The 102,513-nt window shown below is 44.4% G+C and overlaps 1 long non-coding RNA gene across 1 annotated transcript; it reads right to left on the minus strand.

Moving 5' to 3' along the window:
* Positions 1-783: 783 nt before the first annotated feature.
* On the minus strand, positions 784-91,339 carry LOC117360746. The gene is made up of 3 exons (XR_004539508.1): positions 91,279-91,339; positions 80,734-81,027; positions 784-1,471 (listed from the first exon to the last, which is right to left on the minus strand). It is a non-coding gene; the product is annotated as an uncharacterized LOC117360746 (long non-coding RNA).
* Between the last annotated feature and the right edge of the window lie 11,174 nt (positions 91,340-102,513).

Raw genomic sequence — 102,513 nt, forward strand, 5'->3', positions numbered from 1 at the left:
ACAATTGGGCACCCCCCCGACACGATCCGACATCCCCCCCGACACAATTGGGCACCCCCCCCGCCGCTTCTTACCCTCATCTGGGCACTCTTGAAAATCGGCTTCCTCCTCTGCTGGGCCTTGAGCATCTGAGCATGCTCAAGGCCCAGCAGAGGAGGCCGATTTTCAAGAGTGCCCAGATGAGGGTAAGAAGCGGCGGGGGGGGGGGGTGCCCAATTGTGTCGGGGGGGGGGTGCCCAATCGTGTCGGGGGGGTCGGATCGTGGCGGGGGGGTGCCCAATCGTGGTGGGGGGGGTTGGATCGTGGCGGAAGGGGTGCCGGTTCGAGGCAGGGGGGGTGCCGGATCGCAGGGGAGGGGTGCCGGATTGCGGGGGGGGGGGGGGTGCTCGTAAATCGAGCCATGCTCGGTTTCCGAGGCACCGATTTTGCAAATGTTTTGCTCCTCTTGCAAAACACTCGCAAACCGGTGCACTCGTAAACCGAGGTACCATTGTACAGTCAATTCTGCATAAGTGCAAGGACTCCGGACCAGACCGCCACTTGTGCTTAAATGGAGTGTGCGCTTAATCAAAGTACCACTTTTTAGTCATGAAAAATCACAGTACACTGTAGTCAAATGCAATAACACTTTTATTTAACATAAATCACATGCAAAAATAATTCTACATGGTTCAGTTTTAGAAACAGCACTGTAAACCTTTTTTTTAAACCTACATTCTACTGAAATAATCAGTCATTGTTTTCTGAACGCAGATTGCACAATTCAGGCTGTGTATCTGATTACTGATGCTGTAAAACTGGCCATAGTCGTGACATCCATTTATCTCCAGATAACAGCGCAGCGTGTGTAGTGACTTCAGCGCATCTGAGCAGGAAACAATCTCTGCAGGTGTTCATTAGTTGTGATGATCACAGCAGTATCTCCGTCCTCATCAGACTCTTGGTTGTCTGCAGTGTCCTTTATGACTGTACAGATATCGGAATTAGTGCTTTTAGATGATGTTGGCACTTCATTGTCAACGGCGACATACAGCTCAAACACTTGTGATGAAAGTCCAACAGGGAGTTCGATGGACGAGGTGTCAGCTTCAATTGTCTCATCAGATGCGTGAATGAAGCTCGCCCGTCAATAGCAATTTGAAATCGTGGATGATGAGACTCCCATACCATGTGAAGAGCATCGAGCACCATCATTTTTCTTACAAGCTCAGCAGCTCTAGGGCTAGATTCTGTGCTTGCTTCAATCACTGCCATCACATATCTTAGGACAAGCGACCTGTAATGACGTTTGAAGTTGGCGATTATCCCCTGGTCCATCGGTTGGATCAAAGATGTCTTGTTTGGTGGTAGGAACACGAGCCTAATGTTGGTTAGTCATACGTCATTGCTATGTGCTGCACAGTTATCACATAGCATTACAATGTGTCTCCTAGGCCTTCTTTTTTTAATATATCTTAATTGAATTTCCAAACTACAATTGTGCAAAGAAAGAATATAAACGAATAATATTATAATAAAAGCATATTGAACTTACAGACAATAATGTACAATTATTTTCTTTCCCCAAGCCCACCTAATCAAGTAAAATAAAAACCCTGCAAGAAACAATCCATAAATTCCCCTAATCAAATTCTAATGCAAATCTCTCCCCTCTCCCTTACTGAACTTCACCTGTATTTTGCCATTTGCAGGACACAGATCATAGAAGTCTGTCCAGTAACAGCCTTAGTTCCCCCACACTGGAAGTGGATTTCCAGTCATTATCAAGATCCAAGATTCCAATTCTCCAATCAGGATCAATGGGCAGTCTTAAAGGTATTTTCCCATAAAGAGGGTCATGATACAGGGCTGTCCTCTCTGTTTCTCTCCCTTACTTGTACATGTCAGAGCTAATAGTGTAGTAAGGTTCTGTTCAGAGATATCAGGGATAAAGAGTGACACTGCTATGGTATGTTGAATTTCCTTATTTGAGGGCAACATTTTGTTATCTTTTCCAAATCCCCAGTATTGCCTAACTGCTCTGATAACATATTATATGAATTGTCTGGTTACATGGTGAATATGAATATATCGGAGGTGTTAGACATTGCTAGTCAGAGATTGCAAATGGGATTTTCTTTTAGATATCTTAATCCCCAGAAAATGTATAAAATATTTCCCCATAGTCAGACATCATGTTCAGTGTTGACTTCAAATGTTGACATCAGCATCTAAATCTATACCTGCATTTTTTTTGTGTGCCTGTTCGTACCCAGATACCAGCACTGAATAGTCAGGTACATAGTGGTGCAGGCAGGTATCTGGGTACGGATGATATTCAGTGCTGGTACCAGATAACAATCTGAATAATGTTAAAAGACAGTACAATAAGCTGTCTAAACTTATCTGCATAGGTATCTGGGTATCAATGGCTCCCCTATAAGCTCTGGATCTGACTTGGTTCCACCTGTGGAGCATAAGGGCTGTTCAGGAGTATCCAAAGAAGCTCCTGCCCAGGAGTACCCAAAGAAGCTCCTGGAATCTCTACCTACTCCTTCTCATTGTACATTCCTAACCTGTTAACTTCAATGACTTCATTGTTTGTATCTTTGATTAACAGATGTGAACCGCCTAGAACTCCCTGGGTATGGCGGTATACAAAATAAAGTTATTACTATTATTGGAGAATAGTGCAAGAGGAACAAATGTGTGTAATAGAATCTATTTGTAGCATTCTGGATTATTATATTTGTTCATTTATGTATTTATATTCATTTACATTCCTCTGTAATTGGATCTAAGTTCTAAGCTCCTGAACAAAATGGACAAGCATGAAAATAGGCCAAATATTATAAAAATAAATGAAATTTATTTTAAGTAGGTGGCAGCAAGAAGTGCTATAACAATGTAATGAGAATATGAGACTTTTACACTGAGCAATTAGGATGCTCGGAAAACCCCCCATAATAAACCCGTTTAGACTATTGCATAAAGACTTTACTTTGGAGTAAACACACAATTATCTTATAGGTATAAAATGTGCCTCTTAGATTTCCCAGTAAGTATGAAGGAGCTGTCAATAAGGAAGAGTCTTTTACACAGATATCCCACTCTGACAAAAAATATACTAGACAGTGTGGTGTACAGGCCTATAGGGTCACTCACAGTTTTAAACAAAACGAGCCTCAGAGCTAAAGGCACGGCGACAAACGCCAGAGCCCCTGTAATACTCATCTACACAGCTGACCTATTTCAATCATCAGCTCCTCTTACAGCCGGCAACCACCCAGGAAAAAACTCCACCAGGAGAAAAAAAACTCGTAATACAGCTGGTTGTAGTCTTACAAAGCATAAAGCTCTATACACCTCATTGTCTAGAAATGTGCAATACAAAACACATAGACATTACAAAACACACACACAGACAAGCCAAGTACTTAGCTGCATAATAAAGGGACGTCCTTCCGAAGAAAAAATAATATATATTCCCAAGCACAGACCATTTCTAATCCTCTCATAGAACTGTGCTGTAAATCTTCAGTGCTCTCCAATCTCTCAGTTCACAGTTCACAAGAGAGCACCTTTTCACCCTTTAGGTGCACTTAAACACGTCTTGTTAACAATACAGTCTTAAGCATTCCATCCTGGTCCCAAAATTCTTATGCGGCTACCATCAGCACTCCCGGCCAGTGGCAGAAACTCCAAATCCATGTCCCTTCTTCAAGAGCCTTGTTTCACTATATCCCGCTGCCTCAGGAGAAAAATCTATCACAAACACACAGCATGCTTCGTTTCTTTTATCACCAGGGGCTCTGGTGTTGGTTGCCATGCCTTTAGCTCTGAGGCTCGTTTTGTTTAAAACTGTGAGTGACGCTATAGGCCTGTACACCACAGTGTCTAGTATATTTTTTGTCAGAGTGGGATATCTGTGTAAAAGACTTAATTGACAAAGCTACCTTTTTGAATTTTGCAAGTAAGGAAGAGTCTACAGAGGAACCAGGCAGACGAACCCCGAAGATGCAGCGCAAAGTAGAGTATAAGAGCTAGGTGCTATTCTATAAGGTACTGTGTGTGCCAAAAAAGTCACTTCTGCATGTAACTGCAAGGAAGCGTACACATGGGTAGAGAATGGGTGTGTCATCAAGCAACATGCACAACTTACAGAATACAATTAGTTGCACACTAACATTGACCTGTTTAAGTAGGTACACTAAATTTCAGTGTGCTAACACAGCTTTGTGTTAATACATGTCCTGAATCCATTATAGAATTGGTACTAAGCATGCCCCATTGTGGCACTTATATCTTGGAGCCAAGTTATAGTATTGCCCCCTATTTGGATTGCACCAGGATGCTCAGTGAAGATTTTCAGTGGCTAGCCCTGGTTAATGGCATTTATCTAAATAGAAGCTACTGAATATTGAGTCGTTTGCTTTCAGTTATAAGATACATTCTTATGAAGCTAAATTCATATTTGACCGTTCTTGGCTGGGAAGAATTTCCATAATAAAGATGAATTCCTTCAAAGAATTATGTTTCTGTTTGATTTGTTATATTATATGCAATCTTATATCCCACCAAATCCTCCCTTTCATGGCATGACTTGTCAGAATAAAATGGTGATCCGAGATACAAAACTCAACGGTAACTTTGAGGTACCAGAGGAGAGTCCACTTGACATCCAACAAATGCAATGCCCTGTCCTTCGACTCCGTTGAGTGAAATGCAGGCAAGTGGACTTCCTGGTTAATATGGAAGGCCGAGACTACTTTCAGTAAGAAAGACGGAACCATGCTTAAGGAGAGCCCTGCTTCCATAATTTTGAGGAACTGCAGGAAAGAGGTTGCAACTTGGAGACTTGCACTGCTAACATAATCATTACCAAGAACACTGTCTTGACTGTACAATCCAGAAGATCGGGCTGGGTTTAGGAAGTGACTGTCCCTAGTGCACACAAACCTCAGAGCAGAGGTTTTGCGAGGTTCTTTTGGTAGCTTGGTATTAGTATAAATAAAGAGTTCCAAAAACAATGGTGCAGTTTCTTTGTATCATTTATTGTTCATAAATCATAAACTTCCAGATGGGAATTTCAGGTTTGTATCCCCTTGTGTATCATTTCAGCATTTAGACAACAAAACAATTTTCAGTTCCAAGCCCTCAATATCAGAAAAGGAAAAAAATCTTGTCCAAACTGCAAACTTTTCTTTTGCCAGGCACAACTCCCCTTGGGATTTACTTAGTAGCCCAAGGAAGAGATCCTCTCCTGTAGTTACCTTAACAAAAATGGCTGCCTGGTGACTTGGAAGGGTTCCACAAAATATCAGCTGTACATTGATCTGGTGCACAATCCATTTCACCCAGCCCCCCTTTATTCTGAAGAGATTAACATATCTTCATCTTTTCCATGCTAGGCAAAACTGTTTCCTCTACCTCCATATCACAAGTAAGGTCATCACTCGCCATCTCACTATCTTGCTCAAATACAGAATCACCTTTTTCCATAGCCTCTTCCTCACCAACCTCTGCCTGGGCTTGTTGCCATGAGGTGGACTGTGGCTTTCTGGTTCTCTGTGCTTGCAATCTGCTGCTTGCAGCCTGCTAAATGGCTCTGGCCTACTGGGTATGGAGTGGGTGTACACTCTGAGGCTGGCCCCGGAATTGGATCTGGCTCTCCTGTTTTGTGAAAGCTATTCCCTTTCTTTCTCTGCAGGGAGCTTAGGGTAGCCTGCTCTCAGAGAACTTCTCACCTGGCCTAAATCAGTTTGAGCCTGTTTGTGTGTGGCCAGTATTTCATTCCTGTTCTTTCTTTTCTCTGTCCCTATGCCTGCTGGGAGATGTGGTATTTCCATCTGTTTTCCCACAACTGGCTTAGGTAAAGCTAAATATACTAAACCCAAGTGGTCAAAAAATCACTTACTCATATAGAGAAAAATACCACTTAACATGATATATCCACTGTGTAGGAAACTTAGAGGAGGGCCTCAGATTCGGAGCATACGCGTAGTCCTATCACAGACTCAACTGTCAGCGTATTTCTATAGCTCCATGCTCCAGTCATAGGCCCATACCCCAATTAAATTTTTGAAACTTTTTAATAAATAGACCTTAAGTGTAGTGACTAAAATTCAAGACTCTTAAAGGTGAAGTTAAGATATTAAAATTCAGTCCTATTCACAGTGTATCCTTATTTAATAGGCAGCTAAATCACTTATCTCAATCTGCTTTTTCTTTTTTTCTTTATTAAAGGCTTCCACGTCAAGTTCTTTTATTTAGCCTATTTAATGGCTAAGCCAACGCGGCCAGCGTTTCGTGGACACCGTTGCTAGTCCACTGCGTCAGGGCCAATAGCCAGTAAACATCTATAATAAAATATAGGCATTAATACCACATCAAAACTGTTATTTAAACAAGATATAAAACGGTACTTACTCAATACTTTATAACTGCCCGGTTTTACAAACAGTAGCAAAATGGCACGGCCTCCATTTTATACGTCTCCGACGTTATGCTTTGACACGTGTTACCATGGTACCACGTGCCCACGTATTAAAGTGACAGAATGTATATCAAATTAGAGGAAGAGGAGTAAACAGTTCCGTACCAGGAAAAAAGCCATCACTTTCAACTATTAACCCAAGCATTACTTCTATAATGTTAATAAAAATGTTGCCACTCTAAACTACCATTTAAACCCTCAGGATCCACAGTATTTAAACGGTTTATCCAGCGTTGTTCGTGCTGGGCTAAATAGCGTTTAAAATCACCCCCTCTATTGTTTTGAGTAACGATCTCTATTACAATTGCTTTAAGCGAGAAAAAATCATGGTTTTTCTCACAACAGTGACGAGCTAGAGGAGCTCCTATTCTTGAATTTTTTATGTTGCTCTTATGTTCTGTTAGACGGACATTAAATTTCCTGGAGGTTTGTCCTACATAAAGTAGGTTGCAAGGACATTGTAAAACATAGACTACCCCTTGCGTTTTACAGTTGGAGGTGTGTCTTAGATGGTAGATTTTTTCATCTTTAGGGTTAGTAAATACATCTGTACTCATCATAATAGCACACATTTGGCACCCTCCGCATCTACTATGTCCTTGAAAGACCCTTTCCGTATAGTTAGTTTTAACAGAAAGGACAGAGGGGCAGAGAATTTCCCTCAGGTTACGCTTCCTATGGTATGCTATACGCAAATGAAAATCTTGAAACACTCCTGAAATTTTTAGAATATTCCAATGTCTTCTAAGGGAACGTACAGTCCGGTAGCAATTATTAGAGTAGATCAGAACACAGGTCATCACTCGGTCTTCATTATGCAAGGATTCTTGATTTTTTGGAAGTAACAAAGGTAAAGCTAAACCAGATCTGCCTGCTTTAGGCAAGGCTTTAGGAGGTTTCATTTATGGAAGGCTTGGCTTTTGAATATTCCTAGTAGAGAGTTGCGCGGGGACAGAAATCCCACCCGTCCCCACCCGTCCCCGCCAAAATCCCACCCATCCCCACCCGTCCCCGTGAGGAATCCCTCCGTCCCCACCCGTCCCCGTGAGGAATCCCTCCGTCCCCACCCGTCCCCGCGAGGAATCCCCTCCGTCCCCACCCGTCCCCGCGAGGAATCCCCTCCGTCCCCACCCGTCCCCGCGAGGAATCCCCTCCGTCACCATCCTTCCCTATAAACTTCAGAAATAGTTATTTTATTTAATTATGCTACTGAATTAAAGGCTCTGGTAGAGACCCATTTACAAATAAGCAAAGAGACTATTAATTTGGAAATATTAATTGGGAAGAATACATACTTTGTAAATGGGTTTCTACCAGAACCTCTAATGTAAATATAAAATATAAATACTCAGCTGATGAGAACCCACAAACTGTCAGCTGAGGACTTCCTTTGCAGTTGGCCTGGGGTCCCTTTTGCCAAGCTTGGCAGGCAGCAATAGCGTCCCTGAGTCACAGATGCTGGCACCTCAGTGGCTCATGGATGCTGCCAGCGACTGCTGCACTTGGTGGAGGGGAGTTCTGACCATCTCTAGAGGAGGTCCTCTGCTGGCGGTGCTTGGGGATCCCCACCAGTCACAGCAAGGGCCAACAAGTACTTCAACACTGTAGAAATAAAACCAGAAATGCATTTCCTTTTCTTTTGAACACAAAACAAAGATATCTGCCATATACATTTCCCAAGGCAGATGACTCTATGCAATGTCACCTCGGTAACAAAATACAAAAATAGACAAATACACCCCCTCCCTTTTTACTAAACCACAATAGTAGGTTTTAGCACAGGGAGTTACGCTGAATGCCTCGCGCTGCTCTCAATGCTCATAGGCTCCCTGCGCTAAAAAACAATATTGCGGTTTAGTAAAAGGGAGCCATAGTGCAAAATATAGACAGCAGATATAAATTCTCAAAACAGACACATTTTGATCACTAAATTGAAAATAAAATCATTTTTCCTATCTTTGCTGTTTGGTGATTTCATGAGTCTCTGGTTGCACTTTCTTCTTCTGACTGTGCATCCAATCTTTCTTCCTTTCTTTCAGCCTCCTGTATGTTTCCTCTCCTCCAGACCTCATTCTCTCCCCCAACTTTTTCTTTCTGTCTCCCTGTTCCCCCTTCTTTCTGTCTCTCTGTCTGCCCCCTTTCTTTCTTTCTCCGTGCCCTCCCCCAAGCCACTCGGTTTGCTGCCACCGCCATCGGGGAATAGTCCCCAAGCCACCGCTGTCCCAAGCTTTCCCTGCAGAAGCGTCGCGCTGACCAGCATTCCGCTCCCTGACGTCAATTCTGACGTAGGAGACGAAGTTCCGGGCCAACAAGGCATTTCTCCTCATTCCATCCAGCCTGAGCCCCATCTCTCCTTGATCCAGCATTTCCCTTCTGTGTCTGTCAGAATTACCATTCCACCTATTTTCCAGCATCACCCTTCTTTGTGTCCATCTCACCTATATCCCTATCTCACCACTTTTTCAGAATCTTCATTTGTCTCTGTCCTTGTCTTTACCCCATATTCACCATTTGCCCTTTCAATGTCTTTATCTCCCCCCCCCCCACACACACTTTTTCAGCATTACTTCTATGTCTCTATTTCACCTCCTCTTCATGTCCCCTCTGTATCTCTATCCTTATTCAGAAGGTCCTGCTTACCCTTTCTCTTCTTTGTGTCACTATCTCCATTTTCAGCTTTACCCCCTTTTCCTTTGTTACTGCACCCTGTAGCCAGAATCTTTCCACCCTCTCTCCACTCCGGCCCAGCCCAGTATGAAATATTTCCTTTTGTTTCTCTCCCCTCTCTCTTCTCCTCCCTCACCCACGAGTCCTGCATCTGGCCCTCTCCCTTCTACCTGCACCTGGCAACACCCCCCTGCTCCGCGGCTCTCTTAAGCAACTCGTCAGCAGCGGTGATCAAGACAAGCTGCCGACATCGAGGCCTTCCCTCTACGAGTCCCACCTTTGTGGAAAAAGGAAGTTGAAACAAGCGGGACTCGCAGAGGGTAGGCCCCGACGCCAGAAGCTTGTGTCGATCGTTGCTGCTGAGTTGCCGAAGAGAGCCGCAGGTAGAAGGGAGAGGGAGATAGGAAGGCTGTAGAAGCTCCGGAGCATGACACCGAACCCGGCCAGGATGATTTCTTTTTCAGGCTGCTGCTGCCGCTGCCATCCCCCACCCGAAATGACAAAAAACAGCCTAATGCCCGCGTCGGGAAATAGCCATGCTGAGCAGTGAGCTCAGCACGTACACAGATGAAAGCCTTGCTTGCTGATTGGTCCGGCGGCACGGTGGGGCGGGGCCGCCGGACCAATCAGCAAGCAAGGCTTTCATCTGTGTACGTGCTGAGCTCACTGCTCAACATGGCTATTTCCCGACGCGACGCCAGACTTGTAAGCTGCATGCTTGCATCGCCAGAATTTAGGTAGGTTGTTTTCATCCCCGTGGGAGTCCCGTGGGCAAGGGGGCGTCCCCGTGGGAGTCCCGTGGGTCAGGGGGACATCCCCGTGGGAGTCCCGTGGGCCAGGGGGCGTCCCCGTGGGAGTCCCGTGGGCCAGGGGGGGAACCCGCGGGATCCCCGCGGGACCCGCGGGATCCCCGCGATCCCCGTTCCCGTGCAGACCTCTAATTCCTAGGGGTTGCTTTGGGAGTTAAATCAGCAGGTGTGGGAATACTTTTAATGTTTTTAACTTTACTTTCCTCTTTTGGCAAGGCTTCCTTACTAGGAACAGGAGCAGCCCTGTGACATACTGTAATACAGCGTTGAGATTCCAAGAAGGGAAAGGGAGACGCACCAGAAGAAACAAATGAAAATGAACTGGGTGACACCTGGGTGACAGGCCAGGAACCTCTGTCTCCTTGCATATGGAAAGAGGAAAGGCCTGCTATCTGTACTTTCAGTGACCCTTTTGAAGTCCCTCCTGCAAAAAGCTAAGACTACTGAAATTGGTGCTCAGAAGGGCTCTACATCCTCCAAAGCGCACCAGCACTGAAAGGACTTCCAGGCCCTAGCATAGGCTGCTACCATTGATGGCTTCTTAGCTCTGAGCAAAGTGGTGATGAATAACCTTTACTTGTCAGGGCTGCCCACTCAAGAGCCATACCATAAGCCCAAAGTGTTCCGGATTCTCAATAGAGACAGGACACTGAGAAGGTCCACTTGGACCAGCGGCCTGAGGCCTTTGCTCCTCTGGAGTTGGACTAGGTCTGCATACTACAGTCATCAGGGCCAATCAGACACTACTACTAACCCCGGATGACTTATAATCTTGTGAATAACTTGACCAAGCATGGGCCATGGGGGAAACATGTAAAGAGCTCCTTCTCCAGCCACGGTTGGACCAACATGTCCAAACCCTTTGTATTTTCGGCTGTATAAGCAAGCCATCTTTGTATTTGTTGCCAAGGCCATCAGATCCATCTGTGGAAGCCCCAATTGAACTATGGTTTTGAAGGCCCGGGGAGACAAAGACCATTCCCCAGGGTTGAACATCTGTCAACTGAGAAAGTTGGCCTATACGTTTTCCACTTTAGCTTATCTTGGCACTGAAAGACAATTTGAGCTTCTAGATACAACAGGATGCTTCTGATGCCTCCTTGTCTGTTAACATAGACCACTGCTATCACATTCTCTTAGAAGACTCTGACTGCCTTGCCTTCCAGAGACTTCTCCAGTGTCTGAAGCTCAAATCGAATGGCTCTGAGTTCCAGACAATTTATGGACCACTTTGGCTGAGCCAGTGTCCAATGACGTTGAATTTGGTGTCCATTGCAATGACCCCCCCAACTACAAAACTGGCATCAGTTGCTAGTATATTCCAGGATGAGATACAAAGAGGCATGGCCCTGGAGAGGGTAACCATCTGTAGCCACCACCTCAGGAAGCAGTTGTGGAAGTAAGTCTCTCTGAAGAGGCCAGCAAGAAAGGAGGGAGTCTCATGTGTGCTCTCACCTAAGGGACCACCTCCATGGCTGTCGCCATCGACCCCAGATCCTGCAGGTAATGCCATGCCATGGGGTTTGGCCTCTGGAGCAGGTCTGAAATCTGCTTCTGGAGCTTTGGTCTGTGCGACTCTGGAAGATAAACCATGCCTAAGGCCGTGTGTGGTGCAATGGTTAGAGCTATAGCCTCAGCACCCTGAGGTTGTGGGTTCAAATCCCATACTGCTCCTTGTGACCCTGAGCAAGTCACTTAATCCCCATTGCCCCAGGTACATTAGATAGAGTGGGAGCCCACCTGGACAGTTAGAGAAAAATGCTTGAGTACCTGAATAATTTGTAATCTGCATAGAATTGTAGGATATGTGGAATATAAATGATTAAAAAAGAAAACTCCCAGGTACTCCAGGTGCTTGGTCAGCTCCAGTTGACTCTTCTTTAATTGGTGGAGGCATATCTCAACATTCCCTTCCCACAGGAGATACTTGTGGTTTTGTGTGCTGGTGTAGCATTTTCAGTTATTGGCACTCCCCTTTGGCCTAGTCACAGCACTTCACACCTTTAGCAAGGTGATGATGGTGGTGGCAGCACAGCTACGCAAGGCTGGGATCCAAGTGTACCTATATTTGGACACCTGGCTCATCAGAGCTCCATCCAAGAAGAAAGGTGATCTGACGGTTTCAAGAGTGGTGCAACTCTTCCAGGACTTGGGATGGATTGTCAACTTCATTTCATATTGGAATTGCAAGTGTCACGAAAAGTGTGGAATAGTTTGTAATTTTCATAGCTTCACATCATTCTCTTCTTGGTTGGGCTGAGAACTTTTCAGCAGCTCCTTGTATAGGGGAAAATTCAATAAATGGCACTCAAAATTTAGTGCCTGAAAAATTCAGCATATCCTTTATAGAACAGCACGTAGAGTGGATTTCCATGACCAACTCTGGGCCGGCTGAAACCTGGTGAAAATCTTGGCATGCAAGTTGGGTGCGGATCCCCCATATTCTATAACACTGTTCCCAACTTTTCAGAATGCCCTTGACTGGCCATGCCCCTCCCATTGCCAATGCCCCTTTTGGGTTGTGCACTATGGGATTTGGGCGCTCTTTGTTCTAGAATTGCATGCAGCCAGTTGCACACACAAATCCTAATTGGTGAAATAGAATGTGCCTGATTCGTAAGGTATTTAGGCCTGGTTTTCTTTGGCTTAAATGTGTGCGCCTAAAAGTTATGACACACATTGGTACTAATTATGATTCCACTGTATAAAGTGTGCATACCTTTTATAGAATTCTGTTAAGCACCATTCTAATTGGTGCTGATTTTTTTGGTGCATATATAGAATATGGCCCTTAGTGTGTATAGCCATTATATTTGCACAGCAAATGGCATCTTGTTTAATAGTGCACGACTCTAATATATAAAAAAAATATATTAACAATATATACCTGATGATCCACAGCAAATGGAAAGGAAAGAAAGCACTTGGTTGACATTAAGCAGCTTTGAGTTTATTTGACTGTGTAAAACAAAGAGGCCTTTTGGGTTGACCAAGGGCATTTCTGGTCACATAATTTCAGATTCACTAACTTCCCTCTCAGTAATATAACAGATCTTTCAGTTAAGCAGCCAGAGCCGGATTAACCAATAGGCCAAGGGCCCAAAATGGTCAGGGGGCCCACTGAAGGAGACCACTCAAAAAAAAAAAAAAAAATTCAGACGGCGACAGCCCGCCCCCCCCCCCCCCCGCAGCGATCGGCAACACTGGGCCCACCCCTCAATCGGGCAATACCAGGTCCCCCTCGATTGGCAAAACAGGGCCCCCCTCAATCGGCGAAACAGGGCCCCACCTCGATTGGCAAAACAGCGCTGACGGATCCTAATACTTTTCCCTCGCTATGCTGAGACGGATCCATCAGCGCCAAATTGTCATAGAGGTCTGTCAGAGCCAGAAACTAACTACAAGTGGCATGGACCTCAGATTTTTAAGGACGTGCGGTTTTAGATCCGCGAGGTTCATCAGGTCCGTGTTTTACCCCTTCCCAATGGGAAGTTACATCATGAGGGGGGAGGAAGGAGGAAGGAAGCCGTCAGCAGCACGTGCACTGTTAGAGCCCTGCGGCGTGTGTTAAAGTTATTTATAGCCTTCGGCAGCGGCAGGAGAAAGCAGTCGACGGTCCTGTTTTGCCGATCAAGGGGGGGGCCCTGTTTTGCCAATCAAGGGGAGGAGCCCTGTTTTGCCAATCGAGGGGGGGCCCAGTGTTGCCGATCGCTGAGGGGGGGATGGGCTTCAGCAGAGGCAGGAGAAAGCAGTAAATGAGTGGAAGTCGGCAGGCCTGGGGAGGGGAAGATGGAAGGGCAGTCGAAATATGGTATGTTGGAGCAGGGGATGAGAGGGAGGGAGAGAAGGGGAAATGTTGGCAAGGGCAGGAGGGGTGCTATATCATATGGTGATGGGGCGAGAACAGCAGGAAAGAGAGCGGAAGCAATCTTTGAGGGAAGAGAGAGGGAAGGAAGAGAGAGGTGGTGAGATGATTGATCATGGGGAGAGGGACAGAAGGAAATAGAAATAGGATAGGAATATAGTGAAGGAAAAAGGACAGGGAGATGTCAAGAGAGGAGATGCTGATCTACAAGAATGGAGTGAGGGGATATGCTGGAAATTGTGGAATTGTGGGACCGACCAAGGGACGGGGGGTGGCAAGGACATGAATGAGAGGAAGATAACCTCTAGTCCCTCACCGCTGCTGCTTTCCCACATGCGCCTGACGCTTACGGCACAAGTTATTCCCACTTTCATCATCTGCCCTCTTCTCTCCCTCCCTCCACCCCAGGCAATTCACTGAGGGGGGCAGGATAACTGATGGAATTGGCTGGGGTGGTAAGATAGAGAGGGAAGGGGCAGATGATGGAAGTGGGGAGAACTTGTGCCATCAGCTTCAGGTGCATATGGGAAAGCAGCAGCAGCGGAGAGGAGGTGAGGGGCCCTCACCTCCTCACCACTGCTGCTGCTTTCCCACATGCTCAATGGGGGGAAGAAGATAGAGTTAGTGAGATAGAGGAGGGTTGAAGGAAAGGGGTGGCAAGCTGTGAGTAGACACAGTGAAAAGAGGGAAACTGAGGACTGAATAGTAAGAAAGAATTTAATTAAGACGGATACGGAAATAGAGAAGGAAGAACAGAGAAGAAAAGGGAAGAGAGAAGAGAATTCCCAGAAATGGGGGAGACAGATATCAGATCTGAGTGGAGGAAATAAGAAGAGAGAGACACCAAAAACCACAGGGGGGAGAGAAGGAGAGATGGAATGAGAGAGATGTCAGACCATGGGGGGAACAGAGGGAAGATACTAGATGCTAGACCAAAGAGGGGCGGGGGGAGCAGAAGGAGAAATGGCAGAGGGAGGTAGAGATTTTCTGGAAGGGGCAGATACTGGATAGAAGGAAGCAAATGACAAGAAGACGAGGAAAGCAGAAAAAGTCTATTTTTTATTTTATTGCTTTAGGATAAAGTAGTATTTTAGCTGTGTTGATAAATGTTTAGAAATAGAAATGGTGATCCTTTTATTGGACTAATTTTAATATATTTTTGGCTAACTTTCAGAGACCAGATTCTCCTTCCTCAGGTCAGAACAGGATACTGTAACAGCAGTATACTTTACTGACCTAAGGAAAGAGGGTTTGACCTCTGAAAGCTAATTAAAAAATGTATTAGTCCAATAAAATGGTATCTTATTTTCCATTTTTTTGTTTTATTTTTATTTGTTAATTTGTAAAGTGATTTGTTATTTCTCTTTTTTTTTCAAATTTACATTTGCTATCTTTATATTTTGTTCAGTATTGGGGGATATGCACCACTGTTTCTTCACCCCTAAACTGTACTGTTCCTTCGGTTTATAACACAAGGCAGCATGCTGAATGCTTTGCACTGCTCCGATGGTCACAGAATTCCTATGATTGTCAGAACAGCACAGAACATTCAGCCCGCCAGCCAGCGCTAAAAACCTTTTCCGTTCTTTTGTAAAAAGGAGGGAGGGAGTTTAGTTTGTGATTACTTATTCCATATTGGGTGAGGGTGATTCTGCGTCCTGTGTGTATGAAAGACATGGTTTTCTGTTAGCACTGACCAGCCTTGTTTCGTGAAATGCATCAGGCATGGTTCCTGGGAGCACCTTGAATATACCTGATTTGAATCTCCTTATTGGCTGCCGATCTTTTGTTCCACGTTGGATTCTTTGGTGGACCACTTGCCTTGTTGTTTTGTTACAAATTAACATACATGGAGTGGAACATACTAGAGTAGTTACCCATATGTATGTATTTTTATACATACATATGGGTTACAGTTGGACGACATAGAGTGAGGCAGTTGAGAGGAGTTGCAAACTTGGTTATTAATATAGACTTATGTTTCGGATAGTATTACTGCTTTACAATGCATTTGAACACTTTTATATATGTATGGAAAGGGTTTAGAGTTAAAGTCCTGAGCAAGTAGGTGGGAAGGGAAGGAAGGGGGGTTTTGTTCAGAGATGTTTGGGGCTTGCATAGAACTAAAACTGTACACTGGCACTGGTATGGTAATCTTTGTTATTTGTTTTTAATTTTATAATAAAAGAAAAAAAGAAATACAAGTAGAAATAAAGAAGTAAATAAGAAAACAGGTAAATAAATGTGGGCGGGGCAGGAGGTGGGGCTTGGGTGGGATATGGGCGGGGCATGGCTATGGGGCCCAGTATACTTGTGTGCCTAGGGGCCCTCAACAAATTAATCCTGCCCTTTAAGCAGCTGCATATATCAAACAGTTCAGCAGATACCAAGCATGACACATTTCAGCTGCTATTGCAATCCTAGGAACTTTGCACATGGAAAGCCTTTACTGATGCAAAATTCTCTGCAAAGCTATCAGAACAGTTTTCAAGAACCTTTGAGTCTGGCAATATGGTGCTCTGTCTAATGCAGCCATCCGACCCTCATATATCTGTAATAGGCAGATTCACTTAACTCTATGTCAGGTTTTATATACTTAATGGATGACGTTTGTTTAAAAATCAAATGGAACTCAATTAAAAAATCCATTAAAAGATTAGTGTAAATTGACTTTTAGAGCAAATAAATGCAGCAAAGTTCCTGACTAGAGATATTTAAAGATGTGAACTTAGAACCATACCAGTCCTAAAATCTTGCATCACTAAACATTCCTTCACTTTACAACGGTTATTGACTCTACTCAGCTACTTTGTTGGTTTCATTTGCTGTAAAAATTAACTTACATTACTAAAAATGCTATATCTATTCATTTAGATTAAACTGTTTAGGTACTGTGAGACCTTTGCCCTAGGAATCTTTATAGAAATCAACAAATCTATCATTCAAGTCTAACTAGTTTGATGATCCGTAATCTTCACATCCTTCCAAAACTGTAATTTCAGCATGACAATGGAAACAGTAAAATCACCACTGTAAGAACCACAAAGAAGACTTTTCCAGTCCAAAATACCTTTCACATCACCCTTGCATACCAGGAAGAAGTTTAGCTAAAGACTGCTATTCCTGTACAACAGTATTAAGGGCTACTGGATTTTTAATCTGAGTAATGTATTTTCTAAATTCTTCATGTATAGAATCAGTGGCGTACCTAGGGTACGTGGCACCCGGGGCCCATCATTTTTTGACACTCCCCCCATGAAAAAAAATATTTTTTGTAATAACCATGAAACGGAATAAATGGTCAGAATAGAAACAGGAAGTGAAAATTTTCTTTTATTGAACCTCATGCATGTAACCATTATTCCAAACATAACAAATTATGACATCAGAAGTACATATGGAGTAGTTGCAGGTGATGATTGGGACAGTTCTGATTGTGTTAGTTCGGTTTTATGTGTTTTTTGAATAGAAGGGTTTTTATTTCTTTTTTGAAGGTTTTGTAGTTTGTGGTCAAGGTCAATAGGTTGTAGAGTTGGGGGTCGAGTGTTAGGAGGTTGTCGAACAGTTTTTTTTCTTTTGACGTTTTTGGTTGGAGGGTGTGTGAACGGTGCGTGAGTTCTCCTATGTCTGGTTGAGGTGGATTGAATTATTTAGCTGAAGAAATTAGTTACCCCCCCCCCATTCCACACACATTAATTCTCTTCCATTTGGGTTCCCATTATAAAAAACACTGATAAGTTCCCAGAAAAAAAATACATTAAAATAAGAAGTGAAAACAAAGGCCCCTACAGATGAGAACATAACATAAGAATAGCCTAACTGGGTCAGACCAATGGTCCACCATGCCCAGTAGCTAACCAATCCAGGTCACTAGTACCTGGTCAAAACCCAAAGAGTAGCAACATTACATGCTACCGATCCAGGGCAAGCAGACACTTCCCCCATGTCTTAATAGCAGCCTATGGACTTTTCCTCCAGGAATTTGTCCAAACCTTTCTTAAAACCAGCAACGCCATCTGCTTTTACCATAACTTCTGGCCACTTAGATCTTTCCTTCCAAACAGAGACCTTGCTAGATGTCAAATACAGAAAGAACAAGGTAACTTCACAAGGACTTAGCTGTGCAGGAAATGTGACTCTCCTCATACATCCACCATATAGTGCAAAAATGTGCAAAGGTCTGTTTTTTTCTTTCGATCACTACATAGCCTAATGCCACACAAGCAGCGCTGTAACAAACATATTCTGAAGGTCAATGCTAAGGTTAACAAAGTTTCCTTCCTTGGACCACAAGGAGATACTGACAAACCACTGGAAGAGATCCCTAAACAACTACCCAGGCACAACACCCAAAGACCCACTCAGTGTGTGAACCAGTTGAGTGGAGTGGACTAACTGGGGGGTGGAAATGGGTCTGGACTTTGCTCAGCAGAATTTCCCAGACCACCTCTTCCTCTCAACACATTGACACGCTGCCACCACCACCACCATTAGGAACACCTCAACTGGTAGGCCTGCAATGCTTATAAACTTTATAAAACACATTATTATATTTTCTTATAAAGCACATATTTTAACTGAACTCTCTGACATCCTCAGCCTTGCCATTCACAAAAATAGAAGGAAGAAAAGTTCCTGTTTCCTGCTGTCTCATGTCCCCGGCCTATACAATATTTTTCTTCTGCAGACCCTTCAAAAGTCTGACCAAATCCTCATTTCACTTGCATTATAAAGTACTGAGATGCCATCTCGCCCCATTCCCAGGTCCTAAAGTCTAAGACAGTAGCGCAAACTAGTGCTGCCCAATTCAGGAAAAAAAATGCGATTCGATTCAGCCTATTGATTTTCCTGCCTAATTGGGTGTTTTTTTCAAACATCCTGGTGGGTTTATTTTATAGCTTTTTCACCCCCTTTGGCTTCTCCTAACCACACTGGCGCTGTGGTGTAAATAAAATAAAGAAACAAAAAGGACTTTCCCTCTCTATTAAATCCTAGCTCACGTTTGCGGTCTAACACCAGCTCTGGCAGGATACACGTTTCAAATGTGACATATTGTAATCACAAAACAAAAAATAAAATTAATTTTTCTACCTTTTGTTGTCTGGTTATTTTTCAAATCTTGTTGGTCCAAGGCTCTGGTTGTCTTCTGATAACTTGCTTGCCAGGGTCTTCTTCTTCCTTCTTTCTGCATGCTAACCATCCATCTGCCATCTCTGTCCTCCCCGTTTCCCTTCCCTCCCCCGGAGGTCTGGCATCTTTCCTTTTTTCATCTCCCTCCATAGATCCATCTTTTCTTAACTACCCTTTCATCCAGCATCTCTCCCTCCTTCCCCACCACCCCAGGATCTACCATCCCTCCCTTTCTTTTCCCAACTACCCTCCTATCCAGTATCTCTATCCCCCCCTCCACACCATCCCTTGTGTCCAACTTCTCCCCCTTTCTGTTCCTTCTCTCCCTAAAAAAACATGGTCCATCATCTCTCTCCCTCTCCTCTATTTTCAGGCCCATTATTTCTTCCCACCCAAAGTCCGGCATATGCCTGTCTCTTTGAACCCCCCTTCCCTCCATGTTCTTCTACACCAGGGCCCCCCCTCCCCTGAATGCCTGTCCCCCCTTAAAGGTCTGCATCCCACCCCTGAAGGCCTGTCCCCCCCCTTGAAGGCCTGCTTGCCTGTCTCCCTTGAAGGCCTGCCTGCCTGCCTATCCCCCTTGAAGCCCTGTCCCCCCCCTTGAAGGCCTCTCCCGCCCTTGAAGGTCTGCCTGTCTGTCCCCCTTGAAGGCCTGTCCCTCCCTTGAAGGCCTGCCTGCCTGTCCCCCCCCTTGAAGGCCTGTCCCCCCCTTGAAGGCCTGCCTGCTTGTCCCCCCTTGAAGGCCTATCCCCCCTTGAAGGCCTGTCCCTCCCCCCTTGAAGGCCTGCTTGCCTGTCCCCCCCTTGAAGGCCTGCCTGCCTGTCCTCCTCCTAGAAGGCCTATCCCCCCTTGAAGGCCTGTTCCCCCCCTTGAAGGCCTGCCTGCCTGTCCCCCTTGAAGGCCTGCCTGCCTGTCCTCCCTCTAGAAGGCCTATCCCCCCTTGAAGGCCTGTTCCCCCCCTTGAAGGCCTGCCTGCCTGTCCCCCTTGAAGGCCTGCCTGCCTGTCCCCCCCTTGAAGGCCTATTCCCCCCCTTGAAGGCCTGCCTGCCCATCCAACCCTGAAGGCCTGATGCCCCGCCCCACCCCGAAGGACCACTTGCCCCCAACCCTGAAGGACCGCTCATCCCTCTGGCCTCCCCGCACCACCTATGGTAGAAAAGAGCCCGCAGCAAGGTCGTGATGTCAGCGATCCCTGCGCTGCTTCCTCCGCCGCAGTCCCGCCCCTTCTCTGACATCAGAGGAGGGGCGGGACCGCGGTGGAGGAAGCAGCACCGAAGCAGCACAGGGATCGCTGGCATCATGATCCCACTGCAGGCTGCTTCTCCACCAGAAATGGTGCGGGGGGGGGGGCGGGGAGAATCCGGACATTGGGGAGTGGGGGGAACCGGACGCCAACGGCCTCAAAGCCTGGAGCATCCCCTCAGGGCTTGCACCCGGGACGGACCACCCCCCCGCCCCCCTTGGTACGCCACTGGATAGAACACCCCCTTTAGCCTTACTCTCTCAATAAAGGATTACATTTTGAGCTTTTGTTGAGGTTTCAGATCCTCCCTAAATTTGTAAATTATCCTTTTTCTGGTTTATCAGACACATCTTTCAAGGGTGTGCTGCTTGTAGCCTTTTATTAATCACAGTTCTTGTAAAGATCACATTTCAGTCCTTCACTTCTTAACCATTACAAAAATGCAGAGATAGAAAATGTCAGTCATAAAAACCACTGGGTCCTCCAGCCTGCGAGACTGCCCATTTATGCCTGCCCACTGTTTTATCATGTCTTCTTCCTCCCTTTTTTTTCTCTGTTCCTTTGTATCCATCCCAAGCATGTTTGAAACTGTCACTGTCTTGGTGATTAGAACTTCCATTGGAAGGTCATTTTCTCATATTCCTTTTGAGTCTCACTATCTTTAGATATTGAAACATACCAATAACATTTTTGTATGTTTCCTCTTTCTCCTTTCTACTAGATTTATTTATTTATTTAAAAATTTATATACTGTTTAAAACCTAAATGGTTTGTTACAGGGTTATGTGGAAGATATAAAGAGCTACAACAAGACAGGGCTCTGCCAGGAGGAAAAGCCTCAGACAAAGCCCTCCTACAAGGTTTTCAGGCGGAGAGCCATTTGGCCCTCTAGGAGGTTTATGCCGATGAGGTTCTCCGCCTGAACACCTTGTGGCACAGCTGTGGCGGTGGGAGGGCTTTGTCTGAGGCTTTTCTTCCCGGCAGAGCCCTGTCTGATTCTGGTTGTAGATCTTTATACCTTCCACATAACCCTGTGAATGTATTTAGTGTTAATATTGCTAGTGGTTAGTTCACTATCTCTGAGTTTTTGTTACATAATGTTACATACATAATTCTAGAAAACAAATAAAATCAGACAAACATAAACAATTAATCCTTAGAAAATCAGCAGTGAAAGGATGAAAGCCAGAAAAGGCTCATACAAAGAATCATGAATTTTTTTTCAAAAGTCAGCAGTCATAGTGGTCATCTGGACAGTTGGGGTCCCTTTTTGGCATTTAGATGCTTTTAAAACAGGTCTAGCCCAGAATGTGTAAGTTCTATCCAGGACGTCTTGGGAAGGTTAGATTATTGCCACAAGATGTTCAAGTCTGTGAGGCATCAAGGTACCAATACCGCCAATCCAATGGAGCATCAAAATACTGCTCAGGGATCTTCTGTGTGGCGTCATGGTTCTATGTCTTAGCACTGATCTTCCCCAGGCATGGTTCTTTGTATCAAAGCTCTACTTCTTTTCAGCAGTACTCCCCTTCGATACTTAGAGCTGCTACTTCAGGGCGTAAGTCCTCTTCTTCTGTGAGGTGTTCCAGACCAAGACATCGGAGGTTCCTCTTTTACTTGACCTCCTGTTTTGAGTAGGCATCAGGAACTTCATTGATCCACTTCCGCCTCTTCATCAGATGGTACCAAAATGTCTCAGGACTTCTAAACATTTTTTTCCCAGAAGGTTTCTCAGATTTGAAGTCTGACTCAGAGTGTGGGTTTTCCCTGTCTGAACCTGAGTCTGTTGGTGCAGCTATCCCCAAAAGAAGATCTTCTCCTGAAGAATTCTCCTTTGCCACTTATAATAACCAATTGTGCAAAGATTTATCTCTTTCAGTAACAACTAATGCCTCATTTAATGCTGAATTCCAAAACTTGAACTTTTGTGGACCTTCCAAAGATCTCTTCAAATTGCCATTGCATGAACTGTTTAAACAAATCCTTTTCAGAAATTGGGAGATGCCTTTAACTTTCAAGGCTGCTCCATGGAAGATGAATTTGCGTTACAGAATTTTCTCTGTAAAGTCCACAACTTCCACATTATTCATTATTAGTGGAATCAACCCATAAAAAATATTTTCCTTCCAGAGTTCATGCCTCATTGCCTCCCGGACACAAAGGCCGTACTATGGACAAGTTTGGCCATCACCTTTATCAAAACTCTATGCTGTTGAGCAGAATCCTTAATTACACTTTCTACATATCTTTGTATCTTCAACAACATGTTCAATACATTCCTTCAGAGCATCTTCTGGAATTTCAGCGGACTATTCACATTCTGTCCCAGACTGCGACATATCTTTCAAGATCACTCTCTGATGCTTTTCAACTGTCTTCCAGAGCGTCCACTAAATCAGTAGCTATGAGACACCTAGCTTGATTTAGACTCTCTGATGTAGATCTCAATCTCCAAAATAGATTGGCCAACATCCTATGAGCACACTTGGAATACTTTGAATAGAGCTCAGTCTAAGTCTTTTTCTTCGAGGAGATCTACTAAACAACCTCCTTCACATAGGAGGCATACTCCTTTGGTTTCTGGGTAGCCAGAGCAATAGCAGCAGATTTGCCAGTGCTTTTTAACTGATTCAGGGGCAATTCAACAGGAGCAATTGTTCAACTCTGCCCAATTCTTTCACCTCAAATTCAAGGACACAAATTTCAAAGAAATGGGAGACTTCATTCACCAGGCGCTACAAAGCCAAGCTGAAACTGATAACGTGGAAGAAATGTGGTTGACTTTGAAAGCCACCATACAAGAAGCAACAAACCGCTATGTTAAATCAGTAAGTAAACGGCGAAGGAACAATAAGCCACAGTGGTTTATTGCAGAGATCTCAGACCTCATCAAGGAGAAGAAAAAAGCATTCATCTCTTACAAACAATCGGGGAAGCAGGACTCTAGAGCAGACTACCTGACCAAATCAAAAGCCGTCAAAACAGCAGTCAGGGAGGCTAAATTCCACATGGAAGAGTCTCTGGCAAAGAACATCCAGAAGGGAGATAAATCCTTCTTCAGGTATATCAGTGACAGAAGAAAAAACTCAGGCGGGATTGTACATCTTAGGAATCCAGACGGAGACTATGTGGAAAAGGATTCGGAAAAAGCCCAACTATTAAATGAATACTTCTGCTCAGTCTTCACCCAAGAAGCGCCGGGGCTTGGCCCTCAGCTACAGACAAGGGTTGGCTCAGTTGACCCCTTTAGTAACTTTGAGTTTATGCCCAGCAGTGTCTACGGTGAGCTGTCAAAGCTCAAGGTTAACAAAGCAATGGGGCCGGACAATCTGCACCCCAGGGTGCTTAGGGAGCTGAGTGATGTCTTGGCTGAGCCACTGTCCGCGCTCTTCAACCTCTCCCTTAGTACAGGCAGCGTCCCGTTGGACTGGAGGATGGCTAACGTCATTCCACTCCACAAGAAAGGCTCAAAGATGGAGACAGCAAACTACAGACCAGTGAGTCTAACATCGATAGTGAGCAAACTAATGGAAACTCTAATCAAACACCAATTGGATAAGATCCTGGATGGAGAATCTACGGGATCCCCGACAACATGGATTTACTAAGGGGAGATCATGCCAATCCAACCTGATCAGCTTCTTTGATTGGGTGACGGAGAAACTGGATATTGGGGAGTCCCTAGACATTGTGTAACTGGACTTTAGCAAAGCATTCGATAGCGTACCACACCGCAGGTTGCTGAGCAAGATGAGTTCTATAGGATTAGGTGACACATTGACGCAATGGGTTGGGAACTGGCTTGGAGGTAGGCTTCAAAGGGTGGTGGTGAATGGCACCCCCTCCGAAATGACGGAGGTGATCAGTGGAGTGCCACAGGGCTCAGTCTTGGGCCCAATCCTATTCAACATCTTTATAAGGTACTTGGCAGAAGGGCTTCGAGGTAAAATAACATTATTCGCCGATGACGCCAAATTAAGTAATGTAGTGGGCAAATGCACAACAGATGAAGATTCAATGCCTGACAACATGATGCACGACCTACTCCTGCTGGAGCGCTGGTCTAGGACATGGCAACTCAACTTCAATGCCAAAAAATGCAAAATTATGCACCTGGGCAGCCAAAATCCATGCAAATCTTATACCCTTAATGGCGAGATCCTAGCAAAAACGGTAGCAGAACGAGACTTGGGGGTAATCGTCAGTGAGGACATGAAGTCTGCCAATCAAGTGGAGCAGGCTTCGTCCAAGGCAAGACAAATCATGGGTTGCATACGAAGGGGTTTCGTCAGCCGTAAGGAGGAAGTCATTATGCCATTGTATAGATCCATGGTGAGGCCCCACCTGGAATAGCTCCGCCCCCCCGCCTCGACACAGGTCGCATCGGCGCCCGGGCTCCCCTTTAAGTAGAAGGGAAGCCAGGGCACGAGGCAGACCTCAGCGGTTTCTACCTTGCTTTTCTTCTTCTTTTTTCTACAGGTTCGGCTGTCGCAGGGCAGGGGCCGGAAAAAGCAGGAGAGACAGGGAGGGCAGGAAGCCAGAAGCAGGCAGAAAGACCCGGGGTCGCAGCGAGAGGTAGCTCCGCCCCCCCACCGCGTCACAGGTTGCATCGGCGCCCGGGCTCTCCTTTAAGTAGAAGGGAGCCAACGGCGCCCAGCCGTTCGGCGTGCGGCAAAGGCGCTCACCTTAGCGAGAGCGCCTTTGCGAAGGAAGCCTTGTGAAGGAGCCCAGGCAGCCCAGCAGCAAATCTAATCCAACTTCTAACTTCTAACCTCAATAACTTCTAACTAAAAAAAAAAAAAAAAAATACTTTTCTCCTCTTCTCACTCTTTCTCTCTCTCTACTTTTTCAGCTAACTGAACGCCAGGCACCACTCCCAAATCACCGAGGCTACAGGAATGGAGGCTACAGGAACCCAGGGAGCTACCCAGTTTTCTGCATCGAGTGTCATATGTATGACTACCTCCCCTCCGGGAGGCAGGCATACATATGCAATCGATGTCAGGAACTGGATAGCCTGAAGAAGGAGGTCGGGAGACTGCAGGTTCGAGTACAAGAACTGGAGGGACTGTGCACCATGGAAGAACAGTGTTGGACAACCGAGGACACCGCCAGAGAGAGCCACATCGCGGAACAAGTTAGGGAGCTCGAGAAATTCATTGAGAAGGCCTGCAGGATGGTGGAGGCACAGGACCACCAACACACCAGGAGAGAACCGACAGTTGGACGACAGGAACCACCAGACACCATGGAACTAGGACCTTGTGAAGGACCCGGGCAGGCAGAGGAGGAGGAGATCCATCAGAGCCAGGAGAAAGGGCTAGCGGACTGCGCAGATGACACAGACCTGAGACCAGGGGCGGAGACACAGCAGAGCCCAGAGGACGGACAAATGGACTGAACATATGACATAGATCTGAGACCAGAGAGACAGTTGAAGAAGGGGAGATCGGCTATCGTGGTTGGGGCCTCAATCCTGAGAGGAGTAGACAGTCATATAGCCGGAGGGAGAGAGGACAGACTGGTAACATGTCTCCCGGGGGCAAGAACAAAGGACATCATCAACAATATCGAGAGGATCCTGGAGGGAGCCGAGACGGAGGAGACAGCAGTAGTGATCCACATCGGAACCAATGACATCAGCAGGAGAAACTTCAACAGGACTACACTAACTGACCAGTTCAGGACCCTGGGGAGGAAACTGAGACTAAGGACAAGGAAGATAGCCTTATAAGTACATATAAGTAGTCGCCTCCGCCGGGGCAGACCAGAGGTCCATCCAGCCCAGTGGTCCGCTCACGCGGCGGCCCATCAGGCATATTGCCTGGTCAGCGGTCCCTGACTAATTTTATTGCCTACCTCTACAGTTATCTCTAAACCTTCCACTGCTCTTATCTGTACCCCTCAATCCCTTTGTCTTCCAGGAACCTATCCAGGTCTTCCTTGAAACCCTGTACTGTGCTATTTCCTATCACGGCCTCCGGAAGGGTGTTCCATGTGTCCACCACCCTCTGTGTGAAAAAGTACTTCCTTGCGTTTGTTTTAAACCTGTCCCCCTTCAATTTCATCGAGTGACCCCTTGTTCTTGTGGTTTCTTTCAAATTGAAAAATCTGTCTTTGTCAACCTTTTCGATGCCCCTCAGGATCTTGAAGGTCTCTATCATATCTCCTCTGAGTCTCCGCTTTTCCAGGGAGAACAACCCCAGCTTCTTCAGTCTGTCAGTGTATGTAAGGTTTTCCATACCCTTAATCAGTTTAGTTGCTCTTCTCTGGACTCCCTCAAGCATTGCCATGTCCTTTTTGAGGTACGGTGACCAGTACTGTACACAGTATTCCAGATGCGGGCGCACCATAGCCCGGTACAGTGGCAGGATGACTTCCTTCGTTCTGGTCGAGATACCCTTCTTAATGATACCTAACATTTGGTTTGCTTTCCTCGAGGCTGTGGCGCATTGTGCCGACGCCTTCAATGTCGTGTCTACCATCACTCCCAAGTCTCTTTCCAGATTACTGACCCCTAGCATTGATCCCCCCATTTTGTAAGTGAACATCGGGTTCCTTCTCCCTATATGCATGACCTTGCATTTCCCTACATTGAAGCTCATTTGCCACTTTTTCGCCCATTCTTCCAATGTCGTAAGATCCCTTTGGAGATTCTCGCAGTCAACCGTGGTTTCAACCTTGCTGAATAGTTTGGTGTCATCTGCAAATTTGATGACCTCGCATTTTGTTCCCTCCTCCAGGTCGTCAATGAATATGTTAAACAGGAGCGGTCCCAGCACCGATCCTTGAGGAACCCCGCTCGTGACCCCTTGCCAGTCCGAGTAATGGCCCTTTACACCAACCCTCTGCTTCCTGTCTGCCAGCCAGTTTTTGATCCATCGGTGGACCTCCCCGTGCACCCCATGGTTCCATAGCTTCCTGAGCAACCGCTCATGTGGTACCTTATCGAAGGCTTTCTGGAAGTCTAGGTAAATTATGTCTATGGGTTCTCCTTTGTCCACCTGGTTGTTTACCCCCTCAAAGAAGTACAACAAGTTTGTGAGGCACGACCTACCCTTGCAGAACCCATGCTGGCTCGACCTTAGCTGTCCATTTTTTTCGATATGGTCACAGATGCTGTCCTTAATCAGTGCCTCCATCATCTTTCCCGGGACCGATGTGAGGCTTACCGGCCTATAGTTTCCCGGGTCGCCCCTCGAACCCTTCTTGAAGATGGGCGTGACATTAGCTATTTTCCAGTCCTCCGGGATCTCTCCAGTTTTTAGGGATAGGTTGCATATTTGCTGAAGTGTCTCTGCTATTTCATTCCTTAATTCCCTGAGCACCCTTGGGTGAATGCTATCCGGACCTGGCGACTTGTCGCTCTTTAGCTTGTCTATCTGCCTGAGGACATCCTCCTGGCTCACCTCTAATTTGACCAGCTTGTTATCTTGATCTCCATTTTCTATTTCCTCTGGTTCCGGAATGTTGGATGTGTCCTCCCTCGTGAAGACCGACGTAAAGAAGTCATTTAACTTGTCAGCTATTTCTTTTTCCTCCCTCACTACTCCCTTTCTATCCCCATCATCCAAGGGCCCCACTTCCTCCCTCGCTGGTTGCTTCCCCTTTACGTACCCGAAGAATGATTTGAAATTTTTTGCCTCTCCCGCTAGTCTCTCTTCATATTCCCTCTTTGCTCTCCTAACCACTCGGTGGCACTCCTTCTGGCTTTCCTTGTGTTCCTTTTGGTTGGCCTGCGTTTGATCCTGTTTCCATTTTTTGAACGATGCTTTCTTGTTACTGATCGCCTTTTTTACAGCTGCCGTTATCCATGCTGGGTTCTTTATTCGATTTTTCTTGCACTCTTTTCTGAACCTGGGGACGTACAGGTTCTGTGCTTCGTGCACCGTACGCTTGAGCAGGGTCCAGGCGCTTTCTACGGACTCTACCTTCCTTGTGCTGCCGTTGAGTTTCTTCCCCACCATTTTCCTCATTGCATCATAATTCCCTTTTCTGAAGTTGAGCGCTGTTGTTGTGGTTCTTTTCACCCTGGATGATCCCAGTTCTAGTCTGCACTGGATCATGTTGTGATCGCTGTTTCCCAGTGGGTCTAATACCGCTACTTCCTTTGCAGGTCCCCCCAGTCCACTGAAGATTAGATCAAGAGTAGCTTCTCCTCGTGTAGGTTCCATGACCAGCTGTTCCAGGAAGCAGTCCCTCGTGGCTTCCAGGAATTTGGTCTCTCTCTCGCAACTTGAGTGCCCGATACTCCAGTCTATCCCAGGGTAGTTGAAGTCTCCCATCACCACCACACTTCCATTCTTGCATACCTGCCGCAGTTCCGTCTCCAGGTCCCGGTCGATTTCTTCCGATTGGCCAGGCGGTCGATAGTATAGACCCAATTTGATGTCTGCTCCAGATCCTCCTGGTAGCTTAACCCATATTGATTCCAAGCCCTCCGACCTTACTGCTGTTTCCATTTTGGTTGAGGGTATGGAGTCTTTTATGTATAGCGCTATTCCTCCACCCTTCTTGTGTGTCCTGTCTCTCCTGTAAAGTTTGTACCCTGGTATGACCACATCCCATTTATTATCCTCAGCCCACCACGTTTCTGTGATTCCAATTATGTCCAGGGCTTTTTGACTGGCTATAATTTCCAGCTCTCCCATTTTGGCCCTGAGGCTCCTCGCATTTGTGTAGAGGCAATATAGGTCCTGATTTGTCGCCCGCCCTGCTGTTTTCTTTCCATGGCTCGGCGCTCCCACCTGGCTTGCCTTTACTCGGTCATCCACCTCCCGTGGCGTGTCCGTTTTGCCCCCATCCAGTATCTCCTTTTTTGGATGGTCCTCTTGCTCCCATTGTTCTCTTTCAACCATGTCTGTTAGGCTCGTTTGTGCACTGGGCCCCTGCATTGCATCTGTGGGCCTTTTTTCTGAAGATTTCCACTCAACCCTTTTGTTTAAAAGTTCCCTCTCAGTCCCTTTGTCCAAAAAGTCCCTCTCAGCCCCTTTGTCCAAGAGTTCCCACTCGGTCCCTTTGTCCAAAAGTGTCTCCTCAGTCCCTTTGTCCAAAAAGTCCCTCTCAGCCCCTTTGTCCAAGAGTTCCCACTCGGTCCCTTTGTCCAAAAGTGTCTCCTCAGTCCCTTTGTCCAAAAAGTCCCTCTCAGCCCCTTTGTCCAAGAGTTCCCACTCGGTCCCTTTGCCCAAAAGTGTCCCCTCAGTCCCTTTATCCAAGAAGCCTCTCATAGTCCCTTTGCCCAAGAATTTTCTCTCAGTCCTTTTGTCCAAAAGATCCCACTCGGTCCCAAGCTCTCTTTTGCAATGTCCTTGTTCGGTATCATTTTTTGATACCAATGTCCGGTGTGTCGAGGCCAGATCGACTTCCGGCTTTCCCCTTCTCTTCAGTTTAAAGCTAGGTCTATGGCGTTTTGGATGTTTCTTGCCAGCTGCCTCGTCCCAGCTGTGCTCAGGTGCAGTCCATCTCTCCTGTAGAGCTTGTTCTTCCCCAAGAAGGTCGTCCAGTTTCGAACAAAGTGGAATCCCTCCTCCTCGCACCATCTCCTCAGCCATCCGTTCATTACTTGTAGTTCGCTCTGTCTTCTTGCGTCTGCTCTCGGTACTGGTAGGATCTCCGAGAAGGCTATCCTATTTGATCTCAGCTTCAGTTTCCGCCCCAGGATCCTGAACTGCTCAGTCAGTGTAGTCCGGTTGAAATTTTTCCTGCTGACGTCGTTGGTTCCAATGTGGATTACAACTGCCGTCTCCTCTGTCTCGGCTCCCTCCAGGATTCTATCAATTCTGCTGATGACGTCCGTTGTTCTTGCCCCCGGGAGACATGTCACTAGTCGGTCCTCCCTTCCTCCGGCAATGTGACTGTCCACTTCTCGCAGGATTGAGTCTCCTACTACAACAGCAGATTTCCCCTTCCTCAGATGTCTCTCTGGTCTCAGGTCCGTGTCTTCCGGGCTCTGCTGGATCTCCGCTGGTCCTTCCGCCAGGTCCTGTTGGGTACCATCATCTGCATTTTCAGACCCTACGCTAGGTCCCACTCCCATGGTGTTTGTTGGTTCCTGACCTCCAGCTGCCGGTTCCCGTCTGATACGCTGGTGGTCCTGTGCCTCTGCCATCTGCCAGGCCTCCTCTATGTACTTCTCGAGCTCTCTGACTTGTTCTGAGATGTGGCTCTCTCTGGTAGTCTCCTCCGTTTCCCCACACTGTTCCTCTATTGAGCAGAGTCCCTCCAGCTCCTGGACTCTAACCTGCAGCCTTCCGACCTCCCTCTTCAGGCTATCCAGTTCCTGGCATCGATTGCATATGTATGCCCGCCTCCCAAAGGGGAGGTAGTCATACATATGACATGCGATGCAGTATACTGGATAGCCCTGCTGGATTCCTGCAGCCTCCATTTCTCTGTTTTCTTTCCTGTGTTCTGTAAGAGAAGAGCGAGAAAGAGAATGAGAATGAATCGAGAGTAAATTAGAGAAAATGTACCTCAGGAATTTCTCTACTGGGCTGCCTGTGCTCCTGGCTCCTTCTTAAGGCTCCTCCACAAAGGCGCTCCCGCTAAGGCGAGCGCCTTTGCCGCTCGCCTTCGCCGCGCGCCGAACGGCTGCACGCCGTTGGCTCCCTGCCTTTTAAGGGGGAGCCCGCTGGCTGAAGCCGCTGACGCGATGCGGGTGGGCGGAGCTAACTCTCGCCCGCCCCTGGCTCACCGCGTCCCCCTCGCCTCTCTGCTTTCCTGCTCGCTGCCGCTGGAATCGGCAACGAGCCCTGAAGCCTCTGCGTTCGCCTGCCTGCTCTGCTGTCCTGGCCGCGGCTCCCTGCCTTTTAAGGGGGAGCCCGCTGGCTGAAGCCGCTGACGCGATGCGGGTGGGCGGAGCTAACTCTCGCCCGCCCCTGGCTCACCGCGTCCCCCTCGCCTCTCTGCTTTCCTGCTCGCTGCCGCTGGAATCGGCAACGAGCCCTGAAGCCTCTGCGTTCGCCTGCCTGCTCTGCTGTCCTGGCCGCGGCTCCCTGCCTTTTAAGGGGGAGCCCGCTGGCTGAAGCCGCTGACGCGATGCGGGTGGGCGGAGCTAACTCTCGCCCGCCCCTGGCTCACCGCGTCCCCCTCGCCTCTCTGCTTTCCTGCTCGCTGCCGCTGGAATCGGCAACGAGCCCTGAAGCCTCTGCGTTCGCCTGCCTGCTCTGCTGTCCTGGCCGCGGCTCCCTGCCTTTTAAGGGGGAGCCCGCTGGCTGAAGCCGCTGACGCGATGCGGGTGGGCGGAGCTAACTCTCGCCCGCCCCTGGCTCACCGCGTCCCCCTCGCCTCTCTGCTTTCCTGCTCGCTGCCGCTGGAATCGGCAACGAGCCCTGAAGCCTCTGCGTTCGCCTGCCTGCTCTGCTGTCCTGGCCGCGGCTCCCTGCCTTTTAAGGGGGAGCCCGCTGGCTGAAGCCGCTGACGCGATGCGGGTGGGCGGAGCTAACTCTCGCCCGCCCCTGGCTCACCGCGTCCCACTCGCCTCTCTGCTTTCCTGCTCGCTGCCGCTGGAATCGGCAACGAGCCCTGAAGCCTCTGCGTTCGCCTGCCTGCTCTCAGAGATCCTGCCAGTACCGAGAGCGGACACAAAGAGACAGAGCGAACTACAATCAATTAACTTTTGGCTGAGGAGATGGTGCGAAGAGGAGGGCTTCCACTTTGTTAGGAACTGGACTACCTTCTTGGGGAAGAACAAGCTCTACAGAAGAGATGGACTGCACCTTAGCACAGCTGGGACGAGGATGCTGGCACGCAACGTCCAGAACGTCATAGACTTGGCTTTAAACTGAGAAGAGGAAAGCCGATAGTCGACCTGACCTCGACACATCGGACATCAGTACCTGACAAGGATACTGAACTGGGACATTGTAAAGGAGGACTCGGGACTGAGTGTGTATGTTTTGAAAAAGGACCTAAGGACGCATTGCAGGGATCGAGGGCACAAATGGACCTGGAAAGCGGCACCAACACAGAACAACAGGAGCCAGAGGGGCAAAGACATTATGAAAAAGAGCCCAGGACTGAGTGGGAATTAGGAGAGCAGGAGGTGCAGGGGAAACAGGCAGAGGACGTCACACACACACAGCAGAAGGAGGACGAAGCTCAGGGGCTGGCAAACCATGAGGAAAACTGCAGGAGTACCAAAGGAAGCAAAAAGAGAGGACAAAAAACTGGGTCTTAAACTGCCTATACACAAATGCTAGGAGCCTGAGGGCCAAAATGGGAGAAATGGAAATCACTGCCAGCAATAAGGACCTAGACATAATTGGAGTCACAGAAACGTGGTGGACTGAGGACAATCAATGGGATGTGGCCATACCAGGGTAGAAACTATACAGGAGAGACAGGACACATAAAAAGGGTGGAGGAATAGCGCTGTACATAAAAGACTCCATACCATCAGCCAGGATGGAAACAACAGTACGGGCGGATGGCTTGGAATCACTATGGCTTAAGCTACAGGGAAGAACAGGGGCAGACATTAAATTGGGTCTGTACTACTGCCCACCTGGACAACCGGAAGAAATCGACCAGGAGCTGGAGGCTGAACTGAGGCATGTATGCAGAAGCGGAAATGTGGTGGTGATGGGGGACTTCAACTATCCTGGGATAGACTGGAGTATTGGGCACTCAAACTGCGCAAGAGAGACCAAATTCATAGAGGTCATGAGGGACTGTTTCATGGAGCAAATGGTCACGGAACCAACAAGGGGCGATGCCACTCTTGACCTAATCTTCAACGGACTAGGGGGGCCAGCAAAGGAGGTGGCGGTATTACCCCCGCTAGGTAACAGCGATCACAACACGATCCAGTGCAGGCTTGAAATTGGATCATCAAAGGGGAAAAGAACCACAACGACGGCACTCAACTTCAAAAAAGGAAATTATGATGCCATGAGGAAAATAGTGGGAAAGAAACTCAAAGGCAACATAGGGAAGACGGAATCCGTAGAAAAAGCCTGGACCTTACTCAAGGAGACTGTGCACGAAGCGCAAAACCTATGCATCCCCAAGTTCAGAAAAGGGTGCAAAAAAAATAGAACAAAAAACCCAGTGTGGATAACAAAAGCAGTGAAGAAGGCGATAAGCGACAAGAAAGCATCGTTCAGAAAATGGAAAAAAGACCAAACAGAGGAGAACCAAAAAGTGCACAAAGAACACCAGAAGGAGTGTCACCGAGTGGTTAGAAAATCAAAAAGAGAATACGAAGAGAGACTGGCAGAGGAAGCAACAAACTTCAAGTCGTTCTTCAGATACGTCAAGGGGAAGCAACCGGCGAGAGAAGAAGTGGGACCATTGGATGATGGAGACAGAAAGGGAGTAGTAAAAGAAGAGAAAGAGATAGCTGACAGGTTAAATGAGTTCTTCACGTCAGTCTTCACGATGGAGAATATAACCAACATTCTGGAACCCGAGGAGATCGTAATAAGAGACCAAGACGATAAGCTGGTCTATTTAGAGGTAAGCCAAGAGGATGTACTCAAGCAGATTGACAGACTAAAGAGCGACAAATCGCCGGGTCCGGACGGCATTCACCCAAGGGTACTCAAGGAACTAAAAGACGAAATAGCGGAGCCACTTCGACAGATATGCAACCTATCCTTAAAAACCGGAGAGATCCCGGAGGATTGGAAAATAGCAAATGTTACGCCCATCTTCAAGAAGGGCGCAAGGGGAGACCCGGGAAACTACAGGCCGGTGAGCCTGACCTCAGTCCCGGGAAAGATGATGGAGGCACTGATTAAAGACAGCATCTGTGAGCACATCGAAAAAAATGGGCAGCTAAAACCGAGTCAACATGGCTTCTGCAAGGGTAGGTCATGCCTCACAAACTTATTGTACTTCTTTGAGGGGGTGAACAGCCAGGTGGATAAAGGGGAATCTATAGACATCATTTACCTTGATTTCCAAAAAGCCTTCGACAAGGTGCCACACGAGAGACTGCTTAAAAAGATATGGAACCACGGGGTACAAGGGGAGGTCCACCGATGGATCAAAAACTGGCTGGCAAACAGGAAGCAGAGGGTTGGCGTAAAGGGCCACTACTCAGACTGGAAAGGGGTCACGAGCAGAATTCCACAGGGGTCGGTGCTGGGACTGCTCCTGTTCAATATCTACATAAACGACCTAGAGGCGGGAACCAAGTGTGAAGTCATTAAATTTGCAGATGACACCAAACTATACAGCAGGGCTCAAACCAGGGAAGACTGCGAAGATCTCCAAAAGGATCTAATGCAGCTGGAAAAGTGGGCCGAAAAATGGCAGATGAGCTTCAACGTGGGGAAATGCAAGGTCATGCACGTGGGGAAAAAGAACCCGATGTTCACATACAAAATGGGGGGAACACCACTAGGGGTCAGTAACCTGGAGAGAGACCTGGGAGTGATGGTAGACGCAACACTGAAGGCATCAGCGCAATGCGCCACGGCCTCAAGGAAAGCAAACAGAATGTTGGGTATCATTAAGAAGGGTATTACGACCAGGACGAAGGAAGTCATCATGCCGCTGTATCGTGCAATGGTACGGCCGCATCTGGAGTACTGTGTTCAGTACTGGTCACCGTACCTCAAGAAAGACATGGTGGTACTTGAGGGAGTACAAAGAAGAGCAACTAAACTGATAAAGGGAATGGAAAATCTCCCATATACCGACAGATTGAAGCAGTTGGGACTTTTCTCCCTGGAGAAGCGAAGACTTAGAGGAGACATGATAGAAACCTTCAAGATCCTGAAGGGCATAGAAAAAGTAGACAGGGACAGATTTTTCAAATTAAGGGGCACCACAAGTACAAGGGGGCACTCGGAGAAATTGAAAGGGGACAGGTTTAGAACAAACGCTAGGAAGTTCTTTTTCACTCAGAGGGTGGTGGATACATGGAACGCGCTTCCAGAGGCTGTTGTAGACAAGAAAACATTAAATGGTTTCAAAGAAGGTTTGGATAGATTCCTAGAAGAAAAAGGGATTGAGGGGTATAGATAGGTATAGACCATTGCTCAGGCAATGGGCCTGATGGGCCGCCGCGGGAGCGGACCGCTGGGCAGGATGGACCTATGGTCTGCCTCAGCGGAGGCAACTTCTTATGTTCTTAATACTGTGTGCAATTTTGGAGGCCACATTATCGCAAGGATGTGCTGAGACTGGAGTCGGGGCAGAGAATGGCCACCCGGATGGTCTCGGGACTCAAGGATCTTCCATACGAAGAACGGCTTGACAAATTACAGCTATACTCGCTCGAGGAGCGCAGAGAGAGGGGAGACATGATCGAGACGTTCAAGTATCTTACGGGCCGCATCGAGGCGGAGGAAGATATCTTCTTTTTCAAGGGTCCCACGACAACAAGAGGGCATCCGTGGAAAATCAGGGGCGGGAAACTGCGAGGTGACACCAGGAAATTCTTTTTCACTGAAAGAGTGGTTGATCGCTGGAATAGTCTTCCACTACAGGTGATTGAGGCCAGCAGCGTGCCTGATTTTAAGGCCAAATGGGATAGACACGTGGGATCTATTCACAGAGAAAGGTAGGGGAGAGTCTTTAGGTGGGCAGACTAGATGGGCCGTGGCCCTTATCTGCCGTCTATTTCTATGTTTCTATGTTAATCGGAGCTTGCTGTCGCTATATCATCAACATTGTTCTCTCATAACAACTGACCTATGACTTCTCACAGTCCTTATGGAAGTTTTATCTTTTTAGCCTGCCTGCCTAAAAAAAAACCCAAAAAACCCAACAACCTCAGTTGTTCGCAACATTTAAGGTTTAATTTTCCTACTTCATGTTTCCTATAAACTTCACTGAGCAGGCTTGCATTGTGGAAAGTCCACCATGGGTGTAGAGCCTGTAAGGTGTTTTTTTCCTATTGCTTGGTCTCCATTCCACTACGAGAGGAATTTAACATGGGTGTAGAGCAGTGGTCTCAAACTCACAGCCCAGAGGCCACATGTGGCCTAGCAGGTACTATTTTGAGGCCCTCGGTATGTTTATCATAATCACAAAAATAAAATAAAACAGTTTCTTGATCATAAGTCTCTTTAGCTATAAATTACAATACTATTATTAAGACTTAGCCAAAAGGAAAGATTTATAAACCATAAAGAGTTTTACCTCATGCAAAATTGTCATTTCTTTAATAAGACATTAACTATTTTTTCTGAGGCCCTCTAAGTACCTACAAATCTAAAATATGGCCCTGCAAAAGGTTCGAATTTGAGACCACTGGTGTAGAGTCTGTAAAGTTGGATTCCTCCAAATCTATTTCAGCATGCATCACTCAGGCTGCAACTGCTTCAGGATTCCACCATGGGGTGTAGAGCCTGTAAGGTGTTTTTTTTTTTCCTGCTGCTTGGATACTTTGATTTAAAGACAAGGACCAGATCTAACAGGGGTGTGGAGCCTGTAAGTTAGATTCCTGCCATATCAGATCTTTGCACTGTTTTCATTTAATAGCAAGATCAACCAGTTTTTCTCTTACAACATGCCTTCCACTATACCATCAATGTTTATACAGTACCTTCCCGAAGGCATCTATTTACTGCAATTATTCATCTAGACTTAAATATAGCATAATGAAGGAAGGGTTTGAGCAGGCAATTCCAGTGCTGCCGATTGAACATGTTTTTCAATGGAGCAGAAAGTTCAGGTTTGAAACTGAGGCTCTTGATTTCAATTTCTTAGGGGTTGGGGATGTTCTGCTATCACAGCTTTGAGATTACTTAGCCAAATATTGTTTGATGTGATTGTTCAACAGAGAAGTGGCTAGACCTTCAGGCTGTATAGCATACATATGTATTTATTATTGAAAAGCAAAAAAAAAAAAAAAAAAAAGAAATCAGAAGGCTGCAATACTTGATGCTAGAAAAACTATCAAAGAAAGATGGCATAAGACAGACTAATCTTCTTAAAAGGTCAAATATATTTAACTTGAGCCTCAAATGCATCATTTAACGACAGTAATGAAAGAGACTGTAATCCATAGCAATAAATAGCATTACGACAAATTCAGTTTAGAAAGCAAACTGAGCTGAAGTTAAATTTATGGCCCTGGAAGCATCTTAAATGAGATGAAAGAACTGAGCAAAAAATATCTCCTACTAGGTTGTTTAATTACATTTCTCTTTTTTTAAAATTAAGACTATTAGAGACCTTTTTCCTAAAGTGTGGTAAAATCTGGACTGAGCATGTTCCATGCAGGACTTTACTACATTCTAAACCCAGATTTAATGGGGAACTTGTGTAGGCCTTTTTTTAATTTGTAGGTTATAATGGCATTTTGCTTTGTTAAGCAGCAGTAGAAGTATATTTGTTAAAGGATTGGGCATATTATTTCATTCTATCTCAGAGGCTACTTTCTTTATATGATCTTGTTTTATCGACCCCTGATGTAGGCTCTTGAGCTGAATCACAGAACATAACATAAGAATTTCCTTACATTTGTGTGGAATCTATCGCCTTCCAACTTTAGAGAGTGCCCTCTCGTTCTCCCTACCTTGGAGAGGGTGAACAGTCTGTCTTTCTCTACTAATTCTATTTCCTTCAGTATTATGAATGTTTCGATCATGTCCCCTCACAGTCTCCTCTTCTCAAGGGAGAAGAGGCCCAGTTTCTCTAATCTCTTGCTGTACGGCAACTCCTCCAGCCCCTTAACCATTTTAGTCGTTCTTCTCTGGACCCTTTCGAGTAGTATCGTGTCCTTCATGTACGGCGACCAGTGCTGGACGCAGTATTCCAGGTGAGGGCACACCATGGCCCGGTACAGCGGCATGATAACCTTCTCGGATCTGTTCGTGATCCCCTTCTTGATCATTCCTAACATTCTGTTTGCCATTTTCGCCGCCCTAGCACATTGTGCAGATGGTTTCATGGACTTGTCGATCAGAACTCCCAAGTCCCTTTCCTGGGAGGTCTCTCCAAGTACCGCCCCGGACATCCTGTATTCGTGCATGAGATTTTTGTTCCCGACATGCATCACTTTGCACTTATCCATATGGAACCTCATTTGCCATGTCGCTGCCCATTTCTCGAGCTTGATTAAGTCATGTTGCAGATCTTCGTAATCCCCCTGTGTCTTCACTACTCTGTATAACTTCATATCATCTGCAAATTTAATAACCTTGCTCGTCGTACCAATGTCCAGATCATTTATAAAGATGTTGAAGAGCACGGGTCCAAGCACTGAGCCCTGTGGCACCCTGCGTCAGGTCGAACAACATATATATATATATATATATTTTTTTTTTTTCCAACAATAAAAGGTTGCCCAGAAAATGCCATCCCTGTTTGGTCTTCCTTTTCATCCACTTTTTGGACTTTTATGTACTAATGTTCGCACTAGTATACAGTAACTACCAAAAGTTAATTTAACAGCACATTTATTTTCGGCTTAGCCCCTTAAAAATTTGGTGTATTAGGTCACAATAGTCTAATTATCATAATTAACACAATCACAACTCAAAATTTTCTCTGTTTTTTTTGTTCCAAAATGTTATTGAAAGTTTTAATAACAAATATCCAGACAGGAGAATATAAATTTCAAAACATTTCTCATAGTATTATTAATATAAGCAAGGATACACATGTATCCTAAACATAACCCATCCCTCCGTTTGACACATACATAAGGAGAGTACAGAATCCATACACACCAATATATACACACCCAGTCATTCATGACAATCAAACTTTATTACTCTTCACATATTTTTAATGGGCAGCCATAATTTATTAAATTTTGCCTTTTTGCCCCTTTTTTCCATTATGGTTGCTTTATACTTCCCACATACACAAACTGAGTTCTACCAGAATTGAAAGGATAGTGATGATAAATCTTTCCATGTTCTCAGAATGCACTGAATGGCCACAGATTTCAATACAGCTAATAATCTCTTATTATTCTTACTCACATCTACAGAAGTGTCAAAGAGATTAAATATCGCTCCTGCATATGTTAAGGGTATATTCATACTGTGACAGGGAAGCTCCTGTCACTGGTTTAAACCAGACCAGAAAAGAAAGCATACCTGTGCCCAAAGAAAGAAACCTGTTCATTAAGGTTGTGCCCAGTCCTATAGAAAGGCAGGCAGGTTACAGGAAGGGGGACACTGTAGAACAAAGCAGGAGGGTCTTCCCACTTCCATATAATTCCTTTCAAAAAGCCAGCACTCAAGGGAAAACCCTTTGCAAGTAGAAAGACACAGCAAGGGTTAAAAAAGGGGAGGGACTCCAAAGCTACAGAGTGTTCCATCAGCTAGAGCAGGGGTCTCAAAGTCCCTCCTTGAGGGCCGCAATCCAATCGGGTTTTCAGGATTTCCCCAATGAATATGCATGAGATCTATGTGCATGCACTGCTTTCAATGCATATTCATTGGGGAAATCCTGAAAAAACGACTGGATTGCGGACCTCAAGGAGGAACTTTGAGATCCCTGAGCTAGAGTAAGCCTGAAGCCTCAGCAGGATAAATTAACCTCAGCTGATCTCAGCAGGGGGCAATCAGGAACTCATAGCAGAGAACACATCCAGGAAAGCAATTCAGGGGGGAGAAAATATGCTCCAGTGCCTGCCCCTCGCAAGCCCATTCAAAGCTGCTCCAGAGCTCTGAGAAACCCTGCACTAAAACCAAGGTTAGAGGGGGTTGGGAAACAGCCTGGGCAGGAGTACAATGGAACCTTGGTTTACGAGCATAATTCATTCAGAAGCATGCTCGTAAACCAAATTACTCGTATATCAAAGCGAGTTTTCCCATAGGAAGTAAGGGAAACTCGCTTGATTGGATCCACCTCCCCTGCCCCCTGGCCACTGGCACTGCTCCATCCCACCACATCTCCAAAAGACCCCCCCACCCCCGAGGCCATTGGTGTGCTTCCACATCCCCCCTCGCAAACCTGCATCGCTCCCCTGCCCACATATGCTGCCCCCCGTGAACTGGCATTGCCCCCCCTCTTGAACGCTTGTCCCCTCCGTGTGAACCGGCATCCCCCGCCTGCTCAAACTGAAGGCTTATCCCCAATCTGGCACCGGCACGCAGCACCAACCCACAGGAAGTGCGGTGCCCGAAGATCGTGCTGCTTGCCAGACTGGGCCTTGAGCATCTGCACATACTCAAGGTCTTCTGGCTTCCGCCTCTCTGAGATTCTCGGAGAGAACGAGAGCCAGAAGGCCTTGAGCATGCGCAGATGCTCAAGGCCCAGTCCAGCAAGCAGCATGATCTTCAGGCACTGGCACCTCCTGTGGGTTGGTGCTGCATGTCAGATTGGGGTAAGCCTTCAGTTTGGGCGGGCGGGGGATGCTGGTCCGCACGGAGGGGGAAATGGGGTGGCGTTTGCGGGCAGGGGGTGATGCCAGTTTGTGGATGGGGGGACTTGCAAATCGAGTCAATGCTCGGTTTGCGAGTCACAATTTGCGAAAATGTTTTGCTCGTCTTGCAAAACACTCGCATACCGCATTACTCGCAAACTGAGGTTTGACTGTACTTTGAAACTGCTTCATGCAGTGGGGAATCCCTGTACTCAGAGGGGGAGGAACTGCCCATGGAGATAGGGCAGGAAAATTCTGAGGTATTCAGCAACCCTGAAATGGATTGGGATCCTGAAGCACTGGGTATGAATGAAGACTGGATATGTGAATGAAAGTCTGTGGGGAAAAGTATTAAAAGTTCCTAACAAACTAATAATGGTTAAAAGAGTGAGAGAAATGATTAGAGGGCTTAAGAATGTTTCTTGCCTGACTGTGGGACTGAGAGACTAGTTGTAAGCCAGCCAGAAGCCTGTCTAACTGGAAAGCATGTTGGTGGGGGATTGGGCAAAGGCAGGTCTCTGTTCCCTAAAAGAAACTTTAAAGGTGGCCCAGAACAGATATTTTGGAAGAGCTCAGAGCTAATATGTGTGGGCATTATATATATATAAGTACAGTGGTGCCTCACACAACGAACTTAATTCGTTCCAGGAGCAAGTTTGTTATGCGAAAAGTTCGTTGTGTGAAACGCGTTTTCCCATAAGAATACATGTAAAACAAAATAATTCGTTCTGCAGCCCTACCCGCCCGATCGCAGCATTCCGCCATTTCCCTCCCTCCACCTCACCTTATATGCAGAGTTTGCCAGCTTTCTTTTTCACCCAGCCGCACGCTTTCAAAAAGCTGTGCACGCGCAGCTGCTGGAGTTGATCAATGTTCTCCTCTCCTGCAACTTCCTGTTTCCGGTTGCGTCAGAGGAGAAGATTGAACAACAGAGCATCTGCGCATGTGCTGCTCTTTGAAAGTGTGTGGCTGGCCGAAAAAGAAAGCCGGAAAACTCGGCATCTAAGGTGAGGTGGAGGGAGATGATGGAACACTGCATTCAGACAGGAGGGTGCTGCTGTTCCCGGCTCACATTAGGAAGCGGCGAGAGTAGTTCCGCCCCCCCCGGGCCCCTCGGGCGACTTCGTTGTGTGAAACGAAGTCCGTTGTACAAATCAAGACAAGAAGTTCGTTGTGCGCAGCGTTCGCTGTGCGAGGCGTCCGTTATGCGAGGCACCACTGTATGAGTAACTTTTCTTGGTACACAATTAAATAATGCCTTAGAGTGCACTTGATGATGGATTTCTAAGTAAACAATCTGCCCAACAGCTATCCTGCATCAACTCAAACTACATACATACTTAATGGAAACATCAACATTTTAAAATATAGTTGCATTATGTCCTGTCTTAAACATAAGTCTACTATAATGACAAACATCTCAACTCACATGACAGTATCCTGCAAAATAGTTATAGCAATGGCACATATCCTTCAAATTTTGCTTTATAACAAATGTAAGTGCCTGATTAAACTGTATTTATTAACAGGTACATATCTTTGATATATTTTTCCTTCCTCTGGCTCTACTGCTTTCTTTCCTTTCTGAGACTGACATTCACCAATCCAAGCCCAAGTTCTTCTACCCTCCCTCGCCTTAGAAAGGAGCAGACAGATCAAGATTTTCCTTATCTTGTCTAATCCTTTGAAAGGGTCTCATTCTGGCAAAAGCTTGTTCAGCAGAGCACTGCATCCTAGCTTGCACTATATTCAAACTATACAAAGTAGGGTAAATATAGTCAATTACTGATATTCAATTCATTAAAATGCTATACCAAGAATACCATAACATAAAATTAATTAAATATTTAATTTATTGATTTCTTTAGTTCAATTCATATCCTAAAAACTAACAAAATTTATATCATCTACATTTAAAATCTACAATAACATGTAATACAAAGTGCAAAGTGCTACTAATAACAAAATCATAGGCTGGGAAAAGCTACAGTTACTATCTAAAGCAGGGGTGTCAAAGTCCCTCCTTGAGGGCCGCAATCCAGTCGGGTTTTCAGGATATCCCCAATGAATATGCATGAAATCTATTAGCATACAATGAAAGCAGTGCATATTCATTGGGGAAATCCTGAAAACCCGACTGGATTGTGGCCTTCGAGGAGGGACTTTGACACCCCTGATCTAAAGCTTTAAAGTACAGTCCATCAATCAATCTTCAAGCTTATGCTGATTGAACAATATAAGTAATTAAAACTGGAAAACTTTAAGGATTAAGAAGAGAGAACCTCAGAACTGATTAAGCATTTCTAATTGGATCATTAATATAAGGAACAACTGGCCTGGTCAAGCCTAAAGATTACTACTCAAGGAGATATTGGGACTTTAATTGAATCATCATCAAGTTAAGTAAGCTTCATTGGGCCTGAATGGCTTCAAAACGTAGCATCATTAAGAACCTTTAAGATTGATTGACGGACTCTACTTTAAAGCTTTAGATAATACCTGTAGCTTTTCCCAGCCTATGCACTTTGCACTTTGTATTACATGTTATTGTAGATTTTAAAATGTAGATGAAATAAATTTTGTTAGTTTTTAGGATATGAATTGAATTAAAGAAATCAATAAATTAAATATTTAATTAATTTTAAGTTATGGTATTCTTGGTATAACATTGCACTATATTCCAGCCAGTGAAATGTATTGTACCAGTGACAAAAAAACTTTGAGACTTGCCACTCATTCTACAAACAGGAAAAGCCTGGAATTTTGGTTGTTTCAGGGGGCTGTCAATGTTGGATAAATCTGAAGGCAGTTCCAGAGGGAACAGTATTTACACCATGCTACTCTAGATGTGATTTTATGTTTCTATCTGCATTCTTGCCTTGCTCTTCTAAATGTGTGTGTGTGTGTGTGTATGTGGGAGGAGGGTAATAGTTTAGTAAAGAACATTGTTTTGCTATGGGGTAAATTATGGAATACTGTCAGGAAAAATATTTTTCTTGGGAATGCTGCTGGGAATTTTCTCTCTTGGAAGCTAAAATCATAATAAACTTCAATACGTTTCTTAATAAACTCAGAAGCAGTGCTGGATTTAAACTTGGTGGAAGCCCCTTGTTAATAATTTACACCATATCGTATACCTGAGAAATAATAAATAAATGGAATTTTTTTAAAAAATTCTAGCGTATATTGATATAGAAAAATATATATGAGGGGCTGCTGAAATAGTCTCAGTCATAAGAACATAAGAACTGCCATCTCCGGAACAGACCTTCGATCCATCAAGTCCGGCGATCCGCACACGCGGAGGCCCTGCCAGGTGTACACCTGGCGTAATTTATAGTCCAATATTAATATATAATATATTCCCATATATCTGAAAAAGTGTATCCTATTTTACTTAAAAGTATAACAAGGAGGAGGCCTCAGTAACAGAGCCCACGTTCAGTCGTATTCACAGACTGGAAATTTCGGCGGGGTTATACTGCTCTTTAGCTCTAATCATTGGCCAGCTCCTGTATTTAACTTTAATATCTTCTAAAGTTAAATACAGGAGCTGGCCAATGATTAGAGCTAAAGAGCAGTATAACCCCGCCGAAATTTCCAGTCTGTGAATACGACTGAACGTGGGCTCTGTTACTGAGGCCTCCTCCTTGTTATACTCAGCTGCCCCGGGAACCTGCCCACCCTCCATAGCAACAATCACAGGAGAGATGCTAATCTCTCCTACCGCGATCGTGATCCCCCCCCCCAAACTTCCTCAAACCGTGGCAGGAGAGATGCTCAATCTCTCCTGCCGGCACCCCCAACCCTCCTGGAAATACTGGCAGGAGGGAGCCCAAGCCCTCCTGCCGAGGCCCAGTCCCCCACCCCTCTGAACCCCCCCTCAAATACAGGCAGGAGGGATCCCAGACCCTCCAGCCCATGGTGTACCTCCCGTGACCCCCCCTTCTTTTGAGGGCTGTCCTTTCTTCTTTATTCCTTCTTCACAAAATGGTTTCAGCGGTCCATGTTAATCAGGAAGCTCGGCTGCTCATTTTTGTTCTGAGGTCACTGGACATAAGGAGTCTCCTTCTGAGATATCTGGAGGCCTCGAATGCCTTCCGTCTTTCGATTCATTTGTTTATACTGGTGGGTCCTGCCCGGTGGGGTAGACCTCCTTCTAAGGATATCATTTATCAATGGATCCAAGCAGCAATTTCCACTCTCTATATGTCAGTGGGGAGGAAGCCTCCCCTTAGGTGAAGGTTCACTCTACCAGAGGAATGGCTTCCTCTTGGGCAGATTCCACAGCTGTTTCTCCTGTGGATATTTGCAGGGTGGCCACTTGGGCCTCTCTGCATACTTTCATGAAATTCTATCAGCTTGATGTGGCGGTAATGCATGATGCAGCTTTTGGGGCTTCTGTCCAGTTGGTGGGCTTATTGCCCCCCACCCCCACCCCAATATCCTGGGATTGCTTTGATACGTCCCTATGGTATAGATTCCAGAGGTATTGTACAAGAACGAAAGATTAGGTTACTTACCTCTGCTAATCTTCTTTCTTGTAAATATCCTCTGGAATCTACACACCCGCCTGTTTTTCTGTCCGATTCACAGATCGCCTGACCAGTAGCTGGTAAGATGGATTTCTGTCAAGACTCATTGAGAATGCCATATTTGTGCTTTAAGCTGGGTTTGAGGGATTCCTGGGTGGGTTTTCTTTTTAATTTTTATTCATTTTAAAGCCAGCACAAAGTGTAACATATTATCAATCAATTAACACAATAGACAGCACTCAAATGATACAATAAATACATAACTCCGTCCCTATCCCCACCCTCCCTTCCTAAAAGTTTAAAAACACTTACTATAATGCAATTGATCAAGATAAACAACCTTGCAAACAAATAATAAATTAATTACATACCCCACTCCCACCCACCCAACCTGGATGTGTATAATCAAATGGCTAAAACCAATAATCGGTCTTTACATAATTTTGTCAATGGGTCCCAAACATCCTTAAATTTCTTATAATGTCCCAACTGTATTGCTCTCATACGTTCAAATTTATAAGTTTGGCACAAGGATTCCCACCAAAAGCTATAGTTTAACCTGTCCCAATTTTTCCAGTTTTTCAGAATAAGTTGTATGGCAACTCCCATCATGATGAAAAGTAATTTGTTGTTATGGGAAGTTATTGGACTCTTGGCCCTCATTAACGTGCCAAATAGCACTGTATCATATGTCAGTGCCACTGGAGCTTCCAGTATTCTATTGGTTTGACTCCAAATGGATTGCCAAAACTTAAGTATCAAGGGGCAAAAGAAGAGCAGATGATCCAGTGTCCCTATATCGAGATGACAGTGCCAGCATCTATTTGATTTAGAACTATCTAATTTTTTGCAATCTAACAGGGGTCCAAAAATTTCTTTGCAACAAAAAAAACATGTTTGTCTCATAGATGCTGGCAATGTACCTCTCATCCTCCAAGTTCAAATCCGTGGCCATTGAAACACAGAAATCTGCTGCTTAATCTCAATGTTCCAAATGTCTCAAAGACTAGTTTTTTGTTTTTTATTCAAGAATTCAGTTATTAATTTGTACCACTTGGCTGCCTGATGCCCTAGCAAATCTATCTGGAAGCATAGACCCAGTAAGCTATATTGAGTTTTTAAATTTCACCAGTCAGGGAACCCCTTCTGAATGGCCTGCTTCAACTGCAACCACTTATATACTTCAGACTTTGCAATACCAAATGTTTGTTGCAGTCGTGAAAAGTCAAGCATCTTTCCATCTGATAACACACCATCCAATGTGCATATGCCTGCCTGCAGCCAGTGCTTCCAGAGGATCTTAGACTCGCCAATTTGAATCTTGGAGTTCAATCATAAGGATTGACACGTGGATAAATGAATTGGAATAGGTGCTAAGTTATTAATAAATTTCAATGTCTGCTATGTATTGAATAAAATTCTATTGTCCTTATAAATCCTAGGTAACTTGATACTTAAAATATGACATAATTGGAGTTGCTATTCTAAGTAAAGCCAATCTGGAAGATGTTACATGAGCTCAGGAAGGATCCAATACATACCTTGATGCAGTATATAGGCCTGATGGTACCTATAAAAGTTTGGGAAATTTACCCCACCCACCGCAATTGGTTTTTGCAAAGATAGTAAAGCGATTCGAGCAGTTATACCCAGCCAAATAAATTTAGTGAGCATACTAGTTAATTTCTTATAAAAGGACCCCTGAAAGTAAACTGGCAACATACCCATTTGGTAGCAAACTACAGGCAGAATCATCATCTTAACCGTTTGGACTCTCCTCCACCAAGAAAGATGTAAGGGGTTCCATTGCTCACACCTTCAGCAATAAAGATTTTTCATTTACTCTCAATTTATCTTCCAGTGTTGTTTGAATCCAAATACCTAAATATTTTATACCCTCTTCCTTCCAAAGAAAATGGAATGAATCAAATAATCCTTTCATACAATGCATGTTTAGCAGAAGATCCTCCGATTTACTTCAATTTATTTTATATCCAGAAAATTTTCCAAATCAGTCAATCAAATCTAGTAAATGCGGAATGGTAAATTCAGGATTCTTCAAATGAAGCAAAATGTCATCTGCATAAGCAGAGACCTTATATTCCCAACCTGTATGAGGAATACCCTTTATCTCCTTTGTCTGTTAAATAGCCAATATCAAGGGTTCCAGAACAATATCAAAAAGCAAAGGGGATAACTCCCCTCTCCACATGAAAATGTTCTGAAAAAGTATTATCAATATATAATCTGGCAGAAGGGGAACTATACAGTTTGGATCATTTGAATAAAACCGGATCCTGTACCAAACCAATCCATTGCTTGATATATGAAGGTCCATTCTTCACGATCAAAGGCCTTCTCTGCATCCAAAGAAACAGAGAAGGCCGGATCTTCCATAGCTTTTGATAAATTTAACATATGAAAAGCCAGTCTGGTGTTGTTTGAAGAATGTCTTTGAGCAACAAAACCCGTTTCATGCATAATATAAGGAAGAGCCTTAGCCAATCGTAAAGCCAATAACTTAGCCAAAAGTTTTCCATCTACATTAATCAAAGAAATAGGCCTCTAATTTTAAACCAACATGGGTTCTTTATTTGGCTTCAGTAAAATAATTGTTAAAGATTCTGCCATAGTACCTAAAATACAACCTTTAGTTAGTTGTGCCTGATACAAATTTAAAAGATTAGGTAATAATGAAATTTGGAATGATTTGTAAAACTTCACAGAAAATCGATCACCACCTGGAGCGGATCCAACTCTAAGGGACTTCAGCGCAATCTGAAATTCTTTCAGTGATATAGGTGCCTCAAGATCTCTCCTTATATGCTTGGGAATTTTTGGCCCCTTAATTAACTTTAAAAATTCTAAATCCTCAATTTCCTTATTTGAATAAAGCTTATAAGAATATAAAGCTTTGTAATAGTTCAAAAATTGTTAGTATTTCCCTTCTCATCTTTAATCGCCACAATCTTTCCTTTCCTTTTTATTCCTTTGAGGGAGTTAGCCAATAATCTTCCCGCTTTATTCGAGTTACCATAATACAGAGCCTGTTGGGAAAACATATATTTCCTCGCCAATTGAAAGGAAATCTCATTGTATTTATATTTAGCTTTTAAGAGGGCCTGTAAGGTAATTTGTTCCCATTTCGAGGCCAATTGTGACTCCAACTTTTGGATATTTTGTTCCAAATTGGAAAATTCCATTTTAAGTTGTTTCCTAATATGTGCCAAATACAAAATGATTTGTCCTCTAATTATAGCTTTGAAAGCATCCCATAATGTTTCTAAAGAGATTTCCTGAGGCATAGAGTTGAAAATATTCATTCATTTTTAATTGAAATTCCTCAAGAAAGTTTGAATCTGCAAGCAATGTATTATTGAATCTCCAAACAGGTCTACTTCCATCTTGTTCAGCAAATTTAAATTCAATCCAAACTCCAGCATGATCTCATAAAATAATTGGGTCTATGCTGGCGTTTGTAACCTGCTGAGTTAATTGATCTGAAACAAAAATGTAATCTATTATTGAAGAAAATGATTTATGTACATGGAAGCAGAAAGAAAATTCCCAAGTATTAAAATGAAGAATCCGCCATATAACTTTCAAGCCACAGGATTGTATTAAATTATCTAAGCCCATTGATTTTATTAGCTTACTGGGCTGTTTGTCCAACAATGGATCCATTAAAGTCCCCAGCTACTACTAAATTAGAAGAAGCCAGTAGCAGAATCAACTGTTGAAGAGTTTTGAAAAATTCAGCCTGATTTGAATTAGGGGCATAAATATTAAAAAGTGTCAGAATACTTTTCCCTGAGCTCATGTGTACCTGAATCCATCTTCCCATAGGATCTTCTGAAATTAAACTAAATGCAGCTGAGCATTTCCTATTCACTAGGATAGCCACCCCAGCTTTTTTCCCCAATGCAGGAGTGAAAAACTATGCTTGACCCACCCCTCTTTTAACTTGGCTGATTCACTAGCTGATAAATGAGTATCCTGCAAAAAAATATATGTCCGCCTCCTGCTGTTTTAAAAACTTGAGTGTTTTTTTTCTCTTAATAGGATGGCTAAGCCCACTGACATTTAGTTATGCTTTCATTGAACATTGAAAAATCCAAAGTAATGATTTTTCCCAACAAGGAAGGATTTTCTTTGCAATCTCTTCTTACATTCAAATCTCATTCTATTAAAACCATGCCTTCACTTAAATTACATGGAGTAACTTTTGATAATAAATTTAATTATCATCTTCATATCAGTACAGTGGGCCAACGTTGCTTTTATAGGCTACGTATGATCAGATCATTATCGAAGCTATTAGATGCCGCATCCTTGAACATTTTGATTCACTCTCTTGTGATTTCATGCATTGACTATTGTAATGCCCTTTATAAAAGTATAACCAAAAAAGAAATATGAAGACTTCAGATAATACATAACACCGCTGTAAAAATCATATTCAATGGAAAGAAATCTGACCATGTCATCCCCTTGTAAGAAGTCCACTGGTTGCCAGTGGAACACAGAATCACTTACAAAATTCTTCTGTTAACATTTAAGACTAGACAAAACTATCAACTGGAATTTATAAATAATCTTCTTACCCCTTATATTCCTTCTAGGTCCCTAAGATCAACAGCTAATAACCTTTTCTCTATACCGTCACTGAAGTTTATATACACAATGAGATCTACCATCTTCTCTGTCGCTGCCCCCTCTCTTTGGAATAGTATTCCAAATTATTTACGTGAAGAATCAAATCTTAATAACTTTAAGACGAAGCTAAAGACATTTCTCTTCCTTGATGCCTTTGAGGCCTAACTGTCCTTTTAAGGGCAATTTGAGTGAAAATACTACTGAACTTACAGCAGCCCTTCCTCTTGGATTTTCCCTAATTGTTTTCTTTTACTTTGCCTAATGTAGTTCTTGTTTTTTACCCTATGTTCTTGTTTGTCTGTGATTTTAATAGTTTTTAAAAGTTTTTATAGTTTTAGTTTGGTGATGTAGTGTCACTTCAAACTTTTATTTTAACTAAAGTTTGTCCTTTGTTTTTACAAATTTGTACACCACCTAAAAGACTGATTGGGCGGTATAAGAAATTTTAAATAAACTTGAAACTTGAACTTAAGTTAAAATATTTTTAAAGCCATTTTAAGTGATTAGACCATACTACTATTGATTTCCCTATGAACACATAAATCAATAAAATCCCCCCCACACACACACATCCAGGATCCCAATTTAAACCCCTTCTTCCTCCCCCTCAAACCCACCCCAATAAGTATCTCTTAAACTTGGGTACACCCAGGATGACCAGCAACTACCACCCCCCCCAGGCACATTGACACTTTTCAGAAATTAAATCCCCATCTAATAATTAATATTAACTAAATTATAATTTCCAATTATTAACTATTACACTACTCCAATAATATTAAATATTGAGTGATCATATTTAATGAATTTCATTGTAGATTAACTAAGGAATTATATACAGTAATAAAGTTCCCCTTTGAACAACAAAATACATCAGAACCCATCATATCTACTCCAGTTAATAATTATTCCCCTCTTTTAATAGTTGAACATATTTAATAGTTAAATTATGATTAGCTTAACAATCACTCTCTCAAATATGTTATTAAGCATTGAGTATTCATTTTAACAGTATGCAATGAAGATTATCTAGCCTCTTTAGCAATAAAATAAAAGGCTGACTGTAAGGCCCACTCACAACAGGAATACACAAGACTCTCTGCAGAACTGCAGAAGAAATAAAGTTGGAGATCATTGTGGTCATAATAAAGGAGGAGCAGCACCTAAGCATTTTTACGAAAAATGTCCACATGACAGCATTAAAAGCAAACACCAGTGCCCCACATCCCAGGCACAACAGCACATGCAACCAGGCACATCAGGCAGCCTCGAACCAATCCCTGAAGCAGATACGCATATGTCCTTCAAATAGTCTGCAGTCAGAGCTAATTTAGCGGCGTAGGAAACCAGAGCTCTGAGCACCACCACCAAAGCTGAGAACGTGGCTGTCGAAGATATCTTACAGCGGTCTTCCACATATAGAGCTCCTCACCATTGCACCTAGATCAGGATCTGTAAGTCAGAGCACACCGACTCAAACAGTTCCACTATGCTGCAGCTGACCTTCGACACGGAGCATGTGATGCAACTCGGCTGATTGTCGTGAGCACAGTTGAATGAATTGTTAAGGACCCCTCTCTGTGACGCTCAGGAGCTGTCTGCCCCAATGAAAAAAGTGATGCTGTCGCAGTTAGATGAACTTTTAAGGAATTCACCAGGGCCCTTCTCCAAGATGCTGGCTATCATCAGGCTGCCGCAGGGGCCTACCTAATAAAAAAGCAGCACCAGCAGCTTACCTGTGGCAGTTAGATGGACTTTTGAGACCTCCAGGACCCCTTTCCCTGATGCTGGGCAGCATCGGGCTGCTACGTGAGACGAACTTCAAAACAGGACAGAGATGGCGATTCAGAATGCATAATCTTGAGTAAGTTTTTCTTCCCCTTTAACCATCTCTGAATGTTGCCAGCTTGAATTAGTAGTTCCATTGTTCTTATCCCAAGTGTAAATAGTAAATGTTGACCTTTGAAATTTTAAAACAGTTACCATTTCTGCCTATAATAAACCCTTACATCGAAGCTAAAAATATCCAGAGCAAATGACAACAAACTATGTAATAAAATAATTAAAGGAAAATCTGTAGTGATTTAAAGCCAATCCATCCTTATTTAAGACATTCCATCTAAGTGCTGACTGATGTATTCTTGTAACTTCAACGGATCTTCATAATGTGGTTTTATTCATCAGTGCAGGGAAGAATAGACCTTACATTGCCCCTATTTGCTTCAGCTGCGGCTGTAGTGCCAAAAATTGTTTTTTTTTGTCAGCCGTGGCCTTTGCATAATCAGGGAAAAAACAGTTTAGAATCCTGCCACTTTATACTCTTTTTCTCCTTGGCTACCTTTAAAATTTCCAACACTTGTGTGAATCTCAGTAGTTTGAAAATTACAGGTCTGGGGCCAGTAGCAGTGTTATTTTTCCTGAAAGGGATTCTATGAGCCCTTTCATATTCTAGAGGTAGAAAAATCTTTACAGATAGCACTTTGTGAGTAAAGTCCTTCAAGAAACCTACCATATCTTGCCCCTCAATATTTTCAGGAAGTCCCAAAATTCTGATATTATTTCTTATTTCCCGGTTTTCCAAATCTTCCAATTTTTTTGTTATGGTAATGATAGATTTATGATCCAGCTGAAACTGGTCCATCTTTGTCTCACAGGCTGAAATTCGCTGCTCGCAACTACTAGTCTGGAATTGGATACTTGTATTTGATGAGTTAAATTTGTCAGTTCTTCCTGAAATGAGGTTAACTTTAGAGAGTTATCCTGTAACTTTAGAGAGTTATCCTGCAACATCATTTGCACATTTTTCATTCCTTCCACCAGTTGTTCAAGTACCTCCATAGAATCACCTGGTAAAGGCACTTTTGAAGGAGTCACAGGAGTTGGTTTCAATCTTTTGCTTTTCCCCTGAGTTGCAAATGCAGATTCTAAGCTTTGTTGTTTTCCTGAGGCCATCAGAGATCAAAAATAGTCAGTCTGAAGGGAATCAGACAGTAATAAATATTCAGTTTATGTGCCCAAGGGAGGAGCTCAGCAGCTATACAACCATTCCTGTTGCAGCCAAGTTCCGGAATCCCTGGGTGGTTTTTCAATTCTGGACCCTCAGGCAGTGTTTACTTTATTGAAATTTGCACGGTTATAAATTATTGCATGTTCAAGTTCAATGTTTATGCTATGTTTCGCCTTAGAGCAATAATAGTTTTTAAATTGGTTATTAAGAGCAGAATTAATTATGCGGTGGGCAGTCCCCGCTCCTCCCTCTCTTTTTTCTTGTGTTTCCTGTTTGCTACAGATGATACCAAGATGTGTAACAGAGTAGACACCGAAGAGGGAGTGGAAAATATGAAAAAGATCTGCAAAAGTTAGAGGAACGGTCTAATGCCTGGAAACTAATATTCAATACAAAGAAATGCAGAGCAATGCATTTGGGGATTAATAATCAGAAGGAACTGTATATGCTGGGAGGAGAGAAGCTGATATGCATGGATGGGGAGAGGGACCTTGGGGTGATAGTGTCTGAAGATCTAAAGGCGAAAAAACAGTTTGACAAGGCAGTGGCTGCTGCAAGAAGGATGCTGGGCTGTATAAAGAAAGGCGTAGCCAGTAGGAAGGAAGAAGGTGTTGATGCCCCTGTACAGGTCATTGGTAAGGCCCCACTTGGAGTATTGTGTTCAGTTTTGGAGACCGTATCTGGCGAAGGACGTAAGAAGATTTGAAACAGTCCAGAGGAGGGTGACGAAAATGATAGGAGGCTTGCGTCAGAAGACTTATGAGAAGAGACTGGAAGCCCTGAATATGTATACCCTAAAGGAAAGGAGAGACAGGGGAAATATGATTCAGATGTTCAAATACTTGAAGGGTATTAACATAGAGCATAATCTTTTCCAGAGAAAGGAAATTGGTAAACCCAGAGGACATAATTTGAAGTTGAGAGGTGGTAGATTCAAAGGCAATGTTAGGAAATTCTACTTTACGGACAGGGTGGTGGATGCCTGGAATGTGCTCCCGAGAGAGGTGGTGGAGAGTAAAACGGTGACTGAGTTCAAAGAAGCGTGGGATGAACACAGAGGATCTAGAATCAGAAAATAATATTAAAAATTGAACTAAGGCCAGTACTGGGCAGACTTGCATGGTCTGTGTCTGTATATGGCCATTTGGTGGAGGATGGGCTGGGGAGGGCTTCAATGGCTGGGAGGATGTAGCTGGGCTGGAGTAGGTTTTAACAGAGATTTCAGCAGTAGGAACCCAAGCACAGTACCGGGTAGAGCTTTGGATTCTTGCCCAGAAATAGCTAAGAAGAAAAAATTAAAAAAATTTAAATTGAATCAGGTTGGGCAGACTGGATGGACCATTTGGGTCTTTATCTGCCGTCATCTACTGTGTTACTATGTTTACCTGGCTTGGGAACTGACTAGTATTGCAGAGGACTGTCACAGGATATGACCACAGGAAGAGGAGCTGGAATTTTGTTTTGAGTTCCCTACAGTTTAAGGCTGGAAGAATTATGCAACCCTATGGTGTAGATTCTAGAGGGCATTTACAAGAAAGATTAGCAGAGGTAAGTAACCTAATCTTTTGTTACTACAAAATTCCCAAACCCAAAAGCCAGAAGCAGAAACCTAAAAGAAAACTGAAGTACTTCAAAACTTTCTCAACATGTCCCTTACCATGCCCACAAAGTATGTATGTATGACTTGGAAAATCCATGAGCTACATAGCCAAAAATATGGCATGTTGTCAGCATTCAGGAATCACACATAGTTTTATGCCCATTAAAACCAGAGTATGTTTACAACTTATATAATGCTTTATTTTAAATATCCATAAAATAAATTACAGTCAACCCTCAATTTAATAGATTTTGTATTTAATGGACACAGTGGCATACCTAGGGTATGTGACACCCCAGGCTGATCATTTTTTAACCCCCCTCCACTCCCACCCCCCGCCAATATAAAAAAATATTTATATTAATTTTATTTATTTATTTTTATAGCTCCAGAGAGCTCAGAACGGGTCACAGTTTAACATTCATAGAGTTACAATATAACATTATATAGGGTTACAACCTCTCCAACCCCATGCCGGTGCTGTGGTGTTATCAAAATAAACAAAAAAGACTTTTCCTCTCTCTGTTATATCCTAGCTCAAGCTTGCTGTCTAACACCAGTTCTGGCAGGATTACACATTGCAAATCTGACAAAACAGAAAATAAAATTATTTTTTCTACCTTTTGTTGTCTGGTCACTTTATTATTCAAATCATGTTGGTCTCAGGCTCTGGTTTCTGTTAGTTTTCTGTTAACTTACTCCCCTTGTGCACATCTTTACTATTTTCCCCAGTAGCACTATAATAAATTATTATTGTTGTTGTTATTTTGCCCTTGTTTAAGAGTATTGCAGCTTCCAGGAAAATCTAGCATTGGAAAAACAAACTGGTATTTTTCTAAATTAATAGAAAATGTGTTTAATCCTCTGAGTAAAATCTGTTATCGACTTATGACCAGAACTCTAGTCTTTATCAAACACAGTGATAACAGAGATGGTGTTTGCATACATGCTTGCTTCTTCATTCAGTAGTGCAAGATTACTTTTACCTTCCAAAACCACTGATGGTAATATTTTTTAATTGACATTTTTAAATGTTACATGAACATAAGGAAAAAATAATATGCACAATGTAATCCCCTCTTTCTCAGACTGAGGTAAAAGGTATCCCTCTTGAAATAAAATTTGTTTGTAGTCGTGGGTGTCCGAGGGTTCAATGTATCCCTTTTCCCAGGAGAAGGAGTGATTTACATAAAAAATTACCCTGCAACTGTAGCTATCAGACTTACAAGAATCCTCTAGTTCAGTCTCCAGAGGAGATTTACAAGAAGGAAGATTAGCAGAGGTTAGAACCCTAATCTTTCAATACCTTCTAATAATCAAATTTAACTTCAATCACCTACATAATTTCTATCAAACTTCAAACACCTAGACCAAAACTTCAATCAACATTTTCATATTCTTCCTCAAGATAACCCCTCCCAACAATCATTACCTTTACGAAAGCCTCAAAAGCCAAAACACCTCCACACAGATCCAAGTCACCCTCCCAACTGTCCAATCTGACAGTTGGAATATTGAAACAGCTGATGCTGATCCCTGCACAAGGATAGCAGACCTGTGCAAGAGATTAACAACAGAATACCCACAAATTGCAGGAAAATATACAATAATAATAATAATAATAATAATTTATTTTCTTATATACCGCCCTACCAAGAGTTCTAGGTGGTTCACAACAGAACAAACTGACATATTTCAGCCAAACTTCACAAAAAATAAAATAAAGCAATATTCTTACCTTAATAAGACTTCAACTTTTTAAAATTTTCTTTAAAACTTCTTTTAAATCTCCAATAACATCCCTGCAAGAGCCAGACTGACAGCACGAGCCAGCTGACAGCACGAGCCATCACCATGGCAGCACTGACGCGAATAAAAAAACAAACTGCAGATACAAATCTTCAGGGGAGGCTCTCCAGACCATTCTCCCTACTGTCCCCATACTTCCTTCGGTCTTCAGCGGCACCGCTGCTAAACTTGCTTTGAAATGTATTTTGATTCATTGGCTTGAAGATACAGCTCCTGATTATTCTTTTTGGAGATGTCGGATGATTACCCTTTTGATGTGGGAAAGGAGAGATGTGTTGGATTTTTCTACTCTTCCAGGCAGGATTTTTCAACGGACTTGGGAACCCTTCTGGACAACAATGACTCCGTTGGCCTTAAGTCGTTTGCTAAACTGTTGAATATCTTTATTTTGTTTTCCTTTATTTTATGTACTTACCTGGTTATTTTTCTGGGTTGGAATGTACTTGGAAGGAGGACCCTGGGAGGGAGGGGGTGGGTTGGAGAGTGGGTTGTGTTGGGTTATTCATAGGTATAAATTTTGTTATTAAAATACTGAGCTTGCTTGTTTTGCTTGTTACTTACTATTGTTGAGCTCAATAAATATATTTGAATATAAAGTTTAAAAAATAAAAAATTGCCTGGGAGCTCCTGTGCCAGCCGCTGCACCGTACGTGCAGCAACACCTAGGGATGTCATCACCAAGCAAGCATGCACACGATCTGGCCCAACCCCAGCTGAGACAACCAGAGCCTACTCCAGGCCCAACCTCCTCGTCTTTATTCAAATAAAGACCATTGTCCCAATCAAAAAAATATTCATCATAAAAACCTCAAAAACTGTTTTGATGAAAAAATCTTTCATTAGTACTCACAACAAATATTCTAATAAGCACCAAACTAGGAAGCGAAGCATCATAATTTCAACTGGAAAGGGATCATGGGGCCTCATAGCTCCTGTTATTGCTGTACCCTCTTCACCGACCCTCATCAATATAATCATATGCTTCGACCCCCACCTTCCTAATACTTAGGGCTCCTTTTACTAAGCTGCGGTAGCGTTTTTAGGGCGCGCTGCAGATTAGCACGCTGCCCCCGTGCTACACGCCAAGAACTAACATCAGCTCAATGGTGGCATTAGCGTCTAGCGCGCATGGTAATTCAGCGTGCGCTAAAACCACTAGCGCAGCTTAGTAAAAGGAGCCCTTAAACTTTATTCCAAAATATTATAAAACCTTTTAAATATTCTTGAAAAAACACCACACTGTTTAATATCTTCCTAATGTGACAACCTTTCCTCAAAAATGAAGAAATTATCAACGTGTAAGGTTTCATTTATCTGGTCCCTAGCGCAGTTATTTCTTGAAAACTCCCGACGCCATCACATAGGGCAAGCGACGCATAAAAATACAACTGCCGTCGCATAGCCCTTATTAGCGTTTCGCTCACCAGACCTGCCTCGGGGGAATTCAACGCCACACACGTCTAAAAATAAAATATATGAAGAAAATAAACCTCCCCGTATACAACTTAAAGGTGCTAAATACTGACACACACAAATTTGCTTGCCTTTTACTTCTGCAGTACAGCCTGCTGAATTCTTCCTTTCGACATACACATAATGCTCACAGTGATCTACACTTGGGGAAATCCACTGCTGATTCCTAAGAAAAGCAGCATAGAATCTGTTTTGCTACTTGGGAACTAGCTAGGTTCTTGGGACATAGGTTGGCCACTGTTAGGAACAGGTTACTGGGCTTGATGGACCTTTGGTCTGTCCCAGTATGTCAGTTCTTATGTTATGGTGCTTTTCTCGTTGATGTCCATGTATCTTGAATGATTATGTTTATAAAACATGTACATGAGGTGGTAGAGATTGAAATGTGGGCAATCATCTATGGCTTTTTGACTTCCACTCATTAGTCTCTGGTCTGGCACATGTTGTTTCCTTCTCTTTTTTTTATATAGAGAGAACTTAAGTCAGTCAAGGGATGATTGCCATTCAATATGAAACGACATGGCTAATGCATTCCATGGTTTGGAGCAAAATAGTTCTAAATCGCTCTATTATTAGTTCATTATCTTACAGTTTGTCACCGTTTAGCTCTGTCCCAGCTTTCAATAATAATTATTTCATACACTTGCCTTCCTGAATAGTTATTTACCACAGTCTCCTTTTCCAGTCCTAGGCTCGGTGAATCAAATCCTCAGTGAAAGCATTGCAAGTTAATTAAATTCATATGTCTAAAATTTCCAATAAAACTACTGATAAGGAAATGTTACATCATGCATTTGAACTAGAAAATGAATTGTACAGCTTCTCTTCCTATGATACAGGCAGTTGTTGTATCCCTGCCTCTTACATCTTCAGGAAATGTGCACAAAGACCATGTTGTTTGTTTTACTGACAGTAGTTATTAATGCTGCTATCTCTTTCTTTGTTGTAATAAATCCCCTGGTTCCGTTTGCCACATAGGCATATCTCTGATCATTTTGAAAGCTCTGAAAACCATCTGTGAATAGATATAAATTAATATCTGATAAAAAGGTCCTAAGATATATGGGGCTCAATATATCAAGATGCATCACAATATTAGAGTGGAATCCACATTTTCTTTCCCTTATGCTGAATCCAAGCAAAATAGACCTTGACATTTTTCTTTTTAGCTTTAAGGTAATCTAATATAATAAAATGGTAAGCCGCGCATGCGCATTTCCTATGCGTGCGCCGGTTTTCCGTGAGCTGTAGCGACACATAGGAAGTGCGCATGCGTGGCTTATGATTCTTTGAAAGACGTGGCGGTGGCTACTCTCTTGATCCCCGCCTTCGTCAGACTTCCGACGCAGGTGGGGATCATGAGAGGAGCCACCGCCGCGTCTTTCAACTAAAAAAAATGGCATTATGACTTCAACTAATGTATAATGGCATTATGACTTCAGGCTTCCGGCTGATGAAACTCCTGTGGATGCAACCTAACAACTGTCTTGCCTTAGATGAAGCCTTCTCCACATGATCAGCAGTTTTCATGTCTGCGCTGATGATCACTCCCAAGTCTCGTTCTGTTGAAGTTCTAGCTAAGGTCTCACCATTCAAGGTGTAAGTTCTGCACGGATTTCTGCTGCCGAGGTGCATGATCTTGCATTTCTTAGCGTTGAAGCCCAGCTGCCAGGTCGAAGACCAAAGCTCCAACAAATGTAGGTCCTGTGTCATACTATCAGGTGAATTGCCATCTCTCACTATATTGCATAGTTTGGCGTCGTCAGCGAATAACGTTACCTTACCTTGAAGCCCCTGAGTTAGGTCACCTATGAATATGTTAAAAAGGAGCGGACCCAAGACTGAGCCCTGCGGTACTCCACTGGTCACCTCCGATGTTTTAGAGAGGGTACTGTTAACTACCACCCTCTGAAGTCTGCCACTCAGCCAGTCATTGACCCATGTAGTTAGTGTTTCTCCCAGCCCCATTGATTTCATCTTGCTCAACAGCCTGCGATGCGGGACACTATCGAAAGCTTTGCTGAAGTCCATTATCCCCCAAAATATGTTCTAAACTTGTAACTCCTTTCGCTCCCCAGGACAGGTACTCTCTGGATTTCCGTCCCGGAGGAAAGGCCGGGTTACCCCGCAAAGGCAAGAGATCAGTGACAGTCACTCCCAGAGCTAGCACAAGCCAACACCAGGCTGCTTGCAATGCGCTAAATAATACACTGGAATGGATAGAGGGGGGGGGGGCAAAGCCCTCCGAGGACTATGTAGTAATGCAAACACATCACAGGGAGCAAAAAATTCATGTTCCATTAGAAGAGGGGTGTAACCGCTGGTCATATTCACCCAATCACACATAATTATAGACATGCACATCCAGTAACCCTAACCCCACCCATGCCAATTTCCCAGCAACTGAGACACCTGCAATTTTGGTTTCTTGGCCATCCAACAGAAACGAGTAACCCCTTTATAAAGAATGCATAAATCTTTCTACAGAAAGCATAACGGCAAAGTCTGCAAAACATACAGCCATTTGGGAAAAATGAACATTTTAACCAAACAAATGCACCCCATCAGAGAAAGAGGCAATGCTCTACAAGTTTCCAGCAAGCGCTCCGTTTGTTGCTGAAGCTTATCCACATTAGACGATACAAACAGGAATCCTGCAGGGTCATCAAAGTCCCCAAGTGCACAAACTGCCCCAGCGCCCATTTCAATGGAAACCCATTCCCCCTTAGAGCCTGAACCGCCGCAGAGGATGCTAACACCTCCAATTTTTCCAAATTTAAGCGGAACCCTGCATGATCACCATATTCTTTAATCAAATCCAATAAGGCCGTCAAGGAGGGCAAAGGATTCGTAAGATGTACTAAAATATCATCCACAAAGGCCAATAACTTAAAAGAGGTAGCTCCAATGTCAATCCCCTGTATAGATGGCATTGCATATATAGCCCAAATTAATGGATCAAATGTAAGCACAAACAACAGAGATAAGGGGCAACCCTGTCTCATCCCCCTAGAAATCGGGAACCGGTCCATTTCAAAATGTTTCAACACTATTCTAGCCTGTGGAAGAGCATACAATGCTCGCACCGCCAATACAAAAAAAACATGAAAACCATAAGCCGCTAAAGTATCATAAAGAAAATCCCACCGCACCCTGTCAAACGCCTTTTCGGCATCAAAGCTAACCAGCACAGAAGGGAGATTGCTCGCCGCCTGCTGTTCCTAAAACAGCAACAATTTTCTTACATTTTTAGCTATAGTTCGTCCTTTCACAAATCCCACCTGAGCTTCATGGATAAGGGAGGGAAGCACGGCAGCTATCCGTCTTGCCATGATTTTCGCTAACAGTTTAACCTCCGTATTCAATACGGAAATAGGACGATAGGAGCCTGCGTTTTCAGGGTCTTTGTGCGGTTTAGGCAACAGCAAGATGCGTGCCGTGTTCATACCCTCCGGTAAAGCCTCTGCTCTAGCCATGATAGTAAACATCCAAGCAAGCGGCTGATCTCACCTAAGAGCTTATAAAATTCAATGTGCATGCCATCCTCGCCCGGCACCTTCAGCAGAGGACTGTTCCCAATTGCCTAAAACACTTCTTCCGGCGTTATTGGTGCATTCAGACACTCCCTGTCTGTCTCAGAGATACGAGGCAACATTATCCCATCCAAATAGGACCCTGCCATTACACCTTCCTCCGACGGAGGGGGGTCATAGAGGTTCTTAAAATAGCGATATACCTCCAATCTCCAGGTCAGTTGTAATTCTATCCTGCTCATTCCTCAGGGCCTGAACCCTACGTGGGCCCGTCCTGGTAGAAATCAGTCGGGCCAGTAATTTCCCCCCCTTATTCCCATATCTATAGAGCTGGTACTTATAATAAGCGAGAGATTTGCGCGCCCGCTGATGTAGCAGCAAATTGATGGCCACTTGATATTCCATCAACTCCTGTTTGTGCATGGGGTCGCCAGTCTGGCCATTCCGCCTCCGGGCCCTAGCAACATCTCTCTATAAATGCAGAATTTCCCTATCTCGAGCTTTCTTAACGTGACTACTATAAGGGTATCCCCCCTCAACACTGCCTTCGCCGCTTCACAAAATAAGATGGGGGTCCCCGTCTGCGTGAACGTTGTCATTTGTATTCATTCCATGCACCCAGCATCCGTTCCCTATCGTTCGTATCCCTATACAATGCAAGCGGAAATACCCAGCGCTTCTTCCTCAGAGGCCCCCCCGCCTTCTTGCCATGTCACTTGAACCCAGGCATGATCAGAGATTGTATAGGGACCTATCTCCGCCCGCTCTAGCTTCCGAAACACCTGTTCCATCACCCAAATATAATCTATGCGAGACTGCGTACCGTGCTCCTGGGACATATGAGTGTAATCCCTCTCGGTGCCATGCAATACCTTCCAGGGGTCGATTAATTCCAGATTATCACTAAATTTTTGGAGCTCCCTCTCCCCTGCCCAATGCAGGGCACCCCCCGATCCCATGCAATCCAAACTAGAAGCACGAACAGCATTAAAGTCTCTCCCTACAATCAGGGAGACCTGGGCTTAGGGCAACAACAAACAGGTCAATTTAGCATAAAATGCCGGGTCACTTTCATTAGGAGCATAGACACAGCAAAATACCATGTACTGCGCGATCACCCCTCGACAGAGCACATATCTGCCCTCTCCATCCTATGCAAAAATTTGTAAGTTGTCTAGGAGGCCCTTACGGAACAGAATTGCTACTCCCCTGTTTCTCTTTTGCAGACGCCGCAATACACTCCCCCCATCCACCATTGCTTCAATTTCATATGTTCAAAATCAGTCAATTGGTCTCCAGAAGAAAGGCTACATCTACCTTAAGGCGCTGTAAGTGTTGTAAAATTTTTGAGCGCTTAATAGGGGAATTTATCCCCCCCACATTCCAAGATAAAGTTAACCAGGATCCACTATCACTAACCACTCCATATACTCCACCTTCAGTGCCCGCAGGACCCAGCCACCCCAGCCCCTGACCAGGTCTCACCAGAGCATCAACTGACCATCCGTTACCAAAGTGGGACAGAGAGTACCATCTCCCCTTCCCCTCACTCCAACTCCCAACCCCTCCCCCACTCCCCACCTTCCTCCTCCTCCCCCTCCAACATCCCCCTCCCCCAATCCCCAACCCAAAATTGCATCTTGAGACCATCCAAACAGATCTCAAGATCCCCTAAGGAAGAAGCAACTTCACCACCCTAGCCACCCCAATACACCCCCACCACCCCCAATATGAACACCAAATATATGCCGTACACTCCACCCGGGATCCCCTCAATCAACCCTAACAGAATCACCATTCCTCCCTAAACCACAACACAACCCCCATAATAGATCCCCCAGACAGACTGCAATAGACCTCACAGGCCCATAATGCCCCATACCGGCAGCTTCCCTCCATATCACACCTGGCCCACCTCCCGAATCCCCTCTATACACAGACTCCTCTCCTACTCTCCCACTCTCCCTAAAACACACCACCCAACACCCACACCGCCTACCTCCCAGTAAAATACCCTACAGCCTCCAAACAGCAAAAACCGTCCAAGCCAACAGGTTAGTCCAGTGGCAACAGCAACCCTCTCACATGGGTTATCCCGGAGGCTCACTGCTCACAGCACTCCACACCATCGCTCCATCCAGAAGGTCCTGCTCTCTCCTCCCCTCTCTCTCCAGCAGGTCCCCTTCTCAGGAAGGTTAGGAGCACCTAGTTCTTGTAGCACTGACCAAGCCTATGCCACTGTACTAACTCGTCTCGTCACGCTCTCCACCGTGAGAGCCAAGGCGAATGGATAAAGCCATTGATATCGGAGGCCCTCTTTGCGGAGATAGGTAGTCACCACTTACATATCCCTCCGCTTTCGCAAGGTTACAGCCGCCACATCCAGATAAACACTTGCAAATTATTCCATTTGTAATCCTGCTTCCGTGCTTTATTTGGACTTCAGCAAAGCTTTTGATAGCGTTCCACACCGCAGGCTGTTGAACAAACAAAAATCTAAGGGATTAGGGGATACACTCACTACATGGGTTAGGGATTGGCTAAGCGGTAGGCTTCAAAGGGTGATGGTAAACGGTACCCCCTCCAAAACGTCAGCAGTGACGAGTGGAGTACCACAGGGCTCCGTCTTAGGGCCAATTCTATTCAATTTATTCATAGGAGATATGACCCAAGGGCTTAGAGGAAAAGTGTCACTGTTTGCTGATGACGCCAAACTATGCAACATAGTAGGTAAAAACAGTGTGAATTGTATTTCATCCCTCCTTACCTAATGTTAAGAATATGTTAAACTGAATGTAATTTTGTCTTGTTTAAGTATTTGTATGTATTTTATTGTCCCCTAACAAATGTAAATTTTAATGTGTACATCGCTTAGAAGTTTGATTAAGCGATTAATCAAGACACCTAATAAACTTGAAACTTGACGCAGGACCTAAGGCAGCTGGAACAGTGGTCGTCAACTTGGCAGCTAAGCTTCAATGCTAAAAAATGTAAAGTGATGCACCTAGGTAAAAAAAATCCACACAGAACTTACACACTAAATGAAGAAACCTTGTCCAAGACCACGGCAGAACGTGATTTAGGAGTGATCATTAGTGATGATATGAAGGCTGCCAATCAGGTGGAGAAGGCTTCGTCCAAGGCAAGACAAATGATGGGCTGCATCCGTAGGGGTTTTGTCAGCAGAAAACCTGAAGTCATAATGCCGCTGTACAGATCTATGGTGAGACCTCATCTGGAGTATTGTGTTCAATTCTGGAGACCGCACTACCGGAAAAATGTGTTGGGAATTGAGTCAGTTCAGCGAATGGCTACCAGGATGGTCTTGGGGCTCAGGGAACTCACGTACGAAAAAAGGCTAAAAAAACTGTGGATGTACTCGCTGGAAGAACGAAGAGGGGAGACATGATTGAGACCTTTAAGTATATTACGGGGCGTATAGAGGTCAAAGATGATATCTTCTGTCTTACAGGGCCCTCGGTTACAAGAGGGCACTCGCTGAAAGTCAGGGGAGGGAAATTTCATGGTGATACCAGGAAGTACTTCTTCACTGAAAGGGTAGTCGATCATTGGAACGAGCTACCTCAGCAGGTGACTGAGGCCAACAACGTGTCAGATTTTAAGAGAAAATGGGATATTCAGTGGGATCTCTAGGGGAATAAAAGTCAGGGAGTGGGTCATTGGTGTGGGCAGACGATGGGCTGAGGCCCTTTTCTGCCGTCAATTTCTATGTTTCTATGTGGGATCTCTAAGAGGGTAATAGTGGGGGGAGAGTCATCAGAATAAGCAGACTCGATGACATATAGGGAGAATAAATTTAGGGAAGGGGATCTTTAGTGTGGGCAGACTAGATGGGCTATGGCCCTTTTCTGCCGTCATTTTTCTATGTTTCTAAAATGCAAGACCACAGAAACAGTCATATGTCTCCTAAAGCAATAAATAAATAGAAAATTTTTGTTCTACCTTTGTCTTCTCTGGTTTCAGCTTGCCTCATCTTCTTGTTACTGTCTTCCTTCCATCCACTGTCTGCCATCTCTCTGCCCCTCCCTATATGGCATCTTCTCTCCTTCTATGCCCCTTCCAGAAACTGTATGCCTCCCCCTTCCATCTCTCCTCTAGACACCCCCCCCCTTTGGTCTGGCATCCATCATCTTCCCTCTGTTCCCTCATGGTCTGGCATCTTTCTCCTTTCATCTCTATTTCCCTCCCCCCTGTGGTTGTTAGCATCTCTCTCTTCTCATTTCCTCTGCTCAGATTTGATATCTCTGTCTCCTTCCCTGTTCTCTGGCATCTCTCTCTCCTCTCTCTCTTCCCTTTCCTTCTCTGGTCTTCCTTCTTTATTTTCTGCCTCCGTTTAAATTAAATTCTTTCTTACTATGCAGTCCTGTTTCCCTCTTTTCACCATGTCTACCCACAGCATGCCACCCCTTTTCCTTAACCCCTCCACTATCTCACTAACTCTATCTTCTTCCCCCATCCAGCATATTTCCTTTTTCTTTATCCTTCCTTCCATCCAGAATGTGTTCTCTTTCTCCACTTCCATTCAGCATTTGCTCTCCCTTCTCCCCACTTCCATCATCTGACCTCTTTTCTCTCCCCTTTCTACCCACTTCCATCATCTGTCCCCTTCTCTCCATCCACCATAGGCCCATCTTTCTTCTTTCCTCACCTTTCTGATTTTGGCAACAAGATCTGCAATGCCCCCCCTCCGGACAACAGGCTTGGTCCGACAAACCTCCCTGCCCTGTGGCCGGCGATGTCTAAACTGTCTTCTTATAGCAGCCGGAGCGTTGTAGTTACGTATGGCTGCCGTAAAGGTCAACTCTGATGCAACTTCCGGTTGTGTCAGTGATGACCTTTACGGCAGCCACACGCAGCTTCAGCGCTCTAGCTCAGGGTGTCCACACTTTTTGGGCTTGCGAGCTACTTTTAAAATGACCAAGTCAAAATGATCTACCAACAATAAAATTTTTAAAAAACAGAAAGCACACTGTACGCTGAGAAAATGTTAATTATCATTCCTATTCTGGGGTTTTTTCAAAGAGGTCAAGACAGATGACTCTATGCACTGTCACCTCAGTAACAACCATACAAAAATAGACAAATATACCCCCTCCCTTTTTACTAAACCACACTAGCAGTTTTTAGCGCAGGGAGCTGCGCTGAATGCCCAGGGCTGCTCTCGACGCTCATAGGCTCCCTGTGCTAAAAACCGCTATTTCGGTTTAGTAAAAGGGGGCCATAGTGCAAAATATAAACAGCAGATATAAATTCAGACACATTTTGATCACTAAATTGAAAATAAAATCATTTTTCCTACCTTGTCTGTTGATTTCATGAGTCTCTGGTTGCACTTTCTTCTTCTGACTGTGCATCCAATCTTTCTTCCCTTCTTTCAGCCTTTATGCTTCCTCTCCTCCAGACCTCATTCCCTCCCCCAACTTTTTCTTCCTTTCTCCCTGCCTCCTTCTTTTTTCTCTCTTCATGCCTCCTTTCTGTTTCCCTTCTGTCTCCCTCCCTGCCTTCCAGCAAGCCACTGCTGCCACCATCAGGGAACAGGCCCCAAAGCCGCAGCCATGGCTGCCTCGAGCTCTCCTCTGCTTACCTGCATCGGGCCGACTAGCATTCCTCTCCCCAACGCCAATTCGGCCATTGGAGAGGAAGTTCTACCCAGCCAGACAGCGATTGGCTAGCCCGAACTTCCTCTCCGACGGCAGCCTTGTGGGGGGTGCAGTCGGCCAGGTCCAGAAAATGGTCGATCGCCAAGGCAAAGTGAGTCTATGACAGAGCCCGGGATGGGCTCCGCGATTGACTCATTGTGCCTTGGCGATCGACCATTTTCCAGACCTGGCCGGCTGTGCATCCCCCTAAGGCTGCACCCAGGGTGGACCGCCCCACCCCTTGGTACGCCACTGGGTCTAGGATAGGTCCATTAGCCTTTCTGCCTGGTATTGTGTGCTCTTTCAATCTCTAGTGCAGGGGTAGAGAACTACGGTCCTCGAGAGTCGTATTCCAGTAGGGTTTTCAGGATTTCCCCAATGAATATGCATGAGATCTATTTGCATGCACTGCTTTCAATGCATATTCATTGGGGAAATCCTGAAAACCTGACTGGAATACAGCTCTCAAGGACCGAAGTTCCCTACCCCTGCTCTAGTGGGACCTTTAGTTTGAGAGGGAGTATCTTTGGTATATTCTCTTCCAAAAAGGCTATCACATTCTTTCAATTCCTTCAGCCAAACCCAAATTTCTTAAATTGTTTCTACGTGACCTGTTCTCTATATCCACCATCCTTTTTTCCAGATCATGAACAGCTTTATGATCCTTTTTAAATTGTATCTGTTCCATTTCAATTTTTTCAACCCTGATTTCTAGTTGCTTCACACTGCTGCTTACCACATCCATCTTTTGCTCTAAGTTTGCCAGCTGTTCAGTGTTTGTTGCAATCATTGTTTTAATACTTTTTAATTCCTCTAAGATCTCAATCATATCCAGGGCATCTAAAAGTAAAATGGCCTTAGAAGGTGTGGTTGGTTCTGCCTTTTAGTCTTTCCTCCAGGGTTTGAAGTCACCTCAATCTTGGTTTGTTTGATAGAAGTCATTGTTGAGTAAAGTTAGAGATGTCAGCTACTGAGGGAAAATTTTAAATCCCTTTAAAAATGCTCTCAAGATGTCTAGGAGTGGCAGCCCAGCAGTTACACATCCATGCAGCTGCACCTCCATGTTCCGGAATCTGGTAATTTTTAATAACATGAAATTGCCAAGTGGCTTGCACCTCAGTTATGTATGTTATATATGTTTTTAAAGGAGGCATTGCTTTAAAAAAAAGTAAAATATATAAAAAACAATTTTAAAGAGACACTGTGGAGAGCCCAAAAAGCAGTAATAACCTTAGCAATCCTCCACATGCAGCAGACACACTCTGAAGAGGCTCACCGTAGCTGTAATAGAAGTTAATGGGAGAACTAGGCCTCCGCTGTCAGCGTTGAACAGCTTCTTATAGGACACCATCCAGTTGCTAAGTGCTTTCAATGTTAAGGGACGAGCGCAATATTTAAGCCCTCTCCTTTACCTCTATACTAGTTCCATCAAGATATGCTAAGTCTGTCTAGTCCTCTCTCTACCTAGTTGTCTAGATCCTCTTCTTGCTTAGATACCAAGTTGCCTAGCTTTAAAACAAAAACAAACAAACAAACAAAAAAAAATATATATATATATTCACAACCCAAAAGCTCACCAAAGGCTCACCAACCTCTCACCATGAAGCCACCCTCGTGGCCCTTTCTCCTCCTACTTTGCTTTTCCCTCAAATCCACCCTCTGCGTAATACCTCCTTCTCCCGATCTTCTCAATTCTGCAAATACCAATAATATCTGCCCTGGCCTCAAAATCCCCACGCTGATTCGCACCAGACCACATCCTCCCAAAAAAAAAAAACACGAAGAATCAATCATGCTTCTTTAAAATCTGTTTCCCCTGCCAATCTCCCCAATCTTGCCTCCGACTCACTCACCCCAGTCCCAATGCTTTATTGCAATGCAAGATCCGCTTGCAACAAGATTCAAATTCTGAAGGACCTACTTGAAGGTTCTGACCCTGGTTTCCTATGCATCACAGAATCATGGATTAAAAAAGATGACCTATTTACACAAAATGAACTCTGCTCCCATGGCTACCAAGGTCTCTTTTCACCTAGATCTAACCGTAAAGGAGGTGGCCTGGCAATTCTCTACAAATCCTTTTTCGATGTTCAGCTCCTTGAGAGGGGTTGCCACACCTCACTAGAATACATGCTTGCTTCCATCAACGATGAACTTCACCCTCACCCACTAGGCATCCTGCTCCTATACCGCCCACCTACCTCTTGGAACAACTCCTCCGAACTCGTCCTTGAGACTATAACAAACGCCTTCCTCAAGTTCCAAAGATTATTGATCATCGGAGACATCAATCTCCACCTAGACGACATCACCAGCAAGGATACGATTGAACTTATTAGCTTCCTCACCTCCCTTGGCCTCACCCCTCCCTGCACCATCCCCAACCCACAAAATGGGGCACACACTAGACCTCATTAGCTTCCTCGACCTTACCGCTCACAAGACGTCAATTGACGACACTCGCTGGGAACATGTCCCCTGGTCTGACCACTTCCTAGGGGCTTTCTGTCTCCCCATCTTTATGTCGCACCTTGGGGCTCCACCCCGTACTTCCAACCCCATTACCTTCCGCAAAAAAATCACAAGCGACCTGTTCTGGTCTAAATTTCTCAATCTATTCTCCTCTGCCCCTAAGCCTGCAGATTCAGGTACTAATTGGCATAACTGGGTCACTCTCTCCAAATCCACCTATCTTTCCCTCGCCCCCCTTTCCACTAAATCCATCTCCTATCCCCGCAAGGCCCCTTGGTTCCTCCCATATCACAGAGAGCTAAAACAGAAATGTCGAGCTCTGGAGCGCATATGGAAAAAATCAAAATGTCCTATAGACAGACAGTCCTGGAGAGTCAATATCAAGCTGTACAATACAGCACTAAAAAAAGCAAGAAAGAACTTCTATGGTGACAAAATCTCCAGGTCCAACAATCAAAGCAGTACTCTATTCAACATCTGGCGCTCCCTAACCTCCAAAAGAGACCCCACCTTGCTCCCCTCCTCTCCCTCAGCTGATGTTCTAGCAAAATTCTTCAACGATAAGGTTTCTTCCTTGAGATGCTCTTTCCCTCTTTCAGTCTCTTACAACTCCCTAGTGCCAACCGATTCCACTCCCACCCTAATGGTCTCCAACCCTATCCCAGCTGACAGATCCTGGACCACCTTTGAGCGCGTATCTGAATCCCTGGTCCTCAATCTCTGCCTCAAACTGAAATCCTGTAATTGCTCCTTGGACCCATTCCCCGCCTACCTATACGAGAACATTCCCGCTCAGGCTATTTCTTCTATTACCATTCTCATAAACTCCGCCCTTCAGTCGGGCCATTTCTCCCCAGAAATGGGTCATGTCGCCTTGACCCCACTACTGAAAAAATCTGACCTTGACCCTTCCATACCATCCAGCTATCGCCCAATTGCAAATATCCCTCTCCTAACCAAGATGCTAGAGTCCATCATTTCTTCCCAACTCTCATCATATTTAGAGAGATTCTCTATTCTTTTACCCTATCAATATGGCTTTCGTCCTAACTTCAGCACCGAATCCCTGTCTTCCCTGATTTCAAGGGTTCAACAACTTCACTTTCGAAACAAGTTCGCCATCCTCCTACAATTTGACCTTTCCGCTGCTTTCAACGTTGTTCACCATGATATTCTTGTTTACCAACTCTCTGAGATAGGTATCAACTCCACAGTCCTAGGTTGGTTCTCTAAATTTCTCCGCTCTCGTTCTTACATTGTTAACATGAATGGCACCTCATCCTCCCCCTGGAAACCGAATTGTGGAGTCCCGCAAGGCTCTCCACTATCTCCTATCCTTTTCAACATCTATATGTCCTCCCTAAAACTCCTCCACCTATCCCCCCTTGAAACAATTTACATTTATGCAGACGACATCCTCGTCCTCCTCGAGACCGATTCGAACCTCACCGACCTGTCTAAGAACATATCCTAAACTAAACTAAACTAAACTATCCTGGGCCCACACTGTGCAAATGAAATTGAATGAGTCCAAAACAAGACTTCTTTGGCTCGGTCCAAAACTAGATCACATACCCATCTCCATCCCACTACCCTCTGGCTCCTCTCTGCAGCTTGAGTTCTCGAGCAAGGTATTGGGCATCATCATTGATTCCACATTGTCCTTCAATGACCACCTCCAATCCTTAGTAAAAAAAAAAATGCTTTTTCAGTCTTCACATGCTGAGGAAAGTTAGATCCTGCTTCCATCAAAAACATTTTACCCTCCTTGTCCAATCCATCATCCTCTCCAGATTGGACTATTGCAACTCTATCTACTTAAGCCTAAGTAAGAAAAACCTCCACAGACTCCAACGGATTCAGAATGCTGCGGCCAAGCTCATCTTCGTTAAAAGTAAATTTGACCATGTCTCCCCGCTCCTGGCCAAGCTCCACTGGCTTCCGATAATCGCCAGGGTCCACTATAAATGCGCCTGTTTAACTTTCAAAATCCTATATGGCATCCTCCCTCCCTTTATCCCTCTTTCTTGGAATTCCTCAAACCCTAATACCACCAGATCCTCCCACAAATTAAAACTATCCTTCCCCTCGCTAAAAGGCATTTCCCACACAGGAAAGCTAGGGACCTCCCTGCACTTCAAAATCACTGAGCTCTGGAACAACCTTACCTCCCCTCTTCGGAACTTGAGCTCTCTCCAAGTTTTCCGCAAACATCTGAAAACCTGGCTTTTCTCAAAAAATGTAAGTCTCCCTTTAACTTAGGAATCAAGGAAACTCTTATATCTTGGCATCCCAAGTCCTCTAAATTTTCTTCACACTTCTACCTCTAACCCTCTGTTGTAGTTCCTTCCTATTTCTCCTACTGTAAACTGCGTCGAGCTCTACGAACGTGGAGATGATGCGGTATACAAACCTAAGGATTAGATTAGATTAGATTAGGATTGCTCAATCAGGATAAGAATTACTGCTTTTTTGGGTTCCTCTCCACAGTGTCCCTTTAATGAAGGTTTATTAGATATGTACATTACAATTTGGGACATGCTTGACCTTGCTCATCAGCTAGTGTTAGTGTGGCCCCAGACAAATTTTTTTTCTTCCAATGCGGCCCAGGGACACCAAAAGGTTGGACATCTGTTTTAAACAGTGTCCTCCCTTGAGAACAGATAGAGAATAAGCAATCTTACCTCAGTGTTTCCTCCAATTAAGTAAGCATGGCTCTCATTCCAGCTATACTAAAAAGTAGCAGTCTAAATCTAGCAAGAAAACAATTCACACACAAGCACACATAGACACACCCTGTGCTGGGCGGGAAGGCACTCACACATGTGCGGTTCGGCAGACTCTAAACTTCTGAGTTTTCTACAAGCAAATAATAATAATAACTTTATTTTTCTATAATGCCACAATCTTGCGACTTCTAGGCGGTTTACAATCAAGGAAGCTGAACGTTCAGCGAGTTACAATATGCAGATGATCAGAGGAAATACAGAGTGCAGAAATTTTAAGAAAGCAAAAATATAAATGCTCAGTTTGCTGAGCGAGAATATAGGTTATACAGTTTGCTAAGAAATTTCTGAGAGGACCCGTTAGGAAAAGGTATTGCATTTCAAAAATACAGCGAAAAATTACAATATGATAATAACAGTTTATATAAATCGCTGAATAAAAAGTTCTATGCGGACTTATGAGGGGAGAGGGAATGGATGAGAGATCAGGAGGACCTTTATTGTGGAGAGAGAGAAGAGCGGGTCAGTTGTCTAGGTATTTCAGGAACAGGTATGTTTTTAGGCGCTTCCTGAATTCCTCATAAGTGGTTGGTGAAAGCAATTGATCTAGGTCTTTACCCCATATGGCTGCTTGGTGTGAGAGAAGGTATTCATGATGTTTTTTCAGTTTGCAGCCTCTAACTGGAGGGGAAACGAAGTTTGAATGTGTGCTTCTCTGGCGTCTGTTGGTGAAAAGGAGAAAAGGTCCGTTATGTATTTGGGGGCTAGTCCATAAAGTACTTTGAAGCAGAGGCAGGCAAATTTAAACTTTACGCGTGCAACTGCCGGTAATAGGGTGTCACGTGGTCAAATTTCTTCAGCCAGAAGATAAGTCTGACTGCTGCATTTTGCATTATTTGAAGACATCTTTTGGGAGATTGCTAAATAAGCGATGTTGCAGTAGTCAAGCTGACTTAGTACGAGGGATTGCACTAGGATTCTGAATGCCGACGTATCAAAATATGATTTAATGGATCTAAGTTTCCAGAGAGTGAAAAAACCCTTTCTGATTACGGAGTCTACTTGGTCTTTCATGGTTAAGCATTGATCCAGAGTAACACCCAATATCTTCATGGTGGGCTGAATAGGGTAATTAAGTTCATTGATGCTTACCAGGGTTTTGTTGTCAAGCGGATGTGGAGAGGCAACGAAAAATGTTGTTTTTCTGGATTGAGTTTGAGCTTGAAATTTGTCATCCATCGTTCCATCTCATTTATGGCTTCTGATGCCTTGGGAATGGTTTCCGAGATAGTTAGCAAATGGGATGATGATCGTGAAATCATCTGCGTAACTGAATAGTTTTATTCCTAGTTGAGTTAATTGCACGCCCAATGAGGACATATAGACATTGAAAAGCAGTGGGGAGAGCGGGGAACCTTGTGGCACACCAGATGAGTTGCTCCAGATATCGGAGTGATCATGGTTGAAGCGTACCTGGTATGTAAGGAAGCCACGAAACCAGTTCAACACCTCATCCCTGATACCAATGGCGTCTAGGCATTGTAGCATTTTCCCATGGTCTACCAGATCAAATGCAGAGCTCATATAGAATTGCATGATCAGGGCATTGAGGCCCTTGCTAAATAATAGGCGCAAATGATCTAAGATAGCAGCGATTACTGTCTCCGTACTGAATAAAGGTCTAAAACCGGATTGAGTTTCATGTAGGAGTGAGAACTGATTAAGATATTCCATTAATTGGGTGTGAACTAGAGAATGACACGGGGAAAAAATCTGTCCCCGTCACCGCCCCGTCACCGGCCCACCATCCTCTGCACCGCCCCGTCACCGCCGTTCCCTTCACCGCCCCGTCACCGCCATCCCTTTCACCGCCCCGTCACCGCCACTGCCATCCCATTCACCGCCCCGTCACCGTCCCCGCTGCATCCATATAAGCCTTAGTACTGTAATATTTAGCTTATTCCTTTCTTATAAATCAAAGTTCCTGCTGCTGAACTAGAGAAAGAGATGTTCAGCTGGCAGGGCTTTGTTTATAAATTTTTATCAACACAACTAATATACTATTTTATCCTAAAGCAAAAAATAAATAAATAAATATAATTTTTTTTTCTACCTTTGTTGTCTGGTTTCTGCTTTCCACATCTTCTCATTGAATTCCTTCCATCCACTGTGTGTCTTCTCTCTGCGTCTTCCATTTGCTGTTACTGTGCCTCTCCCTTAACCCCCCCCCAATTGGTCTAGCACTCATCTTCTTCCCTCCGCTCCCCCATAGTCTGGCATCTGTCTTCTTCCCACTCTGTCTTCCACATTTCCCTTCAGGGTCTGTTCCTCTCCACCCTCCTTCAATGTCTGTCCTATTCCTTTCCATCACCACCCTTCCCTCCCTCCTTTACCATCTGTTCCTTTCTACCACCCTTCAGCTCCTCTCGCGTGGCCTATCTATCTACCTTCCTCCCTCTTATTTTCATGGCACGTTACAATGTAATTTGTGCAAGCCACTGGAGCCTGCGAGCTCGGTCCCTGTCCCATCCCCACAAACCATCTCGCTTCTGTGCTCCTATTTTCTCCATTTCTAATATCTCCCCTATGTATCTGTCATTGCCCCCCCTGTGTCCATATACCATCCCCATGGCATGTCCCCTTTATGTCTCTGTCCCTATGCCCCATGCACATAATTTCCCCTCTTTCTGTTACCTTCCTGTGTCCAGATTTCCCCTATCTTCCTCTTCCATACCAGTGTGTCTCTTCTTTTCAACCCCATCTAGCTTTTTTCCCTCTTTCTTCCCCCCCCCCCTGCTTCTAGCATCTGGCTCACCTGCCAGTCCTTCCCTTTCTTTCCTGCTGTGGGTTTTTCTTTCCGACTTCATCCCCTTGGCCCAGAATCATTTTCCCTTTCACTCCCTCCTTCCAATTTGAGCCGGGAACACTAGCGATCGCACGGTCCCCGCAGCCACTACCCGCCTGCCCAATCGATTCTAGTGTTTAGCCAGCTCTCTCCCTTCTCCTCACCTTAGTTTGTAGATTTTCTTTTTCGGCGACCCGCACGCTATCAGAGAGCCGCGCACGCGCGGCTGCTCAGTGTTCAATCTTCTGCTCTGCTGCAACTTCCTGTTTCCGGTTGCGTCAGAGCAGAAGATTGAACACTGAGCAGCCGCTCTCTGATAGCGTGCGGGTCGCCGAAAAAGAAAATCTACAAACTAAGGTGAGGAGAAGGGAGAGAGCTGGCTAAACACTAGAATCGATTGGGCAGGCGGGTGTGAGCTGCGGGGACCGCGCGATCCTTCATGCCTCACTGCGGGGACAAGACCATTCACCGCCCCGCCGCAGCGACTGCTAGTTTTCTTAGCCCGCAACCTAAAAAACGGGAATTTCCTCACTAACAACGGTCACATAATAATAGCCCCCCATCCCAAAAAATAGAAAAGAATCATCAGCGCTAATAACCAACTACAGACCTATAGCATCTATCCCATTTATTGTAAAAATCATGGAAGGTTTGGTTCACACTAGAGAATGACACGGTGGCGGTTTACCCGCGGCCACCGCATTTTAGCCGCGGGTCACCCGCCGAAAACGGGGAAGAAAACTAGCAGTCGCTGCGGCGACGGGGACAAGGCCATTCACCGCCCGCGGGGCGGTGAATGGTCTTGTCCCCGCAGTGAGGCATGAAGGATCGCGCGGTCCCCGCAGCTCACACCCGCCTGCCCAATCGATTCTAGTGTTTAGGGTGGCCGCGGGTAAACCGCCACCGTGTCATTCTCTAGTGTGAACCAAACCTTCCATGATTTTTACAATAAATGGGATAGATGCTATAGGTCTGTAGTTGGTTATTAGCGCTGATGATTCTTTTCTATTTTTTGGGATGGGGGGCTATTATTATGTGACCGTTGTTAGTGAGGAAATTCCCGTTTTTTAGGTTGCGGGCTAAGTAGTGTAGCAATGATAGTTTAAATTCTGCTTGCGAGGCTGTCCGCATCCGGGCTCCATGGATGACGTGACCCACATGTGAGAATAGGCTGTCTGCTTGTCCTGGGATAAACCTTTCTTCTAACTTCCCAAATTACAAACAATTTAAAATTCCCATCAAGGAAGAGAATGAGGAAAAGCCAAGTCACTGAACAACCACCGCGCTTCCAGATTCTGCTTGGAACATGCTCATCTCCAAATTTCCTAGCCGATACCTCACTGCTGTCTCACCAAGTAGTAGAACTGAAAGATTCAAAGGCCAATATTCCTTCTGTAAAGAGGCTTATTGATACAGCAGCCAGACAGTCAATCAGTGACCTACCTTTCTACAAAGCTCCAGGCTTAGTACACCAGAGGGAAACAATGTAACATTAACAAGAAAAATAAGTTTCAAAATACAAACGGCATAAAAATAAAAGCCAAAATGTAATAAAAATAACTGTTCTAGTCAGTGCCTGCAGTGACACTTGTTCAGGAATCGTGGGAGTGAAGACAACATTCAAAAGCCAGTCTTCTGGGCTTTTTTTCTAGCAAACAATCCTTAAGGGAAAGGAGGCCAGAGAAACTCAATAAACTTTGCCCAACACCAGAATTTGTGTAACAATGTCAGCAATTTGGGCCGAGGGACATCGGGGTCAGCGGTGCACAAGTGCGTTGCTGGGTGAGCGCGCGCCACTTCTAAATGTCTACCTCAGTTCTCATGAGGCGAGAACTGAGGCAGCCATTCAGAAGTGGCACGCGCCCACGCAGCAGCACGCTTGTGCGCTGCTGGCTCCGACGTGCCGGTAATCATCAGGCAGCCGTCCTGCAAATTACCAGCGACCGGCACAATAAGGAAGTGTCGCAGGCCCAGGCATTAGCGTGCTTGTGTGCCACGGGCCCCAACAAGCAGTAGGCAGCTGTCCACCGACCTCCAAAATTTAAAGGGTACCCGGGTGGGGGGGGGGGGGTGTAAACACATTATCGGTGGAGGTTATGCATGCAAGCATGTAAGAGAACTCCCAACGAGCATCACACATTAAATTAAGCTAAGAAGAGGTAATCAATATATACCTTATGCAATATAATCTGAAATACTTACTATTTGTCTACGGTCCAAAGCGTAGAATGATGTTTTACTGCAATCACACTTTCAAATTTGGTAGTAATACATACTGTATTCCACCATACCATGAATTCTACTTTGGATAGGTTATTCCAGCAATGCAATATATTTTTGATAGCCATAAACAATAGGATATTAAGTGAGCGTTGGGTTCTGACAGGGGTTGTGTGATTGTCTTGTATGTTTCTTGTTTGCTTTAGGAAGCCTCTTAATGCAGCACTATTACCCCCTCTTCTACAAAGCCGCGCAGCAACAGCCCCAAAGCCCTTTAAATCTCTATGGGCTTCAGGGCCATTACCGCACGGCTTTGTAGAAGAGGGGGTTAGATATGTGTTTGCATCAAGTGATTTACTATGTGAATAGAAAAAAATATGCAATATTATTTTTTCAGTGATTGCACTTCGTACACATAATATGTGCCTACCTAAACATCAGAGCCTTAGGATCCAAAACAGAACATATAAAAAACATAACATATAAAAAATTGGTTAAAAACCGAAAACCTAGACTGTCTCTTCCTCACAGAAACCTGGTTAACCTCAGACACAGATCCCAGAATAACAGAGGTATGCCCGCAGGGGTACAAAATAACAGTGACCTGCAGAGAGAAAAAAAGAGGAGGAGGACTAGCAATAATATACAAGAAAAAACATCCACCACACAAATGGACTTCCTTGCCTGTCATCTCACAAGCTCCACACTAAAAAACTCACTAGCATGCATGCTCTGTTACATAACACCGGGAAATTGGACCACAACGAGACCTGAATTTGAAAACTTCATCTACCAAAACTCCTTAACAGCAGAATATAACCTTATCCTAGGAGACCTAAACCTCCACCTAGAAGACCCAAAATCCACACCAGCAAAAAACTGTCTAGCATTTCTCAATGCCTTATCCTTCCAAATCCTAGACCCACAAACTACTCATGAAAAAGGACATCAACTAGACATTGCAGCCTTCATGACCCACCAATCAACCACCCCAGTAATTCAAACACCCAATGGAACCTGGTCCCCATCCCTCTGGTCAGACCACTACACTTACAATTTCAGCATTAACTGGACTAAGAACAAAACCACACCTAAATCCCAAAAAACAACATACACCTCACGCAAACATATCGAGCCAACTGTATTCTGGAAAAAAATAGATGAAACACTCCAGGACTGCGACCCAAAAGACTTCATCTCTCACTGGAATTTTCTAGCCACCAACACCCAGGACGAACTAGCCCCACTACAAACCAAAACTAGAACCAGTAGAAGATCAGACCAATGGTTTGACAATGATCTGCTCCAACTTAAAAGACAATGCAGAAGATTAGAAAGAAAATGGAGAAAAACAAACCTAGATCAAACGAAAACCACCTGGAAAAAAACTAACAAACAATATAAAATCCTACTAAAAGACAAGAGAAAAACTCACTACACAAACCTAATAGGCACAGAAACCCAAGATACCAAAAAACTATTCAAAATATTAAAAGACCTAACGGACACCAAACCCTACACGACCACTAACAACAACCCAACCCCCTCAGCCACCCTTCTAGCAGACTATTTCAAGAACAAAATCACTAACACCAGAGCCACCCTTAACTTTACCCCATCCCACCTAAACGAATTCACAACCCAACCCACGGATAAAGAATCTACTACAGCGGACAGAACATGGTCTCAATTCCCCAACATACAATGGTCCGAATTCAATAAACTCTACAAAAAATACAGCCACGCCTCCTGTGACCTCAACCACTGCCCAGCATATCTCCTTACCACCTCCAGTATAAAATTCCGTACTCTACTTCTGCAATGGATACAAACAACACTCACAGATGGCTTTTTCCCTACTGACTTCAGCGAAATTATCATCACCCCAATTCAAAAAGACCCAAAAGGACCAACAGACCAACCATCCAACTTCAGACCCATTGCCTCTATACCGCTATATGTCAAAATTACAGAAGGCCTAGTAGCCAAACTCCTCACAAACTATCTAGATGACCATAACCTACTCCACCCCATGCAATCAGGATTCAGAACTAACTTCAGCACAGAGACACTCCTGGGCTCCCTTATGGACACAGCCAGACAACACCTCAGCACAGGAAAAAAAATGCTTCTCATACAACTGGACCTAACTGCAGCATTCGACCTAGTGGATCATAACATCCTTCTCCAAATCTTGGATGCAATAGGTATCTCAGATACAGTATATTCTTGGTTTGAAGGCTTCCTAAAATCCAGAACCTACAGAGTAAAATCAAACAAAGAAAAATCAGATCCTTGGTCAAACCCTTGCGGCGTACCACAAGGATCCCCACTATCCCCTACTCTCTTCAACCTATACACTGCCTCTCTCGGGGCATACCTGGATAACCTAGGCATTACCACCTATAGTTATGCGGATGACATCACCATCCTCATACCATATGATCAGCCAAAGACCACCATGACAAACATAATACACCAAACAATAGAAACAGTTACAACCTGGATGAAAGAACACAAACTAAAACTCAACCCAGATAAAACTAAATTCATCCTCCTCGAAAATGACAAAGTCCCAACTATAACCAATTTAGAACTTAACTCAATCAACTATCCAATCCAAACCACCATAAAACTACTAGGAGTGACAATAGACAGATGCTGCACTATGCAACTGCAAATAAATAAAACCATACAGAAATCCTTTGCAATAATGAGAAACCTGAGACAAGTCCGGAAATTCTTTGAAAGATCACAATTCCAGCTCATAGTGCAATCCCTAATCCTAGGATTGCTAGACTACTGCAACATCCTCTACCTCCCCTGCCCTGCCACGATGACCAAGCAACTACAAACAATCCAAAATACTGCTCTGAGACTCATCTACTCACTGAGGAAACATGATCATATCACAGAAGCCTACATCAACTCACACTGGCTACCAATCCAAGAAAGAATATTATTTAAATTCTACTGCATGATATTCAAAACCCTAAATGGAAACAGCCCAGCCTACCTAAACAATCGCCTCATCCAAGCAACCTCAACCAGACATAGAAAAACGCACTCCCCTTTCACACCTCCCCCGATCAAGGAAGTAAAACGGTCAAAACAATACGACGGCCTCCTAGCCACTCGAGCTGCAAGAATGGATAACCAAATCTCCAACCTACTGTTAACCACCCCAGACTACAAGATTTTCAGAAAACAAATAAAAACTATACTCTTCAAGAAAGCCCTGAAACAGTCCTAACCACACCCACTCTTAAAACCTCTTACTCTTAACAACACTTTTACCTATCAAATGCTATCTAAAACCCATAATTTCACCATATTCTTACCTCCTAAAGACCTCCACTTCCCTTTGGTAACTCTTTATCCAATGTTTATTACCTTAAAAAATTCTATGTCTTCGCTTATTCTACTCCTTTTAATTTGTATGTAATTCCTGTTTTTTAGTTGGAATGTAATCCGCCTTGAACCGCAAGGTAATGGAGGAATAGAAATCACTAATGTAATGTAATGTAATGTAATGTAATATTAGGAGGGTTTTTTGACCCGTGATAATACCCTTGCCCCCATATGTGCCCTTGAACCAAGCCATGAGCTTTGGGCATGGCGACATTTGAGGTCTTTTCCCCTCTATAGTCAATATTCATCATTTTCTTTTTGTGTTCACACTAAATTATACCCACATCCCATCAGTCACTTTTCTCCTTCTTCTTACCTCTCAAAGCCAGTTTTATCATCATTGAGAGTTTTGCAAATAGGCGTGCTCTGGCGTCATCTTTTTGGACCATTTATTGTGCACTGCTGAAGTGGCTGCAGTCAAGTGGAGGCATGTAAACTGTGAGCACCGAGACAAACTGTGCTGAGGATAAGAGCCAAGTGGAAGATCACATCTGAAGGAAGATGCCTGAATTCCCAGTAGAGATGCCAATAAATTCCTCTTATATGGTAATTTCACTCTTCCAAAGACTGCAACAGCCACAGCCATTTCAAACCTCTGTCTTCCTCCTGCCTAAAACAATCAATTTTACATTCTTCAAAATGATTGTATTATTTTATTCTGGTACAGGTGGTATAAGCTGTAAAATGACAGTATAGAAAAAAATACATGCTGCTTTCACAGGGATGGAATTTTCTTTTTTTTAACTTAAGCACCAGTTAAAAACATTTAGGTTATTTTGCTGCTTTTTTTTTTTACTTTTGATGTTTACTTTGGATAGGCAAAGGAAAACAAAAACAGGATTTCCCTTCCTTCTTGAATTCTTAATTTTTATTTTATATCATTTTACCCAAATTCTTGCTATCAGAAGCTACGCAGGGTCAGACATGGCTAGTACCGGGATAGGAGACCACCTGGTGCTATAGGCTGAGGGGATCATATCTGAGCACAAGCACTGAATATTTGGGGTCAATTTCCATTGCCCTAGCTGCCAGAGCTTATGTGGGTCCCAGCAGATATTCACCTGGCATCCGCATAAGAACATAAGCATCGCCTCTGCCGAGTCAGACCACAGGTCCATCATGTCCAGCAGTCCGCTCCCGCGGTGGACCCCCAGGTCAATGACTTGTAAGTGATCTAATGCTCTAAAGCAGGGGTGTCCAACCTTTTGGCTTCCCTGGGCTGCATTGGCCGAAAAAAATGTTTCTGGGGCCGCACAAATGTGCAAACACTGCAGCAAGACAGAGGAGGGAGCTGGCAAGACAGTAAACACCCGGGGCAGCAGAGGAAAACACTGCATCGCCCTCGACTAGGGCTGCACCAAATACTTCACGGGGCTGCAAGCAGCCCTCGGGCCGCAGATTGGACACCCCTGCTCTAAAGCATTTTGTACTGTATAGTAACCCTCTAATTGTACCCTTCAAACCCCTTTTCCTTCAGGAACTCATCCAATCACATTTTGAAACCCAAAATCGTACTCTGCTCTACCACCTCTTCTGGAAGCAAATTCCAGGTGCCAACCACCCTCTGAGTGAAGAAGAACTTCCTAGCATTTGTTCTGAATCTGTCTCCCTTCAATTTTTTTGAGTGCCCTCTAGTTTTTGGTGACCCCGCCAGTCTGAAGAATCTGTCCCTCTCTACCTTCTCTATACCCTTCATAATCTTGTAAGTTTCTATCATATCCCCTCTAAGTCTCCGATTTTCCAGGGAAAAGAGCCCCAGCTTCTCCAGCCTCTCAGCATATGGAAGGTTCTCCATGCCCTTTATCATTTTTGTTGCTCTTCTCTGGACCCATAAGAAAGTTTTTAATTTGACCAGCACCTGCATAACTATTTTGAGTTTAAAAGCCCTCCTAATCCCCCTCCCTCCTACCAAGCCCATAAGCATCAATGCCCTTCTCTGCCCCTCTCAAGCCTGTCTACAGGAAAGCTGTGAGAGATTGCGGCAGACATTTTGCAAGTGCTGTTACAAGAAGCATGAGAGAATGCTTCACTCCTGCCCTCAACAACTCCACTAGGACCACAAGGGAGACAAGTAGGTCCTGAGGGGGGTGGGGCTTACCTTGATTTCAGAAGGGTTGTTGATGCATGTGGGTTTGGGGTGAGGAAATGACTAATTGGGAAGCTGGGAGGGGGGATTAGGAGGGCATTGCAACTAAAAAAATATTAGTTATGCAGGCTGTCTGCTTAAAATTGTTTTGAATGTCAGCTGGAATGTCAGAGACAGGTGTAGTGAAGAAATGAACAAGATAGGAGGAGAAAGAGGAGACATGACAAATGAACAACAGCCAATGGAAAGAGTGCAGAAGACAGACAAGAAATTAAAAAGGAGAAACTGGAACCAGCATAATGGAAAAATAAAATAAAAGATAGAAACAGTGTGTTTATTTTGGGATTTATTAACTGGAATACGTTGGCTTTTGAGAAATATGCATTCTAAATGGAACTATATTGTGAGTAGTAAAAAAATAAACATGGAATTCTGGTTTTATTCCTTCAGTGTTGCAGTTACATGTAAACTTTGTCTTCTTGAGATTCCCAGTTTATTTTTTGTCTTCATATTTTTATTTGTAATATGTGAACCTTTGTTCTGTATTTGAAGATACATTTGTTTTGATATTGCTAAGATATGGTATTCTGTGTAACTGCATTAGGCATATTGGTATTATAGAATAATATTTGTAGTTCTACTTATTCAGGCTAGGGTTCTTAATTTTTGAACAATAGGATTAGTAATACAGTTATGACATGTTTGCTATTTTATGTTAATATATTTTTTTTTAGGTTTTGCATTTCACAATGTGCCTGGTAGTGGAGAACTGTATGTTGTATCTTTTCTACCTCTCAAACTTCACCCTCTCTCACTTTCCAATTCTCCATCTTTTAATTTTTCAGCTATCTATCACCTTTTCATCTTTTCCTTTCACCCCCTAGCTCAGGGGTAGGCAATTCTGGTCCTCAAGAGCCACAGGCAAGTCAGGTTTTCAGGACAACCACAATAAATATGCATGAGATAGATTTGCATCTCAAAGAAGCAGTGCATGCAAATCCATCTCATGCATATTCATGGTGGTTATCCTGAAAACCTGACCTGCCTGTGGCTGACTGCACCAACCCTCAAGACTGAAGACCCAAAGGCAGATCCCTGGCTTGCTGTTTGCTGCCATATCCACCCTGTAAAATTTGGCAAAGGTGTGCAGAGTGGACAAAGTAACTGCTCTACAAATCTCTTATAAGAACATAAGAATTGCCACTGCTGGGTCAGACCAGTGGTCCATCATGCCCAGCAGTCCGCTCACGCAGCGGCCCTCTGGTCAAAGACCAGCACCCTAACTGACACTAGCCCTACCTGCGCACGTTCTTGTTCAGCAGGAACTTATCTAACTTTGTCTTGAATTCCTGTAGAGTGTTTTCCCCTATGACAGGTTCCGGAATAGCATTCCAGTTTTCTACCACTCTCTGGGTGAAGAAGTTCCTTATGTTTGTACGGAATCTATCCCCTTTTAATTTTAGAGAGTGCCCTCTCGTTCTCCCTACCTTGGAGAGGGTGAACAACCTGTCCTTATCTACTAAGTCTATCTCCTTCAGTACCTTGAATGTTTCGATCATGTCCCCTCTCTCAATCTCCTCTGTTAGAGGGAGAAGAGGCCCAGTTTCTCTAATCTTTCGTTGTACGGCAGCTCCTCCAACCCCTTAACCATCTTAGTCGCTTTTCTCTGGACCCTTTCGAGTAGTACCGTGTCCTTCTTCATGTACGGCGAACAGTGTTCTTCATGACTCTTCATGGTATATCACCCTAGCCTTGGCCAATGAGGAGACCCATACTTCTGGTAGAATGCGCCTTAACAAAATGACCTAACGGATCCATCTTAAAAGGAGGCTTTGAAGGCAGTGGCACACTGCTTATAAGAATTAGTCAGCACAAAAAGAAGGTCAGAAAGGTGAAACTCATTTGTGACTTCTAAATAGCGCAGAAGAACTCTGCGAACATTCAATTGCCACAAAAGGCGGTCCTATTTCTCAGAACTAGGAGGCTGAAAACAGGCAAATGCACTTCCTGAATAACATAGAATGCTCACACCACATTTGGCAGGAACGAAGGAGTTGTGCGAAGAAAAATCTCTGTCTCTGAGATCTGTAGGAAAGGCTCTCCACAAGAGACACGTTTCACTGAAGTAAGGGTGACCAGAAAAACTGCTTGTAGCGTGAGGTCCAAGAGAGAAGTGTCTGTCAGAGGTTCAAACGGAGCCAAGGGGAGGCCAGAGAAAACCAAGTTAAGGTTCCAAGAAGGGAACAGCAGTTTAATTGGTTATCCAATCCAAAGAGCACCTTACAGAAATCTGGCCACATAAGGGAAGATGCAAGCGAAGGACTACTTTCTCGGGTTCTAAAACAAAGGAGCCCAGCGTGTTAGACCTGAAGACAAGCCACAGTGTGACCCTTATCAAGGGCCGCTGGGAGAAATTCCAGCACTATTGAATCAGAAGCAGAATACTGCTCAGAAATCTGGCCATATAAGGGAAGATGTAAGATCTTTCCCTGGAAAGATTGTCATAACTCTCTTTCCCAATCACTATTAAGGGAATCCCCTTGAAGTTGATTCACAAAATCAAGATTCTTGGGATTATCTTTGACGATAAACTATCATATCACGACCATGTCAGTCATGTTGTCAAAGCAACTTTCTATAGACTCCGTCAAATACTCTCAATATCTAAATTCCTATGCTCGAAATCTCTGAATATTCTAATTCATTCTCTGGTTATCTCTAAAATCGACTACTGTAATGCCCTATTCAAAGGTCTGGCACAAAAAGAAATTAGACGTTTGCAATCAAATGACTCAATCAAACTTATTACGAAAGCCAAAAAATTTGATCATGTCTCTCCCTTACTAAAAAAAGCTCATTGGCTTCCAGTCGCTCACCGTATTATGTACAAATTATGCCTGCTCACTTTTAAATCTTTGATATTTAAAACCCCAGCTTTAATCTATAGAGTTTTAATCCCATATACCTCATCTAGACTTTTGCGTTCAAACGACCAACATTTATTGGTGATTCCCTCTCTTAGAATTATCAATACGCGGCGGCAGTCTATTTTTTCTGTAACGGCTCCCCAATCTTGGAATGCCCTTCCAATTTATTTAAGAGAGGAAAAGAATCTTGAAAAATTTAAGAGCAAATTAAAGAGTCTTCTTTTTAAAGATGCATTCAATGATTAATTGAATAGCTTATGGCTCGGATTCTAACCTAGACTATTTTGACTTTTGTTATTCCCTTCCCTTTTGTTCTTAATCCTAATTGTACTACTATAAAATCAAATTGTAATTCATTCCCAAGTTTCCTTATGTTTCCACTTGTATGTGTAACTTAATTTACTATTATGTTTTAGTCGTTTAGGTACCTGTCAATTAAGTTTGTCTTCCTTTACTCTGTAATTTTTATTAATTTGTACATCGCTTAGAATTCGGATTAAGCGATTAATCAAATGTAATAATAAACTTGAAACTTAAACTTCTGAAACAAAGGAGCCCAGCATGTTAGACCTGAAGACAAGCCACAGTGTGACCCTTATCAAGGCCCGCTGGGAAAAATTTCAGCACTACTGAATCAGAAGCAGAATACAGCTCAACACTGTCTTGGTTGCACCAATGGTGGAGAGTCTCTCATGCCTTAGCTTAAGCAGACACAGCAGTTGACTTCTTAGATTTCAGAAGAGTGGAGAGGACTCCAGCACAGTGTCTTTTGGGCTCTAAAACTTCAAACTCAATAGCCATACCATAAGAGCAAAACGATCAGGATCCTCCTTATAGACTGGAACCTGAGAGAGGAGGTCTGGAATAGCCCACAACCGAAGACACATCAGATCTGTGTACCACAGTCTACGTGGCCCATCTGGAGCCACCAGATTGAACTTTCCCTGAAGAATCACAAGTTGGTGAAGGACCTGTCCTATCACGGGCCAGGGAGGAAACACATACAGTATAACTCCCAGTGGCTACAGCCGTACCAGCGCATTTAGGTCCTTGCTTCACGGTTCAAATCTTCAACTGAAGAATCAGAGAGCCTTCGAGGGCTTTATCAATGCTATTAGGTCGGAGTGAGACTGACCCCAGCTCTGCACAATGGCTTGAAATGCTGCTGAGAGCAGCGCCTACTCGCCTAGATCCAAGGACTCTGCTGAGGAAGTCTGTTTGAACATTGGCGACTCCTGCCACATGTGTTTTCAAAAGGCCCTGGAGATGACGCATCATCCAGAGAAAGAGCGGGCAGGCTTCCTTAGCCAGTGAAGCACTCTTGTGTTCTTTCCGGTGCGTGACAAATGCCACTACTGTCGAATTGTCATAGAAGACTCGGGCTGCTGGCCTTCCAGAGATGTTTTTAATTTCATCAAAGCCATGCAAATAACCCACAGCTCCAAGCAGTTGATTGACCAATACCTTAGAGAGGGCGCCCAACGCCTCTGAATGGGATGACAGATGCCATGGCATCTGTCGTCACAACCACCCAAGATGCAATAAAGTTTCAAGTTTTATTTTGATTTGATAAATTGCTTATTCAAATTTACTAAGCGAGATACAATACAATAAAAATGAACATACATTTAGACATACTGTTTAAAATTTAAAAATAATGGGTTAGACCGACAAACTTACAGACTAATTGATACACAAGGGATGGAGGAATAAAGTTACAAATCAGTGCTTTAAAGTAGAAAAAAGAACCATAGATGGAAAAAAAACCATTAGGGAGGGGGTAGTATAATCCTGGAAGGTAACTACTTTACAATTTGAGTATAATTTAAAGATTAAAAGCATCTTTAAAAAGAAAACTTTTAAAGTTATTTTTAAAACGGCTGCATGTCCCTGGAGAAGCACTGTGGAAGAAGCCATCAATTCTTAATGGCCCAGGCCTCCAGAGTCCAATGAAGAACTGTTTGCAACGCTGCCATCTGCGGAGCCCAGCATGAGAATAGCATAGGCTGCAAAGGACACATAAGCGCCCTTGCCCAAGGGACCGCATCCACGGAGGCCGCCATGGACCTCCCAGGACCTGGAGAGAGTGTCATGCAGACAGAGCTGCTTTGCCCAAAAGGCAAGAATCTAAGAGCACAGCTTCTGTCTGAATGCCTCTGGAAGAGAAACTTGACCAGCTACCATGTCGATCAAGACTTTTGAGTGCTGCAGTTATATGCGGAAGATCCAGGATTGGACTCCAATCATCTGAGTCCTTCTATGGCATGATAAAGAACATGGAGTAATTCCCAAGCACGAGTTGAAGTTGTCACATTTTCACTGACTGACTCCACAGCCCAAAAACTGCTTCCGACTCCGACACCGCATCCCTGGTGGAAACAGCATACCAGGCTAGATGGAAAGGCTATTTTTATACCATATGGTCTCAGTGTTGGTCAAGTAATATATTAGAAACACAGAAATATGTTGGCAGATAAAGGCCAAATGGCCCATCTAGTCTGCCCATCCACAGTAACCATTATCTCTTTCTCTCTCTAAGTAATATCTTATGGATTATTGTTTATTATTAATTTAATACACTGTCTTTCCTGAGGAGATAGATTTAGATTTATTTTCTGTTGTTCACTACTTTGAGAGGAAAGAATGTCATTTGTCAAAGGAGAATAAAATAATAGTACTAGACTGGCATCATATCACTGGCAATATATTACTTTTAAAAGTAACAAGTTACTTTCCAAAAGTAATATAAAACAGTCACTAGTTTCATTAGGAAACAGAAATACAGTGGTGCCTCACACAACGAACTTAATCCGTTCCAGGAGCAAGTTTGTTATGTGAAACGTTCGTTGTGTGAAACGCGTTTTCCCATAACAATACATGTTAAAAAAAATAATTCGTTCTCTAGCATAAAATATGCTAAGATGACATAAAAAAAGATAAATTTTTGGTTATTATTTTTATTTAGATACATCTAAAAACATAATTGTTTTTTAAAACAACACACATTTTTTAAATTTAAAGACAGACTAAGTAGAGTCTAATTTTACAGTGAGAGGGCAGAGTCTCAGCGGCAAAAACTGGGACTTAACTGTTCATTTTTTTTTTTTCTACCGTGTTTCCCCGATGATAAGGCAGGGCCATCAAATAAGACAGCCCCCCCCTTTTTAGAAAAAAATGTAAAATAAGGCACCCCCCCGCAAATAAGCCACCCTCCGATACCTGCGCTTACCCGAATCGGGTGGTACGGTGGGTGACTCCGTGTGGTCCCTGGCACCCCCGACACGATCGGGGCAAGAGGGAGCTCAAGCCCTCTTGCCCCCCCGACTCCCCGACACGATCGGGGCAAGAGGGAGCTCAAGCCCTCTTGCCCCCCCCGACTCCCCGACACGATCGGGGCAAGAGGGAGCTCAAGCCCTCTTGCCCCCCCCGACTCCCCGACACGATCGGGGCAAGAGGGAGCTCAAGCCCTCTTGCCCCCCCGACTCCCCGACACGATCGGGGCAAGAGGGAGCTCAAGCCCTCTTGCCCCCCCGACTCCCCGACACGATCGGGGCAAAAGGGAGCTCAAGCCCTCTTGCCCCCCCGACTCCCCGACACGATCGGGGCAAAAGGGAGCCCAAGCCCTCTTGCCCCGCCGATTCCCCAACTCCCCGACAATATCGGGCCAGGAGGGAGCCCAAGTCCTCCTGGCCACGGCGACCCCCTAACCCCACCCTGCACTACATTACGGGCAGGAGGGATCCCAGGCCCTCCTGCCCTCGACGCAAACCCCCCCTCCCCCCAACGACCGCCCCCCCCAAGAACCTCCGACCGTCCCCCCAGCCGACCCGCGACCCCCCTGGCCGACCCCCACGACACCCCCAACCCCCTTCCCCGTACCTTTCTGTAGTTGGCCGGACAGACGGGAGCCAAACCCGCCTGTCCGGCAGGCAGCCATCGACGGAATGAGGCCGGATTGGCCCATCCGTCCCAAAGCTCCGCCTACTGGTGGGGCCTAAGGCGCCTGGGCCAATCAGAATAGGCCCGGGAGCCTTAGGTCCCTCCTGGGGGCAGGGCCTGAGGCACATGGTCGGGTTTGCGTCGAGGGCAGGAAGGCCTGGGATCCCTCCTGCCCGTAATGTAGTGCAGGGTGGGGTTAGGGGGTCGCCGTGGCCAGGAGGACTTGGGCTCCCTCCTGGCCCGATATTGTGTGGGGAGTTGGGGAATCGGCGGGGCAAGAGGGCTTGGGCTCCTTTTTGCCCCGATCGTGTCGGGGAGTCGGGGGGGGCAAGAGGGAACCAGGCGGAGAGAGGGCAGTTAAGCGCAGTGCCTGCGCGGAAGGATGCAGCTCGGGCGACTTCGTTGTGTGAAACGAAGTTCGTTGTACGGATCAAGACATAAAGTTCGTTGTGCGCAGCGTTCGCTGTGCGAGGCGTCCGTTATGCGAGGCACCACTGTATGTTATAGTTAGTAGTCTAGGTAGGTTACTGTGAAAAATAATGTATTTGTAAAAGTTATTTATTTATTTATTTGGATTTATAGCCTGACTGCTCAAAATGGGTTTACAAGTTTACTTACATAATAAAGTAGAACAGAGTATAATAATGTAGAGAATGGCATTTTAGGTCATGTATGATAGGACAATATATAGGGGAACATGATAGTAGTCAAAAAGCATGGCAATACTTAATAGGATATAACAGGACAATATTTCATGCAGGATAGAGTGGTGCTGTTATGAGCTTCACACTACATTATAGTGCCTAACAGTACGAAGTGTGATAAGGCAGTACATAACAGCATGGAAGTGCATTAGGTTGCATGACAGTACATGGTAGGGCAAAGAATACATACAGAAGCATGGCAAGAATATGACAATGCATGGCAGTACAATACATACCTGTGAATGATAATATATGTTAGGTGTGGTATAACATTGAATGTTTGGCAAAGTGTGGAAATATTGGCAATGACAGTACGTGACACTGCAAGATTAGTACATAACAGAGCATGATAATATGGATATTAGATATTATGGAATGTATGGCAGGGCACAGTAATATCAGTGATGGTTGATCTTGCTGCACAGACAAATGGTATTTAGATAGGAACTATTTTATCGAAGGTCAAAAGAAGAGGTGAGTTTTTATATACACCCAACTCTGGTCTTTATTTACCTTATTTTTACTATATTTCTGTAGTGTCACACATATCATTTTCTATGGAACAGAACTGACAAGTAAAAGGAAAAAATGGGCACAAACAAAAGTTTTGGAATGAGGTACAGTATATCTAGGCACAGAGTGACAGTTTCTACACGACAGCCTATGAAGCTGCTAAGAGAGAGAAACATTTTGACTAGTCTAAGTTTTAAATTAACATCTCAAACCAGTACGTAATTTGTAGTCCATTATTTAATCCACTGAAATCAGTACTGCAGATTGCATATATGCATGCACCCCGATGGGGTGTCTACAAATTCACAGCTGGCTTGAAATCTACCTGGAGCTCATAACTTCAAAACTCAGACTGCTCCACTGCTGCTCCTTGTTCTGCCCTCCCCTCACTCCCCTGCGCGTTCCCATTTCACAGGCATTATTTCAAATTAAAATAAATTTAAAATAAAAGCTATATACTAATTTGTGTTCACACAGCAAACATTAGGCTTTCGTTGTCACCTACAACAAAAGCGGGAAGTACCTACGTAGCATAATTGACTGATCGCTGTTTCCCTCTCTGCTTTCCCCCCGTTTATTCACCGTTAATAGGTATATAAGTCCAGCGTTTCTCAACAGCGATTACACCTCATCCAAGCTGCAGTTGCCCGAGTCGCAATACCATCGAAAGAAAAGAACAGTAACAAACTTACAAAATTGTGCTCAGGATTGCACTGGACAATCCAATGTGAAAACCTCACGTAACACGTGCTGTGATCCCAGGAAGAGACAGCCTCTTCCTCACAGTACGGTGCCCTCTATGTTTCAAAAACAAACGCAAAACTGCAACCTGCTTGGGAACATAGTAAAAAACCAGGATTTGCAGGATTCTCAGGATCTCCAGGATGTAGGGCAGACCACCTTATGAATGGAATGCTCATTTTTAATGACAGCAACAGGCTGACTTTCAGTGGGGAATTACTCTGTAAAGTCCCGCCCCCTATGATGCAGTCCTATTCTTCTATGGGTGGGCTTGACAGAAGACAATGATGTCAGCAAAAGGGGAGGGGACTTCCTGCAGAATGACAGAAAATCAGACAACACAGTTGGTGCAAATTGCAGAGCTAAATAGTGGAAGCTGCTGCAGGGAGTGATTGTGGGAGACTGAAAGAGGCATAAAATACAATCAATATGTTCCAGAAAGAAGAAATAAAATTAGCATACAAAGTAAAGTGAAGGGGGGGGGGGGGGCAGTGGCAGGAAACATCCACATTTTGTACTCCTACCTTATCAAAAGCACAGGATCCTGCAATTCTGACCCCAGGAAGAGCTGCATCTATCTCAGGGGTCTCAAAGTCCCTCCTTGAGGGCAGCAATCCAGTCGGGTTTTCAGGATTTCCCCAATGAATATGCATGTGCATGCACTGCTTTCAATGCATATTCATTGGGGAAATCCTGAAAACCCGACTGGATTACGGCCCTCAAGGAGGGTCTTTGAGATCCCTGATCTATCTGGTTTCAGCACTTTCAACCAAGAAACATCCTCAAGGCAGAAAACATCCATTCCATGCACTCTTTCCCTATCAAAAGCACAGGATATGTCAGAATGTTTCAGGATGTACCATGATCCTACAATTCTGACCCCAGGAAGGGCTGCATCTATCTGGATTCAGCACCTTTAAAGAGAACGAGACAAACAAAACATCTTTCAAAACTATAAATAATACATCAAGCAAAAAGTTTCGATATTAATAAACTGCACTCCAATCTAATTTCTGGTTCAGAACCACAGGCTCCTCACTGTTTAAAAGATGAATCCAAAATTGTTCAGCTTGTAATAAACGTAGAGGTCTATTATTAGCATCTTCCTCAATATGGTCAATAACACAACAGCGCAAATCACTGAAATTATGGTTGTGTTCCAAACAGTGAACCACTAGTGGAGCTTGAATTTTATTGTTGTGTAGACAGCTTTTATGTTCCGTCATGCGTCTTCTAAATGAGCGTGTAGTCTGTCCAACATAAATCTTTAAACAAGGACAGATAATTACATAAACTACAAAGGTGGTTATGCAGGACATCAAATGTTTAAGACCAAAATTTTGACCTGTGCCAGGATGTATAAAATTGTTGGTTAACTCAATGGTTTCTTCACAGGTCATACATGCTCCACACTTCGAGTGCCCAGTTAGTAGATTGGTGGTCTTAGAAGAGCTTGCTTGTGTATAACTAACATCTGAGGGACTTAAAATCTCCTTAAAATTTTTCTGACGTGTAAATGCAATCCTAAAATGTGATTCCTTAAACAAAGGATGCAGCTCCATGATCTCCCAGTGTCTCCGTAAGATTTTCGTAATTGCATTCATTCTAGGAGAATATTGTAAAATACATGTGACCACATCATCATTAGTGTCTTTAACTCTTGGAATGAATAAGAGGTCCCTGTTGAGAAACTTTGCCCTTTTGTAGGCTTTCTTAAGTATTGGACCAGGATAACATCTTGTTTTTAATCTTGCATATAGATGTTTACTTTTAGATCTGTAATCATTAAAATCAGAACACAGGCGACGATATCAGAAAAACTGAGAAGTTGGAAGGCTGCGTTTCAAAGGTTGCTGGAAAAATCAAGAAATGTATTCCTATCTGTGGTCTTTCTAAATATTGTGGTCTTGATCATCCCTTCATCCTTGGTGACTAGTACATCCAAAAAAGATATCTGACTAGGGTGACAGGTCATAATAAACTCGACCTTTGGATGTCTAGAATTCAACCATACATGAAATGACTCAAGATCCTCTGACAAATATATCATCTATGAAACGCAGCTATGTTAAAACCCAGTTGGAAAAAGGGTTGTTAATGAACCACTTGTTTTCAAACTTTTGCATAAACAAGTTTGCTATTGAAAAAATCTGTTGAAAAAATTGATTCAGAAATCTGAAATAGTTCTTCCTTATTGCAAGGGACATTAATTCAACCAAGAAGTCTGTTGGAATCCTAGGATTGGTTATGTTGTTTTGAACAAACTCCCTAGTGATGGCAGTGACTTCTGCCTGTGGAATGATTGTGTATAGGGATTTGATGTCAAACGTGACAAAAAAGGTAATCTCATTAACAGTAGTGATGTTAGAAAGTTTCGCTAAAAAGTGTGAAGAATCACGTAAATAAGAAAAACTCATGAATACCAGAGGACGTAAAAGCACATCAACAAAAGTTGACAGGGGTTCCTTACTGGACACAATCTGGCATTCAGGGGGATCAACCAAATCTTTGTGAATTTTATTCCCGTCTGGTTGGCATTCTAAACTAAAGGGAGTCCCCGCGTTGACGTCTTCTTCTCTGCCGGTCCGCCCACACGGGAAGAGAAGAGCGTGTCATAAGGGGCGGGACCGGCAGAGAAGGAGAAGACGGCGTTGTAGGGAACGCCAGTAAATGCATAGCAGCAGCTGTGGCAATCAAAAAAAGAGGAGGTCGGGTCCTGGAAAATCCTGCAAATCCTGCAATTTTACCAGGATCTCAATACAAGTCTATGAGGATCCTGCAAATCCTGGTTTTACCCAGACCCGATTCTCTGGTCCTATCATACGAGACCTGACCCATTGACAGCAAGTTAAGCCATGTTTAAGCTAACGAAAAAAAAATCCAGAAAACATTACAAGATAATTTCCCTTTTGACAAATAATAATACTGTAACCATGAAATAAGATATGATGAAAATAGACCACCACTTAGCCTCTGACGTTGTCTGCGATGGAATCAAAACTGCGTGAAATTTACGAGCGGGTTTAGTGCTGTGACGCATGCGTAATTGCCTAACTTCTTTTCGCGCCCTTTTTTGAAACCGGGCCTTAGCTCTGCTTTACGCATGCGTCACAGCACTAAACCCTTTAAATTTCGCCCTCGAGTTCAGTTCCAGTTTGGATTCCACACTACAGCCAGCAGAGGGTAAGTGTTTCGCTATGTTCCATTGGTTTTGAGTTCGTTTTAAAATTTTCCCTTTACTGATTGGCATTTGCGTTGCAATTTTCTGGACCTTTGTTGGAAACTTGTGCGGATATTTAAGTACCACGGAAATTGAGCAGCGCTGGTAACCTCGTGGAGGGGGGGGGGGGGGGGGGGAAGGAGGTGTAACCAATCAAAGCAGTTTCCCTTACTTCCTATGGGGAAACTTGCTTTGATATACGAGCAATTTGGTTTACGAGCATGCTTCTGGAACGAATTATGCTCGTAAACCAAGGTTCCACTGTATTCTGTAGTATGGTTTCATGTCAGTGGTGCACAAGAAGCCAGCGTGCCGACAATTCGACGCAAGACAGAAGCGGGCGGGGGAAAAAGTAATTTGTAAAGAGCTCAGACGGTGGGTTTGGGGTAGCAACCCCCCCCCCACACACACACACTTTATTGGTTAGTATTCGCAAAACAGAACTTTTTCTGATTTTTTTTTCGGGAAAAGTTCCGTTTTCTCTATAATGTGGGGGGTTACACAGCGCTGCCTTTGCTGGCTGTCCACTGCCGCTGTCGCTCCTTCTTTAAAGGGCGATGGGGAGGGTCAGTCGGGAAGTGCTGCAGCGTCCTTTGCCTTTCCCCCTGGCCTCACGCTCTTAACTAAATTACCGGGTCTGGGTAAAACCAGGATTTGCAGGATCCTCATAGACTTGTATTGAGATCCTGGTAAAATTGCAGGATTTTCCAGGACCCTGGTCCACCTTAACAGCAGACCTCCTCTTTTTTTGATTGCCACAGCTGCTGCTATGCATTTACTGGAGTCCCCTACAACGCCGTCTTCTCCTTCTCTGCCGGTCCCGCCCCTATGTTCTTCTCTTCCTGTGTGGGCAGACCGGCAGAGAAGAAGACGTCAGCGCGGGGACTCCCTGCAGAATGACAGCCAGAGGGGCAGTAAAAAATAGGCTATAACTTATCACACAGAGGAAAAAAAAAGAACTGCAATACTTTGGATTTAGAATTTCAGTAATCTGGTCAAACTTATTGAAACTAATTATTCAGATTTATTCAATTTTTTATACTGTTCACCCAGGGGAGCTCTGAATGGTTTACATCAGGGGTGCCCAAATGGTCGATCGCAATCGACCAGTAGATCTCAAAGGCAATGCGAATCGATCGCGTTGCCTTTGCGATCTTTTTCTCCCTGCTGCTTCTCCAAGCCAGGCCTGGTGCGTACAAGCGCCGGACTCACAAGACTTCACCTCTGCTGTCAATTATGACGTTGGAGGGAGAAGAAGTTCTGGGCCAGCCAATCGCTGCCTGGCTGGCCTGGAACATCCTCCCCAATGTTAGAATTGACGTCAGAAGTGAAATCTTGTGGGCCCGGCACTTGTACGTTTTGAGAATTTATATCTGCTGCCTATATTTTGCACTGTGGCCCCCTTTTACTAAACCGTAATAACAGTTTTTAGCGCAGGGAGCCTATGAGCATCAAGAGCAGCACAAGGCATTCAGTGTAGCTCTCTGTGCTATTGCGGTTTAGTAAAAGGGGAGGGGGTATATTTGTCTATTTTAGTATAGTTGTTACTGAGGTGACATTGCATATTTTAAAGTCATCTGCCTTGACCTCTGAAAAAAAAATCCGAATTCAAATGATAATTAACATTTTCTCTGTGTACAATGTGTTTTGTGGTGTTTTTTTTTTTATTTTATTGTTGGTAGATCATTTTGACTTGGTCATTTTAAAAGTAGCTTGCAAGCCAAAAAAGTGTGGGCACCCCTGGTTTACATGAATTTATTCAGGTACTCAAGCATTTTTTCCTGCATGTCCTGGTGGGGCTCACAATCAATCTAATGACCTGGGGCAATGGGGGGGGGGGTTAAGAGACTATCCCAGGGTCACAAGGAGCAGCCTGGGTTTGTACTCTCAACCTCGGCTTGCTTAGGTGGAGATTTAACCACAGTGCCACACGCTCCCCTAGGCAAGTTAATGTTACTGTCTTTTAAAACAGTGCAGAAGGATGTAGCTCCTCCTCCTTCCATTAATATTTCTAAACCTGCAGCAGGAGAAGATCAACACCTTCTGGATGGACTAATGTGTGAGACTGTTGAAAAGTTGGAATCTGTCTTCTACCAGAAAATGCTTGGGTTCAAAATTAACATGAATCCAAGGTGCACTATAGATTATTGTTCTATGCCCATGTTTCTTGGACATGAGTTTTTCAACTTTAACCCAGAATGTAAATTAACTTCAGACATCCTGTAAAAGAAGTGCAAAACGCTTCTGCCTGCAGTTACACCAGCTGCAACACAGTTTTGCTTTTTGTGTGGCTTTGAGGGATACCTATCTATAGGGTTATGAGACATCCAAGTTCCCCCAGAAATGCCCTCCTTTTGAGGACATCTGGAGATCCAGATGGCTTTTGAAAACCCGGCAAGCAGTGGGGGCAGGGTTAGGGTGGGATTGGCGGCGGGATTGGGACATGATGGGGCAGGATATCCAGGATCTAGCAGGATCTGTCAGGATCCTGCAATTCTGACCCCAGGAAGGGTTGCATCTATCTGATTTCAGCACCCTCAACCACCTATAAGGCAGAACACATCCATTCCATACACTTTTTCCTCATCAGAAGCACAGGATGTACCAGGATCCTGCAATTCTGACCCCAGGAAGGGCTGCATCTATCTGATTTCAGCACTCTCAACCACCTATAAGGCAGAAAACATCCATTCCATGCACTCTTTCCCCATCAGAAGCACAGGATGTACCAGGATCCTGCAATTCTGACCCCAGGAAGGGCTGCATCTATCTGATTTCAGCATCCTCAACCACCTATAAGGCAGAAAACATCCATTCCATGCACTCTTTCCCCATCAGAAGCACAGGATGTACCAGGATCCTGCAATTCTGACCCCAGGAAGGGCTGCATCTATCTGATTTCAGCATCCTCAACCACCTATAAGGTAGAAAACATCCATTCCATACACTCTTTCCCCATCAGAAGCACAGGATGTACCAGGATCCTGCAATTCTGACCCCAGGAAGGGCTGCATCTATCTGGATTCAGCACCCTTAACCACCTATAAGGCAGGAAAACATCCATTCCATGCACTCTTTCCCCATCAGAAGCACCGGATATGCCAGGAAGTGTCAGGATTTACCAGGATCCTGCAATTCTGACCCCAGGAAGGGCTGCATCTATCTGATTTCAGCATCCTCAACCACCTATAAGGTAGAAAACATCCATTCCATACACTCTTTCCCCATCAGAAGCATAGGATATGCCAGGATGTGTCGGGATGTACCAGGATCGTACAATTCTGATCCCAGGAAAGGCTGCATCTATCTGGATTCAGCACCCTTCACCACCTATAAGACAGGAAACATCCATTATACCAGTCAAGCAGGCAGCATATTCTCATATGTTGGTGACGTAATCCTTGGAGCCCTGGTACAGACAGGTTAAAAAGTGTATTGCCTCATTAAGATTTTAAAAAAGTTCACGACTGACCGCACCACACTTGCGAGAGTGCCTTCCTGCCCGACCTAGGCTTGAGTCTCCTCAGTTTTTAGTTTTCCACGGAGCTAAGTTGTATTTTTTGAATGTCATTCAATTTTGCCTTGTTGCCTTCCCGCTCTCATGTATTTTCTTTTCTCCCTTTTTTCTTTCTTTAAAAAAAAATAATAAAGCGGGGGTTATTTTTTTCCTCTTGCAGGCAGAGAGCTAGAGGAGGTGAAAGTGGTATGGGTGAGGGTAGGAGAAGCCCTGCTGCTGTGACGTGGGTGAAGTTCAAGCAGGAAAAGACTGGATGATCGAATGAGAGGGAGAAATTGTTGGATCTTTAGAGTGGAGAAGAGGATAAGTGGAAGGGAGAGGCAATGGGTTTAAAGAGTGAGTGGTGAGGTGTTAAGGGATTCAGTGACTTAGGGAGAGATTGGGAATCGTTAATACCAGTAGGAGGGGGAGTAAGGGAGTCATAACAGTGGAAGGAGGAAGAGGAACAAGGAAGAAACTGTGGGCTAGTCTAGAGAGCAGAGTGTTACATGTCCATCTCAGTCATTGAGTTTGATTTGCCTGAGGTGCTCTTCCCATCGATGTCCCATCCATTGATGGGTTATAAGAAGTGTAGCAGGTGTCAATAGCCCATATCTCTCACCGACCCACATTGTTGGTGTCTGTAGTGCCTGGGCCTGGAACATCATGTTGAGTCCTGTGCATAAGAACATAAGAAGTTGCCTCCGCTGAGGCAGACCAGAGGTCCATCTTGCCCAGCGGTCTGCTCCCGCGGCAGCCCATCAGGCCCACTGCCTAAACAGTGGTCTCTGACTAATTTTATAATTTACCTCTAATCCTGTCCCTATAACCTTACCTCTACTCCTATCTGTACCCCTCAATCCCTTTGTCCTCCAGGTACCTGTCCAGACCTTCTTTAAAGCCCTGTAGCGTGCTTCTGCCTATCACATCCTCCGGCAGCACGTTCCATGTATCCACCACCCTCTGGGTGAAAAAGAACTTCCTGGCGTTTGTTCTAAACCTTTGCCCTTTCAATTTCTCTGAGTGCCCCCTTGTACTTGTGGTTCCCCTTAGTTTGAAAAATCTGTCCCTGTCCACTTTTTCTATGCCCTTCATGATCTTGAAGGTTTCTATCATATCTCCCCTGAGTCGTCGCTTTTCCAGGGAGAAAAGCCCCAGCTTCTTCATTCTGTCAGTATATGAGAGGTCCCCCATACCCTTTATCAGCTTAGTTGCTCTTCTCTGGACTCTCTCAAGTACCGCCATGTTTTTCTTGAGGTATGGCGACCAGTACTGGACACAGTACTCCAGGTGCGGGCGCACCATTGCACGATACAGTGGCAGGATGACTTCCTTCGTCCTGGTCGTGATACCTTTCTTAATGATACCCAACATTTTGTTCGCTTTCCTTGAGGCTGTGGCGCACTGCGCCGACACCTTCAATGTTGTGTCCACCATCACTCCCAGGTCTCTTTCAAGGTTGCTCACCCCTAGCGGTGATCCCTCCATCTTGTAAGTGAACATCGGGTTCTTTTTCCCAACATGCATGACCTTGCATTTCCCTATGTTGAAGCTCATTTGCCACTTTTTGGCCCACTCTTCCAGCGTTGTCAGATCTTTTTGGAGGTCTTCGCAGTCCTCAATGGTTTTGACCCTGCTGTATAGTTTAGTGTCATCCGCAAATTTAATAACCTCACATTTTGTTCCCACCTCCAGGTCATTAATAAATATATTGAACAGGAGCGGTCCCAGCACCGACCCCTGTGGAACTCCGCTCGTGACCCATTGCCAATCTGAGTAATGGCCCTTTACTCCAACCCTCTGTTTCCTGTCCGCCAGCCAGTTTTTGATACATCGGTGGACCTCCCCTTGCACCCCGTGGTTCCATAGCTTCCTTAGCAGTCTTTCGTGTGGTACCTTGTCGAAGGCTGTTTGGAAGTCAAGGTAAATGTCTATGGATTCCCCTCTATCCACCTGGCTGTTTACCCCCTCAAAGAAGTATAATAAGTTTGTGAGGCATGACCTGCCCTTGCAGAAGCCATGTTGGCTCGACTTTAGCTGCCCATTTTTTTCGATGTGTTCCCAGATGCTGTCTTTAATCAGCGCTTCCATCATCTTTCCCGGGACCGAGGTCAAGCTCACCGGCCTGTAGTTTCATTGCTTCAGAATTATACCATCAAAAGCCACAAATTAAAGCAGGAAAAGTTATTTGGCACCAGCATGAACGTCGATAAAACTTCCCAGCCATCAAAACCAATACTGGTGTCGGAGGACATCGCTCCTTCTGGTAAGCCTGTTAAGAAGCCACCAGCTGCCCGGTCCATGTCGCAGGCCACTATGGCATCGAGTCCAATCATGCCGGCCAAGTGATAACCTCTCTTAAGACTCGCTTATTTTCCATTGGAGTTACCTTCTCTGAGACGAGCCGAAGCACCTTTGGTACCGGCAGAAAAGCTGACAGTACCGGTGCTGTCTTTTTGGGAAAAGCTGGATGCGTTTTTCCACTTAGAATTTGGTGACATGTTTCACCTTATGACCTCTGCACTGACTGCTCTGGTACCGGCTCAGCCTGAGCATGACACTATGAGGTCTGGCTCTTCGGTACTTCATCGAAGTACCTCTTAACACCAATTATCTCATCAATACTGCACAGCATCTTTTTGTCATTTAAGTTCATCAAGGCATCGTTGATCATTGCCTTCTCATTCCAGCAAATGTTCTTCCAAGAGGAAACACCATTCTCTTGCAGATGCTTCCCAATGTCACAGGTCTCTAACACTGATCCCATGTAAGAAACATTACTCTTCTCATCATGCTTCTGAACATACAAAGTCTTCCATGCTGACTTCGTCCAAAAAGAAGCATCCTGACCATGCTTCTAAACGTCCACAGTCCACAACTTCAGCTTCAACTTCATCATCTGATGGGTATCGGTGCAAACAATTCATCTTCACAACCGTATGGAGAAGTCCGCATCTTCAGTTTGATTCAGATGCTGACTTCTCCATTTCCTCTACTGAGGTTTGTGACATGTCTGAGGAAAAATCTCCATGCCAGTCTCCTCCTAGAGTGAAATCTCCCACTGAGAGACTTTCTGCCACCAAATTTATTAGATAATTGGATAAATATCTCTCTGTCAAACTTGAGGCTGATTCTGCATATAGTGCTGAATTTTTATAGATGCTACATTATGATCAGCCTCCTAAAGAGCTCTTAAAACTCCCATTGCATGGAATCCTTAAAGAGACTCTTCATAAGAACTGGGAGATCCTTCTCACTATACCTATGGCTCCCAGAAAGTTGGACTCTCTTTACAAAATCGTCTGTATTCCAGGTTTTGACAAGCAACAGCTTCAGCACCAATCATTAGTGGTGAAATCTACTTTAAAGAAGTCTAATCCATCCAGAGTTTAAACCAGAATTCCCTGTTGGCAAACAGGGTCATTAATTACAATTTCTATTTTTCCTGTTACATGAAACATCTTCTAAATAAATTTCCTTCTTTTCAGAAATATCTTCTTACTAAACATCTGAAGGAGTTTCAGTCCATTATTCACACTCTCACTCAACTATGGAAGTATATGGTCCTATCTGCTGACGATACTTTTGAATTGATTTCCAGGGCCTCTGCCATGTCTGTAGCCATGAGATGCTTAGCCTGGTTTCAAGTGGCAGATATGGATACTAATTAGAGAATGACATGATAGCAATTACCTGTGGCTAGCCGCGGATAACCCGCCGAAACGGGGGGGGGGGGGGGTTAGTGCTCACTGTGGGCACAGGGACAAGGCCATCCACTGCCCCATGGAGCGGTGAATGGCCTTGTCTCCGCATTTAAGGGAGGGAAGGCACGCGGTCAATGATCGCATGCGGCTCCCTACCTACCTATGGCCAAATCTATCTCCCTCCCTCCTCCCCCTTACCTTCGCGGTGCTTTAGAAAAGAAACTTACTGAAGCTGGCAAAGCCTGCTTGTGCCTGCAGTCACGTGTGTGTGGGCGGAAACTTCTCCTCTAACGCAACTTCCGGTGAAGGGGATGGGAGGGGTCGGGGCGGTGAAGGGACAGTGGTACGGTGATGGGCAGTGACAGGGACAGATTTTTTCCTCGTGTCATTCTCTAATACTAATCTCCAGGACAGATTGGCTAATATCCCATATTTGGGGGAAGAACATTTGGGGGACTCTATTGAAAATGCCACCCAAAATCTCACTGACCATGAGAAACATTGGAATGCTTTGGTCAAATCCAAAACAAGACCAGCTACTATAAAGTCTTTTAAACCTTCCTGTTCTTATCAGAGGCATTTTTCAACTAAACCTTCTGTTCCTGTTTGACCGCAGCAGAAGAAACAGCACAATGTACCCCATAATCTCAACCAGCAGCTCCTCTGAAGTTCACTTAGTCTTTTTGATGGGCTTCTAGAGAGCATAGCCACTGTTCCTTTGTTTCATTCCCTCCCACAGCCAATCAGAGGTCATTTTCAACTCTAT

The sequence above is a fragment of the Geotrypetes seraphini genome, chromosome 1, assembly GCF_902459505.1.
Source record: "Geotrypetes seraphini chromosome 1, aGeoSer1.1, whole genome shotgun sequence".
Lineage (NCBI taxonomy): Eukaryota > Metazoa > Chordata > Amphibia > Gymnophiona > Dermophiidae > Geotrypetes > Geotrypetes seraphini.